General features: G+C 40.3%; 5 protein-coding genes across 6 annotated transcripts in view; 1 reads left to right on the forward strand and 4 right to left on the reverse strand.

The window, feature by feature from the left end:
- hspb7 (heat shock protein family, member 7 (cardiovascular)) overlaps positions 1-2,021 on the reverse strand; it is a 4,809-nt gene extending 2,788 nt beyond the window's left edge. Inside the window, exon 1 of the mRNA XM_042491025.1 lies at positions 1,621-2,021. Coding sequence (XP_042346959.1) covers positions 1,621-1,786 — 166 coding nt within the window. The 5' untranslated portion in view covers positions 1,787-2,021. The remainder of the gene's footprint in view (positions 1-1,620) is intronic.
- A 6,175-nt stretch (positions 2,022-8,196) lies between these two features.
- clcnk (chloride channel K) lies at positions 8,197-26,492 on the forward strand. The gene is made up of 19 exons (XM_042492673.1): positions 8,197-8,347; positions 9,258-9,389; positions 9,551-9,679; positions 11,138-11,277; positions 11,388-11,465; positions 12,845-12,920; positions 13,306-13,431; positions 14,589-14,673; positions 14,913-15,014; positions 15,506-15,590; positions 17,050-17,208; positions 19,018-19,087; positions 19,259-19,369; positions 21,050-21,266; positions 23,861-23,994; positions 24,406-24,476; positions 24,883-24,963; positions 26,077-26,163; positions 26,432-26,492. The coding sequence occupies exons 1-19, from the start codon at positions 8,197-8,199 to the stop codon at positions 26,468-26,470; spliced, it is 2,073 nt and encodes a 690-aa protein (XP_042348607.1). The 3' UTR covers positions 26,471-26,492.
- A 3,244-nt stretch (positions 26,493-29,736) lies between these two features.
- Positions 29,737-48,785, reverse strand: fam131c (family with sequence similarity 131 member C). The gene is made up of 7 exons (XM_042492603.1): positions 48,723-48,785; positions 42,650-42,905; positions 40,974-41,038; positions 38,552-38,636; positions 31,811-32,056; positions 31,446-31,535; positions 29,737-30,329 (listed from the first exon to the last, which is right to left on the reverse strand). The coding sequence occupies exons 2-7, from the start codon at positions 42,678-42,680 to the stop codon at positions 30,058-30,060; spliced, it is 789 nt and encodes a 262-aa protein (XP_042348537.1). The 5' UTR covers positions 42,681-42,905; positions 48,723-48,785; the 3' UTR covers positions 29,737-30,057.
- An 11,818-nt stretch (positions 48,786-60,603) lies between these two features.
- On the reverse strand, positions 60,604-89,326 carry epha2b (eph receptor A2 b). The gene is made up of 17 exons (XM_042491153.1): positions 89,183-89,326; positions 88,250-88,329; positions 86,054-86,702; positions 73,001-73,156; positions 72,089-72,442; positions 71,054-71,184; positions 70,764-70,935; positions 70,571-70,670; positions 69,825-69,880; positions 68,595-68,720; positions 67,700-67,885; positions 67,537-67,598; positions 66,397-66,606; positions 66,133-66,282; positions 65,767-65,960; positions 64,149-64,304; positions 60,604-62,675 (listed from the first exon to the last, which is right to left on the reverse strand). Exons 1-17 carry the CDS (start codon positions 89,265-89,267, stop codon positions 62,567-62,569), a joined length of 2,976 nt encoding a protein of 991 aa, XP_042347087.1. The 5' UTR covers positions 89,268-89,326; the 3' UTR covers positions 60,604-62,566.
- Positions 89,327-115,207: 25,881 nt separating this feature from the next.
- spen (spen family transcriptional repressor) lies at positions 115,208-141,864 on the reverse strand. 2 transcript variants are annotated; one of them, XM_042492512.1, is made up of 15 exons: positions 141,595-141,864; positions 138,636-138,956; positions 130,273-130,887; positions 127,194-127,351; positions 126,812-127,012; positions 126,583-126,734; positions 126,337-126,462; positions 126,049-126,162; positions 125,850-125,963; positions 125,497-125,597; positions 117,537-125,370; positions 117,056-117,400; positions 116,752-116,946; positions 115,855-116,013; positions 115,208-115,736 (listed from the first exon to the last, which is right to left on the reverse strand). In XM_042492512.1, exons 1-15 carry the CDS (start codon positions 141,675-141,677, stop codon positions 115,605-115,607), a joined length of 10,650 nt encoding a protein of 3,549 aa, XP_042348446.1. In that variant the 5' UTR covers positions 141,678-141,864; the 3' UTR covers positions 115,208-115,604. The 2 variants fall into 2 exon arrangements, with proteins under 2 accessions (XP_042348446.1, XP_042348447.1); XM_042492513.1 differs by lacking the exons at positions 138,636-138,956; positions 141,595-141,864 and adding an exon at positions 136,768-137,335.
- Between the last annotated feature and the right edge of the window lie 2,315 nt (positions 141,865-144,179).

A 144,179-nucleotide genomic window follows, 5' to 3' on the forward strand; every position in this document is an offset into this window, starting at 1 on the left:
TGTGTGTGTGTGTGTGTGTTTTTATTAGTTCTGACTTCACACATGCAGGTCAGTTCAACTGTGTGACATCATTTAATCTGTGTATGTGTATGTATTTGGTGTGTACACCGTTCACCGGGCAACCATCTGGTCATTCCTTATGCAGGCGTCATTCCAGATACTCAGTGTGTGAAGTCACACATGGCAGACAGTCCAGCATTCCCCGGCTTGCTTGTGTGCGTGCATGTGTCTGTGTGTGTGCTTTGCTTTCCCTTCAGCTGCACCCACCCACACGCTCCTGTGCTGCACCTATGGGACACCAACAATGGTTCCAAAACACTTGAGCACTGCCCCTGACAGATGGGCTGCACGGACTCCGAGTCCATTTAAAGTTCAGGTGTCACACATTCACACGTCTGTGTGTGTGCCAGCAGTGATCCGATACAGAACAGTTTACTCCAGCTCCACACAAGTGAGCAAGAAGATGAACCAGGCACTGTAAAGTGAAATGTGTCCTGACCTTAAAGGGATAGTTCAGATTTTTCGATGTGGGGTTGTATGAGGTAACACACAAGCTAAGCAACAAAATGTAAGTGTACACTATACTGACAGTATTTACACAGTTTTACACAGTTGAAGAACTGTTATATTGCTCTCTTCAAAGTCAAACTCTGTTGAAAAAAACAGTGATTTAACATTGCATTACACAGGAGCTGCTGGTCTACCACTGCATCGATCAGTTTTTTTTGTCTTATTGTGTGACTTAGACATTTAAAACAGTTCATTTGGATTCCCTAAATCATGTAACAACACACAAAGTAACACACTGATTGAGCCAGCAGTACCCTAACAGCTTTCTAAGTTCAGCAAGCTGAAATTACTGCAGTCTGGTGGTTTGACAAGAGAGGAACTGAAGCCATTAGCGGCTTCCCTGTAAAAAAAAAAGCTGTCTGACTAAAAGGTAAAGCAGTGAAAACGCTCTCAATATAGTGTACACTTAAGCTAATATTGATTGTTTTTGGTGGTTAAAATACATTTTGTTGCTGGTCCAATCCACAGCAGCACAAGTTTTCTTGTCTGACTCCAGCCTACTTCTCCAAACTGGGAGCATGCTGACTGACATCCACTGTACGTAATACCCCCATTTAAGATAAGTACCTCATATAGCCCCACTTTAAAAAAAAAATCTAAACCACCCCTTTAATGTGTATTTTAAACACCTGAAAAAATCTGGAAGAAAAAGCCGAGCAGTTCCTCCATTTCTACAAAAAAACACAGCTACAACTCGTGTGTTCCCTCGTGTTAATCTGTTTTCTTTTCCCTTGTCTTTTTACACTTCAGTTGCGCCATAAAACCATAGTTATATTCTTGCTTTGAAACATATTTGTCCACGCACATCAACCACACCAGAGTTATTTTGCCTTTTGAACTCAGTCCTGCCTGTCGTCTCCCTCCCTGAACTGTCATGGTTTATCACCACTTTATGGAGAGAAACACCACACTTTAAACAAATCTCCTCTGAGCACATACATAAATCTACTTTACAGTCAAAGCTGCCTCCTGAACCTGCTGCTGCTATCATTTTCAAACACTTTTGTATACAAAAACTGTTACACAGACTTGAAATTGCTTCCAACTCACTGGAAAACCCCAAGGCGTCGCTCCCAGGCCTCATGAAGGAGCCAAAGTCCTCAGCGAACAGTCCCCGGCTCTTCTCCATGTATGGGTTACTGGAAGATGAGGATGAGGATGAAGTCTGGTGGAAACTACGCTCCGATCGATAGGCAGAGGAGTTGGTCACACTCATGGATGGCTGAGAGTGCTGGGGAAAGCAGAGGAGGAGAGTGAAGGGAGGGAAAGAGGGAGGCGGAGAGAGTTGGTTCTTCTTTTGGCTGCTCTGGGAGTCTTCCAGGGGTCTGAATTTAACAAATGATACTGTCGTCCTTTTTTCTTTTTGCTATATTTTGGTTTTTATCTTGTTTGTGTTTGGCAAAATCACTTCTTTTCGCATTCTCCTACAGCCACCCACCATTGACCCTTTTATACTGTATGGTCCCATGGGCGGTTACGCACGTGTGTCAAAGCTCATTGGGAAAGGGTAATAGTGTTTCTATATTTATCATGAGACGCACAGTGCAATAGGGAGAGGGGTCTGTGGTTGGAAATGTTCTGGGCATTGAAAGGCTGCGGGGTTAAGAGCCGTGTGAGAGAAAAGGGTTTGACAGAGAGAGGTAGAAAAGGAGCAGTGGGTGAGAGGGGGGCAACAGTTGTCATTTCAGAAACACCATCCCTGAAATAGCTCTCCTCTCTTTAATTCCCCCCGCACTCAAATGCACCATCAGTCTGTTTCTTCAGTGCCTTTATCCTGAAATTGGATCCTCACATGTCCCTGCCATTAAATGAAATGGTTTTGACTGTGTTTTCACAGCATGGTTTCACCTCATTAGAGTGCGTTTTGTCATCTGCGCTTTGATTTAATCTCTCATACGTCAAACCTCGGAGCACTGAACATTAACGGCAAACGATTCACTGGAAAATGTTTTTTTTTGTCCCGCTGAGCTGCATGGAAGGGAATTGAAAAGTGAAAAGGGGAGCCTTACCTCTTATCTCAGAGGATAAGTTAAGAGCAAAAACAAAGATGGAAAGAATGTGCTTGAAAACAAAGCCGTCAGCGGGAGCAGGGGACTTAGTAGTGACATTGCTTTGTGGCTATTAATATCTGTACAGGCCATCGTGATGAGAAAACACTCACTGCTCTCCTCTTTAGTTGCTGACTGCTCATCCATTAAAATCCATTTATAGGCTCATGGATGTTATGATTGAACTTCTATCTTTTCAATCAAGAGCATGTTGCCTGTAATTTACAGATGACCTTTATATGACACACTCAGCACATCACTAGTGCAAGTATATTGACTGACACAGTGCAGAACTCCAAATATCTGCCATGACAGTCATCCTGAAATTGAATTTCAAGGCAGTCTGTTGAAATAAAACAAAGGTTGCCGTCTTTTGTTTGGAATCCATGTTTGAAAGGTTACCCAGCATTGCAAATGACACCACACAGTGATATGTGCCTCCAGTCTTATCAGATAAGAGCTCTATAGCTCAGAGCCCCTGCTGAAGGTCTAAATTCAGCCCAGCAACTCAATGTCTCCCTGTCAGGGAGCACACAGAGCCTCCTCCCCTCCACAGTAACAGCAGGAACACAGGTGGTTCATACTGGCCTTTTATTCAAAATGAGACAGCGTTTTGCACCTCTGACTGAACTGTCATCGAGACCAAAGGTAGTGTTAGTCTGCACAATGTGTTCTGAAATGTCATTGATGCTGGTGACACATATTTCTAATTAATATCTTTTGGCATTTTGGCAAAGAAAAGGTCAAACTGATCTCAGCTGGTGTGATTTTCAAAAAGTTGAAAACATTTCATATGATAGCTTTCTGGAAATAAAAGCCTTTTAACCAAAATAGCGGTTCTCAACTCAGGGGGCTGGAACCCCTAGAAGTATCAAGATAAGTGATAAGATACTTAGAGACCATTTGTTATTTATACAAGGGAGGTGCAAAATGGGGTAGGCACTTCAAATAATGTGTTAAGAACTGACGGGGAGTTATGTATTTTAATTTGGCTTAAGGGAGGGACTTTTTCAACTTTTAAATGGTTATATTTTATATTTATTTTAAATATCCCTAGAATCCCAAAACCCACAGGTGGGTTTTAAAGGAACAATTTCTTTAAAAGTCTCCAAAAGCACATCAGTTATTAAAGCCAGAAACAGTGAACTGTGGTTATTAACTGTGGCAAAGGGAGGGCCATGCATTTTCATGTCGCTCTGGGAGGCTCAGAGAAAATATCTGTAGCTCCAGGGAGGGTCATGATATATATATATATATATATATATATATATATATATAAATCATCAAGAAAAAAACTGAAAAAAAGAAGTCACACCCCAGCCATAACCATACTCTGATAAATAAAATACAGTCCCCTAATGAAAACATAAAACAATGATAAATAGACAGATAAAGAAATAGATAGATAGGTAAATAAATAAATTAATTATATATATTTGTTGTACATATTTTTTTTCTTTTCTTTCTTTGTTGCATTTATCAAAACCTTTTCTAATATTTGCTTTTTATATTTATTGTGAAATACTGAATTGTTTTACCTCTTCAGACATTTCTAAAACCATTTAAGCTACACTGCATTTGACTAAACAGCTTACAACTCATTAACGATAGGCAACCTGTGACAAAATGTCAGACCAGATCCCTGCTACTGACCAGCCTGTCATGTATACAGTCAAATTATGCCTTTTTTCAAAAGCATAAAACTGGTCGCAGCACACACACACACACACACACACACACACACACACACACACACACACACACACACACACACAAAGCAAAGCAAAAACTGTGGGCAGCTAAAGTCCATCATCACTAGTGTCATAAAATTCTCAATCAGGGCTCCAGCTCCGGCTGATCAGACTGCTATTCCAGAGAAATGATGGGGCGAGAGTAAAAGAGGGGTGTGTGCAGGAAGGCTTCAGGAAGCAATGGGGTGACCACTGATGGGTGAGATAATGAGAGTTGGACAAGGATGAGTGGGTTTGAGATGGAGCAGTGACAGGAGAGAGACACTGAGACAAAGGAGAGATGATTGAACTAGAAAGAAAAGGATAAGAAGGCCTGGAAAACACAGAAGAGCAACAAAGTTTTTTTGTGTTGTGTTCAAGACACCTGTTAAACTGGGAAATGTCTACATCCGGGCTTGGATAATTAACAAAGACAGAACAGCGTTATCACAGTCTGAAATGAAGGTAAAAGTTTGGAGTAGTTTGGGGATAAATAATGTTTAAACTGCAATTAAGTTTAGCACCTAAGTGAGAAAGAAATAAAAAGAAAGAAATAAACGTGAAGATCACAAATAAATAAATAAATAAATAAACAATTCCAAAACAATATTGCCTGTAATAACTTCAGGGAGCTGACCAGGATCACAGGAATGATGACAAACAGAGCTACAGGAAGAGATACAATCTGATCTCGCTGTCAGTAATCCACGTTGCCTCACGGGTGACATTGAGTCACCTCTATATGTGTGTGTTTGTGTGTGCATTCCTATCTGCCCACATAGGGCACTGACACACACACACACACACACACACACACACACACACACACACACTTGTATTTGGGTTGCGTCTGCCTCAGCTGCTGCATGTTACATAACGCAGGCGGAGGGACGAGTCCCACAGTGGCAGAGCTGGAAGGTCATCTCAATATACAGCTAATTTATTTTCATAAGTAGATGGTCAGCTTTGCAAATTATGGCAATATTTACGAATAACAAGCCTCTAAGACTGGGGGCTCCACTCACTGCCTCACTGTGACTTTCATATGGTAATTTTTCTCTATGGAAGGCTGCGCTTGACAATTTTCAAAACATTTATGCATAGAATTTCATTTGAATGTATACTCTATTCAACCTTAAACTGGGCGAACTGAACTGTGTATTAATTGGACTGAGTGAAAAAAAAGATTTTAATGAAAATGTAAAAATAGCATACAACTATTTACATTTCATCCATTTGTTTTCAAGTGCTTTCATTTCTTTTTTGTAACAAAAATGACACAATTGCTCTATTTTAATCCAGAAAAATAAAGCACTTGGAAATTGAAGCTGACTGAAATGCTCTCTCATGTTTGCATTCAGTCATTCAGCCATAATGGCTGAATGATGCAGAAAAATACCAATTTAAAGTTTTCCTTTAAAACTGCCTTTATTAATTACTTTTCTGGGTCATTTGAGGGCAGCATTTAAGTTATACACCATCATTCATCCACTGTTGATATAAAAAGTATTGATTACTACAGCTTTAAGACATGCATAAATAATAAGGACATCCCAGACACCAATTCTGTTATAATTCCACCCAGAAAATAATTTCCAACTGTTGCATTTACTGTTGATACATACATTAAGTTTACAAGACTAAATGTACAAATTACAGTTGTAAGTTAAAGATCCAGATTTGGTGGCATCTATTGGCAGAACTGGTATATCAAATCAATAACTATGTTTTCACAAGTATTTTTTATGTTTACTTTACCTTTGAATGAGCTGTTTGTATCTACATGCAGAGTGGGTTCTCTCCAACAGAGTCTGCCTTGTTGTTTATATGGGAGCCCAGAATGGACAAACAAAACACTGTCTCTAGACAGGGCCATTGTGTTTTCACATAGCCTGCCGTTGTTTATCTACACACCAGGCACACAGGAGAAGTGTCAGTTCTGCATTCTCACCACCAGATGTCACTAAATCCAACACACTGGACCTTTTAAGAATGTATAACAGCAGCAGGTTCGGTCTACATGCTGTATTAAAACTCACTGGGTTTAATTGATGCAGCACTCAAGTTTTAAATTTCAAATCAAGTTGAATTTATGAAATGAATCCTATTGCTGTTTGTTTTTCTAATGAAATAAAATCTAATTTACAGTAGCTTCATATGCAATTTTGTATTTCAGAGGGATTGCGAGCACTGCTCTGTAAGCAAACCTACAGAGGACATGTAATTGTATATATATTTGTAAATATATTCATATTGAGTTTTGGATTTGGAAGCTGACATAATATGATTAGCTTTTATCATATTTGCCTGAGGTGAAACTTCCCAGGTTGTCAACTCTGACTGTTTATGAGAATTTAGTACAGTAACCTCCTGTTTGGGTCTCTGGCCGCCTAGATGTGCTGTTCCCATGGAAACAAGGTTTTACACTGAGAAAGGCAGTCTGTATGTGTGTACATTTCAATGGTGTATATGTGTGAGAGTTTGACTGACGCGCACAGCATGCAGATTTCAAATCTCTATAATAGCATAAGTGCTAATTAAAAGCGGAGGAGGAAGTGAGGAAAATACAGTGTTAACTAAAGGCTACTTTGTGTGTGTGTGTGTGTGTGTGTGTGTGTGTGTGTGTTGCAGGATCTGAGCAATGATTACCGTGACCTTGAGCATTCTGTTGGAGCACAGACACAAAACCTTGATTTCCTTCAAAGTGTCTGGCATTTCCAGGAGCCATGATTATTGTTTCATGTTGAATGTCCTCCTCTGGTCTTCGGGGGCCTTTGAAATGAGTCTTTGAAGCCACTCACTGACATAAGAAAGGTCATGGCAATGACATCTGTTCATATCTATCTGAGCTGTGAAATGCTAATCACACTTGAATCGTGCTCTAATGGTGACAGATAATCATAATGACACTTTTAATTCACCACCTTGTTTCTAAAAAAAATTAATGAAATAAAATAATTAACGATAGTTTTAAGTTTTTGAACACTAGTGTCGCTAGAGCAATGTTTTTGTTAGTGGATACCTGTCATAGTCAGAGAGCAGCCTCCGAGGCTGAAAAACAAAACCAACACAAAGGTGTAGGCATCAGTCAGTTTCCAAGGGACATCTTCTGTGAGAAGAAATGTTTTTTCTACATATTTTACTGCTCTGACTGTTCCAATGTATGGTGTAGATATATCTCAATCTTGGTTTCTCATCTATTTTAGTGCTTCTCTGTCCTTTATATAACATCGTCTGCATTGCTTCATTGTTCTGCAAAGCATCCTGTCATGTCTGTTAGAAGAATATTATTGTAATTATTGTAAAACTGATATATAATTCAAAAAGTTCCCCCTTGACCTTGGAAATTGTGATTTGACAATAAATATATCTATATTTTTCAATCAGATTATGATCACCAGGAGCACACAGTTGTTCGTGTTTACATTTATTGGATTATACTACACTGGCACAGGTATTATAGGATTAATTAAATTTTTCATTATGGCTGATAATATCACGAAAATTCTATTAAAAAGCTGAGTAGCATGAAAATGTCTCTCACACTGCATTTCTGCAATCAAGACAGATGAAGGGCACTTGTTCCTGCAAAGAGTTAATATTAGCTACCCAGTCAACCATGACCGCTCCATCACTTCTATGCTAATACTTAACAGAGGTCGGTGCATGCACACATATGACCATAAAGACTTCCAGTGCAACTAGAGGGTAAGTTAACTTCCTTTTATTTGTTTTTTTTTTTGCAGCAGCAGCAGCTATGCATTCATATTTTTTTCTGTCTTCATTGAGCCTCAGTGTTTGTTTGGGACTGTATTAATCACACAATAACACAAACACCTCAAGACAAAATGAAGAGCCTGGACGAGGCTCCGGAGACTGAAATCATCAGAGAGAACAACAACTGGGAGCCAGAAAATCAATCAGAGACATCCCATAATAAGAGTCTGCTCCTTGCCGATCCATGGAAACCATGCCGACGGTCCAGCGCTACTGTCAAAGGTCAGACTGGAGAGGAAAATCATTAGAATGTGATCAATACTGGCCCAATCAGTACATCAGACACTAGTTATTTTGAAGCCGAGCCGCATGTGATTTCATACATGAGCTTTGTTTGACCTGAAAGGTTGTAGATGATTGTTCAAGTGCAACACAATGAAATATGCAAGAGGACTTTTAAAATATGATAATATGTAATGCTAATGAAATTACGAGTAACTAGGAGACAGATTGCGATTGTTTTCCTCAACACTGATATACTGATAATCAGCATCCATTCATACAAGTATACATGATCTGTTGAATATTCTTTACACATGCTTTAATATAAGTTTCTATGTCCATATTTTTACATACATTTTATATACATTTTGTGTATTTTTGTGTCAGGCTGTAGTCATTTTGGGTCTCATTTTGGTTAATATGTCTCTTTGTAGTTTTTTTTGTGTCTTCTTGTGGTTGTTTGTCTCTCTTTGTAGCAATTTTATGTCTACTTTGGGTTGTTTTGTGTCCCTTTGTTGTCATTTTGTGTACCTCTATGGTTGTTTTGCCCGTACCTGTTGATATTTTGTGTCTCTTTGCAGTTCTTTTGCATCTCTTAGTTGTCATTTTGAATATCTTTGTATACATGCTCATTTCAGCGGGTTTTGCAGGTGATAGCCAGGGGGACTCCTGGCGCTTTGGGCCCCAGGGCCTGTGCCCTACTGGCCTATTTAGTTATTCATCTATGCTTGTGAGGCCTTAGTACTAGGTTCTTTCTTGCATTTCCAAAACCAAGTTCTGCATATATACAATTAAAATAAAGCCAGCATCTCCATAAATGCTTTTTTTTTTACTTTAATGCAAATTGTTTGGCCTATAAAAGACCTAAATGGAACTGGAGGAAGTCTAACCCACATGTTTGTTCTCTTAGGGTGGTTGCTAAAGCTGAGGTGTTGTTTGGGAACAGTGTGTGGGATGGAGTGGTATAGCTACGCTGCTCTGGGCATTTTGACTGCCATCCTCAGCTTTCTGATGGACCTCAGCGTGACAAAGCTGCTGAGAGGTACACACACATATGCATGCATCCCCCCACCCCTCACACACACACACACACACACACACACACACACACAAACATAGAGGACTCTGGAATCTGAGAGGAATCTGAGTGAACAAAAGTCATCATCACACATCATTAATGTTTCTCTTTCGCTCCACTTGTAGCTCACCAGTGGCTTTACATGAAGCTGGAAGGCAACACTCCGCTGCAGTTCTTCTGCTGGACTCTTTACCCAGCATGCCTTTGCGCTGTCGCCTCATCGTTCTCCCACAACATCTGTCCCTTCTCCACAGGTCTGTCCAGCAACAGTTATGCAGTTATAGCAACAAGTTAGCTGCTGATAAGCCAGATATGTCTCTCAGGAGGGGGTCCGGGAGGGAGACCAGTTATCTTTGCTTATATTTAGGATGAATTTTTTTATTACTGCAAGCCCCCATGCCTCCCACCCCAATAGCATAAAATTTTCCACTCTTGATGGCAGCCCCAGTAGAGACAAAAGTACAAAAATCAAATGCTGATTAATGATATATGTATAAGAGTAAATATTTGATTTGTCAGGTGATGCAAACACGACTCCACATTATTGCTAAAGCTGCTTTGTAGCTGCTGAATGTGTAAATAGGCAACTGTTTGCCAACAAGTTCATAACATATCATCTTTAAGGTAGTAATGCTTCAGCTTGTTTTCACTGCCTCTGAAATTGTTGCAAAATCAGTTATTGCAGAGTTTAGTATTACAGTATATTATTGCCTCTAACATAGACTCAGTATTATCCTTTTAGCTTCGTGATTTAAAAGCAAATCTTTAACAGAAAAAGATGGAAATCTGGCTGAAATATGAGTAAAAATAGAAATGACATTCATTCATTTTCATGGTATTTATTATAGTGGAAGGTATATGTAGCTAAAGCCTGAACAAAGCACATCAGATATGTATCAGATAACTATCTCATTTGACTTCAGGATACAGGATCATCAAGTAGGTTCCCATCTTCACTGCTGCACGTGTATCCTAGAAAAAGAGCAAATGAAGGACACAGACGAATATCTATATTTTTCTTCCCTTTCTTTAGAGTAAATGGCATTAAGAAAAAGTCAAGTGTGATGATATCTTTTAAATTCAGTGAGTGCTTAATGGAGACATACAGTATGAAAAGTCAAGTATGATTTTATCCGTCTCAAAGAAAATCTCTCTAAATCTAGATTTATTTCCATGAGGCAGGGATATTTGCATTTTGGTGTATACTAGTGTTGAATGCAGTGGAGGGCTTGGTGTGATATAATATGGAGAGAACATAGATCTACCTTTAAGAAAGGACCTCACCATCTGTCCACTCTTTATGTCCCAAGCACTCTGTCTGTCACAGGACATTACCCCTTCTGCCCAATAGGTTCCATGTTCATGTTTATGGCAACTGCAAGTATTAATACATTGCTCTATTGTCAATGAGAAAAGCTTTTTGGTGATCCCTGAAAGGGCAAATGTGCTTGATTTATGTGACAAAGTTCCCCAAAGAAGCATCTTCAAGTTTGAAAATATGGTGTAAAACATAACTTTATCATCACAAAATAAATTTCACTTTATTTTCATCTGTTTTGTGCAGATCATCTCTGCCCTCCTGTTACCTACATTTAATTATTCTGTAAAATTATTATTTGCATTCACTTAGAAAACCGCTTTCAAAACTTTTTGATTGCTTTCTGGGGTTTTTTTTTAAGAAAATACTGTCCCATTACTTCATTTCTGCTCAGGCTCGGGGATACCAGAGGTTAGAACCATGCTGGCCGGCATAGAGCTCCCTCACTACTTGTCTCTCACGAATATGTTTACCAAGTTCCTGGGTCTTATCTGTACACTGGCAGCTGGAAGCACTGTTTTCTTGGGCAAAGTGGTGAGAGATGTCTCAGTGTGCCTGTTTGTCATGCAAAATATGCAGCTACTCTTTACAATTGCATGTTTTGGGTTATGAATACCATTTCCATATTTATCTCTTAACATAAGGGTCCTTTTGTGCATCTTTCCACCATGGTCGGAGCGTACCTGAGCAAACTCTGCACTCTTATGCAGGCCAATAAGAAGGTAAAACTACACTTAATTATTCAAGTGTGTACCCATTTAACCTACATTTCTTGGTGTACAATTAGTTATTTTACCTCTGTCATAAAATCTAGTTATACTGAGCATTATACTGGTAGTGACAAACTTTTAGCTAATAATCGCCATACTTCTCAGCTCCCCTCATCTTTTTAGCCTCTTCTAGCTCATTTTTATGGGTTTTCCAGCCTGTAAACTGCAGGAGCAAACAACTGCTTTTGGCAATCAAAGTTCTGATAAATGCTCTGTTCACTACTTGCTAGTTAGCATTGGCAACCAACTTTGTGATCATGGTGGAGCATTCAGCACAGGAGTTGTCAAATATTTTCATAATAAGCCAGTTAAGGGAGCAAGCATAAAACTGAAGGCTGCACAGGAAAAGTGCAAACACAAGACAAAATATCTTTTCCATCTCACTTACATATTTGTGGAGTTGTCCAACAAAATTGCTAATTTTAGTTAACAGCACTAGCTCTGATGACAGAACGTAATCTACAAATTATTATTATACCTGACAGGCACTTTTGAAGTGGCGCAAGTTGAAACAGTAGCTTATTAGTGCATTATACGTAAACTAGTAAAAGAACCACAGATGATTAAAATATAATGCATGCATTTCATGTCACATTGAGGGGCTGCATAAAAGGCTTCAGAGGGCCCCCATTGGACCACAGGCTGGCTAAAGAGCATTAGACTTAATTTTGTCTTGTATAACATTACCTCAATTTGGTGGATTATAGTGTTCTACAAGGTTCAAGTTTAGGTCAGACAGTTTTTAATCTCGACATGCTGCCACATTAGAATGTCATGAGGAGGCACGGCATAAACTTCCATAATTATGCTGATGATGCATTGTTGTACATTGCCATGTCTCCTAATGACCCAGGGCCAATCGATGCCCTTTTTAACTGCATTTTAGATATAAAGTCATGGATGGCAGAAAACTTTGAACAGATCAACCAGAACAAAACTGAGCTTTACATTATTGGTCATTATTGGTCCTGAGGCTCACGGAGAGAGACTGAAGTCCTTTGTGTTACAGTTTTGTTTGTATGAAAAGTACTATACAAGTAAAGTCTGATTGATTGATTGAACTCCAAATTGCTAAAGCAAATGTTGTTCAATCTGGCAGACTGGGACCAAAGAAACACTGCACAGATTCAAACTGTGGAGATTATTTTGTCAAAATGCTAATGTTGTTCCATGTCTGCCATATGTGTTAATTGGCAACTGTTTGTGACACATAGCCTACAACACAACAAACTGAAAGGCTATAGTTTGAATGAAATGATAGGACTGAAATATGTTAATGTTTCTTTTCATTCTGAAAAGAGACAGCACATTACAGCATATTTCTCTTTTAGGAAAAAGCAGCTGGAGAAATGCTGGTTGTAGCTGCTGCTGTCGGTGTAGCCAGCTGCTTTGGCGCTCCTATTAGTGGTGAGAGAGGGTTAGGAATTTTTTATGTAACAGCTCATGCTTTATCTGTTCTTCTCAGACTTGTCTGGTTATTGCGTTTTCACCCTTGATTTCCTTCTTGTTCGCTTCACATATTTTGCTCTTGCCTTTTATCCTCCCTCATACCTCTGCCACTCTGTCATGTTTATGTGTTCATTCACACCTCATTTTCTTTCACCCCTTCCCTCTTTTGCCACATCTCTGAAAACATTAGACTGTTGATTAACACTTGGATAGTTTTTCCTTTTAAAATATTTGTTGCCTCACATGCAGGGAAATTGAGAGTTTTGCTCATTTAGATGAGAGCACTTAGTGCTGTTTTTAGAATAGTCTAAAGTGACTTCTTCACACCCCTCTGCTCCTCTAGGTGTGTTGTTCAGTGTGGAAGTGATGTGTTCTCACTTCACCCTGAGGCATTACTGCCCGTGTTTCTTCTCAGCCGCCTGTGGAGCGTTGACCTTCCGCATGTTCTCAGTGTGGAGCGGAGATTCAGGTAATGGAGATCCTGATTGCCCCCCTATGGTCAACAAGGAGAAGGTTCACATAAGAGAGACTGACACATTGACCCGAAGTAAAGGGGCCACAAACCCAGTGACATGACCTAAGATCCAAGTTTTTCTTGAAGAAGTGTGCATTCAGGCGCCATCTATATATTATATGACCCAAAATATCTATAAAACCACTATCCAAATACTTTGTTTCATGGTTTGAACACAAACCATTCATTCACTTTAAAAGGAAATTATAATACTTATGCAATGATACTTTACAACTTGTGTGCTTCCAAGCTTGTGGCAACATTACTGGTAAGGGCCATTATGGTTTCAACATGACAGTGCCCTCATGCACAAAGCCAGGTCCATGAAAAACTGTTTTTCTGAGTTTGTTGTGGTACCATATTCTCCCAGACAAGTGGGAGCTGTTACAGAAACATATTACTGCCAATGGCTTTGGAAACAGTTATTCAGAAATCACATAGGCGTATGACTTACAGAATTACATATGGCTGTATGTTATTTTCAGGTATCCACGTACTTTTAGTACAAGTGCCGAAAACACAACCCTAACAATTTGTAAAAGGGATAACATTATTTAATATTCTGCATATATATTTTCCAATAAGTATAATCACATAGCATGCATTTTTTTTTTTAAATTGAGTTTAGTTCAGGCATTTTTCTTCCATTTGAACTGACACACTGGGACTTTTTTTTTTCATTCAGTGTAATGTTAAGGTCATATAGTATATGTGTTGAAATCAGACAACCCTTACAATTTGTAAAAGGGCTAACATTATGTTTTATTCTGTTTTTTATGTTTGATAGTCAGTATAATCATATTACAATGCAACATGGTACAACATTTGGTTTAAGCATTTTCCCGCAATTAGAATGAATACAATACTTATTTAACAAAGTGAAGATAAAATGTTGGTCATTTCATTCTTGTCAGTTATGTTGACAGCTATCTAATTACTTGTCATGGCAATGACTGGAAACACCAGCTTTGGTAAAATTAGCAGGGACATTTAGGTTGACAGACAGTGAATTTCAATAAAATCTCGATGCAATAAAAAGTGAAGGAAGATTAGATTTTGAGAGGCTTTGGGAGAAAGTGGAGGGATGACTTCAATTTGTTGTGTGTCCACAGAGACTCCTCAGGCGTTGTTCAAAACTAATTTCCCCGCTGCTGTACCTTTCTACCCGTTGGAGATTCTGCTGTTTGCTTTCCTCGGGTGAGTTTACTTTTGCAATATTTGCATAGTCACGACTCCTCTATTTGTCAATGTCTCACAAATAAAAACTGATATCATATCAGTTCTACCAGCTCCGCTGTGTTTTCTCCTTGTTCCAATTAGCAATTACAGTATTTTTCCCTCATTATTTGCTGTACTCCTCATCAATCCCCCAAGTCTAATGACCTCAAACAGTCTTTTGCTGCGTGGGTTAAAATAAGCTTCTTGTCTGGAAACAGGCTGCTATGTGGAGCTGTGAGCTGCTGCTACCTATTCTGGCATCGCTGGATCCTGCGATTCACCAAAACAAACCCGACCTTCATCAAAATGCTGACGACAGAGTGAGAGCATTTCACAATGTGAAGGCCAGATAATTATTCAGTGATGAGTCATCTGCTGTGTAAGACAGATTCATAAGATAGAGTTTGGGTGGAGTATCAAGTCAAAATTGACGATTGCAGATTGATGATTGCAGTGTTTCTTTGAGAATAATTCACATTACACAAAGAAATATTAGACACTGTTCCCCTTGAATCCATTTCACCAAACTGATGTTAAGCAACTATATAAACACCTTTATGATGATACTGTGCAGGGCCTTTAAAGTCACATTCAAATGGTTCACAAATCCCTAGTGATTTTATCTATACTCCAGATCTAAGATGTGCAAAACACTGTTAACCTTTGAGAGCATAGATCTGAAGAAGCCCAGAGTGGGTAGTGCTAATGTTTATTCTGATGAGGTCACACAGAGAAATTTGCACATTAAAACTTGTTTAAATTTCAGTGGGAATGACTTCAATGAAAGCAACATTATTACATCTCTCTGCAGGAAGGGTTTATACTCAGGCATGGTGGCCTTCCTCCTGGCGTCTCTGACATTCCCCCACTCTGCCGGACAATATATGGCTTCTAAGGTAGGAATGAACAAAATTTAAAGGCACAGTCTGTATTTTTCGCTACCATGCACAGCACCTGGATACCCATGTTATCACAAGATCACATGAAAATCCATCTTGTCAGGGCTCTAGTAATGCATGTGTGTCCAATCAGCCTTATTTGCAGAGCTATTGGCGAGCCTGTTAAAAACCAGTTAGCATAGATGCTGCAGTAGCATTAGTTTTTTATCAAAACTGGAGAGTATTTCTTCATGGAAGAATGACTCTTAGGGCCTTTCTTAATGGAAAATATGTTTTTGCTCGACTGGTTCATGATAGACAGATGACTGATCAGATTGCCTTCCAAGTATTTTGCTTCCAAGTAAGTGCCTGCTCTTTTCCGAACAGTTTTCAATGATGATCCCCCAAATATGTGGAACAAACCATCTGGGCCGTCAGGTTATAATTTTGTGGGATATACACACATAATTGATGACTTGGAGCCATAAAGGAAATGTTGAGTGTTTCTCAACTGCTTGTCATTAGAAATGTTTTACTTAGATTGTGCGTAAATGATAAGACTGGAGGCATTCTATATTTTCTTTTTGATAACAAATCCCACAAAAAGACCAAAACTTTATTTGTTGAAGTTTGCTGTAGGCCTAAATTGTTATTTAAAAATGGAAAAACACATCAGTGAGCCGCAGTGTTGCACCAGATGTCATGTTTCTTCATTATCATGAATGCTGACACTGTGGTTTATTTTACGTCAAACCTTCATATAGACTGAATCACAATGCTTGTTTTCATAAGCTTCTGGGTAGAAAAGCCCCCTGTCACATACATTTTTAAAAAAATAGTGCTGAACAAACACTACCTGAATTTGTAAGGTTTGAGATAGCCTACCTAAAAAATGCTCACCCCCCAAAATATCAGTTTAAGTGTAAGCTAAACTTCCTCACCTTGCCATCAAACATGCCTTTCCGACTGGGAACTGAAGCCGTTATCTCAAAGCCAACAGACTCCACTGACAAAAATAGCTGGTCCATCACTGCCTCCATCAGTTAGTGTGTAAGGTTATACCAAAATGCCATTTGGTTTTCACTTCAGGATTCAGTCTGATGAGTGAGGACTTATTTGGTTTTGTTTTTGATTTTTAGACATTTTATCAAAGTCTCGCAGAGCTGCTTGTTGACGTTTTTTCCAATTTAAAAACATCCATCCATCCACCCACTGTCGTCCACTTATCGTGAAACAAAATGATACATTTGTGACCCATTTTTTAAGACTTACACCTTCAACAGAAACAAATGGGATTAGGGCTGAGTGCCACAGACAGGGTAGAGCAGTCAGAAAGCACTGAGAGACAGACAAATAAATTGTCTTGTCTTTTCATAATACAATAATGCCAGCCTCGTCCTTTAATGTTCACTCTTTGTTTCAATCAAGTTTCTTTTGTGTTCACACAATAATCTGAATGGCAGCAATCTCTTTACAGCACACCATGAAGCAGCTCCTAACCTCCTTACTGGATAGCAGGCAGTGGAGCTCTCAATCCCATAATACCTCTGTTCATCTGGGGCCCGAGCCTCTGCTGGAGTGGAGCCCATCAGGGAGTTCTGTCTTCCTTCCTTTGGCTGTCTTTCTGCTAATGAAGGTACATGCATTGGAGAGGGCCAATTAATGAGTCTTTTATCTCAGTCCACCTGCACTGATAACCAACAGACGCTGGGCTTACCCACTCGTAGTATTTGCTCAGGACGCAGTGACCCATAATTGACATATAGTAAGTGACATTTTCACAGCAGAGTAAGCAAACTAAAGATGGTTTACTATTTCAGACTGAAATGTCTTCTGATATCTGATGCTCATAGCAACACTGTTGATGGCAGCTAGAACTCTCAGCAGCTGGTCAGGTAATGGCAAAGACACCAGTATTAATCAAGAACCACCCATATATCTGTTATTCTCTATTGTACTCCAAGCAGAAGGAAGCTTGCCTGATAGCAGACAGAACTGTCAGTTCGTTACACTATGTTTCCATCTTCAGTCAGACTTTGCGCCCACTCTGCTCTACCGATTTCCATGGGGGAAGACCACTGGAGGCCAATGTATCTGCCTGAATCTAACATTACTTTAAGTCCATATTGATGTGTAGCCATGCCAGCATAATAGTTTTGCCAAGGGTTAAAGAGTGGTGCAGAGTGAAGTAAAACATTCTACAATGTTGGAAGATATTGAGAAGACATTTTGATTTTGAACAACCTCGATAACAGCATCTGTTTTGTCTAATGTGGTTGTTCTTATTACTCCACATTGATTCTGGCCATATACTGTCTTAATAATGGACATAGCTACCATGGCATCCCATACTGGCTCAAGTTTGACATTTCAGCCATCGCCATTAGATTTTTGAGGCCAGTGACACAGTGGCCATATTTGGACGAGAGGGTGGAGCTGTGGATGCGTTAGGAGACCTGGATACTGCACCTGATTCATTCCTATGAAAGCTGCTCAGTAGCCCATGAAGCAACAAATGCTCTGTGCTTGCGTTATGAAAGAACCTGGATCTTTCATATTATGAGGCCCATAGACCATGCGCACTCAAGACTCACGGTGGCACTTTTGGACATTATGTAAAATTGGCCTCAAAACTTGGCACTGGTCCTTGGGGGTTTTGGGCTGGAGCTGGGGAGGAGTGAAGGGGGGTCTAACTGAGACCTCAGGACACTATCAGTGGGCAGCCTGTCACTCAGGTGGCCTCGCCCTTAAATGTACGTAACTCTTGAGTCTTAATAAAATGTAAGTAGGTGAGTTATAAAAAAATCACTGCCCCTGCAGTTGTCATGAATGAATTTCTGCTGTAAAGTTAGTTACTTTAACATGGGAATTGCTCTTCTTTGGAGCCAGCCCCAAGAGGCCATTTGAGGAACTACAGTTTTCGGCACTTCTGCATTGGCTTCATTTTTTAGCCATGGAATTTGCTGCGTAGTGCTGGCCCACGTTGCATCAGCATGTAAACAAATTGACATTTATGCTAGTCCTGCCTGTGGCGCTGATTGACTAATCGCTAGTCCCCTTGTGGTGCTTATTGGATCGATTTTCAACCGTGAAGCCACAGTTTCATGTAATGACGCCAAATGAATCAGTCAACTGGAATTCAAAGGTCTGGGCCAGTACAACAAGGAAGCCGTACTTACTAAAACAAAAGTTGCATTGTAGGCCATCACCTCTGGATTGAAAACAGTTTCTTACAACTCATTGGGATCCACTTACTATGAGCATTTTTCCCCCATTACCTCGCACAGACGTGAATTGTTAATGGGCCTGATTCAGTTCATTTGATTGGACAACACTGAAAACATTGCCCTGCACACAGATTGACAGTGACCCATCTGCTGTGCTAGCAGAGTTGTTCAGATGGTGAAGAGAGATTTGACAGTCTGTCTCTGTTGTTGGTTCTCAGATGTGGATGTTGGTCCTCGCCTGCACTCTGCCTCTGCCAGCTGGATATTTCATGCCAGTGTTTGTCTATGGTGAGTGAAGGGAAAGCACTTGGATGAGTTTGTTTTGCAAATTACCGAAATGGCACAAATTTGCGGGATTTGTCTTGCTGGAGCCTCTCACCAGAATGTTAAAGCTCCGCTGTAAGCTGAAATATAAAGATAGAGAGACACTTCTTATGTGTTTTTATTTCTGTTCTCCAGGGGCAGCATTGGGCCGTTTGCTTGGAGAAGGAGTAGCTTATGTGTCTTCCACTGAAATGACTTCAGGCCAACAGTGGGCTTCTATAAACCCCGGGGGCTACGCACTTGCTGGTACAACACCTGCACTTGCTCTTTGTTGTTGATATAGTGATAACCCAACCTGTATATCTGCAGTGTTTATATCCCTCTATTATTAACTTTAAAGGTCCAGTGTGTAGGATTAGGGACATCTATTAAAAGAAATGGTATATATTTACAACTATGTTTTCTTTAGTTTAAAACCCCCTGAGAATAAGAATTGTTGCAAATCTGTTGCCTTAGAATGAGCCATTTATATCTACGTACAGAGTGGGGTTTCCTCCATGGTTTACACCATGTTGTTTCAGCAGTTTTGGAGTGGACACCCTTCTGCACAGGTGAGATTTTAGTTCTGTAGCCTTACAACTAGATGCCACTAAATCCTACACAAAGACCTTTAACCCTTTGAAACTTGGATTGAAATCACTTTTGTTGTGGTAGTTTCAGACACCTTTCACAAGTATTTAAACCTTTGAACTCTGAAAAAAACATGAGGAAAATGGCAAAGAGCAAATTGATGAGAAATGTCCCACAAGTTGCAAAAAATTAGTAGATTCAGAAATTTCTTTTTTTTTTTTTAAAGCTGAATAATGTATCCAGAGAGCTACATTTCTAATGATCAAAATTATATATAAAAATTATTTTGCAGAATAATTATATTTTTTTAAGCAGTTTTTTCCATCTCATATCCTTGTCTTGTTTTTTTTTGTTTTTTTTTTTTTTTTGTTTTTTCGGTTTCCAGGTAATTTTCTTGTACTTTTTAGTAATTTATTGTTAAGTTCTGGGCCAATTTGCCAAGTTTTCAAAGGGTTAACCTGTTCAAAATGTTGCACCATGGAGTGTAATTTTTTAACCTAACCTTCTTATTTTAACACCAAACCTGCCAAATATGCCATCACTAATACAAATCTGTAAAACCGTAAAACTTTATGTATACCAGAAATTGCAAGCCTATTCAGTGTTTCATATATGAATGTAAAATTAATATGTTGATTAATATTTGGACTTGTGCCAAATCTTTTTAAAATGTTGCATTAGATTTAACTTGGGTTCAGCGTTTCCCAATGACAACAACAGTGGTGTTTCATTTTAGTTCAAAGGAGGATGACATAACTTTAAGTCCAAAAGAAAGAAGAAACAGAACTAAATCCAACCAGAAACAAGGGAGACAAACACACAGGGGAAACCAGAGCAGGGAATAACACCATGAACACAGGCGTAGACACAGACAAACTGACCAGGAGCAAAGGAAAAACACAGGTATATATTCACACAGAACTAATCACAAGAACAAGACACAGCTGGAGTAGGCCAGCATGGACAAAAAGGAGGGAAACAGGAATCAGCTGACAATGAGGGTGCAAGCGAGGGACAGGAGACAAGACACATGAGGAGCTTGACTTTCAAAGTAAAACAGGTTATAACCTACAACAAAACCTATGGCAAAATATTTAATAATGACCCAGGCATTCCCAGACATGTTTGCATCATACTATATATATATATACTGTATATATATATATATATATATATATATATATATATATATATATATATATATATATATATATATTTTTATATATAAGTCTAAATAACATGTTTTTTTAAAGTCTGAAAAAATACTGAAAAGTGATATAAATCAAAATAATCTGAGTCCTAACTGTAGTTTATAACATCAATAGGAAATACCTTAACACAGTTTCTGCCTTGCAGGTGCAGCAGCCTTTTCTGGCGCTGTGACACACACGTTGTCCCCTGCTCTCCTGGCTTTAGAGTTAACGGGCCAGTTCAGCCACACTCTACCCATCCTCGTTACCACTCTGCTGGCCAATGCTGTGGCTCGCTCTGGACACCGTCCCTCTTTCTATGATGCACTCACTATCAGCAAGAAGCTCCCACACCTGCCCTCTCTAAAGAGGGCATGCCCCTGGTAAGTGAAAAAAAACATGTGGAACAAATTAAAGAAATTAAGTTTTGGGATGATCTTCTCTGGGTCAGCTGTTAAAATAACTAAATAAGTAACCCAAATTAAGGTGCATACAAGTTTGGGTGCTTTCTGTATGAGATTTTAAAGTTCCAAGGCAACACATTCATTATTTCTATACACTGTAAAGAGAAAGTATTTGTTTTAACTAAAATATAGTGTCCAGGGTGCCATAAAATTTTAAGTTGACTGCATTTTTGAAGTTGAAATCAAAATACAAAAACATCTCAACTTGTCTTCTAAAATTCAGACAGCTTAAAATTTTAAGGCAGCACTAGCTTTTTAAGTTTGGGCAATTAGTTTCTTTGCACAAGCAGTGTGAGAAAAGTCCTGGAAATATTTACAGAAAGTGGCTAGATCAAATAGATATCTGGAGTTTGTGATATCTGGGGACTTTTGAGATGACAATGTTGTTCTATTGGCCCAACACTGCTCCAGTGTTGGGCCAATAGAATAACATTGTCCTCAGCAGTGGTGTAGTGGAGGGTATATGCAGGCTTACATGGTATGTAGAGTATTTCCTCCTATCAGCCAAAAAGCCCTTGGAATATACAGGATAGTATATCCACTTCCTTCTTTGTAACCCATTTAATCAGCTACCACAACACCACAGGGCCAGAGTAAAATACTTCAACAAATGTTGCGTCTATGCCATTTCATTTGTCAGAGATAATCCTGAGATGAATTCTAAAGACTCAGAAAAGCTTTAAATCTGGTGCCAACAACCTTTATTAATTTATTGTTGCCCAACACTTCAACAAGCTCACTCAAAAGCTATGACTCAATTCCTATTAGCCTCAGCTGTACCTTGAGATTAATGCCGACATGCGTGTGACTATACTAAAGATTACATACCTACACTGAACACTGGTATATTATCATGCTAATCATATGCATGTAACTACACTAATAGTGGCATTTAATTGAAAGCACAGTTGAGTCTTAAATACAGATGAGCCGGTCTGAGAGCCGAGAGTGAGTCACAGGTGCGAAGAGGATTAACCATTCAGATTTAAGTAACATGACCTGTCCTCCAACAACTCCCAGGCTTAATTTTTCATTGTTTATTCCACTCTTCTTTATTCCCTCAACGGGGGTTACAGCTAAAGACTGTTTAACCTTCTGGGCTGAAAGGGTCTTGTGATACCTGAAGCTCACTCTCAGCAACGCTGCCAGTGAAAGGATGAATTTTTAAAAGCTAGAAATCTCAGCAGCCAGCCAAGTAATGGCTGAGTCACCAGTATTGATCAAGAGCCCCATCAACCACCCACATATCTTTTATTCTTCATTTGTGCTGTGAGGGAGGAAAACCTTACCCACTAGTGCAATAAATATGAGTCGGATGTGAACATTTTTATGCGCTGGGAACAGTTTGTTATAACTGTCAGAGTAAAGCATCTCTAAAGCATTAAGCTCTGGGAGACATTTATTTTTGCCAGACAGCACACCTGCCGTAAGATTCACTTACAATGACTGTTTTTTTTTTCCCATTTAAATGTAAATGGGCAAATTAAAATACTTAGTTTACACTGCTTGGAGGCAGTCGGGTGCTCTTTTGGCCCTGCTCCAAGTGGCTTGGCGTGGCTCGGCGTGGCTCGGCGTGGCTCAGCATGTTAAAACTGACAAAGGAAACGTTAATTGGTGCAGCACAGTTTAACTTGGCATGGCCAAAAATACCAATGGAGAAGGTCCACGTCATGTTTCTTGCTATTGTGTGTGAGAGGTAGTTAGACCTTTAGCGCAACAGTGCCCAGGGGCCCATTGACTCATAATCCGCCCACGGCCACTAAAAAAGTACCCCCCACCCCTATCACCTCTCAACCTAATCTTACAGTTTCATAATTTACCAGTGTCACTGATTTTTTTCTCATCAGGCATTCTGCTATGACTCACAACTCTTTAAAAGCAAAGATTAAAGATACAAATACAGAGTTGACTCATTTCTATTGTATCTGAAGGTTACATTGCTTTTGTGGTTAATGTATTAAAATAAGAGATTCTTTTCGCAGGAGTCATCTGGGAGATGTAAAATGAATACAAATGAGATCAGTAGCTTTGAACGGGTATGTCTCTGTACTGCCATGGCGATAACTGTTAGCAGCCCCACTGAGGTTTTTCCCTCCTCATCTGTCTCTCACGAAGACTGAATTTGAGCCCCTAATAATATGTTTCCATAAAAATCAAGTCGTCATCACCCACAGCTTCTTGTCAACAGCATTCACGCTGAGAAGGCTTCAAGTATTTATCTGACAAACTCAGACTGCTCGCAGATTATCTTATTGTCTGCCACTTGAAAACTGCTTGAAAATAGTTTTCCAGAGTCTCTTTGGAAATCTAAAAGTTTCTACCCTGCAAATGTCTTCTCAGGAGAGTCACTTTAATTTGAACCCATACACAAACACGTCGGGTTTTTCATCACCGTAAAGCCCTGCGAATCCTTACAGCTAAGGATAGGCTTTATCCCTTCGGAAGCATTTATTATTTAATTTAACCACAAACTGTTTTTGTTTCTGGTGTGACATGATTCATCTCTTTTGCAGGCTTCCCTCCACACCAGTCGGACAGGCTTTGGGAGCGAAATCAGTGCGGCTTCAGAAGGCAGCTGGGCCAGCAGAGGTTCAGCATGCTGTCAACACCAGCACTGACGCACAAATCCCTGTGGTGGACTCGCATGGTGCGCACAAAAAGATTTTTGCGAGTATTTTACCCCAGTCTTCTTGCTGAGGGAGTCATGTTTTGTTTGGAATATTGGCACAAAGTCAGCAGGATCCCTAAGAAAACACCAGATCCATGCTGGTCATACACATCAGATATGACACCACATAGAGTCCCTGAAAAAAAAAAAAGGAAAACAATAAAAGAAGTGATGAAAATTGAAACAGTTTAAAAAAGCAGCAGCAATTCAGCAGCGTGAAAGCTGCTCGATGAGGAGCTGACAAGTGTGTGAAGATAGTCAATCATCCAGCTGAGCCGCAATCACATGGATGAATTTTTATGTTTGTGACAGCCCAAGAGAACGGCACACACTCTAACCTCTGGCACTGTCTATGACAAAAAAAAAATCCTCTCCTTTCTTCTCTTGAAGAGTCACAGATTATCCTGGGCTTTGTTCTCCGTTCAGAGCTGCTGATGTTCCTGCGTCACCGTAACACTGAGGTAAAAAGGCTGCATGGAGTCAAACAGGTAGCTGTAAAGTTCAGGGGAAGGTAGAGGAATGAACTGTGTGATGCTGTTTAAAAGGCAGGTCATGTCTTCACTATCTGGTTGGCATTGACTGAATGTGAAACAGCTGCAAAAAAAGAGGATGGGAGCAGGATGTACAGACAAGGTTGCCGGCTGACGTAAAAGCTCATTTTATGACACCTGACTAACATTTTAAAGTATCAGAGCTGCTTATAAAACAGACCATAGCAATGTCTAATATAGAGAGTATGGTGTTTTTCAGGCAACAGATACATCAATGAATCATACTTTCTCAAAATATTGAATGCTGCTGTGTGAATAGCATGCAACTGATAGAAAATGCATACAGATGTGAATAATTTTATGCTGTTCTGTGCAGACTCAGGGGAAACATCTGGATGAAGTCTGCTGTATACACACAGCCTATGTCCTGTTATCACCTCAAAACACTGTTCAGGAGGTAGGGAGACTGTGAGAAATATCATTTGAATGTATATGATTTTAAAGTAATAGCTCAGCACTTTGGGAAAAACTATTTGATTTTCGTGTCATGACTTAGATGAGAAGATTGTTAACCGAGAGATCAGAATGTTCTCATGCATTGTTTGCACATATACCTACCAAAGGTAATGCAAATAAATGCAAAATTTGTATATAATCCATGTGATGGTGACCCAGTAATTGGCACATAAACCATACCATATTAAGTATGTAACTTTAGGTTAAGTAGGCTGGCCTACATAAATTTATCTAAAGTAGCTTACGTAATATGATGATGCCCAACTATGTTTAATCTCCTAAACCTAAGCTTTGGAACTTTGCATGGAGTAGGTATTTTTTAGGTACTTGCTCTCAGGTTGTAGGTACTTTTTGTGATCAGAAAACTGATCCGAATGGTGGTAGAGCTGGAGGCAATAAGCCTACCTTAGCAATAAGAAAAGTAAGGCACACTAGCCTGGTTCCCTCCAAAGTTAAAAAATACACCCAGAAGCACTTTTAATACTGACAGCTATGGCACGTAACTCCCTCTAAAAACGTAATTAGTGAGCGTTAGATTTTAATTTGTACAGAGCTTTTTTAAGCATGTTTAAGCTCATTCTTTAGTCAGGCCTGCAACTTTACTGTTTCGATTCACTCTCATTTCTCTAATAGCATTTCTTTTGGTTGTAGCAGACAACTTTTTGGAGCAAAAACAGCTCTCAAAACCCACTCTGCATTACTCTGCTCATCACCAAACAACAGCAGACAGACACAGTTAGTGGCTAGTTGATGAACATAATGAAGTATTTAACAACCAAAGATACAGATAATGTCCTCAGGAGCTGGTTGAGACCAAAAACAGAGCTAAAAGAGAATGAATATTCATATATTTATAGTCTGATACACGACTTACATGTGCCAGGTGGCACGAAACACAACCCCAAATGAATGATAATGTTCCTCCTGCTACTTCTTGCAGCTTTAATGACTTTGGTATCAATCTCCTCATCTAACGTTCAAAAGGAAGTAGATAATTACAAATGTATATTTGTAATCTGTTTCGTCAGATTCAGTTTCTGTTGCATCCTGACAGGCTCACAGTATCCTGAGTCTGCTTGGAGCTCAGACCTTGTTTGTCGCAGACAAGGGAAGGCTGGTCGGGCTCATCACATGGACAGAGGTAATGACTGTTGCATGTAGTGTGTATATTCATAATCACCAACACTCACAAATATAATACTCAGTTTTTTCTCAATCACGTATACAGCTTGATTCTGTTACGTTCCTCTGAGGGCGTTTGTCTCAGCTCTATGCACTTTGCAAACAAGACCATGTCTCCGTATGGATTTGTTAACATTATGCAGAGTGTTGGAGGCAAAATGGCTACTTACAGATTCAAAGCTGTCTCTAATCTCCCTCCCGGTTTCCGTTTCTATTTTCTCCTCCAGATGAAGAGAATATTGGAAGACTTGGCCAAAGAAATCTAAGCAGCAATGCACAGGGTCTACACTCAACCCTTGACCTTTTTTTTTAAGCAACATGAGTCCATCTCTGTATAATTAGCTGTACCACAGGCTATAAAAATGATATCACTTCTTCATTACCCAAATGCAAAGATATTTGCACACAAACAAAAGTGTCATCAGCTGGAGGCTGTTGCCTTTTCTTGTAATTAGCGAGATCTCGTCCACTGAGGAGATAGCACACTATCTTGTTCATTGAGCAACCCTTTACACAACAATAAAAGCACGCAGAAGAAAACCTGTAAAAAAGTTTGTGCACCACTTAACACTATATAACCCTACTGATGTGATTTTGAGAGTTTGAGATGGACTTTTTCCTTTCCATGCACTTTTTGCTTATTCATTTCAGTACACCATGGAAACAGACCACTCAAATGTCTTTGGTTTAAATAAACCATCACATATCCACCACACCCATATTGCCCGGTTTAAGAAAGTTGTTGTCATGATTAAGGCTGGATGTCTTTTACAAAAATTATACCAGTACCAATGCTAGTACCTTACAGTAAAACTGATAGCTATTGAGTACAAATTCACTTGGTAACTTTGTTTTCTACTTAATTCAATACCCATCATGTGAACGAAAGCATTGAGTTACAAAAAGCCACAGGTGTGTCGTATAGCCACACCTTTGAACATTTTGCCTCTTTAGCCATAGCCGTGATGCAGGTTGCTAAATAATGATGTAAAGAAAAACCACATATGTTGTGGCTACATACCGCACTCAAGACAGGACTTTGGGAGGATAAAGATTTTAATGGAGCAACGCGTTTCGCTTATAGCTTCATCAGGCTCATCTGACATACAACATATGTGGTTTTTCTTTACATGTTTGTACTTTTGCCATAGTACCCTATGACCCTATGATTTCTCATTAAACATTAAGCGTCCCAAGTTAAAGCTGCCTTATGTTGAATTTAAAAATGTCGAAAAATTTTTGACTTGGTCACCCCTGTGGTAACTTTAAAAAGTTCACTGTGGCATACAGCTGTGCTCTCATTTTCTATAACAACAAACAAAAAAAACAACAACAAAAAAGAAAGAAATACATGCCATCAGAGTAATATGTTTTACAGTTCTTCTCATGGTGGCTTGAAGATAAAATGTTGAGTGATTTCTCACACAGTCACATCAGGGATGTGGCAAGAGTTGCCTTGGTAACAAGGTTCCTACTCAGCTTAATTAAATCTTGATTGCAGTCCAAATTATTGTTAGCGCTTTTCTGATGGGATAATTAAAACTTGGGAAACATGTAATTACTAACATATTTGTTGCTTGAAGGAAGATTTTGAAGGATGTTTTTTCGTTGTTTTGGCCAGCATTTTGATTGACCATGATAACATGGAACTCACCAAAGTAATTATTAGTTTCTTGGACCACAGTGACATCACTACTTACAAAAACAAGAGCTTTAATAAACTGTAATTAACCTCTGATGAATTATTAAAAGCCATAAATCACACTTAAGAATAGTTATTATAGATGGACTCAACTCATTTTCTGAGGACATTTAAAGTCATGAAACATGGAGATGTATTTCTTGAGATTCTGAATGCAACAGGATTCTAACTCTTCTTCTTGTAGTAGCACCAAATGCCACTTCTGAAGAGCAGCAACAGTCCCTGCTGGCTGGTTCCCTGTTTCAGACACTCTCTTTCAGAGTGTTCAGACACTATATTGATTTTAATAAAATAATCTTTGTGTCTTTACAAAAAGACCCAACACTGCAATCATTTGCAGCTTGTCAGAGTGAAACTGTCCAATTCAATACTGTTACATTTTCTTTGCAGAGAAAAACCACCACAGCTGTTGTTGTTGCACTGGCAGTGGCACTCTCAGTGACCCATTGATACATTTGCTGCCCTTATCAGTGGCTAATATTAGTGTTTTAAAGAGGCTGTAGCATTTTTAAGCTAGTGTGAAGTTCGTGTCAACTTGTGAAACTAGACAATGTAATTCATCCATTGGTGGCACAGCTTGTTGTGAAGGAGGGTAATTAATGCTCTAAATGTAGCCAAGATTTTGACAAGGGAACAATTTGCAGGACAATTTTCAATGGGGCCTGAAGATGTCTGAATGAAAATAGGTGCTATGAGTATTCACAAGTCTCCTTGAAACTTAAGAATGCTTGTTTCTAGTAAAGCTTCCTTGCAATCAATGTACTCCTTCAAATTAAAGCTGTATATTTTTCCTTTAAACTAAAAGGACCACCAGCTTATGATGAACAATGAATCGTGAAACATGTGCACAGATACATAACATGTTAGACGGGATTATTAAGGAACATGAAAATGTGAACTATTAATCTATGCACAGATAATTATTTAATTATTAACATTAGCTTTAAAAGAAGAAACCAAAGTATATCAGTGTGTCCTTCCTCAACTCTAATATTGGCACAGTTTTTACACCGTTTTTAACTAGTTTATATATCATCAGCGGAAATAGAACACCTGAAATTCAGTAACGGCTTTTTGTTTTGGTGTGCAACCTCAAGATTTTTCGGTGGCCCCATCTGGCCGCCCCTATGAGAAATGTCTGGGGGTGCCACAGAGCTCTGGAGAACTACCTAAGCCTAAAATTAAGGGTTTTGTTTCATGATGGATGTCATCATACTATCCATGCTGCCTTTTTTTCCTCATCAATTGAAAACCATTTTGAGTTACACTGAGATAACAAAAGGGGAAACAGTCTGGGCGCACCACACAGCACAGCTTCGTTTTGTGTAATCCTGTGCTAAATAAACACTGTGACAAGTAACACCAACACCTCCATTTTCCAACCATCCCTCACTCTCAAACACACAGGAAGGCATGCTGACATACGTGTGGAAATACACACCTACGACATGCACGCTGACGAGTTCTGTGTCCTTCTCCCTTTCTGTTTTTCTGCGCTTGTCGTTTCTCTGCAGCTTTCCCCTGCAGCCGTTGCTCTCAGACAGAAAAGTGTGAATAGCTAATCATAGTTGAGACTCAGACAGATAATTGGATGTACGCTTTCTTTACAGAAATTAATCTCTAGATTCAGATGAGAAACCTCAAATAGGACATCAATTTCTTTCCGATTTTCTCTACTCTGATTGCTTTAGGTCAGACTGCATACATCATCTATGCAATTCTTAAATGTGAAGGAAAAAAGGAATCAAAAACAGAATTAGACAACCACATAAAACACATATATTAAAATGTATGTTTAATACCAAGATATTTACACCAGTATCGCTCGACTCTTAACAGCTCTATCCATAATATGAAAGTGTTTAATGTACATCGAATAAAAAATTAAAATGTAACAATGGAACTCTGTACATTCACAAAAGTATACACCTCAAGTGGGGAGAAAATACAATTTGTAGTCTTTGTAGCTGAAGACCAGGTGCTGAAACCCTCCCAGACGAGCCATTTGAAGAATTGCCTCTTGAGATATCTTACACATGTCTGCGTTTTTTTCTTGTAGCAGTCGCTGCTGGTGGCTGAGACTCAAGTCCCCTCAGTGACGCTCATTTTAGTGTTAGCCATCAAGACTGCTGGCTTGTTTTCCTGTTGAGCCTAGTTATAAAAAACGTCATCTTCGGATAGCGAGCTGCTATCTACGTGTCGGACTGCAGCCTCTGCAGTTGTAGTGCTTCTGTCCCCTTGGGGACGATCCCTGTTCTGCTGGGTGTTGGACGTTGAAGAAATGGAATCTGCCATTGGTGGTGGGGCTAGATTGGCCGCCCTGCTGTCGCCATAAGTCTGGGCATGGATGCTGTACAGGTGTTGGGGAACGCTGACGCTTCCGCCATCCAGCAGGAACTGGGACAAGAAGTGGCTTTGTGCTGCTGAGGAGCATATTAACAGCATTAGCCAAATGCCTCTTGAAAACACTAAAGAAATTATCCGAATGACACATTCAGTGACAGCTGGTTGCTCTCAGGTTGTAGAGAATTTAGAAGCTTCACACTGGTATATTACAGAAATAGCACAGATACACTCGCTGCTTAAATCATTTTAAAAAAAAGGTGCCATTTACCAGCTGCTGCAAAACATGGGGCTGATAACACAAGACTTTAAGTGGGAAAGCTATTTCTGCAGGAAAATATTTGCTAACTCATGAGGATCATATGTTCAAGCACTTATTATTACTAAAATAATGAAATACAGTGAATTTCCTCCATAGCTTGATTTTATTTTATCTAGCTCTTCAGTTTAAACAAATAACATTAGCTAGATCAGGTCATTAGTAAGATCAGTTCACGCTAAGCTAGGAGAGGGTTTTGTAGAAAATTAAGCACACTAAATCAAATCAGAAGTCAAACAATTCGGGGTGGTGCCGTTTAAGTTGTGCGACCACGATGTAGTTCGTTCATAGCCTAACAATAGCTTTTTGCTTCTGGCGATTTCATTTATGCTTCAAAACACACGAAAGTGGTGCTCATCTGTAAGGATTATCATGCTAAAGTATATGTATTATAAACTTGTGTTCATCACAGAGTTTATTTTTGGTGATGATCGAAAATCTCATTCAAAAATCCCATAAGATTTTTTGACGAGGGTACCAGTGCGATACTAACTTCGTTGGCCTAAAAACAAATATGTCATCCCTTCACCACTGTATTTGTGTGAAAAACCAGATTGAAATATAAAAACCATCACCAGTGATATACACTGCACACATCACACTCATGATTCCTCCAATATGGTAGAGCAAACCAGGTCTTTGAGATATTTGCGTACCATATATGTGACCAATTATTTTGTGCAACAGGCCTTCTGTTGCTTGATGAGTCATATTTGTCTCAAAAATCCACTATCAACATTAAAGAAAAGACTTCAAGGTAAAATAAGGACTTTGAGATTATATTCAAACAAGCTGCATCAGAGACTCTACCAGAGACTGTGTTTTAATCCTTTGATTCACTCGTATTGAGCTATTGTGATTATTTTCCATGACCAACCTTGTAAACTGGTGGAGGGCTGCTCCAAGCTGTCGTTCATCGACCACACATTCATTGATGCCTCTGCTAGGGCAAACTGCTCTGCTACTCCTGTGAAACAAACACATTTTATGTTGCTTTTCTCAGAAATCGACCCCCAGTTGTTTTTCGCTGTGTCTACCACCGTCACAAATAAAGGGAAATCACATAAGTGCACAAGATTTGAGCCACTGTCATGGGACGTCTTAAGGACTATTGATTTTTGGAGATGCTCGCTCTTGACGAGCCAATCGAACAGAAACAATGCTCAGAGGGATCTGACTGCCACTTTATCTCCACTGACCACATCTTGTTTTTCTTGAATTGAATTCACTCGTCTGTCTCACCTGCAGCGAAGCGAGCTTCCTTGATCTCGTCTGTCATTTGGGAGTAGAATTGTTCATCCTCCTGCAGCTCTGCACCCATCCCCCCCCAGCCTCCGCCTCCTTTACCCCAGGCCCCGCTCCAGCTGCCCCCGCCTCCCCTGGCCTCGCTGCCTCCGCCCCAACCTTTCCACTCAATCAGGTGAGCAACTCGCCCCTGGGCCATCGCCGTCGGCTGAGTGATATGCTCCTTTATCGTGGCCACCAGCCCTAAATAAGGGGAGGAGGAGAAGGAGGGATACATCTTGATAAAGTGGATTAAATGTTGGACATGAAGTAAGTGTTGTAGCAGAGAAAAGAAGCAGACAATTTGAAAAAAAGATGATGTGATAGGCTACATGAAAGGGTGTACAGGTGGAGAAGAAATGCCACAGTGAGGGACCGAGGTATGAAAATGGAAAAAAGATACAGAGTGAGAATAATCAGGAAACGATGATACTTTAAGCATAATTCAGACTTTGAAGGTGAGCATTTACTCCTGATTTGCATAAATTAAAGCATGAAAGAGACATTTCTGCTGCTGCCTTCTGATGTAGAGCTCCATAGAAAATAAATTGGAGAAAACTGAAAATGACAGTGTAACAGCACCTGAGGTGATGTTGGAGTGGATTGTACATTTTCTTGTTTATTACTGGCAGCACCTTGACAGCACAGTATGACGCTATCGTGAATAGGAAACCTAATGAAAAAACATGTTTTTTCTCACAATTTAATCAATTTAACATTTCCATAACACTAAACGAAACAACTTTGGTATTTTTTTGTAGTTTATTTCAGGCACTACTTTATGTTTTCATAAGAAAATTACAAGTCAGTTTGAATTCTTTCAGTTCTCCGAACATTGACGTTTAAAATGACACAATGTTTACTGTAACATTTTCAATCCTATGCTGTGTTGACGCTTCTTCACATTCTGGGCTCAAACTCTTCTTCCTATGCTTTCTGCTGACTGTGCACACACATGCTATTGTGTATCTGTATTTTTTTTTTAATCTTGGGATTTTACCAGGTCAGATTTTGAGACATAAATATTTTTTTATTTCAAATTTTAGGTTAATTCTTAAAGCTGTAGTTTGAAAAAGTTTTTGTCATATTTGCTCAAACTGAGAGGGCTCATTCTCATTCCGAAGTTGTTAAATACCACCGCTTTGTAAGTGATTTTGGCGTCAGACACAAAAGTCACCTTACTTACAAAAGTTTGTAACAAAAGTTTGTAAACATTTTACAACTAAGCAGAGAAGGAACGTGATCATTATTTATTCCTTCTTTAATTTTAGTTTTTTAATTACATATTATGTATCTCATATTCTGTCAGGATATAATGTTTGATATAGTTTCAAATATGACAAAAACATACCAGTTAACAACTGTTGCTTTAAGTAAGTAAAGTCAGGGCAGTTAATTCACATCTCAAGTCCTTATTATTGTGACAAATTATTATAAATTGTGACAAAAGAGTCAAATGAAGCCCGAAATCTACAGCTCTGTTGCTTGTACTAAATTGACTCATACCAAGCTGTACATAATAGAGCTTTGTCCCTTTAATCTCAAAAGTAATACATTATTCATAACATGAATCACTGGGCAAAACTGCAAAGAAGCCATCATTTCAACAGACAAGGGAAGAGAGGTCTGGGGAAATGAAGAGCTCGAACGAAAGTGACAGCTTAGCTTGGTCATACTCCAGAACAGGTAAATTACACAGATGTAAAAGGACAAAAAGCAGAAAGGTTGAGAGGGCAAAGGTTTAGGAAGAGAATGAGGAGGAAAGGTTAAGAAGTTAAAAAAAGGCAGAACAGAGTCAAGAACAGGAGGAGAGGAGGACGGGGTAACAAGCTTAGAGAGTAGTGGATACAGTTAAATGAAAAAAGTGAGAGACTTGGCTGCCTGGGCTAATTGAAACCGAGAAAAACATCCCGACATGTTATTTTTATTTGAGCTCAACACCTAGAGAGTCCTCTCTGTGTTTTGTTGTGCTCTGCGACACCCACTGCTGTCTCAGCCTGAGTTCACTCTGTTATGATGATCAGTTCTGACTGATGGTGAGGAAGCTATGTTTGCATCTATTTAAGTTATGTGCACACCGCAGGAAGATCCCATTTGGTTTCCAAATTGGATATTTTGCCCGACTGTCCGCACTGCAGAGTGAAAAGGACCAAATCATATTAGGCTGACGTTGCACCCTGCAGAATAATCATGCGTTAAATATGTCCCTCTGAATGCGGTGGGCAGCAGATACAGAGCATCATTAGCATTCATTTAGAGTCTTGTTTCTAGCCCCTGACAAACGTAGTCCAGTATTCATTAATTCAGTTTTCAGTCTCCACAAAATGTCGGATTCTTTAAGCCACTAAATGATCCATTATGTGGACTTGCTAGATGCTAAACTTGCCTGTGTGCTGTTTGGTGCTGGGCAGGTAACAGGCAATTTATCACAGCTTTTTGCAGAAAACAGCAACCTGTTATGTCTGGAAACGAGGCTCATTAGAGCAATGACATTAGACCAAAAGCAACGTCGTTGGTAGTAAAACCAGAACAAATACTCATAGGACAATAAAATTGCTCAATAAAGCTTAGAGGAACTGCTGAGTTCACTGATAATATTTGGTAAATAATAACAAAATGGTTAGAATGTAATTCTTGTGTATTCTTCCAATTCTTGGACTTTTGCACCCAAGGTCCATTTATTGTCATTCTACAACACACTGTTGCAAAATGAAATGAAAATTGTAGTCCCCTGCTTCACAAGAAAAGACAAAACAGAACAAAACTATTTTCACTGCGGTGTACAGAGGCAGGGTTTAGGACTGAGGAAAGAAGCTGCGGGGATAAATAGGCTGTGGTTATAGGGGTGGATATTATTTTTTTGGTATCTTTAAGCACAACCATCTCATACCAGTATCATATATGCTCAGTAAATGGGTACCAATGATGTTCTGGGATAAAAATAATAATCAGCTACAGAGCCCTGAATGGTACACAAACCATACCAATATGTAATATTTCCAGTCAGAATGCTTTCTGCTTCACAGTTAAGTTGACAAAAACTTGGCATGCTTGCTAAACCTTATCTCATTCACTGAACAAAGTCTCAATCTACGAGAAACCGAGACGTTACAAAATCAGATATAGAAATCTACAAGCTTTTCAACACATCCTCTGAGTTTCCTTGGTTTTTGTAGATATTCTTGGATTTCTCAGTCTTGTTTATTGTGTTGCCACAGCAAACACAGGGTTACAAGTCTAATAAAGTAACCAGTTAGTCAGGAAGAAGTCCTGTTACAAAAATAGGCATATACTGCATTATATGAGGCATGACTCCCTGCTGTAGGTTGTGGGGAAACAGAGGGGGTAAACAAAAACAGACTGGCGAACAAACATGGAGTGTTATAAAATCTGTAGGTGCTGCACTCAGTGTTGTTATTTACCAGCCAACATGGGAATAATTCTAGAAAACTACACTGAATTACATCCTAAGAGATAAAATTGGTAAGTACTGTACTTTGCCTGTTTTCATGCAACTAGAGCTGATTTCAAGCTGTGGTTGACTTTACCATAAAAAAAACAAAGAAAATCAAAGCTGCAGTCATGATTGTGGTGAAAAAAAACAAACAAAAAGGGTCCATACAATGTGGAATGTTGAAGACTGATAAGAATAATAGTCTTCAGCACCTCTAAGAGAGCGTCTACAGCCATGCTAGCAGCTCTCTCAGGCCTTACTTAGACACAGCACTTTTAGCTTAATGCTAATGGGTTAGCAATGACAATGCTGACAAGCTAATGTTTAGCAGTGGTGATGTTACACTCAAAACCAAACACTCAACAAAATGTCAACCTTTCATAAAACTAGATGGCTAGATGTTTCGATTCTTCACCATGCCAAAAGTCACGTGACCACCCCAAACAAGACTTCGTCATAATAACAGTAATGAAGGCAAATAATTAGACCAATGGGAATGTCATTAGTTTTGCAGGCATTCAGTCAGAAACCAAAGTTTTATGATTTTGAGCCGATAATGGCACCAGATAAAACATTAAAGTACCACCAAAGTTGATACAATTATTTCTGATGAGTATGTGAATGTTTATTCACAATTTCCAAACCATCAATATTGGTTGAGATATTTTAGTCTTGGACCAAAGCAACTGACAGATATTGTCATCCCTTGAGCCATTCTGTTAACATGGCTAAATACCAGTACAACATGTGCATGCATATTTGTAACATTTGGTTGTTTGGTCACTCTGTCTGTCTATGCAACAGTTTAAAATTAGATCATCTCAACATCCTCTTGGCAGGTTACCATCATATCTACTGTTGATATTCATGGTCCCCAACGCATAAATACTAATATTTTTGGTGATCCTCTTATTTCTACTTAATACTATTATAAGATCAAAATGTCTGCCTTTCCATGGAAAATATCTAAATGTTACTGCCACAAAATTTAATGAGCAAGTTCATCCTTAATAAAGGACTTGACCTGTGTTTGCTGTGGCAACACAACAAACAAGACTAAGATATCCAATAATTTCTACTACAACCAAGGAAACTCAGAGGATGTGTTGGAAAGCTTGTAGTCCTTTATAAATGAATATGAATGCTCCATGAATATTACTTTTTTCTATAGATTTACCATGTAAGATATCTCATAATCTAACTGGGCCTCCATGAAATCTGCTGAGCACATTCATACTGTCAAAGTGATGAACTCTTTTGATTTTAATGACCATCTTTATCTTCTTTTGACAAACACTCAAGACTAACAAAATCTGTAAGATTAACAAATCTGGCAAGAACTCAACACTACTGAATATGTGAAATCCAATGGACTTTTCAGTTTCTGGGTTCCAGCAGCAGGGCTAACATTATTTGCCTCTAATAAAATCACATCAGCCTATTGCATCAAACTGCATCATACAAAAAGAATAATACTGTCTGCATGATATTCCTCTAGATGTAATTGTATTTGTACAATAATATTTGAGTTTGTGCAGTGTGATCTGATTTGAGCAGTTGGGTTGTCAGCTGCACTTCTTGACTGCCCGACTCAACAGAACTTACCCCGCAATTTAAAGTGAAGACTCACAAGTGATTATGTCTAATTAAATGTCAAAAAGCTTTTTTTATTTTTCATTTTTAACTGGACCGGTTCTGTCACTCCCAAAGCAGGTGTCAGCCTCTCAGCTGTCTGCATGAATGTCTGTATTTGTCTAACATATTCATGAGGTTTTCCCAGCCGTGCAGTTATACTGCTGGGGTAATAAAGGAGCTTTCACTGGGAAAAGTTCAGCAAAGCATACCACATTAAGTCAGATAATTAACCTCTCGCTGAGAGAGGAAAGCAGTGGAGATGAGGCAGACAGACACAGGATGGGGATAGGGGGATGAAAAAGAGTAGGAGGCACCGACATGAAGAGAGCAGGAAGCCAGACTCAAAGGTTAAGGGGAAAAAAGGAAAATAAAATGGGAGAAAGAAACGTGTGTACTTTTATCTGAGTGTTCATACATGTCTGTTTCAGTAAATCTGGTGTTACAGCTGGTGTATAGCTTACAAAAACGCCACAATATTCAGAAAGTAATAAATTGTCACCCCAATAATGTATCAATTTTGACTATATTTTTTCTCTTATGTTGTGAACAAAATTTGGCACCAATCAGCATTAGTGCAGTGGGGGAACTCAAATGTATTAAAAAAAAAAAAAAAAATTTGCCATTAAAAGGAGAGAGAATTACCAATTGTTTGGATCATCTCTAAACTGGATAATTGTTTTGTTGATCTGTGAAGGTTACATAATCTGTGATCTTTTTTGTGGAATATTTAAAAGCTAAACAGCAAAGTGCTGCTGGTGTGAGTCAGTCTCTGCTAATAGAAGTAAACAACTGATGCTCTTTGCAAGAGATAGTCAGTCTTGACAAAAGTAATATCTGTTCTACAATCCCTAATATTCATGCTTTGGCTGTTTGGGCTGTGTTTGAAGTCTGTCTGTCATGTGATAGGAGCAAAGGAGGAGGTCAGGTCGTATAAAGAGCGACAGAATACACATATGGAGGCTGGGGGAGTTAAATGGGTCAAACAAACCCAAGAATTTGACCCAGGAGACAAGGGTAAAACCAAAAGTCATTGCTAAGTTATATTAAATTACGTATGCCATGTCATATCATGTCGTCACCACACATTATATAAGAATATAAGAATACATTAAACAATTACCATAAACAGTAGTGTAGTAGTAGTAGTAGTGTGTCAGAAATTATGATACTTTGGTATGAGTCTATGCATTGTTTTTTAAGAAAAGCCTGCATAATATATATTTCACCTTGTATGTAACATTACTTAAACTATCCATAGGATTATATGTTATATAGGATAAGTCATCTGGATTTTTGTTCCAAAATGCTTTGAAGTGATTAGCTGTTTCTAGAAATTTCATCTGGAGGAACACCCCCCCACCTCTCGCAGCCCCTCCTCGATGGTTGTTAAATAGGTGATTGCAGCCCTGTGCTGACACTATGTGTGGGTGAGAAAGGGCACGGAGAAGGAGGGAAATTACATTACTAACGTCCCATGGTTACTAACACAGTTTCCCAGCTTGCTGTTTCCTCTGTCTCATATGTTTAATTCATAATGAAACAGCACATGGTCTGAAGCTGTTTATGTTCCTGTGTGTGTATGTGTGTGTTTGTATGTGTGTTCATCTTACCCATTAAAGAGGAGGTGGCCAGCTCGCCGATATCATAGCCATTGGTTTTATCAGCCACACTGCCGTTGGAAGGATTGTGGCCATCCTGCACATTATGATGCACACAAAGAGAGAGATCATATTATGTCTGTATCATTAATGTAAGGAGGAAGGCTTGTATTTCCTGTGAACGTAACAGAAATAGCTTTATTTTTACTTGTCCCCAATGTATTTTGATATGGGTTCCTCAGTGGGTTTCATATGACAAAGAGACATCTCACAGATGAGCAGCTAACCCTTTTGTATAATCTTTTGAAGCTATGAGATTTCCATACAACAAAAACACAAAAACAGCACATACACACTCATAAGAACATTTGCATACATTCTTCTCAGGCATCCTGTGTGTGACGACTGAACCCACACACACACACATAAAATGGCGATAATGACAATTAACAGCCGGCTTTTGTGAAAATCCTGTCGCATTCACACTCAAATCAAATGAAGGCATTTTAAACTCACACCGTGGTATTTATCCCCAAGTAGCTGCAATCAATATGGACAGAAAAAAACGTACTTCATATGTATTTCTCTTGGTTTAAGTATTTTTTATCTAGGAATAAAACCTTCAAGCTTTTTTTCTAAGTTGTTGCAAACAAAATGGGATGATAAGTAAGCACATGCTTACACATTAGTGCATGGCTCCACTTCAAACTGTAGAAAACCAAAATCTAAATTAGGTTTTACAGACGATAAAAATCCTGCATAAAAGTCACTTGAATGTAAAATGAACAAAATGGGAGAACCAAGTGCTCTCTTGGGAAAATTAAGTCAGTTTCTGTTTTTCACATCAACTGCTTTGGCTTTGGTGCCAGACGTGCGGTCACTGCAAACCCAAAGGGATCTTTTAAATTCCCTGTCCTTTTTTCTGAGAAACTGCTCTTTTTATTAAACAAAAACAGCCATTCTTTCATGAATGTTTTACGATTCTTATGTAACGTGTTAAATCTGTAAATGTATCATGGAATAATCATTGTTAGACATTGTTCGGCAGATTTGACATTTGTTTTATTTGTATTCAATAATTTAAAGAGTAGCCTTGCTTGTTAAGGCAAAGCAAAAGCCCGTGTTGAAGCCTTTATGTAATTCTCAGCACTCATGAACTACACAAACATATCCTACTTTAGTAAATGTCTGTTACACACTGTTAAACAGATTTTTTTCAGTGGCAATAATACCTTAAGTTTCTTTTGCTAATAGCTTTCCAGCTAGCAACACTAGCTAACCTTTGACCAGCCTCAGCTAAACCATAATAATAATTGTGATTGTTTGTTTCAAGTTAGATTCATCTTTACTCAACTTTCCATGAAGAATTTTATAAAAGTTTTATAAAGTGTATAAATTTGTCCAGTCACTGATGCTATAGCCTACTAATGAAGATACCAGAAATGTGAAGGCTTACTTAGACAACTTGTTTACTTGAGCTACATGACACTAGTCCAGAAGAAGGCTAAAAGTAGCAAGTGTAGCAGTTTGTTGTTTTTTGGTTTGTTTGGGTTTTTTTTAATATTTGAGACTTTGTAAAATGCTGATGATGTTCATTGAATAGCAGATGTTAATGTGTGAAATACACAAATACAGAGACAGCGTCAAGCTGATTAATCGTCTCAGTGAGAGGCATGCAGACAGGAGCAGACTGAACATGTTATGTGTGAAAGATATATTAACCATTAAAATGGAGCCAACAGCCGAGTAAGAAGTAGCCTTCTCCATTACTCTGGATAAATCACAACACACACAACATCAAGTGTTTTTAAAGGGACTATGTTTTTCTAGAAAAGAGTTTCAGTGAAAGCTGTTTTAATTCTGGTTACCTCATACTGTCAAAACCAAACTTGTTGCTCTCACTCTAAATAGCCTATATGGGAATTACAGACACACTGAAAGGCAAATAGTTGAGTTTCCATCCAAATGTAGCACACATTTTACCTGAATTTTCAGACAATCTCTAATGGAAGATGCACATTTATGCACGTTTCTATCCACTACTGTATTGCAAATATTGGGAGTCAGTTTATTAAGATTAGCAGGGTCCTAATTCTCTAGTCAGAAGAAGAGGCTACAAAGAGATGACGTAATTAAAAGAGCCCCAGTTAATCCTGAAATAAAGGAAATGCATGCATGTACAGTGCCAGAGAGCACACTAGACAATGGAAACAAAGAGTCATCATTTAGTCACTGAATCTGTTTCGTCAGATTTACCTTTTATTGATACACCAACTTTTCCACCTTCCTTGGGCGTAAAAACTTGACATTTTTTAAAATGAAATTTTTGCTGTTTCCACACAGTGTTTTACACTGATATTAAAAAAATGCACATAAAAACAGGGCCCACACCTAGAATCAAACCTATAATGTAAAGGTGAGGGCTTTCACTCACCTTGGCAGAGGATGGCTGACCCTCCACAATCTGGTCCTGCTGTGCTGTCATGGGATGATGGAACTCTGTTGGGAGTCGCACACAGAAATTCTGGGGTGAAATTCATGCTTCATGCATGTTGGTTTATGTGTGTTGATGTGTGTTTTTCAAGGCAGGGGTCTTTGAAGCCAAATCCCAGTTGTCTCTGATGGTCAGGGGTCAATGAGACTCATATATGAATTGATCAGAGACACAGAAACAGAAGACAGAGAGAGGCATTTAACCAGAGCCTTCTAAACATATTTGCTATTTAATTGACAGCGATGACGTTCATATGAGTGACAAGAGGAAATGAAGCGCAGTTCAGAGCACTGGAGAAACGACATCATCAGAAAGGTCAGTGGACACACACACACACACACACATACACCCGAATACACCTACACACACACATTTACAAGCAGACATACAAACACGGCCCTGGGGTTTCCCCTGGGAGGGGTCGTCAAGACAATTGGCTGTCACTATGGAAACACGACAGCAACAGGAGGCGGTGTTACCCTTCCATTTACTTAAGTCAAGATTGCCAGCACATACGCACACACACACAGATACACAGGGATGATGCACAGGGCTGTATCTGGTCTCCGGCCTCTTCAGATTCTATTAGTAGGTCGAGAAACACATCACGATTCCTGACCCAATCCACTGTCCTTGTGGGGTTAAATCTCACCCTGACTCACAACACACAAATACATAGACACACTGCTGCAGTTCTCTTAGCTGTCTGCCTGGAGCTACACAACTGGCTTCTCTCTTTCTTTCCAGCTTGAAAGCACTGCCCTCATTACCCTTAACCTTGTCAAAAGGAACCTTTCCTGAAGAAAAGCAGACTTTGTCTCCCAAAATATTATCAGATTCAGGCTGAAAATAATATGTGAGAATGTGATGTGTAATGTCATGTTATGGCAGAATAACAAGGTTGTTGTTCAGAGGTATCACAGAAAACTGGCGCACTTCACATCAACTTTTTTATTATATTAGATCTTTTGTTTTGACAGCACAAATTAATACTTGTGTTCTCTAAAAGAGGTCCTGCCACCAGCTTAGTTGAGGCAGTGTTATTTCATCCCAACAACAAATACTACCTTATTTCCAATGCAGGCATAGAGGGTAAATATGAGAGAGAAAATTGCAACGCGAGTCACATCTTCAAGTCACGACAAGTTGGATATGAGCTCTGGGATGGAGCTGTCACATCTTGAAGCCGCTGTTGTTGTCCACTGATCCTCAAAATCCCTCTCATCAACCTCCCGCTCCCCGAGTCCTGTATCTAAAGCAATCTCACCGATTCACAGAGATCAGGAATAGCTGTGAGAGAGTAGATGAAAACAAGTTTCGGATGGATGCTTTCATGGCAGAATTTGTACATCAGTTGCATCCATCTCATGATGGATGCACATCATACAAACACTACTGCCACGCTGAAAATGTGATCCAGGTGGTTGTTGACACCTCAGAGATCTAATTACTTCACAGTTTTTTTCCTAGATTCTCACATTCACAGCGATTTCTTGAGAGCATGATGTAACTTTCTGAAACAGTTCAAATGTTTGTTGGCTGCTGGCAACACTTCCTGCAAGTCCAATCATCAGATGGACACACTGACCTGGACGCACAAACAGGTGGGCACTGACCTTTGTGACCTTTGCAGAGGCAGGCACCCATGGTCTCAGGACGGCCGGGCGGTTATCTGTTCACCATGGCGGCTTGAGGATGAGGACGATGAGGTGTGGGTGAGAAGGTAAGGAAGAAGGGGAGGAAGGAAGGGAAGAGAAAGAGGTATGAGAAGTGTCTGTTAGTGAGCAGAGAGAAGGAGGAACTGAGGCAAGGGGGGGAGAAAGTGAGAGCGGATGCAAGATGAGCTGCAGGCTTATGCATTGGCTGACTTGTCTGTATAGGAGAGAGGTGAGAGAGTGACACAGACAAAGTGTGGGGAGGGGGGACAAAGAGAGAGAGAGAGAGAGAGAGAGGGAATCAGGGAGAAAGCATGAATGCCCGTTTGCTGACGGTTTTGAATCTCCTCCCCTGTATTTCTTCTTCTCTCCTCCCATTCTCTTCTCCCTCTCCATCCTACTTTATATAGGAGACTCAGTGTGAATGGAGGGCTTGGTGACTGAGCTATATGTTGAATATATACAATTCAGCACCTTACTTAATAGTAGATCTATCTATCTATCTATATCTCTCACTCTCTTTATATATGTATATATATTACCAAAATTATAGTGTTTGAATACTTGTCATGAAGAAATGTAAAAAGTTTCCTTCAAAATTAATATGTAATTGTCATGCATGTCACATAAAGTGAAATATAATCTAATAGCTCGTTCACCATTGTGGTTGCAGTTAGAGTTTACACTGAGATTATGACTCCAATTACTGGGAGTTTTATTTGTCAGTTTTAATGTAAAAGAATATGACTATTGATATTTTATTGAACTTATTTACAAAAATAATATCACTTTTGGTCAACAAATGTAATGACTCCTTTATATGCAAATATAATAATAATAAATACACACATAAATAAAAAAGTACACACACATACAAAACAATTTTATGTTCTTATATTGATTATACAGCATAATCTAATCTTATTTACAAGCAGCTGACACGTAAGCAGTGTGTATGCTAGTAGGCGCTCCACTTTACTACGTATTTCTCAGTCTTGTCCTCAAAACTGAGAAAGATTTGTTTGCATGATGCAACTTTTGCCAACTTTTTGAGCCATTTTTGAAAAGAGGACTCAGCTGGTTTCATTAAAATAACTGATGTTGTTTGTTTCTGATATTTATGGGGGTTTTTAATCTGTTTTCAAACAGGTTGTGGTGTAAATTATAGTTATTATTATGAATCTGAAATTTTTGGTGTTAACTAATTTCCATTTCATAACATTCAGACATGTTCACACTTTTGTACACAGCGTGCTGCACCTCCTGTGAACCTGTTAGCTCTGTCACACACACACACACACACACACACACACACACACACACACAGCTGGGAAGACACAATCAGACACAATATTCCACAGCATTTGTTGTCCCTGTTTGTCTCAGATTCCTCGTGGTGCGAACATTGGGATAATGTTACCAAGGTTCTGCTGATATCACCCGCAGCAACAGTGCTCATGGGGATAATACTGTTGCCACGGCAACCAAGCCACTCCATGTTTTAGAGGCTTTTTTTTCCCTAAACTAATTTGCCCGAGAACGGAGCGAAAGAAACATTATGTGATGGGCAGGGGGAGGATGTTGCTGATAAAGTCAGCAAAACAGCGGACGCTGACATCAGCACTGAAAGAAATCTCAGCTCAGTTCGACAGAGCTGTGGATTGGGTTGATTACAGTTTATGTTCCCTTTAAAGAGAAGGTTTTCCTTTTCTTTGCCCTTGGGATAGATACATTTACACTTAACGTCAGTGCTTATCCTTACTCAACCCACAAAAAATGTCCTTCAGATTTAGGGAAGTCAAAAACAAGAGGATTAAAAATGAAAGACCAAGTAGCAATAAATGCACAACAAGCCCTAAATTAGCTGCTTGCAACTATATTCACAATAAGAACAGAAAAATGCAAGACAGACCATCCATAATCCCTCCATAATTTGAGTTTTGTCAAAAGGAAATCTGTATGAGGAGATCTTGTTCACTGATATACCTAAACTTGAAGTTTTATTGGCCCTGAACCTCACCACAGAGGCACGAAATGCCTTTCCAGGGGTCATTAGGTATTTCAGGCTGCTTTAATGGGCATCCAGGGGTACGTTGGTTTCTGCAGGTGGTAACATTTTGAATTTAGAGGCAAATGTTCAAGAACTCCCAAAACAGCCTCAGTGAACCCTAAAATATAATTAGGAAATTGTGGAACTCCCTCTAGAAATCCATGGACCCCTCGGTGTAGGTTTCATATCAACATTGGGAAGGGGATAGGGTTTTTGGGGGTCCTTTGCCAGAGAATTTTTAAGCACCAAACACTCAACATCCAGCACTCTGTGGAATTTTAGTTATGAATTTATGGCGGAAATGTCTTTAATTTTGTCAAAATAAAAGTCCTCTGCTACTTATGCTTTTATTGGGGGAAACAAATGCACACATTCTAAATATTGAGGGGGACAAATTCCTGAAACCTCTTCAAGAAAACATCCTTGCTGCCACCACACGTCATTATAACATCAGAAAGATGTTGGACTCTTATGTCGGACAGACGTTACATTTTGGGTTTAGAATTTGTCTGACAACATTGGAATTTCATGTTGTGTGGATATTAACAATATGATGTTTTGCAGATGTTGGGTTTTGTCTCAGGACATTACGACAAACTTAATCTACCCTAAGATGATGTTGGCATGAAACATTTGGAAGATGTTGGTTTTGATTACTTAACAACTCAATTTAAATACAATATTGACATAATCTGTCGTCTGTACATCAAATTGACATCGGGATTAGATATTGGTTATCAACAACATCAAATGATGTTGTTGGCCAGCAGGGCTAAATGCAATGAAGAAACTCTGAAGAACTTCAATTAAATGGAGTCCCCAAAGATCCATTGAGCCCTACTGAGGGAACCCTAAAAAACGGACAAAAAACAAAAGCATTTCAAAAGCACTGGATTACTTGACCCTGTAACCTCTTTTAGGATGACAGAAGCCATTCAGAAACTGTCGGAAGATGTTCAGTGAAACCTGTATGACACTTTGGGGACCCTAAAAATCCTCAAGAAACTCACAGAAAAGCAACCCTTCAAGGAATATCTGGATCTTGAATATTCTCAATGATCTCCAAAGCCTTAATAAAAAAAATATATAAAAAAGTACAATAAAAACTTTTAAAGGTCCCCAAACTTCAAATTGAGTTGTACTCCTTGTCCTGACAGAGGAGATGGCTCGTTAGGAGCAGCCTGACCTCTTGTGGTGAAAAGGCAAAAGTGCAGTAGCTCTTTACCACATAACTCATGTTGTATGCTTTGGGAAGCAACACCACAACCTTCCACTTGCTGCTGACTCTGTGTAAATGTCTTGTTAAACAAAAAAGGTACAAAGCAGAAGGGCGCAGAGGAAAAGTGTCCATAAATAATTCAGTCCAACAAGAGAAAGTCTTCCCCAATGATCTGTCCCTGCCTCTCACCTCGCATGTTGCAGGAACAGGTTGTCCTGCAAGCCTTTTTGTCCCTGCGTGCAGTTCTTAACAACCAACGCCTATAAATCTGGTTTTGTCGTGTATGTTAGACTGAATCTCTAGACTGTTTAGCGCCTCCATCAGACAAAACAAATCTTGAATTTCATTGGATGAGAATGTGGGTTTTTGCCCAGTAGTTGAAGACAGCAAAGGGAGCAGGAGGAATGTTTAATGTCCGCACATACACACAAGCGCACACACACACACACACAGAGACAGACACATACACACGGAGTGATGCTCCTCACTGGGAAGCCACAGACATTCAGCAACAATCATCTCTGTGGTCCCTTGAGGCAAAGAGGGAGTTGGATGCCTTTCAACACGAGATGATTCTCAAATATTGCCGTTTATGTGCATGAAACTGTTTTCAGTATAAGTTATGATGGAACATAAGTGTGATTACTTTGATTCTCTAATTGAGAATGATCCAGCTCCTGCGGGATATGCAACTTCTTTGTTGAGTCTGTGTCAATGTGGGAATTTCCCACTCTGATATAAGTCAAATACAGTGGAAAAAAAAACTTGGAGGTGTATTTTAAACATTTCACAAGGTCAAGCTGACAGACCACCATGCTTTTTATAGACCCACCCTGCTTCACATTCACACAACTCACATTTGGAGCTGCAGCCCTCCACTGAAGGTCTGCGGGAACTCAAGGAGAGCAAGAGTCAGACATTTTATTTGAAAGCTCAACATGGTTTGGCTGCAGTGGCGCTACGTTGTAGGATCACATGCAACAACAAAATCAGTCCTGATGAGGCTCTGATGAAGGCTCGTTTGGCAGATGGCATGAGCTTTAGACATAAAATGGGAAGCTGTGATCAGAGAGTTTTAAGATTTTGGAGCGCTGCTATTGTGGTTTGTGTCCAACATGGCCTCCTCAGTATAATAATAAATAGTTTTATGCTGCAATTTAAAACTTACAATCAGGATAATATTAACTGAAAGTAGGACTATTGTTACTGTATTCAAGTTGTCAAATTCTGATCCAAAGATTCATGTCAGATTCTGAAAATGAAGTTGCTCACTGGAAGAAATGTTTGTATTAATATGGAAGAAAGTAGGCTTAAGGGGTGTTATTTTGGGGATTCTGGGGCACCCTGTTCACCTCTCCATTATCTGCTGCGATCTGTCTGTTTCTCGATCTGTCTCTCTCTACTATGTCATCACAGTTTTTGTCTAGCTTTAATGGCTTACTGATGCACTCTCTCTTGCACGCGCACATCACATGCAATCACAAAATGCCCTGTCTGAATGACACAGAGGACCCAAAACTTGAATTTTTAATGAGTGAGATGCAGGGCTTTTTTTTATATATATATATTATTATCAGGACTGTTCTTATGTTTGGAATATATATAGTCTACAAATGTAGATTCAGGGCTCCTTGAGGCTGATGCCTCGGCCACCCAGGCCTAATGACGCTGTTGTTAGGCTGACAAGAAAGATATTTATACAGCATAAACACATCATTGGCTCTTGGTGAGATTTGTGCACATTGTTTCATAACTCTGGTGAGGCATTTCTCAATAATGCAAGGCTCAGCATTTATTGTTCAGAGAATCTGTTTGCTTAGGAAAAAGAGCAATGAGCTGATGGTACGTGAACTAAATCAATACTGTGTACATTTAGGGATGATAAAATATATTTATGGTTTTGAGAATTATGGTGTATGTAAGTCATCTGAAACCAAAAGATCCTTATGTGCTCTGTTGAGATCTAGCATTTTACAGTTTCTTTTTACAGACGGTATGTCAGTCTTGAAGAAGAAAGCAGATTTGTTCAGTGTGTTGTTTGACTGATACAGAAATATATAATGAAATGCATTCTGTTTTCTATTGCCTGTTCTACTGGGAACTATGTTTAGTGATTATAGTTATTTGGAGAAAACTTGGAGAGACTTCACAAAAAAAAGGTATTAATCAGAAATAACGGTAAAATGTGGAAGTTCTTTTCAGGGCACACATCTTTAAATTTGTACTTTACAATGTGTCATCCTTCTTTTTTTAATTTGTATTACTTGAACATGTGTAAGTTTCATAAAACTGCAGTGTCTCGTTCACCCATGTGGGATGAAGACGTTTGGAACGATACAGAAAAAAAGAAAGAACCTAATTTATTAAATTCAGACATGAAAAATCCAGATGAAAAGAAAAACTTGAAAATCCAGATTACCAAAGACAGTCCTTCACTCCTTGAACTGACAAGAATTTTTAGATACTTTTTTTTTTTTATCAGAATTTACCTGACTGGAATCTACACTTTGAATATGGTGTTTTGTTGAACATAGGCCATATGGATTTTTTTTCCTGAATTGGTGAACTGTAAAACAATAAATACGTAAAAAAAATAAAAAAAATCTTTATTGTAACACTCACTAAATCCACAGAGCTGAAGGAGCTTTTTTGTCATAAGATGTGAAAACAGCAACTCAAACAGATCACTCTTCAGTCAACACTGGAGCATGAAAAAACAAACTGAAGCTCACACAACAAATTTCAAGAACCAAACAAAGACCAACCTGAAAAACAGGACTTAGATACAAGCTGGTCTGACAAGAGGATGAAGTGCAGGTGGAGAAAAGTGCAGACAAGTTCAGGTGAGGGGAATGAGGTGATTAGGCAAAAGAACATGCTGCGAGCTGATTAGCTGGGAAAAACTGAGGAGCAGGGAAGGGGTAACGAGGCTGATGCAGAACAGGTGTGTAGCTGAGTGAGCGAAGGATGGGCAACACAGGAGGGGAAAAATATAGTATACATAAACCCAAAAACCCAGAAATCACAATCTTCTTTATAACAATCTGACAACACAGACTAACTATTAAAGACAAGTTGATGCTCTCCATTCTTCCCAAAAAGTCTGAAAGCACCACACTACACCTCTTATTCATAAGAGGGGAGGTACTTCATATACTTTTTAAAGCACTCAGAGTTATGATTTTTGATTTTGTTTAGGATGAGGGACTTTCAACTTTAAATGATCTAATTTTGTGTTAAATACCATCAGAACCCCAAAACCTGCATGTCAGTTCTAAAGGCATGTTTTCTTTAAAAATTTCCATAATAATACCATTTATCATAACCAGAAACTGTGAAATATGGTTATTTATGGTGAAGGGAAGGTTATGCAAGTTCATGCAATTTCCCACTGTCAGCCAGGGTAGACATGTTCTCATCCCTGGCCATCCCATATTACTGCTTTGTCAGCATGTCTACATATTACGGTAGGTATCAGGGTTAGAAATTAGCACCAGCCACAAGCCAAATTCTGGTAAAATATGCAAGTGACTACTGGATTTGCTTCTTTCACCTGCACAAAAGACAATGGCAATTTATAGGGTCATGATATTAAAGAAAACAAAGTCACACACCCTACTCTGATAAATAAAGTACAGTCTCTTACAGATTTTAGAAAAACTAGCGAAGTTCTCTTCAATCAGTACTGCAGAGCTCTAAAACAGCACAAATTCAAAGCTTCTACACACTAAACCTTGTTTAGAGAAATGTCTTTTTTTATTTTGGGTTAAAGTGCTTATTTGCTTTCTTTCAAGAGTTAGATTAGAAGGTCAACCACTGTCATGTCTGTGTGTTAAAAACAGATCTGCAGTAGGGAGCAAATTAGCATAGCTTAGCATAAAGACAGGAAGCAAATTGATTTAAAAAAAAAAAAAACAACAGTCTGCTCAGTTCCTCTGTGCAGCGTCTGCGGCTAAAGTGGCCAAAACCACAAATTCATTCTTTCAAATTCAAGTCATTTTTACATCAGTTCCTCAATCCCAAATTTCCTCATGTTTCATTTGTTTGCTTTCTCTGCTACAGTTTCTAACTGCCAAGGTACTAACGCCTGTGAATAAAACTCACAACATTTGGTTGTCAGCTGGACCTGTTTCGACCATAATGTGCTTGTCATGATCTTATCTTCAACCTGCAGGATTTGGTATGTTTTTCTGTGTTTATGTATTCTGGAGTCTTTACAGGAGCTACATTTCACTTTTACGTGTCATTCATGAATGAGCAGAGAAAACTTGTATAAGAGCTCCTTGTTCCTCTCTGGCTTTTATTTTTGCTTTCTTTGCAGAGAGCAGAGACACTGAGCCAAGCACAACATGGACAATGCTGGGAAACACCTCGCAGAGACAACGGAGGACAGTCCATTCTCCAACATGACGAACCATGTGAGACTTTCTGAGGAAGTGTGAGGGACTTTCTGTGGCTTGCCTACACATGTGGACGGTGACTGGAAGTCTCAGCTCGATTTATCTCAGTAACTAAGTAATCACAGTTGTGTGTTCGAGCCTCACTCTGCCAGAACTCCCTCTGTGTCAGGCACAATGAAACCATAATATTAGCTCTAGAATCACATGATAGACAGAGCATGTTGAAAACCACTGTCTGCAGATTGACCACCCTTCCCTCCCTTTCCTGCCACTTCTGATCTCTTCTTCTCTTTTTCTGTGCTTTGCCACAGAAGCACCAAAATAGTCCTCTTAGCTTTGAGGAAAGCATATTTTGATGACATAAAGCTAAATGGCTGCTTTGTCTCGCAAAAAAAGGGATGTGAAAATGGGGAGGACTTTTTCTGGCTAATGGCTCTGGCTACTTTGCCTGCAGCGAAGTTGGCAAGGTCTCTCAAGGCTACACCAACAGGAAATTGCATTAATCCAGAGCTGGGCTGAAGTAATTCACTCCCTTCTTTATTCAAAGCTTTGCCAGGGTTTCGGTGGACCACCTCGGCCGTCCTGGTAAGAGAAGAACAGGAGTGGGAGGCCCCGGGGCCTGACTGAAACCTCCCCTCCATGTGCTCCATAATTGGTTTAATGACCATAATTATCTGCTGGGGTGCATGTTGTGCAGGGGACGATTAATGGCCTCCAAAACATATGCAGACAGGCGGAAATTAAGAGAGGGGGGCTGCTGAGACAAAGAGTAGCTCTGCAGCAAAAAGAGCCAAAGTCGCAGAGAGAGATGCATCCTGCTGAGTGAGAGAAATAGACTATGACGCAGCGCTTTTTTTCCTTCCTCATGGGAATTTTGTTGCTGTTAAATTGTTATATTAGCTTCTTAAGCTCCTTTGATAGAAAAAAATAAAAATAAATACATGAAAACAAGGAATTAAACTTTTAGTTGAAATACAGTGATCGTTATTGCCCAAAAGTTATGGTCATGATGGTGAATTTCACTCGAGGGCTGCAACTAATGATTTTTTTCCCCATGTGATTATTCTGCCAATGATGTTTTCAATTAATCCAATTATCATTTGGTCTATAATATGTGAAAAATGTCCATCACAAAGCCCCAAGATCACATCTTTTACCAGATATTAGTTTGCTCTTACATAAGAAAGAAAAATGAAGAAAACCTCACAACTGAGCAGCTGGTCCAAGGGAATGCTAAATTACACCTACTTTTTTATTTCAACATTCTTATCTCTGCCATACGGTTTGCACTGCTTCTGCATTACTGTTTATACAGTATATGGCACCAGTCTGACCTTTATACTGTAGAAATTGTATGTTTGTTGTTTAACAGTATTTTCAAACTCACATACCTCGACATAATGGCTTTATGTTTATGTTTGCTTATCTCTGTTTAGCTCTGCTATCTGTGTTTAGATTTATGTCTATATATGTATCTTCCTGTACATTTGTTTCCAGCTCTCTGACAACCCAGCCCCATTTTTTATGGGGTGAAAGTGCCCCCATACTCCCGTGCATTCCGATCCATGACTACAATGACAGTGCAGAAGACCTGGAAATGCTGACCAATCAGAGCATGAGGGGGGTTTAAAGAGTATCTGATTCCCCAAACCACTTTTTTTGATTGAAAAGTCATATATATGGGTGCTAAGTAGTGTTATTGATTGATTCAAGTGGAACTCTTGACATTTCATTACAAAGCATTAAAATTCTACATGTTGTGTTTTAAATATGTATAGTGACTGCCCTCTAAAGGTTGAAACTGAGCTATTGCAATTGAATTCTGCGATTGGCTGACCTTGGTAGTGGGAGCCTGCTTTCATCCCCAACCAAGCCCCTTGTTGCCGCCCCGTCGCCACTCTCTCATCAACCAACTAGTAAATGTTTGTGCAGGGGGCAGGGAGGTGCTGTGGATCAAGAGGCAGCACGGTTGGTTGACTGGGTGTGTCTTAGCTCTCCTCCCAGTCCTGCTTATTGCTGAGACTGAAGCACTCAAGCCAAAAGTGGGGGGTTTAGTTATTCTTAAAAGAGACGAGCACTTTAGAGGAGTGTTTCAGACAGGTGGTGAACACAGGTGTTCATGCACAGACAGTATGAGTAAAATAAAGTGTTATTCAAACATTAAAACATGTAAGCATGTAAATGTTTTGGAAGAAACACAGTTGACTGGTCCAGTCAGTTTTGGGCCAGACCTTTCAGACAAACATTTTTAGAATGCTTTTAGCTTTAATATGGTAAGAATCAAATTGGATCATGGGTATGTTTTGTCTAAATAATCTAGAGCTGGTCTCTGCTGGTGCAGTTTGATGTTTTTTTTTCCTTGCTGAAACCTCCTGTAGCACCTTAAGACCAGCAGCATCAAGATGTTTATAGGCTCTTGTAAAGTCAGATCTGTGAGAATTTTTATGTGTTGAGTGACATCAGTGGTGCCATTAGCAGGAATATGGAGTGAATTAGTGCGGAGTTTTAAAATATACAAAGAGTCTGCAGAAAGACAAGGCTTATGTCAACAGCAGCTTGTGTTTCTGCTCTCCACTCTTCCTCATGTCGCCTTGCACTGACATCAAACAGATCTCAGCAGCAGAGTTTGGGAAAATGCTAAATGCTGGTAATAATTATTTGCTCCTCACTGTCTCATTAAATAAGTTCATTAAAGCATTTAGTTCCAGCAGCTTAGCTTGTTTTTACACAGATTAAACCGGCAGAGGAGCTTTGGCAGCATTCAGAGAGTGTAATCTTGGATCAGGACGTATAAAATCTTTTAGCTGAGAATGCAGTGAAAATAGGAAAATTGAGGGGCTTGGAGGAGATTTAGGGAGCAGAATGATCTGCAAAAGCCCTGGAGTGCTGGGGAGAGGAATAGCAGTGGCGGAAAGACGCAGGAAGACCAATATAGACAGAAATTGGAGGATGTGTTTTCTGGTCAGGAACCCGTTGCTAAAATTAGCGTGGATGTAAATTCCTCAGCGTTGCCGGTTTTCAAATCGGCGCATGACACAGGGAGCTGCCAGGAGAACATAAAACAAAACAAAAAAAATAAAACTGGAAGGGCGGCGGTATAGGAAGAGGTCATACATGAAGAGTGCCATGGTAATGTTTTCCTTCTTCATTATTTCTTTTCAAATTGACCTTCGCCCTGAGAACAAAGACATCTAAGAAGCCACAAGAAGGAGGAGAGAAGCTCTGAAAGCGAAAGCCGCGGCCCCCACACACAACAGTCAACGGGGGGAGGCTCGGGCCCTGGACGCCAAGCCTTCAACACAATCACCACACATGCTATTGTGGCCTGCAGTAAAGCCCTGGTATGGCTCAAATCTCCAGCTAACCCCCTCCCAACCCCCCCCTCACCACCAGCCCCCACCCTTCTCTGTCTCCCCATGCATCCCTGTCATTTACAGTCCTAATGACAAGACACAAACTTCCACACATTCAACCCCCGCAGAGCGAGGATAATCACATTACAGCTGACGACAGGGACATAAACCAAACTTCTGCAGCAGTCAGTTTGAACGTACTCAGACGTGGATTTGCATAAATCCAAACAGTACAGTCAGCAGCTAAACCGTATGGCTCTGCTCCTCTTTTTCCATCAAGAAAAGAAAAAAACGGAGAAACACTAAGGATAGATGGAGATGGAAAATAGTGCAGGACTTTCTCAGTTTACAGCTGCCGCACAAAGCCAGGACTATTTCTAGGCATCCTATTGGTTTAACAGCGGCAAAAAGTACACAGCCAGCTGTAAGTCAAGGACTCAAAAGGAACTTAGTGTCAGATTCAAGTTCCCATGCTCCATCTGTGTTGGGTTTTTTCTTTACTTCTCTGTTGACCCTCGGATTAATTCAATACCTAAATATTGACATTCCTCTTTCTAGTGTGTGGCTCTTATCTGAGGAATGCATTTACGCCTTTGTCACTAGCATCAATCAACCAAAGCTGATAATTTTCAAAATGGGAGGCGCCAGGGACTTCCCTGCCACTGCAAGGTCAGAGCAAGTGAGATAAGGTAAAGTGGATCTGTCAAGGTGAAGCTCAAAGTGAACACGGGGCATGTCTGGACTTGAATCCTCTAGCTTGAACATTTACATCATAAAACATTCTACTTTTTTTTTTTTGGCATTCTCACCTTTATTTAACAGATGACGGAGTAATCTGGAAATGAGACAGATGGGGGTATGACATACAACAAAGGTCCCACGGCTGGAATAGAACCCAGAATGGGTTGTGGTGATGTGGCATGCTCCCAAGGCAATCCTTGGGTCTTGCAGTCTGATGAAACTTGCCACTAACGCAACATTTGACGCTGACATTTACACGCTCCCCTGCTTGCCCACTGTTATGCTGCATTCCATTGAAGGTCAGTCATTGGAAGTTCCCAAATGTAATGTCTGACCTCTGATCTCCGGTTTAGGGGCTGGGAGAGAGATATAAGTGTAGGTATTGAGAGAAGTCGGCATTACATCAGGTTTATTTACGTTCTCTGCGGTTACGTTTACGGATCTGGGTCAGACTGACAGACATGCCATACTCCAGTGGAAGGTTTATTACAGCTTGGGTCTTATTTTTGAAGTTTTGACTCAAAGTCTTCTGTAAAAAAGACCTATAATAACCCAAATTATCAAAGATTTAAGAAAATGATGTGAATAAATGTCATATTTGGTAGCCTAGTCTACCAGTTTAATTTTCCACATACGAATGTGTTATTTAGGTAAAAATGAAAATGCAATTATCCCATTTTCATTTTCACAGCACCCGTATAGATGACCATATCAAAATAAAAATGGAGAAGTTGTTTGACATTGAAGTTTTAAAACTTGTAAATTAAACCATTTATCACACAAATCTATTTTGATAGATTTGTGGTCATGCAAGGATTATGAGTAACATGAAAAGCATGAAATTATTATATAAGAACAGGCTTTGTGCATGGTGCCATAATGATGTCAGAATTCCAGTATGAAAGGTCATCCCACTGATTTTTATAACATTTTCTCAAAGCTGCGGTTTTCTCCATCAACTTTCCGCCTAAGGGTCTTTGAGAGTGCCATTTTTCGTGCTTGAAATATATTAAGAAGGCCTTTCTCCTGCCAGTGTTCTCCACAAACTATGACACTGCATGTGACAGTGATGGACAGCTTGACATCCTAAAAAATGAAGCCTAAAATATTGCTATCGCCCCCTAGTGGCTTGCTGCAGTACCGGTAACATGAGTCTGTTAACACTAACAAAGGCTAAAAAATAACATAAATTTGGAAGGAAAATTAATATATCAAATAATAATATATTATTTAGGATACAATATTAATGTTATTTTATTCTATTTTACGAGAGCATCTGGCCCTCACAGTGTCTGCCAAGAAAAATTCTGGCCCTTAGACGCATGTAGGTGACGACTCCTGCTGTAAAGTCACAGTCGTCTTGATGACACTCTGTATCCTGCCTTTTTTATGACACATAAAAGATTCAAAATTCATGAGTGGGTTATTTACTGACTTATATTTTAGACCTTTGCAAGAACAAAATGTGAAAGTGTGTTTAGCGTTTGCTCACCACAGACCTTATTTCAGGCATCTAACCAAAAACCCTTTTAAAAAACCCACTGATTTCAAGATGAGGGAAACGGGAGTGCTAATAGCTAACTCATCTCCAGGTTTTAGGACACAAGGTATTTAGTTTGTTTTATTTGTTTGTTTGTTTTGAAATTGTTTTTCTATAAAAAAGCGTGTTAAATTGTATTGCCAGAGGTATATATATATATATATATATATAGCATTAGACCTACCACCCTCAAAGATAAGGTAAGGATTTCTTTTTTTAAAAAAATCAGGGGTTTTTTTTTTTACAACTGCTGTGAGAAGAATAGGCTAGCTTGTAATGTTGTTAATATTGTCACACTTAATTAGGTGTTAGTTCTTGTCCTGTGTCTTTTCTTTTCCTTTTTGAATTTTAAATCATTACTCAGAAAACAGTTGAATGGGAACTACAATGGCATGCTGGGAGAAAGAAGCATGCCATCATCTCTCTTGACCCAGATGAGCCTATCATTCCTAATGAATAAAAAAATGGTGTTTTGTCTTTGAAGACAGGCTGTTTTCGCTGTCTTATAAAGAAAAACAAAATAAAACAGGGTACATCATCAGTTTGGTGCATTTAGATATAATTCAGCAAATGGGTAAAACATATTCATGTAAGAAAGTCAATGATATAGCCTAGTTATTTCCTCTAAATAAAAAAAAAACATAAAATGCATTATTTTTTTGCAGTGAAGACCATGAACTATTATTTGGTAGCCTATCATGCTTCCTTGTTTGGGGATTAAGTGGGTGTTTTCAAAAATAAGATGCTTTATTCCTTCCTGTTTCTCTTTAGCATGTCACCTCTTTTAGTTAAAAATAAAAACAACAAATAAATATTGATTTGTAATTTCCTTACCTTTAATGTAATCAAACTAATGCACTCAGACAGTTTTTATCACGGGCAGAAATAACCCGTAAATCCGGAAGTGATAGTAATTCCGGTTATAACCGTTTAAATAAACAGAACGTTTGTGGTGTCCATTACTTCCGTATTGTGACTTTAAATTTCCCATGATCCCTTGCGGTTTTTTAATGTTTTAATTCAATAATTAGTTGCCCAATTCACAAACAAGAGACGATCTTTTTTTTAACGCGCAAACTAGCGTACCCATTAACGATTTTTTTTAGCGATTAACGTAACGAGGGGCAATTTTAAAAATTTGGTGACAACATGACCATGGATACATTTATAAACGTATGATATAAATACTGCGCGATTATCTTTATCTATTTGGACATTCAAAGAATATGCTCTCCGAGCTGCGCGCTGAAGACAAAGCTCCTCACGGCTGCTTGGAGGTTTCTCCCCTGACTTAGACCGACTGTGCCCTGATTGACATGGCAGGGAGTGCCGTGGTTGACATCAGCTTGGTCACGTGTTTCAACACATACCTGCTGGGATATTCGGTTGGCGTTACAACTGGGTTTCAGGAGATATGATAGTGGTGATCACGGATACAGACCGTTAGCGTCACTGGTAACATGGGATTGTAAGTACTAATGGCGAATGGGGCTTCATTCTCAGAATGAAATTTTACACTTCAACACTTAATTTATTTTGGTAATTTGGTAATTAGCTAATGCTAATAAGCTAGCTTCACAAAATGAAACATTACTTAGCAACACTGGTTTATGGTGGATTCAAGATGATATTTCACAAATATCTACAAAACAAATCTATCCGTGGTTGGGATTGATTGCATAACCTATTTCACAGAGGCTGCTTTTAAGATTTTTTTTTTTTTAAACAACACATATTTAGGACAAAATATGGATGGATGACATTTTTCTGTTGACCAGCGCAGGCATTAGCATAGCATGTGGGATATTTCTGTTGGATTCCGGAGTATTGTAAAGCAGTGGATGTCAACTGGTTTTCCCCCCCAGAATATTACTGATTTCAGGAATAGTCCAGTGAGGATGAAAAAGTATGTTTCTATTTGGGCTGGGTGATAAATCGATTTTATCGATAAATTTGAATTTGTGGTTCAGGGCGTGTGGTTCATTTTTAAAAAAAAAAATCAGTTTCGATTTTGCTGCATTAGATCTGCATTAGGGCACCAATGTGTCTTACTCTGAGATTCACGAGACCATGAGCCCACAAACGTCCGGTAAAAAGCAGTCCACATCAGCGGAGACATTTTCCTGCTGTGTGCCGTATGACAGGACAGCGACCCGCTGCAAATCTGCAGTGTTTCCCTACAATGTTAACGAGACTAGAGACCCCCGCCAGGCCTGAACGTTAGAGGGGTTTGCGTAGGACGGCAAAGTACACCGTGTATTTCCCCTCAGGAGCTACAAGCAAACTTGCCAAACCTCACGATTTTCCCGGGACACCTCCGTTTCCCCTGCCCTCTCCGGTGTCCTCCCGGTGTCCCATCTCCCTGTATTTCCCCCGATTTAGAGCCCCCGACCCCGCGCGCGTAATCTCCACGGAGGACCGGGGGTCAAGTCCGCCCTAATGTACGAAGGAGGCGAATCTGACGGAGCATCCAACGGCAGCTGGTTAGAGAATAAATACCGAAAATGCACAAAAATACTTTTTGTTTTGTTTTTATATAAAGGTGCCTGAATACAGACTGTGCGCCAGGTGCGTGCGCGCATTTGGATACTAGAGCGCAGCTCGTGCCACATATTCCTGTCTGAGCCAAAGTAAATGAGCCCAGAGATTAATTTTACTATTTTCAAAGATTGACAAAGAAACACCACAGCTGGCTGATCACACAGCTGATCGACAGATCCATCAGAGCAGACTGAGAGCAGCAGTGACAGACCTCATCCAGCTGCTCTCTGCTGCTCTCCTTCTTATCAGGGGTGGATTTAGTGATTTGGGGGTCCATTCTTCATTAAATCCAACTTTGACTGTAACGCAGCAGCGGAGTTCATGGGAGAAGAAGTTGTGATGTCAGACAGCAGGTCATTTCCCAAGACAGGCCACAGTCTCTGTTTATTAAATACAAACATCTGTTATTTGAAGTTTACTTTCATTTCATGCTTTAATATCTTGTTGATTAGAGAATATAAATCTAAAAAATGTAACTGCTGACAGGGAGATTCTGTGTGTTTTGTACAGTGTGTGTGTGTGTGTGTGTGTGTGTGTGTGTGTGAAAAATGAGCTAAAAAAAAAGATAAAATCACAGACAATGAGGCGACAACATCTGACAAAGTTGTTTTAACAAATAAATGCCAAATTTAAAAATTAAAAAAATAAAAGTGACCTCAGTAGACATGTGCATGTGTGTCTGTGTTTAAGCCTGAATATCAGTGTTAAGGTCTGAGTTTTAGCTGGAACCAAAGAAGCCGAAAGCCAAAGTTGAGGCACTTTAAACAGTTTATTTATCACACGAACAAAGCCATGAGGTGGCACGGACACAAACGGCTCGGAGGGAAAACAGGGGTCTTGAATCCAGGAATGAGCAGCAGGGAGCACACGGGGAGCAATCTGGAGAAGCAATGATGACTCCACAGGAAAAAAGTCCCAAAAGGCAAAAACACTAAAGACTGAGAAAACTGAGAGCTGTGGCCAGTGACTTCACAACTGGGCATTACAATCGGGCACTGGAGTACTGGGGAGACCGGATATATGAAGCTGCCTTGATTGCAGTGAGATGAAGGACAGGTGTGCTCCTCTGGGTCCAGCGGGAAAAGGTGGCCACGCCTACACACACACACATACACACACACACACACACACACACATATAGAGAAAAGCAACAAGGGGAGGGGAAAACACAGATGACAGGAAAAACACAGGCAAAAACAAAGAACTAAAAAATATCACCGATGTGATATTCACTGTGAAAATACTCTAGTAAAAGTAAAAGTCCTGCCTTCACAATCTTACATAATTAAAAGTATCTAAGTTTTCTGAGCAAAATTTACTGAAAGTCCCAAAGTAAAAGTATTTATTGTGCAGTAAAATGTTCCCTGTTAGTGTTCTACTACAGTACATATAAAGTTTTTGGATTAATATTACTGCAGCATTAGTGTGTGTGTTATAATTTACTGCTGTAGATGTTTAAGGCTGTGCTAATCTTATCTCTTCTATATACTGCCAGGTAGAATTATCTACAGCAGTGCATCTTACTATGTGAGATCATCATATGTTTGAAGTGCCACTGACCTGTGAGAACCATGAATCTCTAAAAAGTCAACTTTTCATTGTATCAGAAAAACAACCCTGTTTTCAACTTTGTGACGCTGCATTTTCCAGCTGATCGCAGAGGGTATTTAAAGAGATTATTTGGCTTTAGGGGGAGAATTTTCTCATTGTGTAAAGGAACACTTCATCCTTCTTTTATCAGAATAGTTATTAAATTACCCCCTGAGATGTGGTGTAGAAGTATAAAGTTGCATGACATGGAAACACTCAAGAAAAGTACAAATACCTTGAATCTGTACCAAAGCACAATTCTTAAGTAGCTGTACTTAGTTACATTCCCCACTCCTGGACCGCAGTTTCCCCTCTGTTGATAATGAAGCGCTCACATGCTTATTACAGCCAACCAACTCTGGAATTAAAACCATCCAGCAGCATTATAAGGATATCCAGGTGGAAGTATAAACATCCTGGCACTGTTTAAAACAAATAGAGCATTCCTCTGCTCTGTTTTGCATTAATCATACAGCAGGCGTTTGCCAAATTCAATTTAGGACTTTATTGCTCCACAAATGCAATCTCAAGATCACAGAAATAATTCAGAAATTTAAAAAAAGGACATTAGAGCTTTTTTTATTATTATTATTATTATTGAGAATGAGAGCACAACCTTCAATTATAATCCCAGCTCAATGTTTATCAGCATAAATAAATAAAAGTAAAAAATAAATAGGCTATTAAATACAGTATAAAACAACAGGCAAAAGAAAGGAGTTTGTTTTTTTTTGTTGAAGGAACTCTCAAAATGTTTGGAAAGGCAGCCAAGGTAGAAGACATTGCTTTGGAAAGTGATGGGAACTTAGAAAAATAATCAATTTGGTAATATAGAGAAATCATACAAAAATTGTACAAAATGTAATTGCAACCAGTAAACCAGAGTAATAAAAAAACAGTAAAAATTCAAGTAAAGGAAGGTGTACATCAGTAACACAATGATTTGCAGTCATCAATTAAGAGCACTGGGGAAACTGTCCGCTTTACACTTCCCACTACACTGGAGAGCTGCTTCGTTCAAACACACAGAAGCAAACTCCGGCTAATTTTCTAAAAACAGGCACTTTCAAATGTCTTTGAATGTCTGGGACGAGCTGCTTAATCGATAAAGCATATAGTTTCATCCCCTCAACATGTTACTCAAACCAACAAAAATATGAATGGATAATGGTATAGCCTCTAATAAACTAAATGAGACATTGAAATTGCAAACCAAACTATTATTAAGTATGAAATCATTTCAACCACATCATCATCATTAACTCTTTTTTTTCCTCCCGGGCTTTTGCATTTTAGGCAAACTTCACCCTTTGCCTCTTCATTACCGGCATGCTAAAAAAAACAGATAGATTGCTTTCTAATTGCTTTCATTCACACTATTCATCAGTTCGATAGTGCGTAGGTTTTGTTTTAACATTTGGGGGGACAGAAAGAAAATTGCGGGTTTTGGGGGTCCTTGCCAGAAAATTTGAAGGGTCAAACATTTAATTTCCTGCATTCTGCTGATTGTTTATGCACCACTCTGCATCAGTTTATAATGGAAATATCTTACTTTAATTTTTTACCCCCATTAAATATTGAGGGGCACGTGCCCCCTGCATCCCCCCTGAGTCTACGCCTGTGCTTCGATACATTTCATTTTCATTCAAGATTTTGTGTGTAATCGCTCTTTTCTTGCCATTTCTGAACCATACCAAGACAATGAGATTCTTGATCTAAGTGCGACATAAAAAATTTGAATCCCAATGTTTTTGGTAATCTATACACAAAGAGTACCTCATATATATCCTCTCTCTTTCATATAACATCGCTTATATGATTATAGCTTAATTCCTGGAGCCAGCAGAAGGCCAGTAACAACACCAGGTCCGTCTGTGTTTATACACCTAAGCAACACCGTCTCTTTAACTCTGGGCCAGCTCAAGCTCATTTCAGCCCTCGCGACAACGTTCCATCCTCATCGGTCAGACAGGAAGTGGACCAAAGTGCCAATTACAGGGAGACGCTGTGACATCAGGCCCACGCAATCACACTTACTGCGCTCCCCTTGTTTGTTTGATACTGGATGCAACAAGCTCAGGGTGCAATTTTTGTAAAGCCGTTCCCGGAACTGGCTTGATTTTCATGAAGCAGGAATGCGAAATGAAGGGGGAAAAATAAATTGTAACTGTACAGAAAGCATGGATAATAAAAATAGATATCTAAATATACAGAGTCTACTTGATACATCTATTGTCGTATATTTGCTTGATTCCCGTGCGGATAAGATGAAGAAATTAAAAAATGTACAGTAAGTCAGTCCGATTCAGTCGGCCCCAATTGTTGGCGCAGTTTCTTGGTCCTGCCATTCTGAGGCCGTCCCTGCAGTTTCGCTCTAGCTCAGATTAGAGTCCAAAGGGCCGCCTGCTTCAGTGCCCAAATTTAAATTCCCTTCGTTGTCTGGATCACACTGCAAAGACGCTCAGGGTGCTGGTCTGGTCCTTTAAACCCAAGATGCTGTAGGCGATTCTTTTCAAATGGCCGGGCAGCCTCACCCCGATGTTCTTAATATCCCTGTAAGACAAAGAGACATGACAGAGTATGAGTAGAGCTGGATTTAAACTCTGGACTCATTCCAACACTTTTCATGCACATCCTTCCTGTCTCTCAAGCCTTGTAGTAATCACTGACTCATCCAACGTGTTCAAATGCCACGACTCAATTCAGCTCTGTAGCCGAACCAGTACAGCAAGGTGGGGTGTGTTCCAAGTTAGTAATCTGCCGAGGTTTCAATTTATCTTCGACATTAAAGGATAATAACTGGGGGTTTCGCTCTTCACATGATGCAAACCTGCAAACGCTCTGAAACACAGCAGCCCAAAGTCAAAGCCTTAATTACAGCCTTAATTACTTAACGAGGATTCTCCCCGTTGACCATGAATCACTTGTCTGGCAAGCAGAGGGTGGGTCGTAAATAACTGCTGGTTTCCCGAGAGTGCTACCAGATGCCCTGCGATGGAAACATGGGGCCATGAAATCACACCATTCTGTATGACAAATACTTCAAAAGAGTTTGTCGTCTGCTTTACAGTCTGCCCATCTTCCCAAATCAGACCGAGATACCATGGCAGAGGAAAGGGGGGGGTTCCAAGTGGCTGGTCATGCGGTTAGGAAAAGCTCTGGCCCTCATTATTGCCCCAAAACAACTTTATATAATGTACTTCACTCTGCCTTTTTTCCCCAAAAGGTTGAGTCTATTTCATGAAATTGCCCCCTTTGTGCTCCTGCACATCTGAGAAGATCCAATTTCCTTAAAGTACCTCGTGATAGGTTCAGGGGGGACATTCTGAGCGCACCTCTTCAATCTTTCTAGAAGTACAAATGTATGTACCGACGACGGGGCTTCAAATCTCATCCATCTATTTCAGTTCCTTAATCCCCCTCTCTCTGCTCCTGCTCCACAGGCTATTCTCTCCTCTTCCTCGCCTCCTTTAATGTTGAAGAAGCCACAAAGGCCTTTGCCCTACACAGGCAAAACTGGTGGTTTTCAGGGCTCTCGCAAAAGTGCTGCCCAGGGCAGTGTGTGTGTGTGTGTGTGTGTCTGTGTCTGTGTCTGTGTGTCTGGGGTGGGGGGGCGAATGGAGAGAGGAAAGAAGAATAAGGCCTGCTGCGACCACAAGCCACCACCACCAGCCTACCACAAATGAGCCCAGTCCTTCGCCTTCTCTCCATTACTTTTTCCATCTAAAACATTTCTCAAGTTGTAACTGAGGTTGGAGATTATATTGTGTGCAAACTATTCAGCTGGCTGTTAAAACATTTTTTAGTAAAAACAAATGCACAAAATACAAGGAGGGAAGTCCATAACAGAATTACTCATGGGATGGAAAATATCTTTGAGCAACATGTTGGTTACAATTCATGGCATAATTTGACAACAAAATGTCCCCCTTCTGGGCCAAAAACATACTCAACAAGTACATAAAATAAATATATCAAAACTTATTATGTGGCGCCACCAAATCTGAAATCTGAAGTCCCACTCACTCATTCTTCATCTGCAGAACCTGGTCCATGGTGACCACGCCGGCGCAGGTGAAGTTCTCACTGTACTGACTCATCTTGATGGACTCCAGCCACTCAGACACCGACCTAAACGGGGACCCGTCTGAGCCGCTGGTGCTTGGGAGTCGGATGGATACGCTGCAAGCAAAGAAAAGTAGATCCAAATGATAATAATCAACAGGCTTTCCCACAACAAAGGTGTATGACTGAGGACTGTAATTACAGCGCAGGAAACCAGTTGGTGATAAAAACCAGTCGGAGCAGTCGGGGCAAGAGCCGGTTAAGATATGAACGCGACAGCCTTTTGTCCTTTCTCACCGTTTCTGGCTTTAATGCTCCCTCACAAAAGCAAAAATATGCATTCATGCACACAATCGCATACAACAAAGCTTTAGTAATTCCCTGCCAGGAGTGTGTACACACATTTCTTTCATTAGCCTGGCAGGCAAGGTATCAGTATGTCCTTTTAATGCTTTAAGTAGAACATCTTAAAGCTATTCCCTTTCTTCCACAAACTACCCTAAACACTAGGCCCATTTTTCAGCTGACATAAATGGGGAGCTGCTGCTTTTAAGTATTTTGTAGCAGTCTCAAGGCTGTTGAGACAAGTCAAGTTTTAAGTCAGGGGAGACCAACGCCGGGGTGTGGAAGAGACCAGATTACCGCAATGTCCCTGGTCTGATTCCAGCCTGCATGCCATACCCAAAGCTGTCATAAAATGACAAGTTTTTTTTATTTCCTGTCAGAGTTGTTAATAGTGTTCTTACATAGCTTAAACCAATTCCTGTCAATACAGAAGCCCAATAATTAAATGCTGACCACAATTTAAAAATACAGTTGTTTCTTTTCAGGCTTACAGAGCTCTTTCTAAAGTTGAGAAAGGTTCCGCTTCATAAGGAGACCACATAATTTTGGGTGCTCATTATCAGGGTTTTATGCCACTTACAGAAGTATTTCACTGCTGGAAAGATAGTCTTTTCATAAAACTAGGCTGTCTGTGCAGCAGAAAGACACAAATACTTTTGAAATTGGTGCTATATAACTACAGAAAACAAAAAAAGGGCTGTGGGATTTGCTTTTGCTCATAAGGTAGAAAACCTACAACTACCAGAGTGCACTGTGCCACACAGGACCAATAAACACTTCCACTGGTGGGTGATGTAATGCAAGCTTGTCCATTTTAACAAATGACACAATATGGCGGCAGGAAGGTAAGAAACAATCTTGGATTACAGTTAGACAAACTTCCAAAAACATTTCAAGCAAAAAAATAAGCAAAGCAGTAAAAGAATCTTGGTTTATATTTGATCAGCACTGCTTTGTTTTACTGGTTGGTACGAGTTTGAGAGAGAGACGTACTACCCATGTTGTCCTGATAAAAAGCTGGTTCCAATTCGGTTAAGTATCCCATTAAGTAAATACCAGAACTAACCAAAAGAAAGACAGAAACTCGAAATTACATTAATATAAGAAGTGTTGCAAAAGTTTTGTTAACAAAGCTGTGTCCAAGAACTGATTGCTGATAGTGGCAGCTACTGAAGGGTCAGCACTACAAAGTATTTATTTGAAGCACTTAGTCTGGTATGTAAATAAACCTTACCGCGGGTCAAAGTCTGCGATGGTCTTCAGGGAGTCTGGGCTTCGCAGCAGCTTGTCCAACAGGTTGACAATGTCTCCGAAGCGCGGCCTCTTTGAGCGATCCTGGAGCCAGCACTGCAGCATCAGCTGGTAAACAGCCGAGGGACAGTCCATTGGCGCCGGCAGCCTAAAAGCCTCATTGATGGCCTTCATCACCTGTGAAAAGGTTTTCAAGTGACTGATTAGATCTTCTTTCACTGGTAGGTTTCCTCAAATCTGTGTTCACATTTCTAAAAATAGCTTTGAATGGAAGAATGTGGCTTTGACAGAAAAAGCTCTGAGAAAAAGTCTGTAAACAGAAATTACTACTAGAAACACTGAAACATACCTCGTGGTTACTCATGTCCCAGTAAGGCCTTTCGCCAAAGGCCATGACCTCCCACATGACGATGCCAAAACTCCACACATCACTAGCTGAGGTGAACTTCCTGTATGCTATTGCCTCTGGAGCCGTCCAGCGAATGGGGATCTTACCTCCCTGTTAAAAAAAGATTCAAGTTAGAGACAGAGAAACAGGAAAAAGGACTCAAGCGACATGACCAAGGCGCATCTTTTTTGCTTAAAGCTCACAGGATGTCCCATATCTACTTACGCTTGTGGTATATGTTCCCTCAGGATCATCCTCCAGCACCCTGGACAGTCCGAAGTCTGACACTTTACACTCCAGGGTGTTGTTGACGAGGATGTTGCGGGCAGCTAGGTCACGGTGGACGTAGCTCATGTCAGAGAGGTACTTCATGCCTGCAGCTATGCCGCGCAGCATGCCCACCAGCTGGAAGGAGGGAAACTCGCCATCATGGTCCTAATGGGAGAAAAAGAGCACATATTTGTTCCAATGTTGTGACCATAACAAAAAAAAGACATGACTGTACAGACTTAATTGTTCTATTCCAGATCAGACAATCAATAACACACACCAACACAGTTGGCAGTGATATATTTTCCTGGTTGGTTTGCGTTTTGTCAAAAAACACAAGTATTACATGATTACTCGGATTAGTTGAGAAGATGTAGGACGAGACATAGCTAATTTTAACCTGACAGCAGCTGCATAGTACATAACAGCACTATTTATGTAGGGTGCCTAACAATTGAGCTGACTTTTTCACTGAACAATTCAATCGTTTCTTAAATGTTCCCTTGTCTTACCCGCTGCTGTGGCTATTAAGTTACGCTATCACACCTGGATCAACATTAGTTTTCTTGTGATGCATTCAGATAACTCACTAGCATTTAAATCTCTGAAACCTAAGAATATTGATTTTTTTTTTTTCAAAGCCATGGGTGAAAAAAAACATAATGAGCAACTTAGCAAGAAATGTCCTGCAAACTGGGGAAAGATGTCCAGGAAACTATATTTATAATTCTCTTAATTATATATTTCAAATTGTGTTGCAAAAAGGCATGTTTTTAATACTTTCTTGCTTCTTTATTTTTTATGTCTCATATTACAGTATTTTTTTGTAACTTTTTTTCTAATTTCTTGCTAATTTTTGGGCCATTTCTTGTTAAGTTGCTCATCTTCCTCTTCCCATGTTTTCACATTCACCTGCCACCAGCAAGATTAACCATTCATTCAGCCACTGGCAGGTGCTAATTTCCAACCCTGAACAGTAAATGACAAAACAGATCATGGCTCTGAACTAGATTTAAACATACAACCAACTGTGTATTGTCACTATGGCAAAAAAAAAATTCATCAAGAATGGTATAAAAAATTGTAATGACTTACCTTAAGGTACCTGTCCAGTGCTCCATTCTCCATGTATTCAGTCACGATCATGGCGTGTTTGACTGCACACACAAAAAAGAAAAATTGTGTCTCGGGCTCAGAACATCAAAAACTGTGAGAACATTTTTAAAAATCATGTCACAAAACTCACAGAAATCCTTACATTTGGTGACCACTCCCTCCAAGCGAATGATGTTCTGGTGGGAGAACTGGCCCATGATGGAGGCCTCACTTAGAAAGTCCTGCCTCTGCTTCTCAGTGTAACCAGGCTTCAACGTCTTAATTGCCACCGCCACTTCTTTCCTCCCAGGCACCTTCAGAATGCCACGGTACACCTCCCCAAACTCCCCTGCAGAAAAAAAAAAACATCAACAGAATGATTGATTTATAAAAGCGATATCAGGTGAAAGTGCGATTGATATGTCTTCTCGGGTTTCACGCTGCAGGGGTTTGCTGTGCAACAGAGTGAAAATAAGAAAGTCTCTGCGGCTGTTTTGCCTGCGGCGCTTTCACAGAGGTGTGTTCTTGCTGGGTGTTGAAAGAGAGCCTGGTACTATATGTTGTATAATTGGTGGATGGCCTGTGGTGTGGAGGTATGGGAATCAGCTGCCACATGAGGAGAAAAGGGGGGATGGCATGGTCGTGGGAACTTGGGAGGGGGTGTATGTTCAAAAAAGACTGTTGGTTCAAAGGGTAAAGGTGATCACACTTGAATAAACCTATCCCAAGTGAAAGATCTGGGCAGGGCCCTGAAAGGTGCTCTGATATGCTTCCAAAATACTGTCTCTGCAACACTTTCTTTGTGTAACTGTTCATGTCAACTCGAGCCAAAACACATAGATCCCACAGCCAAGAGTTGCCTCACAACAAATGTCTCAACTTGTTGTGTGAGAACTCAGCCAGATAGATGTTAATCTCACTAAAGTAACCACTGTCAGTCAGCCTGCTAAGCTGTGGAAAATGCACAATATAAACATCGAATTTGGGGATTGGAAAAATCTTTCAACATCTCCGAGTTAAGCCCAACAGCAGATTGTCTCGGCAGGGTTGTCACTCACCAGCCCCAATGACTTTCTGTTTGGTTATGTGGCTGGGGTGGATTTCAGTGGCAAACTTCAGGACGGCTATGTTGGGGTCCTCGTATGTGTGTGGGTCCACATAGGTCTTCAAAGGCTTCAATTGCTCTGTGAGAAACAAAAGTAAGTTAATAAATTAGGGCTATTAGCGTTAAAACGTTAATCATGAGGTGATGGAGGTCCGTATAGAGTGCCCCAGAGATGACGTTTTTCTGTTGGTCAACCCTGAAAATAATGTCACCCTCTTCGCTTGTAAAAAAAAACCCATGGGATTTTTCCACTGGATTTTGGATTACAAAATAAAAAGGGCTCTGTGGCGAACAAACATTTATGACACTTGCTTTTTTTATTGTTCAATGTTAAGTGGGGTATTTATTGACATATTTTATGTCGTAGAACAAAACATGAAAATCTCTCTAGTGTTAACCGCAGACCTTATTTAAGTCTTCTAGCCAAAAACTCATTCAAAAGAAAAAACTGACTTTGAGAAGAGGGAACTGGAGTTGGATTTACAGGTTTTAGGACTCATAACTGGTCTCTATATAATGCCTTTTTTTTTAATCGCGTTAATCACTTTTCAATATCTAAGAGGCCGTACCGGGCTGAGTTTTAAAGCTAGAGTGATGATACTGGTATCATATGAAACTAGAAGACTTAGAATCCAGTGGTATCAACAATATCATGGTAGCTTCTCAGGAAGGGGGCTATATAACGCTCCTAAATTTTGGTGATGGAAAAACGGCAAGTTCATTTTACAGAGGTCCCTTGAACTCTAAACTCCAAATATCTGAATAAAAATGGGTTCTATGGGTGGCAATGAGTCTCCCCTTTACAGACCCATGGTCCCATAGTCCGGTGCAGATTTTTGCTGCCATTTGATTCCTGGATCTTAGATAGAAAAGCCCAACCAGGGACAGGGGTTGCAAATTAGCCCAGGCTAGAAACCCTGTATGCAACGCACTCAGTGATTTGTTTTCAAACTTGTTACTATGTTCATTGCATTGTCCTTGTCAAATAAACCAGTGGCCAATATAGACATTAAAGCTGTTTTTAAATGCAACATGCGATTAAAAAAATGTGAGTAATTGCAATCAACTATTGAAATTTTGCGATTAATCTCTACTTTTAAAAATTAATAATTTGACAGCCCTATAATAAATTCATGAAATAAACTGAATAAAGTGCAATAAAGAGGTTAGAGATTTTGTCTACCTGAGCTGGCGAAGTAGGTGTCCTCTGGTCCTTGCCTGGTGTGAGAGTTTCTCTTCCTGAATAAAAAGATAAAACCCATCTGCAAATTAATATCCTACTTTCAAAGAACAAATGGATATTGTCATGTGCCTGCTTTAATATCAATAGCACATAGCAACCTTTGTGAGCGTTTTTCAAGACGTTCTAAGGCTTTCAAAAGGATCCCGACATTGGTGCAATGCACCCATTCATACAGAGGCGGCCCTTTGATAAAAGGCTTACGATAGACTGTGTTTGCCGAGCCGATTTAAAGACTGAAAGACAGACAAGCAGGCGGGAGGGCGGTGGACAGACGGGCTACAGTCTGCTACAGTACAGGCCCAGGTCACCTTTACAAAGTGCTTGCGGTCTGGTACAGAAAGAACTAAGCGCCTCTTATCACCAACAATGTGCCACCCCGGACCAATTTCTTTTCAAAGGCCCCAACACTCACTAGAACATAACCATTGAGCAATGACAAGGCGCATTCAACGCAAATTCTTCCCCAGTGAGTGCTGGGACACAGATCCAGATAAAGAGAAAGAGAAAGTTGGCTAAAGGAAGAGAGAAAGGGAGAGGTGAGGAGAGAGTGAATGTAAAGGCCATTTGGAGGCCCCACAAAGGAAAAGAAGAAGAATGAGAGAGGAAGCCAGTGAAGGAGGGTGCATTGTGACTGATTAACAGGACAGAAAGACAGGGAGAGCAGCAGAGGGGGGACGGTTACTGACCTTCTGCGGAGGAACAGGACCACAACCACTATGAACAACATGGCCGCTCCTCCAACTGCTGCGCCAAAGATGACTGCTGTGTTGTTTTGGGTGAGGCGTCCTGGAAAAAGCAAGTAACAAAAATGTAGATCAGAGAGATCCCATTCTTCAACAAAGCCTCTGAAACTTTTGCGATGGTGGTTCTCTCCTGTACCTTCAGGCGAGGTCTCAAACTGCTCCTCCATGCTGGAGCCTCCCTGGCTGCCATCGCTGCCAAGGGCCTGCACCCTGAACAGGTAAGCTGTGCCCGGGGTCAGATCGTTGATATGCACAAAATTCTTCTCCAGTATGAGCACGATGTAGGTTGTCACATCCAGGTTATCATCCTGAGGAAGGGAGATCATATCAAAAATCTTAGAGTCAGCTTTAAACTTGCACAGTGTTAAATTCAGAGTAACATTTTTTCATACGGACACAGCAGGAGAATAAGCAAGAGTGGCACACCTTCTTGCGGTAGGTAAGTTCATAGCGGATGGGCCGGGGTTGGATGCGTGGTCGGGGAGATACATCCCAGGAAAGGGACAAGCTGGTGGAGGTCCTCTCAACCAATCGCATCGTGGTAATCTTGGGGGGGTCTGAGGACAGAGGGTAGAGAATTTTTTAGTATCTTTGGGGTGTGAAAACTTTGTGAACTACCAAGAAAAAGGCTGCGCTTTCTATTGATTAAAGAAAACTCCAAATGACCTTAATTATGTCATTTGGAGGAGTTTCGCCGGCTCTTGGGGCTGTTACCAGGCTGTATTTCTGCTTATTTCTGCATTTTCACACTTCCTGCCACTAGCGAAATCATATCAAACAATAAAACTAGGAAGTGTTGATTGCATTTACATCAAGGTTAGATTACTGCACTGCCTATTTCTTGTTTAAAATGTTTTCAGAAACATATTTTAAAGCCTAGTTTTGCCCTGATAGCAAGATACAGTAAACAGGAAGTGGGCGCCAGGCGCCACAGTGTTCCATGCAATTGAAATCTGAGGCTGGAAAAAAATTAGACCAAACTGTAAAACGAAGCGGTGCTAATCAAATATAAACTTAGCTTTTGTTACTGAGTTGCAGATTTCTCGCCTAAAATGTTTTCAGAATCATGTTTTATCTTACTGTTTCACCATAATACTAGAGCTAGTTGGCCGCCATTGTTTCACACAACCCATTTCCCACCATTACATTTCCCACGAGCAGGAGCATAGCATTTTAGTAGTTTTCTACCTCTTGAGCAAAAGAACCCTTTTCTCTAGTCATGTAGCACCAGTCTTTCTACTGCAGTGATGTTCTAGTTTTATGTGAGGTCCTTCTTTATATTGACGAAATACTTCTTTAAACGAGAGTTCACTCGCAAGTGCCAGAGCAATTTGCTTTTTAAAGGTAATATGTTTACCAGTTCACTTGACTTTATCTCACTTCTGCAGCCTCTTTGATAGCATCTGTCATTACTGAAGTGCAGATGGCATCCCTCCACTGGCTCATATCAGCAGCACTCACCTGTGAAGTGCAGCGATGTAGTCAGAGCGCTGGTGGATGGTGGTCTCTGTGGCGTCCCCTGACTGGCAAACATCGACACGCCACTGTGTGCCTGCACAGTGAAAGTGTAGTTGAGATGAGCGTCCAACTCGCTCACTGAAACCTTGGTGTCGGTCAGGCCCGTGCTGGCTGGCTCGTAGCGGATTTTCTCTCCACAGGGCTGGCACACAATGCCCTCGCAGCGTTGGCACTCAACGCTGTAGGTGATGTCTGTTCGACCTCCGGTGTCTTCAGGCGGGCTCCAGGAGAGGAGGAGTTTTCCCGCGGAGAGCTGGGTGGTGGTGGCCACGAGGTCTCGTGGGGCAGAGGGGATGCCTGATGAGCACAGATTAAGGGAGGATAAGGGATATTAGAAAGACGCAGGAAAGACGAGAACCACAGGAAGCAAAATGTGGGGTATACCATTCTGATATGACAGTAACATTCAGGATTCTGAATATTTATTCAAACCACATACTGAGTGTAGATAAAGTGCAACAAGCAAAGAAAATTTAATCCTGACATATAATAAAGGGCCTAAACTTTAGTCTGTAATAAATAATACATGTAGCCACTGTGGACTCCCATTTGGAAGCTTGAGTTTGGCATTTCAGCAGTCACCATCTTGGATTTTCAAAGTCAGAAAGTGACCACATTTGAACACATAGGGATGGAGCTAACCCTAACGCTAGCTGCTAGCTTGGTTAGCTAGCACTTTTGGAGCCAGCCTCAAGAGGCCATTAGAGGAACTGCAGTTTATGGTACTTCTGCATTGGCTTCATTTTTCAGCCCTTGAGGTTGCAGCTTAGAATTAACTAAATTATTCATTGGCAGCAAATAATTCTGTATGTTTTTATTGCAAGGTTCTCATGAGAGATCAGGGCAACTCAATACCTGAGCAGGGTCCAGAAAGGGGGTCAGCTGGGGCCCGGTAGAAGCCATCCACACAGGGACAAAATAAAGCCCCAGAGTCTAGCTTCTGGGTGTTGGCAGGACACTGCTCACACTTCTCATTGGATGCTGCAGCTTTGAAGAAGCCAGGCTGACATTCTGCAAACACAAAAGCACGTGTGCATGAACAGGTGAACAAGGACAACAGTGACTTCAGGCAAAATCTTTTATGACACAGCCCACAGCCAGTTCCTCCAGATCATTCGAGCCTCTCTGAAAGATCAGTAATGCTGTGAACTTTTCTCCTTGCATGCAGCAAAACAGGGTTGAGTGGACAAGTTATTATGTCAAGGGGAAAGGTCAAATTTGACTGAGATACCGGAGGGAAAACAAGGCTCTGCACAGTGTTGACTCTACACATTTAAACACTCTCCATTCCAGCTAAGACACTGCTCACATGAACCAAACACTGAAACAGAAGAACAAACTCCCTGCCCAGCCGGCACTCCTTCTCTTTACTGTTTAAACCACCAACCCCCCTCTGATGCTGCTTTCTTACTGTCTCTCTCTCTCTCTCTCGCTCTCTCAACAAACACAACCAGTCATCCCACATTCCTCCACAGTAAGTCAGTCTTCAATGCTGAGAATGAAAGGCAACAAAAATCAGTAAAGCGCCAATAATTAGAAGTGAAACAGTCCAAAGCAATGCATCCGTTTGTACTCAACAGTCCATTACATATTTTTCTTTCATAGAACCACATGAAGACTTTTGAAACTGTATCGCCTAGATACAATGACACCTAATTTCACACGTCCGACTTGGAATAAAGCAATCCAGGTAGAAGATCCAGCTGTGCGTAGCGGTGGTGAAATATGAACTTAATACGGTGTGAAATTTTTGAGAGAGTGCGCCATAAAGGAGAGTGAAAACGAGACCCCCCCCCCCCCAACTCAGCAAGAGCATTCCAACGGCTGCTGCTCATGTCCTCGCACCATCACACGTTCATCCACACACACATTCATGTATGCACTGCACACATGCACCCACACCCATATGTATGCACAAAATACACATACATGTATGCAAAGCACACCCGTGGACACATGGGTAAATCTGACATCAGAAGGGGGATTATGTCCACTGCCTGTCACCTGTTCATGTCCTTCTGCCAAGTCAATTTACACAGACATATATATACATACACACACACACATCTCCTTCCTTCCTTGCAAGTCGTTTGCCTAGAGCGTTTAAATAGCTCATGGCAGATGTCATGAGATGTTGACAATGCAAATGAGAGCTAAGATGTGGGCCAAAGGACAACAGATGAAGAAAGACACAAGAGAGAAAAGAAAGACAGGACAGAAATGAAGAAAAGGCAGATCAGACAATGTATTGAAACAATGAAATGATGCATGTGTGAGAGATTGAAGCTCATGCCAGTGACCAAAGCAAACACAGTCTCGATGTCAGATTCCAACAGAGACAAATTGAAAAGCAGAACCAAGGACGGAGACAATATCAGATTCACTCAGAGATACTGTCTCAGTCTGTGGCTGCTTTTCACTGCAGTTCACTTGAATGAAGTTCATTTGGACGCCTCAAGTGACCACACGCAAGATGGAAAGCACACGGCTCCCGCTCCATTTAAGTCATATCAAGGGGATTTACTCTATTGACCACGAGTTTCGCTTCGACTCCATTCAGCTTTTTTCGATCATTTTGGTTCACCAAGTTGCGGTGGGAGCTGCTGTGAAGAGGTGCGCTTTAACTCAAGAGCATGGCAACAATGGTGGAGAAAAACATACTCAGCATGAGGAGAATTTGTAAGTTTGTCCAATAGGCTCACATGTTACTCAATCCTCCCCTAAAGACAGCATCTCTTCTCTTGGCCAGCTGTTATACCAACAGCCGCTGCTACTCATTAACGCGACCCAGGCCAAGGTTGGGCGAGGCAGGAGAGAGGTGAAGGAACAGAAGGTTCAAGAAAGAAGGAGAGGAATACTGTATCCTGCTGAGGACTGAAGAAAAGAGGGGAGAAAGAAAAGAGACAGGCCAGGGCGAACTCTTCCATTGAGAAGGGGGAACAGCTGCTGCCTCAAACCCCGATTCATACCCCTACCTCTCCTCCTCGTAATCCCCAAATTCCTTCCTCCCCTCCTTTCTCTCCTCCCAGTCCTCACTAAAAAGGCTCCCAGCTAACCCATTAACATTGCTATTCACCACTGACCAGCAGGCAAGGAGAATGCCATGCCATTCAAGTGCTGAAAGAAAAAAACATACACACACACAAGCATTGCAGATGGGAATAGCCGAAATGCCACATGGCAACTGAATAGAGGAGGACTAGCCTCTTTTTGGCGCTACAGTGCAAGCTGCAATGCATCGTGGTCAGGTCTGTGGAGATGATGGCCTTACACTGCGAGCCGCCTCTATAATCAAGATGCATTCCAGTGCACACCACCCAACAGGAGGTCTGTAGCAGAGCGCCTTCACTGCAGCTTCAGTTTTTAGGGCCAGTTCTTCTTCATGAAGGTGAATGAGTTTGTGTTTCTTGAATATATGAGTCACAAAGACTCAGTAATTACATAATGTTAGAAAAAGTCCACTTTATGTGTTAGTCCAACTAAAACCGGATTTTTTAAAGCACATGTAAACATGTTAGTCCGACTGAAATAATACAAAGTCAAATTACTCAAATTCAAACTAACAATCAATATGTTCTTGAATCAAGCTACTCTGTTATGTATACGCCTCATCCAGACTTGAACTGGCCTAGCCCTTTTATGCATGCTCTTAGTTGCTGCGCCGCTAATGCTGCTGTCACACTAAATGTTTTGCAGAGCCCATTCAGACTTTAAAACTTATGTATGGAAAACAAACAGCTGACAAATATCAGTACTGAACAGCCAATTCAAACTGATTCCACTGGCATAATTCAAAGTTGGGTACAGCTCTACTTAAGTGTACATGTAAATGTACTAACTGAGACTAGATGACGTTCTGCTGAGGTATTTAACAAGAGGATTCCTCGACAAAAGAGCAAAGTCCTTTTAGAGGAAACTTCTTGGTTCCATGGAGAAGTTGGAGGAAGAAGGGGGGGTTGAATTGTTGCTGGACACAACAGGAAGCAGGAAGTGTGCGGCTGATGCAGCCTTCCTTCCTAAAGCAGCCAATCAAAGCATGGAAACACAGGGGAGCGTGACCAAATGAAGAACCAGTGCTGAGACTACCAGAGTCCTGAGACAGAATAATAACCGAAAAGGAAGCTAAAATTTGTTGACCTGACATGAACGCGGGCACTAAACTCAAGGAGGGGGGGGCTCCTAGGTTGAATGCTTTCCCTCTCATAAACAAAAGTCACTCAGCCTCTCCTGACTTGAAACATCTGACAAACTCAGACTGGCCATTTCTTTCCTCCCTATTGCTACAAAGCAAGGAACTGTTTGTCATTTAAGAGGCCCCTATGCTTTGAGTGGCTCTGTGTTTGTTTATTGAGAGTGCAGGGGCCTGTTACATTCTGGGAGCCCGAGTGGCTCTGGAGTGGGAGCCCCCAAGGGTCCCCCTCCCGGTTAGTCGGCAGAAGTTAAGATGGATGAGACGGTGACAGTGATGAATGCCTGGTCGGATAGATGGATGAATGGGTAACATGGTGGCTCGACAGCAGAAATCGCCCTCAGGACTGGAGGAGTAAGTGGTCGGGGGGCTCCCACAATTGAGTCCGGCGCTGGGCTTTTAAAAGGCAGAAAGGTCATGTCTGCCTAAGGGTAGCTGTGAGTTAAACTGCGCATGGCTTACAGGGAGTCAGCGGCCAAGTAAAACAAACACATGTTCGCAGTGAGGAGGAGGAGGAGGAGGAGGGAGAGAGAGTTTGAGCAGCAGCCGGTGGCTTGCCTCATGAGGAGGGAGGTTAAATTCAGAAGTATGGCCAAGGAACAAAAAAACATCTTGGAAAAACAAATCCATAAGAAACAAATACAATGTCTAAATCTTTATCTCGGCAGCTCCAAAAAAATATAACTGGAGGCAAGCAAGTTTTCGCTTTGTCTGTTCCCTCATCTCCTCCCCACCCCCCTCCATTTTCATTCCAGAGCTGGTCAGACCCGTAATTGCAATATGTCATGTCATTTTGTTTGTATGCAGGGTGACAACATGTCATTAGCATTTTGGGGGAGTTGGGTTGTGGTGGAACAATGGGGGTCTCTGATGGGGGAGGTGAGCTGGTAACATGAGCCAGGGGTCACTGAGGTAGAGGAAGAGAGGGGGGGGGGCAGGGGCAGTAAAGGTGTAGGGGCTGATGGAAGTGTGTGCATGTGGGAGGGGGGGCATTAGTCAAAGGATTAGCTGACCAATGGAGCAGCTGTAAGGGCATTACATCTGTTTTACAATTGCACTCAGGCTTTCATCTGGGGTTGTTAACAAACACAATAAATTCCCCGATCCCCTTTCTCCCCTCACTCCCTCTGTCCACTCAGGCTCACCAACAGGAGGAGTGATACAGGGAGTGAAAAGTGGAGTCAAGGAGGCACAAAACACACTCACCATGGTCTTAAGTAAAGTAGATACTTAAATGAAACCAATCAAGGCTGACATGAAAGTCTCAAGTCACATTTACATTGCCTGTTCAAGGGAATATTAAGCTGTTATGCCGCCTCGATGCTCTGTATATAACGGCCACTCACGAAAAGGGGGGACAGAGTGGTATCTCCTCTGAGTCTGGAATGGACGTGGTAACAGCGCCGTAACGAGGTCTGTGTAAAATGTAAAGCAGGAAAGACGTGGCCATGGGCAGCACGGCTATGATGTTTTGAGGGCGTTTTGTGTGTGTGACTCTACGCTGGAAATAAAAGCAGCTTTAAGCAATTAGCGGCTAATTCAACAAAGAAAAGTGGTCGTAAATGTCCGCAAACTGAGAAAACAATGAGAGCTCCTTACCTTTCAAGCAGAGGACGAGATACTGCAAATGATGTTGCTGACATGTTAAGTCTTTGAAGTGAGAAGCGGAACTTAATTTGTCATCATATGAACAAGCATAAAATTAATTTGCAAAATCTCTGTAGTACACAATAAACATTTAAAAATAGTCCAATAGTAAAAGTACTGTAATAATAAGTAATACGATTGTTATTGTCTAGAAAGTGCTGCTGATGCATGTGTTATATGTCAGACTAGAGGCCGATGCTGTTCTGTTATACGTCAGGCCCGTCTTGCCTCTTTTGATTGCAGGCAGCTGCAATGCAGTGTATAATCAAACACACTGGAGCGGAATGACATCAATTAGTTGTAATTATGTGTAAAAATAAAGGGGCAGTATAAAGACAGGACTTCTTTGCAACCCTATAGCACGATCTGTATGAAATCAGCTTCAGATAGCTCCCAGAGGCCTCTGATGGATTACAGTCATGGTCATTTGAACGCACTTCTCCATGTTGCTGGTCAAATCCAGACAGCCAGGTGGCAAACACAACACCATTTTACTACATCAGCCAACAGGTCACACACTGCAGGCCGACAGCCGTCTGCTTCCTGGTTAGGGGAAGGGGCCAAAATGGGACCAAATGCACCAATAAACAAAATGACTTATCAGGCAGGACAACAAAATGGAAAGTGGCTGAGTGAGGCCGCTCTGCGCGGAGCGACAATGGAAAGCCCTGAGCCAACGGGCCGGGGAGTCACCCAGGGATTAGGTGACCTCCGGTTTCCGCTGCGGGCTCGTCCTGTTAGCAGTGAAGGGTGGGTGGGTGGTGTGTTGTGTTGAGAGGAGGGGGGGGGGTGAGTGACTGACATGGGGGAAGGAAAGTGCTGACCTCACACACCAGCAGTACAATACAATGTGCTTCACATTTCTCCCCCATCACAACACACACATACATGCACACAGCCCCCAGGCTCAGGAATGTCACCAGGAGGAAATATGTCCCGACTTCCCCACCACAACCAACACACTCAGTAGAAAGCCAACAATAGCTGAGGCTCAGTTATTTGACTAATGGCAGACATTTATAAACTCAGTTAGGAGACTGAAATCAAACACGTTATTGTTTGATTGATATTTGAAGATACCGGCACCAGATTAAAGCTGCAGTAAGTCTTTTATTTTAATATTTGCAACATATCAAATAACTGTGTGAAGGCCCTAATGTGAAAGAGATGGATCCAAAAGATATTAGCAGTTCCCTGCAGCTTTTCTTAGCCTCTTTTCATGCATTGTTTCGGTTTCCCAGTATGCAAATTCATCATTCTCATAATTTATTGTTCTCTATTTTTTGCAGTGTGTCCCGCACCTTTGGTAGCCTACATCAGTTTGCTATGTATGGGCCTTTAGCGGCTTGCTGAACCAATCTGAACATCTAGCAAGCTAAAGAGACAGATATTTTTGGTAGAGGTCAAAGCAGAGCTGAACAAAGAATGAATATTGGACTTATGTTCATCAGGTGATCAGAAACAAAACACCTAACTAATGCATATGTTGACTTGCCCCCGCTGGATGTGAAAATGAGCTATCATTACTGTATGCTAATAGTTTCCCATTCAACTTTATAAGCATCTGAGGTGCTGTGTTGCTGGGTATTCAAAAATTGACAAATAGAAAAATCAAGTAATGCAGCTTTAAACTTATTTGTACATAGACCAAAAATGTCTGGTTTAACTGTGTCTGCCTTTATATTTTTTTATGTGTAATTTTGCTAAAGGCGTATGCAAGCAAGAAAACTTTGTTGGTTCATGGCATGCTAACATGTCAGTCTTCACTTAAGTGTAGCAGTCAGTGAGTAGTGAAGCCAAAGGTAAACTATCTGATCTAATAGTTGATACCGCGCGTGTTCAGTCTGACACCTCAAAGGCTCAACCACCACACCGATCACACTTAAACCACAACAGTACGATTAGCTCTAATCCACATTAAAGAGTTATAGCGGCCACCAGATCTCCTCTTTGCTACATTTCCTGTCATCTTGTTCGCAGTAATTGGCAGTATTCTGTTCACTCCAAACGTGGCCCAACAAGACGGTGCATGACACCACTTGAAAGTGCCTTTAGAGGCCCCCCCCATTATCTAACCAACTCCCTCAAGTTCAGCCCGCTAGGCAGACGTTACCTTGGCACGAGATCTAAGGAATCCACAAATTCAAAGTAATCACAGCAGCTTTGGAGAGCCGAGGAAGAAAAAGAGAGGTTATATTCAGCCCATGCATCTAAATGAGCAGCGTTGACCAATAAGTTGGTGACTTAGGACTCTTTTTCTGAGAGTGGCTAGAGGGATAAAAAGGAAAGGAAATTCGGCAGAGCAGAAAATTTAGATGTGGGCATTATCCTGCAGCATGGGATGGTTTCATTATGTGAAATCCAACATAAGCCAGCTAAATCAAATCCCAGAGATCCTGAGGTGTGATGCTGCGTTCACATCTCCATCTGATAAACTGAAATTGCCCAAGACTTTGGTCTTAAAAGGTTTTGGGTGATTATGACGAATCAGTTGGCTCCAGGTACAAGCAGATTTCAAGACTGTTGGCCATGAAATTCTTGATCTCTTGCTTTCTGTTGGATGTATTCCCAAAACAATCAGCACTCCAAATCCTTAACTCCATCAGAGCTCCCCAACAAAAAAAAGCTGACAGCTTCCGTTTACATTTGATCTCCACTAGGCTAAATGTTTATGCCTTAACTACTACATGACTAGGCCCAGTTGTTTTTTTCTCCTCTCTCCACTAAAAACTCTCCGATTGGCAGCATTGTTCAAATTTAGCCTCTATTTATCTTACGAGTCAGTTGTGGAGAAATGTATTTACCAGAGAGAGAGTAGAGAACCGTACACAGTCTAAATAATCCCACCGGGGCCGTGTGAAACGGGATGTTTAAACTCTATTGGTGTCATATTCATGACCTGCGCACCAGCCAAAAACAACAGACGCTGTGTGATTTCACGGACAACAAGAACACAACACACGAATGAAAAACTTTTTGTTTGTCAGTTTGTTATGCTTGGGACAGCTTGTGCAACAGTGTCTGTCTGATTAAATTGCATTAATGGCTGTATAATTGTGACAGCAATTGTGTGTTGAGATAAGAAACTATCAAATAAATAGAAGATGAGAGGCGGAAAATTGAGGCTAAAATAGAGAGGCTCTTTAGGGACAGGCAGGATGTGGGGAGAGAGGTAGAGGACGGCAAGAGAGATTGCACAAAGGCAAAAAAGCATGCAGAACCAGTAGTTACTTCACTTAAAAAGCACAAACACACCCAAGTCAATTACTACCCATACAAATCATTCACCACAGTGTGCAGTCACACAACTACAACTTAGTCACCAACTGTTTGTTACATCAGCTGAGGATGAGTTTAAAGACACGGACAGACAGCGAAGGAGGGGGAGAGAGAAAATGGCTTACTGGAACTTTTCTGGCGAGAGGAATAATAACTTTACTGGAACACAGTGGACAGTTGTTTTCCGCCGAGACACCATTTTTCACCAAGACATTAAAACTGCACTCAGCAGTCCAAATATATCACACTGTGTATCCCTCTTTATATACAGCCTTGTAGAAACCATGACGTGGGATTAAGCCTTATTATATGGAGGCTTTAGAGCGACTGATGAGGTGTGGACCTGGACGGTTAAACACAAACCCTGAGGACCAGCCAGTGCAGCCCGTGCTCCTTTGTGGGGTGACACACCGTGTGCTGTTCTATTGTGCCAGGGAGGATTATGGGTAAGGAAGGGCGTGATAGGCAACGGAGGAAAACTATGTCAGTGTCAACAGTGAGTCACAAGTGGAAACCCACAGCGCGGCTGTCCATTTAAAAGCTGACCGCTTAATTGCAAAAAAGTTGAGATTTTTTTTCCAGAATTAAAAAAGGAATGTTTATTTTCTCACTGAGGAGACTGAACGCACGACATCTTGATCTAAAGCAGGTGCTACAAAGAATAACTTATCCACTGAAAGCTGCTTCCAAGACATTTTTTAAAATTTACTAATTATAATTTTTTTTTAATACAGAAAATGACTTATTAGCCAACATTTAGCCAAGAAATGTGCTTAAGAATAGTTTTTTGAGGTACTTGCATTGTATTTATTATTATCACAATACTAGTCACGACTCAGATTCAGGTTTTTCATACAAAAAACATACATACATTTATACGTATTTAATTACCAGTATACTAGAGATGCAAGGATTTGATCAATCGGTTAGTTGATTGACGGAAAATGAATTGGCAACTATTTTGATAATCGAACAATCATTTAGTAATTTTTAAGCAAAAAAAAGCCAAACGTTTGCTGGTTCGTTCCTTCTTAAATGTGTGAATTTTGTGCTTTTTTTGTTTTGCGTGGATTTTTGAATTTCTGATATTTTATCAACAAAACAATTCACTGATCATCAAGAAAAAATGTGCAGATTAATCAATAATGAACATAATCATTAGCTGCAGCACTAGCAGTAAACAAAGTTATCTCATCAACCAGCTACAAAATTTTTTAAAAAATGCTTATATGTTAATCCATCAGTAATAATAATCCAGTAATTTAATAATATATATAAAGTTATATAGCTCTCATAGGAGCCATTCTGCATAATGAGTAGTTTTACTTTTGATACTTCAAGCATAATTATTGCTAATACTTCTGTATTTTCCCAAAAGTAAAATTTTGAATGCGGCATGTTTATTATTTTTATTTCAAAATAATATATATATATATATATATATATATATATATATATATATATATATATAATTTATATATAATCAGTGTTGCATTTTATTGTAATTAAAAACTATTATATTATAACAAAGAAAAATAAAGTTTAAGCCCCGCATAAGCGGTAACAGCAGTAAGACAGGGCAGGAAAAAAGGAAAGCATAAATACAAGAAAGTAATTAATTTGAGAGAAAGCACAGAGACTGTCTTCATCAGGCCTTCATCAGTCTCATGTGGATTGCACATTAATCTTCAGAGCAGTTTCTACTGTGCTTACTCTATTTCTGATTCATTTACAATTGACGCTATTGTATTTTCAGAGCCAAAATAATTCTCTTTTATAGCAGTCTGTAGTGATTTCATTAAAAAAAAAAAAAAAAAAAAAAAAAACACCCCCGCCCGTTTTATGCCTTGCTGCCGCTGACTGATATGATTTACAACCGGTTTATAAAAACTTTTACATTTGCTGTGGTAGGCTTCTGCAGCACAGGAAGTGATGCGTTTTATCTTTAGAGTTTGTTTGTCCAAAAGACGGACTCTGTAGTTAAAATGAGCAATGATGGCCACCGAGAGCAGAGCGCCACACACCACCTACGGAAACCTCAAAGGGAGTTTAAGTGGAAAAAAAAAAGATCCTAGAAACACAGTTTGACGGACGAGTGATCACTAAGCCAAAAGCACCACAGCGGTAAGCTCTGACGAGGAGACAGAGACAAAAACCAGATAAAGTCACAGATTGCTACTTTAACAGGTCCTACAGGGCCGAGGAGTCATAAAACAGAGTGAACACATCACTGAACATGGAAACTTTTGACCAAAGTAAGAAAAAACACCACAATTGAAGTTTTGTGGTCTCTCCCCGAACAGCACCCAGTACAAGAAAGAAGCAGGGAGAATGATTAACTGTGTGTCTGTATGAGATTCCACTTAAAGCCCTTCGAACCATTCATCTTGGCCCTGTGCTGCAACCCTGTGATTCATTTCCACCTTCATCCACAACTGCCCTTGCACGTCTCCGGCCTCTCATTTGACTTCATCTTGGTAGGGGTTTTTTTTGTGGGGTTTTCTTTGTTTAGTCATTTTAATGTGAGGGCTTGACCCGGAGCTGTTCTTCCTCCCCCTGGGAATTCCACAGGTCTGGAGTAATGTTGGGAGGCTCCTCCTCAGCAAACTGATCAGGAATGTACCAACCGAGGGGGGGGAGGGAGGTGGAAGTGGAGGTGGGCTCCTCTGGCCTCATGGGGGGAAACACAGCGCTTCATTGTTCTCTTACCTTTGCATTCCATTCCTCACCTCTCTCTGTTTCAAAATCACACCCCTCCGCTAAACACAACCTCTCTGCCACTTTTGTATGACTTTTCTTTCACTCCTTCCTGCCTCTCCTCCTACGCCTCCTCCCCTAATCATCTTACCTGGCACTTTCCCGCAGCTAGAAATGATGTACTGACAGAAAACTTCAACGCTTTTATCGCTCCAATGCCAATGGGAGGGAAACTAAGTGGGAAAGCAAATCTATTGTAAACAGGCTGCATGTGGATTTACAACTGCAGTCCAAGGTGTGTGTTCCAGAGTCTGATTAAAGGTATTCATACCTCTGTGTGTGTGTGTGTGTGTGTGTGTGTGTGTGTGTGTGTGTGTGTGTTTCGAGGCCATGTGTATGTATAAACGAAAGCTCCAGAAAGAGTGGAGGAGGTGGAGTGCTCGGGAGTCTTTAGGTGTTCTGTCATGGAGCAGTTCTCAACAGGCCCTTGCATGCCAGCCTGTGTTGTATGTTCGCATACAGTCACACAATACACCCCAAAGCTGAGGCTCAGTCAAGTCATGAAACAGAGGGGGGAAAAGGAGGAGATGGATGCAAAGACTAGGAGGGCCTCTGCTTTCTGTGATGCTTGACACGAACAAAGTCAGCGAGGCTCAGAAGCTTCCTCCTGCCTCCGCCTTCTCCCCCTCACCAGCCTTGAAGATGCTAATCCATCACAGTACAGTAGCCTTCCGGCGTCTTTGATCACTCTGTGTCACTCTGACAGCCCTTCCCACAACAATAAAAATCTCTCTTTGCTGGATTTAAACCACAACAACGCCATAGCTACAAAGTCAAAGGACGTAGTTATGACTGGGCTATGCAGCACACCCATATCGAGATAAGAGAACAGATGATAATGAGAGAGCAGGAAATCACCTGATGCAACAGGCTGTAAGTTACCAACTATGAGAAAGTTGAAGTGTTTGATTGTGACTTCAACATTCATTAAACACCGTTTTAAAATTTTGTGGTATCAAAGACCATATTACAGTGATCCTCTACTTACGGCTCGCAGGCCAAATCTGGCCCCCCAAGCATTTTCTAATTCACAATAAGAATAGTGATTCACATTTTTTTTTATACTTTTAGTATACATAAGTGGCCAGAGGAGCAGCATCACAAAAGAGCTTGTTTACAAAAAAAGTGCCCGTGAAGGATCCCCCCGCACCCCAGAGGTCCTTGCTAAACCCCTAATTTCCTAAGATCCTGGAAATTTCCTAAAATCTTACAAACGTCTTAAAATCCTTGGAATGTCCATAAATCCTAGAAACATCTTAAAATCCTAGGAATGCCTGAAAACCAGAGAAATGTATGAAAATCATAGAAATGTCCCTAAATCCTTGAAACATCCTTAAATCCTATAAATGTGTATTGTGCTGCTGCGACTGGCCCCTGGCCTCCTGTCATTTTGCAAAAGTGGCCTCCAAGCAAAGCAAGTGAGCATCCTTTCAGACAGACAGACCAACAGACAGATAGATAAGATATAAAGAAAATATATATTCAATACTCAATATATCATAATTATAAACAGTATCTTAAAGAAAAAGTGGGAGAAATTTCCCTCAGAACTAGCTAGTCAAGTGTTAATGAGTCCAATTTAAGCCCTAATGAGACAAGGGGTGAATCATTTTATACCACAAGCAAATAATCCAAGCTTGGGCAAACACTTCCATTCAGCTGCACATCTTAGAATCATAGTTGAAACTCAAAAGCACATTTCTGAATTTTATTGGTATCGGCTCAAGGTCAGGAGTGATGCCGGGACTTGTACCAGTAGGCCTTAGCATTCCTTCCATTGCAAAGGAGCAACATAAGCCAGGGGGAGAATTCCAATGAACAATGATAATAACAGCTATGATAAATATCCGCAGTCTGCCATACAGGCTGGTTTTACAACCTGCGGCAATTAAAATAAAGGTAAATGGTGAGTAATGCCACATGGTGATTTTAAAAAGTCATGGGAACTGCATGCTGGGTTTACACCCAGACAAGGTGAAGTACCTGAGGGCAGAAAGACCTTTACAAATACCAAGGATTTAACAGCACGCCCTTACCTTGACACGCATCTTTGACTTGTTCATAGCCCGGTTTGCACTGGCAATGTCCAACTGGTACCACCCACTCCCCATCCACGGTGCAGTAGATGCGAGGCAGCTCCTCACTGATGGCGTTATCCACACACTCCCCGCTCACTTCCCTCAGCGCCAGGTTCTCACCTCCAGCCACGGTTTCGGGGAATGATGCAAGACTCTTCACTGTTGCTGGGCATGTTTTGTAGTAGACCCTGGTGGAAAGGAGAGCGATGCAGGCTCCTATGTCTTGAAAAGCCAAGTAGAAACCTTTCCGAGAGAGGTTCTCCACCACTCTTGTCTCGGTGTTGATGTGCAGTTCATCCCTGCTGGTGATCTCATCAGGCGCAATGGTGGCCACCTTCTTAAACTGACCTTTGCGGAAGGCAGTGCCCACGTCTGCATCCGACTCGGATGTGTAGAGGTTGAAGGTTTCCTTGCAGGTCAGCGAGGTGGCATCAAAAGAGTTGCAATCGCGTACAATGAACTGGAGTTCGACAAAAACCCGCGAAGCCGACGGACGCCGCTGGATGAAGGTGGTGCGCAGCCAGTTGTCCTGCTCAGGTTCTCCAACATTGCAGACAGAGTAGGCATAGAACTGAGAGCCGTTCAGGGTCTTCTGGGTGACCTCCCACTGAAAGAAAAACAACACAAACCAACACGGTTAGAGGTACGAACACTGACCCCTGGGGAGCCCCTAAACATACTGGGCTAAACCAAGGCTATACAGAAGGCAAAAATAAAAAGGCAACACTGCACTTCACATTCAACTTCTGTAATCTGAACCAGGGAAAAAAAACAGACTGAACCCTTGGCTCTACAAGTTGCTAATTACTCTCCCTGAATATTTTAACTATCCTGCATAGCCATAACACATTTCTGCAACATGGAGAACTCCACTTTATGAGCCTTTTCAGCATAATAATACAGAAAACCTCAAGGACTGGCATTGCAAAGATACCAGATTATTTCCAAATTCAGTCTCTCACATGCTGTCACTACTGTTGGCATCTTTCCCAAACAGCATTGCTTCACAGCTCATATACTTAACGCTGCCACAGATATTTTTGAAAAAAGTGACTGCGTGTTTTAACATAACATTGGCTCTTAAGGAGCAACTGGCCCACACAGGGGCCGAGCCTGTGGTTTGCTCTCTGCATGTAGCCACTGTGCTATTAATTAAAGGAATGTGCTTTGTTGGCTGAGTGTGTGGCTCTGCGTATAAACTTGATGTTCAACAGCAGATCCAACACCTCTATTAAACAGCTGGTGAACACTTTTTATAAGTAGCCTTTAAAACTTGAAATAATAATCATCATAAGTGACGGCATTTACATGAGAAAGTGCACAATCCAAAATGTTTCCCAACAAACCTCAAGAAAATAGAACACCTGATACTTATTAGTGCAAAAAGTGAGACTTGAATGTCAAAGTGATTATTTAAGTGGTGAAACCGCTCTCAGAAGTTGGGTGAGCCACTGTGAACAGCACGCCTGCACATGCCTTTGAGTCATCAGCACATGAAATGAGACTATTTAGAGTGAATTTGCATGAGCTTGACTGGTCAATTACTTTGAAACCGCAATATGGAAGAAGGCACACATGCCTCCTGTATACTGGCAAAAGAGATAACCACATCATTTGGGTGCAATAATGTAGCGATTATGGAGACGCATCTCTAAATGTAGCCATTTACCCTGCTTTTAGGGAAAGGTAGCTCTGACTGATTAGCTAAGTCTGAAACCCCTCCCCCTCTAAAAAGAGGTACCACATGCTGCAAACTTTAAAAGTTAATTGCTCTCTAACATACAATTCTGGAGCTGAAGCCTTGAAACCGCAAGAAGCCACAAGTATTCCCAGTTCAGAGCTAGCAGCTATTCTGTCTGCCTAAGCTCTGGTGCAGCCCAGACATGCTCTGCAGGCAGCTTCTACAACTCATTTCTCATATCCATACTCAAGCAACCATTAGGCTCAAACTGCCAGATTTTATAGCAACCTGACATGTATACACAGGAGGCCCACCGAACGGCTAACCACACAAGTCAAATGGTCAAATATTTTGCACCGGAGGCTCTTAGTTTGGCCGGGCCCTTCCTGCACATATTCTCCATGCAGATTTATCCTAAGGCAAATTCCAAGTGGAAACGTGGGAGCTGGAAGAGAAGTTGGAGCAATACTTACCCCGGACCTGTCTCCCTGATCTAAAGGCCATGTCAGCCAGCCCAGTTCACCTCCTGTTGCCCTCATGTCCAAAAGCACCTCTGTGGAAACACGAGAGCACTGTCAGTACATGAGAAGAAACCTTTAAATTCATCAGAAAAGACTCATCTTTAACTCTGAATTGATGAAAATCACCTCAGCTCTGTTTCTTTAAAAACCAAACTTTTTTTTTTTTTTTACCATTTTAGACCATTTGCACATTTGAAATTATAAATGACATTGATTTTAAATTTCCTGGACAATAAATTCAAAGCTGACAGGATATAATTATCAATGTATTATAACACATCCCTTATTTTCAGTTTTTTTTCTGAGGACCAGTTCTGCTGTTGAAGTAGTCTTTATTAATAATTTTATAAAGATTATTTATTTATTTGTGGTATTCCTTTTTAAAAAAAAAAAAAAAGTTTGGTTTTTAAACTCAGGCCCTTTACTTGGAAATACCCAAAAATAAACGTTCATATACTTTGAGTTTTCATATGTCAAACTAATGGGCGTAAAATAGTCAGTGTATGCACAATTTAAAAGGCTAAGACAAAAGAAAAACATATTAACATGTGATCTAATAAGTTTTCAGAAACCTATTGCACGCTTTCACCAGAATTCACCTGCTGGTGTTAAACTTAAGACTTGCGCACATGCAACGTTCACTCTCCACTGATAATTAGAAATTTTATATGCAACTTCCACCAGGCACAAGCTCATATCATTTAAAAGTTTTCCAAAACTACGACTAATTGAGATTATAAAACTGTCACAAGGTTAAGAAAGTTTGTTTCCTGGTTTTAAAGTTTCTAGAAGGAGGCTCCCCGCATGGCACGCGCGTCACTTAAATAAACTTTTAAAGATTTAACCTAACCAGCATTTAGGAAATTATTGCAAAAAGACACTCACCTTCTTTAGTCTGTAGAGTAATTAGTATGCCGTTAATGAGTACATATGAAAATAATAAAGGTCTGACTCCGCTAAAGAAATCCATTTGGCAAACTTTTCCTTCCCCTCTCTCTCTCTCTCTCTCTCTCTCTCTGCGCTCCTGGGCTTGGCTGGGACTGAGAGGTGAGCGCTACTCTCTGCAGCTCATTCACAAACGGGCCAGCACGTCACAGACTCCGCCCGCCTGCTGGAATGTGTGTGTGTGTGTGTGTGTGTGTGTGTGTGTGTGTGTGTGTGTGTGTCTCTGTGTGTGTGTGTGTCTCTGTGTGTGTGTGTGTCTCTGTGTGTGTGTGTGTGTGTGTGTGTGAGTGAGCGAAGGGGGGTGGAGAAGGGACAGTGGCGCAAGGGAAATTTGTGCAACTTTCAGGGACTGTCGGAAATACTTGTTGCACATTGGGAACACACATGCCAAAGTTGATGCGTGTCTTTCGAGCACTGGCGAATGGCGAATGAGTGACCTGAAAATCGTCAGCTAGTTACAGTGATCACCCTTTAAATATAAAACTGGTCGTTTTATGTCCTTTGTTCCTCATTGTATTGTATTGAAAACATGTGTGTTCACACTACATAGCCTAAAAGTGCTTTTCTTAGCGTTGCATCCAGATATCCTGACAGTAGTACATGAGCTCGATAGTTTGTAAAAATAATAATAATTTTTTAAAAAGAAAGAAAGAAAGAGGTCATATTTCTCATTCTCCTTGTAGTGCTCCTAATGAAATTTTCTATAGAATCTACCATGACTAAATCAAAAAACAACAACAACAACAACACAATCAGAGATAGTCTCTAATTCAGCTGTCAGTCATGTCAATCACTGTTTGTTAACTTCTAACTGTCAAACTTGGCAGAGCGGGTCAAATATGAATCAAAATACTGTTACTGCATTGCCTATTTTCTTTCTTCCTAAAATGTGTTCAGAAACATATTTTAGTGTACTGTTATTAAATGAGAATGTTTGCTCTGTCTAGTTGGTCATTTCTTGCTGTGGCTCAACTGTTTTCAACATGCCAGCCGTATACTTTTTCAGCTAAACGGTACACTGAAGTGAATAGACTGTATAACAGACTCTTAATTCATATTTGATCAGCGCTACCTAATTTGACAGTTTGACCACGTAGAAAAAGTAATTGACTTGACTGACAGCAGCGTTAGAGACTCCTTGGCTCTGATTGGTTGATTTTGTTCAGGTGCAATGGATTCTTGCAAATGCCATTAGAAGCACTTCGCTAAGACAGAGGAAAATGATGCCTTTCACAGATTATCTGTCTCATGTACTACTGTCAGAATATAGTGACAGTTTTATAAAATATGAGAAAAGGTTATTTTTATAAACGTAACCAACTAAAGCTTATAGGGGATGGGATATGGTAACGAATTAACCTAATAAATAAAGAGTTATGTGAATATTTGTGGATGCTAAAGAACATGTAAATATAATGTGCAATATAATGTTGAAACCACAAGTGAATTAGTCAATCGATAAAAAAACTGATCACCAATTATTTTCGCATTGTTTAACTTATTCATTTAGTGTTGTGCTTTTCACCAGACCTAATCTGCACTATTTTGTCTGCTTATATAACTTTTAAGTACCAACTCTTCAGACACTGTTCAGTTCAACAGTCGCAGAGTTTACAGGAGGCACTTGAAGGCACCACAGCGCTGGTTACAGTTTAGCCTACCTGGCTATAAAGCAGCCTGCAGGGCAACAGAATCATTTGCATAGAAATATTGATTTAGAATTGTTTGCCACACTGAATAGGCTCGAGGAGTGAAAAAGGAGCGGGAGCCGCTTTACTTGACGTTCCTTTGTTCTGAGCATCCCCACATACAGAGGTAGAATCATTGTGACAAGCGGAGAGAGATGTATTCATAAAAGCATAATAGCAACTCTGAATACCAGAATTGAAGAGTACAGCTGGCCTACTGATAGCCTGTCATAATTTATGGGAAAATATCCCAAAAATGTTGCACCCCCAAACCCTGGAGATAGACAGTGGTCAAGTTATGAACAAAACACAGTTTAATCTGGTTTTTCAGTCCCAGGAGGGTGTGTGGGAGTGGGAGTGGGGGAGTCCAGTATGAATATGGGGAATTAAGAAAAGTCCTTTACCTAGCAACTAGTGCAGAGTGGAATTTACTGCCAAGCTTTATCTGACTTACTTAGATTGTTTGTTGGGCAGTGTTACTATGGCAAATGTTGAGCAATGGCTATGCAAACGATAAGGAGAAGCCCCCCCACCACCATCCTGTATGTAACACTGAGCACAGCGCTCTAGCCTGAGGGTCGTACCTGGTTCCTAAGAATTTATTCCCAGTGGTGTTTACCTTTGAGCACCAGCCTTGTCCCCACAATAGATAATTACAATACAGTGTGTCATTGATTGGACATGGTTCTCTCTCTCAAACACACACGTATTGTCGCTCACACACCTGTGACGCTGACACTGCGGGAAAAGAGTGGGCTTCTGCAGGCCAAGGGGGGGCTGTGTGTCCCAGACCCCTGTGCCCTCCCTTCAGTCTCCCACCCCCGTGCCTTCTGGGGGCTCCAGTTTCACAAAGGCCCAACTCCAACCGCAGAAGAACGCCACGCATGGCTCTCTGAGAGCTTTTGAATCCCTAAAATCCAACCACTCACCCGCCCACTCTCGCCACCAGAGCCGTCCTCGCATTCCCTTCATCCTCTCACACCTCGTCCTCAGTTACGAGCAGAATCGGGAGATCTAATTCTCAGTTATGAGTTCAGGCAGTGGTGGATGAAGTACCTGAAAGCCATACATGAGAAAAAAATACAGATATCTTACCAGAAAACAACTCCGGTAGAATTTAATGTAACCTATTAGAATATTACTTGAGAAAAAGTCTTAAAAGTATCTAATATTCCCTGTACTTATGTATAAAAAGTAATTTACTTTATTAAATGTAACTAAGAATTGATAGTGAAAATAAAAAAGTAAGCAGTAAGAATTCTAAGTATTATGAAGTTAATTTCTTTGTAATATCTTAAAAATGGAGCATACATTGCACTTGAAGAAAATTTAGGCAGTTGACCTATCGCTAACCCCCTTAGCTCACTCAGAAAAACAACTGGCGCACTGTAAACTAAAGATGGCAGCTGTCAGTGTCCAAGTCATATCCAAAGATGCTCCTTGCAACTTGAGCTAACATTACCAGGCAAAGTTTGCTGCAAGGTGACATTATACATGATGTTGCCAACATAATGTATGAGGTTATATAGCCTACTTATTACTTTGCAGCAAATTTCGCTAACACCATGTTTCCTTACCTTAGAAGAAACATAAGCATCCTTGTTTATCTTTACACTGAGCTGATTGCGTAGCCTGTCACACAGCTTAATCTAAAGGAGACACTTTGCTCTGTTGATGTGAGGTTTAAAACTCTCAGGATACCTTGTATCAGTGTTGCATTTACCCCATGCACATCGTCTGACCATTTCTTAAGTTATAACTGCATACATTTAAATAAAACCACAGGAAAATGAACGTTTCTGATGCTTTTCTAGGGAGGTCTACAAGCAGGATGTCCAAGTGTATTGTGTACCTGTACAGAATGTGATTGGCTCATGGCGTTCGAGGGCGGGGCTTAGTGATAGGTCAGTTTTATGTCAAGTGGGCTGGACCAGAAAAACCATTAGAAATTTTACTGTTTAAAAAACTTTGATACAGTAAAATTGTCTGGTTTACAGTATGGGTGTTGTTTGAGATGTCCCGAAGATCAGATATTTTAGATATTGTCTGAAAAGTAGGAGCAATGTTTTTTTGTGTTTGTTTTTTTGTTTTTTATAGCACCTCGATTTTCAGTTTTGAAGTCATTTCAAGACATAAATGTAGGACCTTTACTTTGGATATTTCTAAATGTATAGAAATGTTGTGTCTGTATATAGTCAGAGATATCCTCAACTAAAATGTACCAGTTGATGTCAGAAATTGTCTATTTACTCTTTAATTTGTCTGAGATAAAATCGGTCAGGTTCTTTTCAATTTCACACTTTGCAAAGTCATCCAGAGGGCTGGATTGAAACCTCTGATGATCTGGTTTTGGCCCATGGGCCATATGTTTGATAAACCTGATATTGAGGGTTTAAAGAACAAAACCCATTTGTTTCTTCCCTCTCATTTCTTCATTTATCCATCTATCCACTTCTTTATTTCCCTATTTTGTTGTGAGTAACTTAAATGTTTAAGAGAAATGTTGTGAAGCGAAAGTATACATTTTATTTAGGAAATGTAATAAAGTAAAAGTACAAGTTGACAGAATAACAAAGATACAAGTAAAGTACAAATCCTCCCAAAAATACTGAACTACTTTAACAAAATGTAATTTACTTTGTGACATTACACCACTGGTTTCAGGTAATGATGGGATGAATGGGGTTTGGTGGGGAACCTTTTATATCACCCCTTTTCCATTTTGATATGAAACCGTAAGACGTGCCTGAGGGGCCACATGTGCATTATCCGTCCTGCTAAGCCTGTTGAATATGCATTGTTCTTTGTAGTGCGGCACTAAAAGCTAATGCAGGATGTAAAACTGAGAACTAAAGTGGATTGGGGTGTGTGGTTGAGGGCTGGGGGGGTGGGGAGGGTGGATGGGGAGGTTGGGGTTGTGTGTGTGTGTGTGTGTTGGAAAAAGGGGGGTTGGTGTTGGGAGGGCTGCCAAGCACAGGTGTAAAGCAACTACAGCAGCAGTGGCGGATGGGCCAACAGCAGGGCCATTGTTCCCCCTACAAACACGTAACGCAACAAGTGTGGCCTGGGCCAGCATATGTGAGAACAGGATATTGGCTCATCTGTTAGTCTGATTAGCTATATAGCTTCCATCCTGCAAATAATTGCCCCCCCCCCCCCCCCGAAAAAACAACACCTGACCCTGTGTGATCCAGCTATGTTCAGGACCTGGCATGAAAAAGTAGTTCCATGCGCCTTGCCAGTTTTGCTGCCACTTGATAAGGGCGGCAGTGTGTGGTGGGGTAGGGGGTGAATTAGATGCAGGTTCAGGGTTCATCAGATTTGTACAAATGAATTGCAAATTAGCTACGTTCAGCATGGACAGTTCACAACTTAAGAAAGATAAAGATCGCTGTGAATTTTCACTACTGCTACCTTGAACCCTGAACAGCCTTAAAAACAGCATAGTGCTTATACTTCACATCCGTCACTGTAGAAGCCACACACATGGCAGCTGGATTTCTCCTGAATCAACATACAAGGGGGACATCTGTGAGTTGTATATATTATGCATACAAATGTGTGTGTATGAGCAAATGTTGGTGGTATGTGGTCTCGGTGTGTGTATTGAGGTGAGAGGGTGGGAAGCTCGAGGGCATGTGTGACCTACGTGTTGAGTTGTAATGTAAACCAACAATGTGTGGCTGGCTGCAGTGTGGTCATTTGTATTTCAAACAGCTAAAGAGGCCATCGCTGAAAGGAAACATTCAGTGACAGCTGATGCTGAGATTAATCTCCCGTACTCTCAAAGTCGAGCCCGTAAAGCCTTTCATGGTTTTCACGTTTTGTTAGTCTTTTCAGAGCTGTAAATGTTTTTTGAAGTCACGTCAATGCTTGAAAGGTTTCCAATTTCAATTTTTAAAAGAGAAAGCATTATAATGTTATTGTGTATTTTCTTTATAAAGCACTAGATTTGTTTACGTTTGTTAAACTACAAACTCACTAAAATCAGGTTACGGGGTACTCCAGTGAAGTTAAGTAGTATATTTCCATAAAGTTATGAGACTAACCAGAGACTGCTTAAAAATGAATTGAATTGTCAAAATTAAAGCAGCACATGCAGAGAGATCCTGGCTTATAGTCGCTAGTATGTGGCACGCTCCAAACAAAGCTGTGTCCTACATTCCCATTATGCAAGCTTGCCCAAATGGGGCCAACAGGCCAAAGCTGGTCTGACATAAAGTTCAATTATGCCTACTGGATGTTTCTAGCAAAAGAAAAAGGGTGAAAAAGTGAATCAGTTTTAAGAAAATATAATATAAATTGCTGCTCATGCTTTTATTTTTGATAAGGTAAAAAAATACACTTTAAATATATTGGATACCTGATTTTTTTATATATATATATATTTTATATTTTTAAAAGGTGAGTCTGTTGGGCTACTCCTTTGGCCCCTCCATTAATTTTCAGTTTTGGCCTTCTAAGGCAGGTATGCCCAAAGTTCGTCCCAGGGGCCAATTGCGGCCCTCAGACAGATTTAAATGGCCAAAATATTATGTGTGGCCCTCTACACAATACACATCAAAACAGATCACTTTGAATTTTTTCCTTTTTTCAACTCATAGCAGTACTATCATACAGTTGTAGACAGGCACCAAGTAGGCCAATGCAGGCAAACTAGTGTGTTTTTTGTAACGAGACCATAAACAAGCAAACAAATGAAGAAAGAAGCCTAACAGCTTCAACAGCGTAGGCCGCTGCTTTCAGGAGCGATGGAAAGTTGAACACTTTTTTAGTGGAAGATGAAAAAGTTGCTTTTGTCTCATATGTATGTGATTATAATTTTAAGTAACCCATATGATGCAAAAAACAACTGGCCCCCAAATTTTTTTACATTATCTAATCTGCCCTGATTCAAAAAAGTTTGGACATCCCTGCACACCTGCCATGATGCATACAATAGCATTCTCTTTAGCCACTCGTTAGTAACCTTCTTTTTTAAGACACATAAAAGCTTAAAAAGTTCGCAAGTGGGGTATTCACTGACATATTTCATTTCGTTGAACAAAACATTAAAGTCTCTTAAGCATGTGTTAAACCACAGACCTTATTTCAGGCTTCTAATAAAAACAACACTCAAAAAACCTTTTGACTCTGAGAGGAAGGAACTGGAAGTGCTGAAATGCTAACTAATTTCTGGATTACTCTATATTACTGTCTTGAAAAGAACATTTTTAATTCACTGTAGTCCAGCTTCAGTAGGACACTTTACCAAATGTAATGATAAATGGTTTATCTGACAGAAGGAAAAATAAAACTGTCTGGATCTTAACCAGAGACATTTTCGGCATTTAAACCACATCCTTATTTAAGTAGCTTTGGTTCAAAACAGCTAACTTAATTATGTTTTTTTCTTTTTGGGGGGGTGTTAGGATATGACACTGGACTCTGTTCATCTGTTCATCTTGAAAACATCGCTGTTGTGTTGTATTTAAGAAAGTGTCAAGAGACTTTGACCAGCCAAAGGTTCCCCCCCCTGCCATGGTTACCCACAGATGTTTCCATTATCCATTATCTCTAAAGGAAGTTTTACGATCCATAACTGATGGCCGTATCAGCGCATCTCCTGTATATACAATTATAATTCGCACAGGCTCTCCCTATGTCCACATTTTTTCAAAATTAAGCCTCCTCTTCCTTCCCTCTTCTCTCCTCCCTGTTAAGAGACAGCCAACTGTCCTTGGAAAGTACTGATCTACCCTGCAGGGGAAAAGGCAGAATAGATGCACCGTACCATTCATTCAGCTCCTTATCACAACATTATCTCAGCATTCCAATGCCTGAGCTGGAACGTGCTCATATTCTCAGACGACGCCTCCTGTGTTTTTTTTTTTGGAGACACGGGTCACACACTGGAGTGGCAGATGTTCCCATTTGCTCACCCAAGTAGAATGACCTGCTCCTTCAGGCGCCTCCTTCCTCTCCTCCTTCCATATCGAGTGACTGCCGGCCGCAGGGCCATTGTGTACGTTTATGGAGGCGCAGAGGAAAGAGCAAAAGGAGACAGAGCTTAGAATAAAGTCGAGATGGATTCCTGGAGGGGCCGAGGAGGAGGGACCCTGGGCTGCTGAGAGCCTCCATTGAAAGCCACCTGTTGATTCAGTTCCAGATGACCCGACTGGGCTCACTGATCAGATGGGATGGAGAGAGGGAGGAAATAGAGAGATGTGTTTGGATGAGGAGCGTGTGAAAATGAACTTTTATGTCCAACTGTTTATCCAGGCACACCTTAATGTTTTTTTGAGTCTGGGGCCTCTATTTTGTTGGTCAAAATTGAAGGCCAAAAGTTTAGCAGAACCATAGGTTAATATTAAAGGTCCGGCGTCTGGAATTAAGGTTAATATGGCAGACAGAGTATAAAATAGGCTGTGTTCAGAACGCACTCTGGCACTAACTGGACAGTTTGTAAATTCGGAGCGTTGTTGGAATGTGCCACTGGGTTATCCAGGGGTATGCAGGGCTGCATTTAATAGTGTTAATGAAATATTTCTTTTCATTAGCCATGTAAATAACTTAGTAGGAATATTGTCTTTTTAGGAATACGGGCAAAAACCACACTATTTTGTGCATGTAAACATATTCAGTGAGCATACTAATATGTTGATGTTTAAAAGGTAATGTTTACTGTGTTTTCCATCTTAGTTTAGAATATTAACATGCTAAATTCTTAATTGACACTAAACATACCTTAAAAACAAATCTAAATTAGACCTTTTTAGACAGAACTAAAGGATTATAAACAATTTGATTTGTGAATCGCACCATATATATATTTTAAATTAATCGCCCATGATAATTCATTTCACATCTTCCTTGTTTTTATGGCATTCCACAGAGTTCTATTGTAGGCCTCATTTTAATTTTTTTAACCCTCTTCGAACATGATGTCACTTGGCCACCCATCCATCATTTTACTTATTTATTTTTTTACTTATATTCCATTCCAGGTTACCATGGGAAAGGGCAAGGCACCCAAGATGTCTTTCGTCCAAGCCATGGGACATACCTCCAGTATGTTCTCATTCTTGTCTACTCTCAGTTTGATTTGCCTGGATGAGTAACACCAGTAGGGGATGTTCAGGATTCAACCAGATGCCCAAACCACCTCAAATGGCTTCTATTGACAGGAATGCATTCTACTCCAAAGCTCCCTTCGAATTCTGTGAGGTCCTCGTCCTGCAAAGGGAACTAATTTTGGCTTCTTGTAACCATGATACCATACTTTTGGTCATTACATAAAGCTCATAACCATGGGTAAGGGATGGATTTGAAATCAGCTGGTAATTTGAGAGTTGTCAGCCTTGGACTCCATTTCACCCTTCTCTGGTTACATTGTCTATAAACAACACAACTCCATAGTTTAGTCTATTTTGATGACCAGAGGTGTTGCAGCACCACAAGACAGAAATAGGTACATTAAAAGGTAAATTAATGGGAAAAAAGAAAAAGTAGATAATCACGAGTATATAGAAAAATAATAATAACAAGTTAGAAGTGTAAACTTATCTAGACTTCCAAAGAAAGCCCAGTCTGTGTGAGTGTACTCTCAGGTGCATCGAGCACAATTAAGACCATCCGACAGCTCAATGACTAAATCTAAAATTGCTACTCTCAGTGCAGCTGACTAAGTATAATCTGCAGTCGCCTTGCCTAAAAAGGCACCTCAGATGTTCAAGCTGTGGTAGGTAAGTTTAAAGATCAACAGTAAGATAAACACTTGTAGTTTCCGTTCCCCTCCTCCCTCCCTGCCAGTAGCAATTAGCAACAGGTGATTGACGACACAGAGCACAGCTTTCATGCTTCAGCGTTGATCCTACTTGGTCAGATGCCCGAGCTACACAACTTACTCTGAAGGCAAACAGATGGCTGTCAACGCTGCCAAGATTCCGACATATTACAGTAGTTATTTATGTTTCACACAACATTTGAATTATGTTTGCTGTGCTCAAACATATCAACTTGTGTAACCTGCCTGAAAGAACTGAAGCTAAAAATCACAGGCTGCTCTTTGGTTATTTGAACAGATGGGCAGCCAGTAATAATATAAAAAAATGAAACACCGCAGTGTTCAGTTGAGGTGTCAGCGATGATTCATGCATTTTCATGCACCATTTCTGCTCTCTGTGATCCCATGAAGTCGTGCGTTACTCGCAAATCTCTGTCATGGCTGCAGTTAATCTCGACTGCTGCTCAAGTCTAAGGAGACGAAAGCGCCTATATTGTTGGTCACACTCTTTATTATTATATCCCCATTATCTCTCTGTTGTAGCTGTCATCACTGCCCCGTCCTGGATATGTGAGAGCTTTCCAAGCAGCACACACCCACAGTGGGCAGTGATGTCATATCAGCAGCACCTGTCCGGGTGGTAGGAGCCCACCTCCCCATTGTGGTTTGTGGTTTGCTGAGGTAGGCATGTGTGGCATGTCTAACTCTGACTCCAAGTAATGGAGGGCTGTTATGCCAATGAAAGTGTTGGGACAGCTGCGTGTGAGTGTGTCCTCACATGCTGATCTTGAAGTAGGCTGGATGTGGATTTGTAGGTCTTAATCTCCTTTGCGCCCATGAAATTATAATAAGATAATTGTTAACTTACTGAAACTGAAGGTTTTGATGTTCATAGTGAAATGGGGGATGCAGTGCCATCACTGGAGAAAAATAATGTGTTGTAGATGTAAAAATATGTAGGACTGGCAAGACAGAATTGTCTTTTGTTCAGGTTTTACTTTCAGTTTGATGCTATTTTACACATCTACTCCAACAGACTGGATGAACTTGTGATACAGTTTATAAAATGTAATGCACTTTTAGATTTAAAGCCTCATCATTCAATATTTAAAAAAACTGAACAAATGACTATGTGCAACTCTGAAGTTCTCCCCAGCTCGATGGAGCATGTAAGAATCTTTTGCTTTGCAGGCCCACAACTTTATTGTGTTGGTTCAGTCTGACCACACTAACAATCGCCTGCTGCAGCTGTTCTCAGCAAAGGACAAAAAAAGCTCTAATGGCTCCATCTTAGACATGTCTTGGAGTTGGACATCTCATTTCTTTTTTTGTTTAAATTGTTTTCTTTTTTAATCTTTTTTATAACAATAATGGGAAGTAATTCATTTTTCATTTTTTTATTTTTTTATTCAATCATCAGGATAACATCACTGACAGTACACCTCATCAGTGGTACAACAGATTAATACAGATGTATCACTACAGCACATTATATAAACTATTATAGGAAAACATTTATAATGATTTCCACTGCTCCAGTGTTATAATTAAAACAAAAGTTATTGCAGGTGACATGAACATGGAGTGGTAGGGTATATTGCAATAACTAAAATAGGGATGGCCAAGTAGGGGTATTTTCAGGACACTCTGTAACCATACTTTTTTCTTAATTTTGAGAAGCCAGTGTGTTGTAGGGCGCATGCAGTGTGCCTTTGACCTCTAACCTTAGCAGCAGTCACAGATCAGCCCACTGTTTAGCACCAACAGCTGACAGACAAACCTAGCAGCTAGCTCCTGAACATAGCTGAGCATTTAGCTGCTAAAGAGACAGATATTTCCCTCAGGTGTTGGTCAAGACCAAAACTGAGCTAAAACAGAGTGTGAATATTGGAATTGCATTTACCAGTGCTCAGGGACAAGACTCCAAAAAAGTGCCACTGTTGCACACATTCCCCATGTTGACTTTGTTCACAGTCAGTCCTAATGGCTCCCACATATGTTCATCTGCACACTTCAGAGTTTTTCCCAGCCAATCAGCTTCGTGCCTGCTCTTCTGCCTATAATTACCTTATTCCCCACAGCTGAGCATCTCCACACTTTTCTCCTGTGGTATCCAGTTTGCTTTTTCCCAGTTTGAATAAATGGATTTAAAAGAGTGATTTGTTTGAGTTCCAGTTACCTGCAGTCTCTTGCATTTGAGTCCACCTGCTTCATATCACATACCTCTTTGTACGGAGATAACATGTCAGCGTTGTGTTGGCATCCTGTTGTGGTGCCCTCAAGCCTATGCAAATACTTCTAAAGGCTTGAAATACTTAAATTACCACTGATGATTGGTATAAATATGGTTGCTTAATTATATAATTTTTTGGGAATTTTTTTTCTTAAATTATTGTCTATATGACTGGATTTACACCACAAGGCTTAATTTGTTGCCTATATCTGATTTTTTTTTGACCGCCTGCTTTCATCTACTCTTAAAAGAGACTCAAATCTGATATCTGCTTAAACTTTGCTTAGGCTTGAAACTGCGCACATTCGTAAATGAAAACTGAAATGTCCTCTCAAACATGTTTGTTTCGATACAAACCCATAAGGTTCGCCTGAACAGTTTCTTTGCCCCAAAGGCTTAAAAGAAAGGTCATCTCTGCATTTGACCACTGGCTTCAGCCCTCGTCTTCCTCTGTGTATTTTTCCGTTTTCGGAGCATGTCATTAGGTCATCAAAATGCGCCATAGTCATATTTTAGATTACGTACGACTCGCAATGCAAACCTAAAGTTTAGATCCATTTCAGAATTGCCCTTTTGGGATAAATAAAGTTGTCTTTATCTTAATCTTTATCATTTGCAGACATTTGAATCATATCTGATGTATTTGCACCTATGAATGAGGCCTGAAACTGACCTGAAAATGACCGATTTCACAAGCTTTTTTCCTGCTTACAGGGTTCATGATACATGTCCCATCTGTGCCACATGACAGGATAAAATCAGAATAGGGGCATTTAAACCATGTAGTGTAAATCCAGCCTATGATGGCAACAGCAAAACCAGGAAACCACAGCAATTAAGAACTAGCAGTAGTAACAATAGCAGTAATGGTAGTAATAGTAATAGTATCCTCAGTTCCAGTGATGAGTTCTGTTGTCCTATTTCCACTTTTACAAAATTCTCGTGGTAAACATTAAAAACTTATGATGTTTTTACCAGGCACAACAATGTCGTGACGGTATTGTCCTAGAGATCCTGATAGAGATGTTGTAGCCGGAACTACCACTGAAGCCTTGTTTTGAGTTTGGAGTATTTTGTCAGGAGCTTTAATGTCTATCTGTCTGTCTGTCATATTTTGTCAATGTAATAATGATGCAGCCTTGCAAGATACAGTCATGAAACTTTATGTGTGTATATTTGAGATTACAGTGAAGCTGGATTTTAAAGATGGTTTTGGTCTTAGCAAGGTCAATAGAGTAGGGAAGGTCAAAAAAATGGAAGATAACAGAAGTGTATTTTTGTAGTTTGAAAGAAATATTTCAATAAACCAAGTACACTTGGGTGTGCCGGTGAGAATGACAAAATAGTCCGGAAAGAAAAAGGTTGCAAATCAGGTGATATTGCAAGTTGAGGCACATTTGTGTGTGGGTAGATCTAAAAATGCCAGCATGAGATGGTATCACTTTACTTCCTTGTTTACAGGGGAACTCAGGTGGTGCCATACAACTGCTGTCTTTGCCAGAAAGTCTTTTAGCCTTTCGCCATCATAAACACACCTAAAATGACCCTCCAGATGGCAAACTACTATGAATGCACATGTTCACTTTCACTTGCAGTGCTGTCACAAGAGGTTGTCACATTGCAGTGTTTAGACAGCCTGTCTGCAGCTGTTACATCCATAGATTTAAGTGTGGGAATGCAGGGTGTGTGCACATGCATGCATATGTGTGTGTGAGCACGTACAGTACAGGCGGGTGCATTCATGTACCTGCTCGCCTCTTAGCCATATTAGAGAGTCACTGGACATGAACACAGTGGGAGTTGCTGGTGCTGGTAATTGTGGTGAAGGTGTTTTAGCGGAGCGCATCACAGCTGTTTGTGGAATGGCGGCTCATTTCAATGCCTGTCTGTCAGGACTGCTTTGTCGTGAGCCTGTTCTTGCTTGTTGGTCTCTTTCAACAAACACCAAATACCACAGTAACTCTTTCTCCGCACCTGTGAAGCTGATGAGGTCTGCCTGCTAACACGTGGGCGTGGGGCGGGAATGAAGGAGAAAATAAGTTTTGTAATGCTTGTGAATTTTTGAGGTGCATATCTTTGTTCTTTGTAACTCCAGCCCACATATTCTCCTTTGGGGTTTTGTCCAATCTTACTGACTGTTTTATTACCAGTACAAATCACTGGATGAGCCCGCAGCAGACTTTAGAGACATTTTTGATCATCTCATTTCTCCGAGTAACCTGGTTTCTTAACATGCTGGTGGCGTTAAAGGAAAGCAAGCGATCACCAACCTAAGCAGAATTCCTCCTCTGAGAACTTAATATCCGTATCAAATGTTATGGCAATCCATCCAGTAGTTGTCAAGACATTTCAATCAAAATGTAGGCCTAAACTTCATGATGCCAGTGGAAGAATGTCAAGAAGTCACCAAATCACCAAAAATCATTGGGATTTATGCTCCGGTGATCACGAATGCCTGCACAAATGTTGCTAGCTTGGCTGAAAACATGATTATATCATCAGTGATGTTATTTTTAGGTTTCTCAGGGGAATTTTTACAATTGAGTTCACTCAAATCAAACAAAAAAAAAAACATATTTCATCACATACCCTTATGGGGTGTAGCCGTGCAGATAGTTTTATCTGCTGAGGTCTTGAGATATCCATCTGAGATTTTTGCAACCACTAAAATACAATGAAGCTAAATGGAATTGCATTTGCAGTAATAAAAGCACTGAAGAGTGAAATATGATAACATCATCAACATGCCATACCTGAAACTGTGTGCTGGGTAAATGAGATAACCCATAGCTCAGGATCTGAGAGTTTTCAAATAAATATTCTGAGCTGAAGCAAGTAAAGCAGCAACCATGACGACTGACTAAGGCCACACATGTGCAAGTCACAAACAAGTCTCAAGTTTTTTCCTTCAAGTTACTGTGGTGAGAATCTAGCAAGTCAAATCCCCGCTACGTCAAACAAGACAAGTGAAGTCATTGCTCAGGTGAATCACTTCAAAGATCGACCATCAAGCCAACAGTCAATAGGGCAATTAGCTCAAAAGGCAAATTCAAGTACCTGTCTGTATGGGATTTGTATTGACGGATAAAGCTAGATGTTGTGGTGGTCGTGTCAAAGATTTTTGAGCTTCAAACCTGCATACCATTGTTCTTTTCTTCATTTCTACAGTCATCAACAACATACTATTTGGATCCAAATTTGGTTATTTTGGACTAGCCCCCTCTATGAAAGCTACCTTGTACACTGACCCGCTGGCCTGCCACGTCCTAGTAAGTTGCCATGTTTGCTGGCATTGCACGAGAAATTTCCCATTTTTCAAAACAAGATGTAACTTCTCAATGTCTATAAAAATGCAAGCATTTTATAAAACATCCTTTCAAGTCATTGGCCTCAAGTCTAAATGAAGTCTCAAGATATGAATACCAAGTTAAAGTCAAGTCTTTTATCAATATTTGTCAAGCAAGTCTCAAGCAGTGGCATCCTGTCAGGACGGGGGCCAAATAACATTCCAAACTTAGACTAAATTTTGGCGACGGAACAACTGCCATAAATTCCTGAAATTCATTTATGGCTTTTGTTTTTGGTGTGCAGCCTTAAGATTTTCTGTGGCCCATTCTGGCCGCCCCTATGAAAAATTTCTGGGGGCGTTACTGGTCCCAAGTCCTCAAATAAGCTATTTGAGTTTGACTCGAGTCAAGTTATGTTTCGAGTCCCCTCTTCTGCAGACTTTCTGTAATAAAAGGCAATGTACAGGATATTTCTTGAAGGAAATTGTGATTTAAGTTAGGTTAGGTTTCAATAGTGAGAGATGTTCTGGAGCCAGTGTCTGCTAACAGGACTGCTCCTTAAGGCAGCTCTGCACTGATGTCAGCTTTTGGCCCCAGATGGTGAAGGCTTGATGATGTAATTCTGGTGTCAGGTGTGATCCCCTCTCCTCTACCCAGAGAAAGCTTTATATGCACAAATTTGAAAATTGGATCTTTCACCTCTCTGTGGCTTTTTATTAATGTTCTAACTTTTCAAATAACTCCCCTTTGGTGGCAGCTTTTATGGAGACGAAGATTCCCAACTAATGGCAAAATGATCTGCTTTTTAAAAAATAATGCACACTGTAGGGTTTTTTTTGTTTTTTTTTAATTGTTTTTTTTAACCTGGTCACTTTTAGCCACAAAAGAGTGCCTATTCACTTGAAATGTGGGTTAAAATTGAACATTGGTGGCTGGTCTCTGCTCAGAATATTCTTAAGGTAGAAATATAAGAGCAATTCACAAGAGGGAGATAAATTCAATCCAGGAATAAGAATAACATAAGAAAAGAAAAAAAAATTCTGTAAGAATACAAAATGGCCAAATAGTACTATTGTCAGAGGCACAGTGTTCCAGTTTAAACAACTTAAAAGGCCCCTGAGTCTCTCACCAGCACATAAATCCATGTGAAACTAGACTTTGGTAACTGCCTAAATCTCTGGTGAGGCCACAGCTTTCCATAAATCATAACATGGTTGAGGCTTGAGGTCAGCAGCGATATTCTTGTAAACAGCTCATAGCTTGTTACTGCCTTGCATGCTTAGTAGAGGACATTCAAAAACCAGCAATGTGTAGGGTGAACAATTAGCCGTCCAACAAACACAAACAGATGCACGATGGAAAAGAAGACTGCTGAGGAATCCAGATTGTCCTTGTTAAATGCCTTCCTTTGTGTTTTATCTCTTCCTTAATTCCACTTTCGCATTTTCCAGTCTTAAAAAAATTCCAACCCCATAATTTTCCCAGAGCGCTGTGCAGGCAGAGCGCGCTGAACAATCAACACATCCTGGCTGGCATAATAGCTCTTTGTACTCCCCCACCCCACCTTTGGAAACCCATTTCAGAATGAGTCAGGCACATGCAAACTGTTTTTAGAGCTACACCCACATCAAGTGACCTGTGTCCACTTTTGCCACCCGAGGCACAATCTCAAGTCTCTCACACTTATTCACACTGACTGACAGATTGGGTTCTGGAGGCGGAGAGTGGTTAAATCCAGAATAAAAAGGAGGACAACACACAAGCCTGTCCTTTATTTTACCCTCAAAAAATGAAAGACTGCAAATCAACTTCACATCTCCCTGGAGCCAGATCATGACCCAAACCCTGCTACTCCAAGAAGGAAGGAATGGAACAAGAAACACACACAGTCCCACTTTAGTGTACAGGCCACAGCGCTCTATTTAACCATGCCTCATATACTTTTTTTTTAACGATTTAACATAGTTAATGTCTACTGTGCATGTGAGCTTGAACGGTTTATTTTAAAATGCATTTGTGTTGCATTTTACAACAGAACAGTCTGCACTGATGCATTTGGGTTAAAGTCATGTTTAGGTTTCATGCAGTTTCACTGATGGCCAGTTGGCGGCAATTTGCAAAATTTAAGAGAAATCAGCTTTGCAAATGTTTTATGAGGTAGGAAGTGCATTTACCATGATTTTGTGGATATACACTGTGCTTTGGTGACTAATGCACTAACTGCAATTTCTGTACAAGAAAGGGCAACTTTAAAGAGAAAAGTCACCCAAAAATCAAAAGTACATATTTTTACTCTTAGCTTTAGTACAATTTATCAATCTAGATTGTTTTGAGTTGTGGAGTGTTGGAGATATTGGCCGCAGAGATGTCTGCCTTCTTTCAAATGTAATGGAGCAAGATGGCACTTGGTTTGTGGTGCTTAAAGCACAAAAAACGTCCTTTTGCATGGTGATACAGTTGGTTTGATAGAAAGAAAATAGTTGTTACATCAAATTGCTCAGGACATAGTCTGTGGACTATCTAGAGTAATTGAGTCATGATTTCTGGAAACAGAAATTGCTGTTAAGGTTTTTCAAATTTGTTTTGGTTGTTTGTTTTTTTGGCACTTTGCACACACAAGCACCACAAGTAGAGTAGGCAGACATCTCTACAGCCGATTTCTCCAATACTCAGTAACTCAAATCAGAAACAATCTAGATTGATAATTAGCACTACAGGAAAGGGGAAAATGTGCATATGTTTTGATTTGGGGGTGAACTGTTCCCATAATGTGAGATCTGAGTACATGAGACATTGCTATAAAGTCATGTGACGGGACCAGTAACATGAGAATTTGAACAAATAGACAGAATTCAACTGAAAATCCCATTAAAATGTCCATTCTAAACATCCATCAGAGTTAAAAACTAACTTCTGACCAAGCAAACTAGTCATGGTTACATGCATCTGGACTGATTCAAAAACTGAAAAAATGTCTCAAAAGCAGGCAGGCAACGGAAAAAGAGACAACAGAAGTCCAAACTTAAAATGAAGACAAACTGACAAAGAACAAATGAACTGGGCAGGTATAAGAAGAAAAACACCAATTTTGGGGAGTGAGAACAGGTGTGGGTAGACTGCAGGAGCAGGGAGGGACAGGTGAAACTAATCAGGGCGAAGCAGATAATCCAAACTGGTGGGAAGGCACACCAGCAGGAAGTGAAGTGATCTGAAATGAGAGATGTGAGTGACAAAATAAAAACAGGATACTGAGCATGACTGAAGAATAGAATTTAACAAAGACCTAAAGAGGAAATCAGAGCAGAACATGACAGTTTCTATTTCAGCCACAGAAACTTCACTCAAGACTCAAGATCAAATCACTCAAGAGTCTACAAGACACCAAGTAAAGCTATTAGCATATTTGCCAACTTGATTCCTCTGCAGCCGGACACTAATGCCACAGTGTGTTCTCTCACTGGATCTTTTCATCTGTAACTAAACAGAGGAATGTCTGCACTTTGTCAGGCTATATATATATATGATTTCCTGTAAGGATCAACAAAATATCAATCTACAATAACATAACTATCAAAAAATGTCCAAATCTACTAAAACAAGACCCAGGTTGAAGTGAACCAAGTTATCATTTAATTTCCTCTGAGCTAAACTGCACAGGTTTTAAGTTTTGGCTCTAAGTTGTGATTACTCATCCTTAGTGATTAAAAAACAATTATGTTTTATAGAAAAAGAGTTTCTTACGTTAGTGTCCAGCTGCAGAAAGAATCAAGTGTGTTAACATACTAAAAGCTTTATTTTGTGCTCTGGTAAAAAAAAAAAAAAAATTCCATGGCTAAACTATATTGATGCATTCTCAAAGAACTAATACTTCCAGGTTTCCCATATTTACATTTGAAACTTATTTACATGTATGAAAACACAGAACAGATAAAAGAACCTTTCTCAGTAAAATTTTCATATTATTTTAGTTCTAACAGCAATACAAAGGTTTTCTAAAACCAAATGAGGCAGGTGCAACCATAATATTAAAGCTGTTGTTGTTATATGGCGAATATCAGATGGCAACTAGGACACAAGGCCATGATGTCAGAGGAAGGTGTTGTGTTTATGAGGTTTGAGTCACCAGGGTGAGGCTGTATAACTCTAGCATTGCCTGTCCACACCTAATGTGTACTGTGACCCCATCAGTCACTTGATCTATTTCTAACAGTTGTCTATTGTAAAGTGGAGCGATCATATCATTCATTGGTGTTTGCCTGATTCTGACCTTTCATATTAAGCCTGGAGAAGCATTCTCACTTTACGTGAATGGGTATAAGAAGTCATCTATGTGTCGTATTGTTTGCTCGACAGCTTATTTACAGAGTCACAAGATGGATTGAAAGGTAAAGTGCATTAAGAAGTGTTTAGAAATTAATAACTCAATGGGAATTATACCAAGAGTGCCTTGTAAGAACGTCCTAAATTACTTGATAAAGCCTGTGTGTATTTATCGACGTGAACTTTGCTTCTTGTTCTTCCTGGTTGTAATGCTCTAATAAAGCACTAAAACAACATTTTATATAACCCATCCCATGTTTTCTCTGCAGTTTATGTTCACATTGAAGCTCTTGGATCAAAAGCATTTACACCGAGGCTCCAGGCAATGTTTATCTCTCAAACATACACTGATAACTTCTTTTACCATTAGCAAACAGTCATGTTAGCACAATAAACAAATACCACAGTCTGTATTACAGGACCTTATCACACTAATGCTGAAATCAGTCATGTGTGCTTTGTGTGAGAGGTTGTTTCATTAGAAAATGCAACATAATGTTTCCTCTTCCTGATGAGGCCTGTGGATACAACATTGCACTGGTCTCTTCTTTGGGGAAGAGGAGTTTGGTCTGTTGATATCCTTGTCTAATGTGTGACATGGGACCATCACCAAGAAACACCTCACTGATTAAGAATATAAAGTGTTTCTTGGGCTGCAATATTTATGCTAACTGCTACAAGCTTTAGGCTACAGCAGACTCGACCTGTCGTGAGAAAAACCCAAACTTCTTCACAATGATTAAAATCTCAAGAAACTTAATGTGTGTGATCAAGGTAATTAATAAATAGAAAACACAAAAACAAGTCAAGTCCCAAACACACAAGATGGTTTTGAGTTAAAGGTCCAGTGTGGGGGGATTCAGTAACATCTAGTGGTGAGTTTGCAGAACTGAAACTTTCCCCATGTGCTAAGCCAAACAGGTTACAATGACAATATCATTGCAACTTCTTCGGCCCAATACTACACACGAGAAAATGCAAAAATGCAAATGGCCCTATCTAGACCCAGTGTTTGATTTGTCCTTTCAGGGCTACTGTAGAGAAACATGGAAGACTCTGTGAAAGAGGACCTCATTCTAAGGTAATGGAGACACAACAGGTCTTATTTTCACTTGAAAATATACTAATGAAAACACATGAATTTAATACCATTTTGCCAATAGATGCCCCTAACTCCTACACACTGGGCCTTTAAATGCTAACAGCTTCATAGGCTGAAGCTATTCTAGTGGCAAGCAATTGAAGGCTAAACGGTGAAAACATTAATAGACAGCTGAGGGCTAAAAAGTTGGAAAGATGACAGAGTGTTAAATTTGCCATGTGCAGCATAAAATTAGATCATAGTTGCTCACAGAATGATGAAAAATCCCAAATATTACCCTACTTCCATTTTAATACAACATTACTTTATTTTGCTGCTCCAGAACTCTGTGACCTGTTGTGGTAAACTACATTTGCTGATACCACTAGTAACTAGGTGTCGCCAAATCATCCACGACTAAAATCTTGGAAATTGCCACTTTAAGAGTGATAATATGTAGAGAGAGATAGAGATTGTGGTAAACATAAATTGGAAGAAAATGCACCAACCACATAGAGAGACAATTTATATTCCCAAAAGCTAACAACTGCAATTAACAGCCCAAATCCCAGCACACATGAGTGAGTCATTTCAAAGAAAGAGTCCCTACAAACACAAAAGCTTCCAAATGTCTTTGACCTGGCACAAACACTGCTGTTTCAAAGTTCTCCCACGCAGCTGTAGGCAGAGGTGAGCTAAACTATTTGAAGGCATCAGGCTTCAGGCTCACAATTCTGCAGAAAACAAAAAACAAGCTGGTGAAGCACCTCAGGACCTTTTAAAAGGTGAATTACTGGTGCCTCTGGTTATGAAGGTTGAGGCCTTTGTAGGTTTCTGGCAAGAAAAGCAGCCTGTCAACCATCTGTTGGGCTGAAGTTCAAGTTTGAATCCTTTGTGTTACTCTCAAAAGCTCTCTCTGCAATTTTCCTCATTGTAGGTTTGATTAATAGAAAAGATAAATGCCTAAACAAATGCATGCATGCAGGCGTGCTTGTGAGCACAGATTTTTCCAGAGCTCTTGTCATGAATATGCAGATGCGGCACGGACATCCATTCAAAAACGTTGACATATGCAGCAGTAATCAGTGTCTTTTTGTTTTGTTTTGTTTTTAAATCAAGTGTCCCTTATGCTTGGTTTATTCTGCGCTCTCATGTAAGCACAGATTGTCCAAACACCAGCATGGAATGCAGGGAGCTCAATGCCAGAAGGGCACAAACAAGAAAACAAGCACATATCAGCATCTCAAAAAACCAACCTCTGAATTTTCAACATTCTTGACATTTTCCTGCTAAAATTGGGCTTTCAAAATGTCATCTTGTGGCAAAGAATTCAGATGCACAAAAATATGAATGAGGTCTGCTTTAAGGACAACGGCACACGACTCCTCCTCGGCTTCACCTCATCGCTCAAAGGCAGAGGCTGTAATCTTAGAAGAGCTATGAATCTGGACAAGGAGAGGGGGACAACGTGCACAAAAGTGTCTTGAATTTATCCTAAAGTCTTCCTTGTCCTGCCTTTTTCGCTGCCCCAATGTGATCTGCTTCTTCTCACGCTGCGAACAGGGCGTCAGTTAACATTCCAAGTCTTGGCCTGTCGGGGCACTATAAATCACTTATGCCTCACCTCTTCTTCGTGGTCACACTCCTTTCTTTCGGCTGTAGGCATAATGACAGGAGAGAGAAAATGAGTAAAGTACTGGTATGGCCCTCTACCCTCCTTTGGTTGCTCAATCACCAGCTTATCCTGCTGCAGCTGCTGTTCCTCAATGTCATCCTTATTTTATGGGAAATCTTGACCTAGTGCATGAGCCTTGTGGGATGAAGATGAAAATAACAGTTCATAAAGCATTAGAGGGGGTTGTTTTGTTCCATAAATATATTTTGATAACAAATATTAAGAAGTTTAATCTAAACTAAATACAGTAACTTGGTGTCTTTTCACAGGCCGCCGTTTGATTTTAATTAATTGCACCCTGAGGAGTACTTTCAAAAATAAAGAGAGATCCTGCAGCCCTGACCACCAAATGTTCCCAAATAGAATTCCAATCACCACTTAATCCCCACAGGCCTCTCTCCGGGGAATCTGTCGGCTAGTGTACTCTTGAATTTGACGGGTGCAGCCGGAAACCCTAATGTTCAAGCCACAGTCTTAAAATTCCCGAAACCATGGAGCTGTTTGCCTCAGGGATGAGTCTATTAGTGCAGCTTTTACAGTCATGGTGCTCATTTGTTTCACTTCATATACATCTGATTACTGCCCAAAAAAAATAAAAAATAAAAAAATAAAACAAAACTGCACAACAAAAACATTGTTATAATGTCACATTGATATTCAATTTTTTTCAATTTATGCATATTTGACTGAGTTCTTGAGTGTGTGGCTAGACGATACTACATTTTCTTTATATTTTCTTAATATGTAGATGTATTATACTGCTTTCTTACATCAGTTCCATCATTATTTGACATAACTGAAGAGTGACTTGAACATGCATGCTCAATATGTATTACAGCACCATGCAATGAGACAGCAAACACATGCATCCTATTACTGGAGTATAATCTTCCCTGACCAAGGCAGACATTTAGTTTAGGCATACAACAATTCCCTCTGTGGCAGAACTGAAATAGAGCGCTTCAGAATAAGTCCTACAGCCCGGAAATGTGTTAGCATTTTAGCTCTCCAGGTTCCCTCGTCTCAAAGTCAATGGGTTTTTTGAATGCCTTTTTGGTTAGATGCCTATAATTAGGCCTGTGAATGACAAAAACTTAAAGATGTTTTTATGTTTTGTTCTATGACATAAAGTATGTTAATATATACCCATTTTGTGAATTTTGAAGCTTCTAGCAATCTTTAAAAAGGTGTTGCTTAAAAAGTGACTAAATGAGACAAAAAACATTTCATCACACTGTTATGGTTGCAATGGTATAATGCAGCCACAGTGTAGTTTGTCTATAGTCAAATGTTAGCTTTTTACTTTTAGCAATTGCAAGAAGATTTTTAAAAATCATAAAAGTGGTGTTCATTTGTGAAGATTATCTTGCTGAATAAAACTTGCAAGTATCATGTTTGTTTGCTACAGAGCTTTTTTTCTGCAATAATCCCAAATCAAATGGAAAAATCCCATTGGCTTTTTGATGAGGGAACCAGGGCGGTGTTAACTTCTGCATCGGCCTCCAATTAAAATCATCCCTGTAGCACTCAGTAAGCCTCTATAAGTTGTGCTTGCTGCAAGCAAAAATACTACAAATCAATCAAAGAAAAAAAATGTACTTGCTTAAGAGGTATTTTTAAGATCTAAGCCAGAGGCTCTCAAACTGTGGGGCGGGCCCTCCTGGGAACCATCGAGCCACTACACTTGGGGCATTGATAAGTGGGGAAAATATGTTGAACAAAGCTGAATAAAATGATTTATGAAGGGAAAATAACCGAACAAGAAATTAACATGGACCCTTTTTCATTAGTTGGCTCCCAAAAATTTGTTAATAATGGAGTAAAAAAATGTGGGCTGGATGGGAGGACACTTACTTTTTTGGCTCCTGAAAGTGGGCATGAAAGAAAAAGTTTAGCAACCACTGAACTATGCAAATGTTCTCTGCTTCAAATAGGGCACTGCTTTTCTTAGAAATACTCAGATTCACTTCTATGCTCCGGGGAATATGCAGTCATATCACAATGAGGGCTAGATCCAAATTTCAAAGAATAAATAATTTTCGTGGTAAAATGAAAAGACTATTGACTTCTGTGGCAACCTGATTCACAATGCTGTGTCATAGCTTTAAACCTCAGCCATGTGGTTTAGGCAGATACTGACATCTTCTGACTGCTGAATGGACTGCAGCACTGACTCTGGTGAGCTTTGATACAGAAAGTATTTTCATCACTGAAACTATTGCAACATGCTGCAGAGGCACAAAACTTGAAGCTCCAAGGACGTGAACAGACAAGCTTATTGATTTTAAATTACAACACTGCAAGTCTTTTTTTTCTTAACCCACAGTCAAAATTATAAATCTTTCCTCATCAGTCAGTGCATCAAAATAAATTCAGTTTCTAACAGCGAGTCACAAAAACACAAACCAAGAGTGACGGACCATTTAATGATCTTCAGAAGTAAGTTAAACAACCATTTATTTTACAGTTTAAAATGTCCTCATGGAGGAACAGCAAAATACACTCAAAATGAAGATTGATCAAAAGACAGTTTTCATATTAATCACTGTTTTAAGTTTTTTTTCCATTGTATTTTCTTTTCATTTGTTTATCAAAAATTATAAGTGCCTTCAACATAACCATGAGAGTATTCAGCTTGCAGTCATTGAAATATTTACACCACAAAACTGACAAGCATGGTTTTACTTTCAGCATCGGTATTACACACCTCATCTCCTGTCTCTTTCAGACTGCTTTGTTTTGTTGCACAAAACAAAAAAATAAGGACCCTGAAGAAAGACAATTATAAAGGGGAAAAAATACACAAGAGCACAGATTAAGGACATTATTATTTACAGCTTGGCTCAAGGAGACAGTTAAGGGGAGGGATGGAGACAGATGATCAACACATCCAGTAGCGGCATGATGTCAAGTTCAAGTCACATTCTTTGCCTTTATGATTTCAGTTTACCCTTTAAGATTTGAAAATAAAGCATGCTATAGCACATCGCTCATGAAGTCACAGCTTAAGTGACCTCAAGATGCAGTCCTTAAATATGCAAGGATGATTTTCAGACAGCAGGGGGCAGTAAAGGACCACATCAGGGAGAAGGAGAACAGGAATACAAAAAGAAATGCAACTCCTACAATACAATGGTTCCTTCAAAATGAGGATACAACTTCATAATGTAAAAGCACTGTAGTAACAGATTTGGGCTGATGATCAATACTAAAACAAAAAAGGAATCAAGTCTGCCCTCTGAGTGGCAAAATACAAAGTCACATATGAAAATAGGTTCTGATCAATTTTTGTTTTAGATACATTGCGTGTGTTGAGCATTTGAAAAAAGACATTTTGGCACAGAATCAATTTTAAAAATATTTTTTTGTGAATATCACTCCTGGATCCTGTACAGATCCTTCCCCTTCTTGCCCCTGCCCAAAGAAAAAAACATTTGATGATCTGTCTTGTAAAATAATTCACTTGGTCTCTCCACATTGCTTCAGTCTTTAAATATTTATACTATTTACAGTTTCACAATTGTCCACAATACCCTTAGGCTTAAAGAAGATGCAAACAAAAATAAACAAATTAAATATTCTTTATATAGTCCCCTGTTGAGGCATTGAGTGTAAACTGTACAACTCTAAACGTCCCCTCACGAGTTCCTGGGGTAGGGAACACTTCGGGATGGAGAGTTGAATCCGGAAATGATGTAGAAGTTGGCTGATGGTGAAGGAGCAAAAGCAGTATGACTGATCAGGCTGAAATGATTCGAGATCATTTTTCAGGCAATGATTTTCTTTTATCTTGCAAAAGCATGGCTGATCACGAGAGTAATTCCATAACATGTATCATTTTACACTCAAAACTGTACAGAGTTCACAATTTTTTTTTCTTAACATAGTGCAATGACTTCTCATATCGTTTGTCTTTAAAAAAAAAAAAAAAAAATCACAATCACTTTTATGAAGGTAAAAAATATCCCATAGGAAGGTCTCAATCCATAGCTTTGTGGGTGCTATGAATTAGAAAAGGCTATGCACAACACCTCCAAAAATGGCATAAATGAAATGAGAAATCAGACATGATCATCAAAAATCCTCGTTCGACCCTTCAGATCCTCTCCATAAAGGTAAAGTTTTTGGAATTCGATGTCATTGAGTGACTTAAGGACTTGGTGAAGTGAAGGAGAAAAGGTGAGTGCATGCTAAATTAGATTTTTTTAAAAAAAAGTCAAACTCAGAAAAATATGAGGCAATTCCAGTTTACAAAACTGGACAAGTCCAAAGGGGCTGGTGTTGGCTTTGTTCAGGGAAAAGAATGGAGGTAATTAAACCGAGGCAATGACAATCATGAGGTGAGGGGAAATGCTGGAGATGCTGTTTAGAAGGTCCGGGGCCAGGCGCGAAAGGTGGCTCTCTGAGAATTCGCATGGAGGGAAAATCTGCACCACGTATGCTGGCTGTGAATCAAAAGATGAAAAAAGCACAAGAGACAGAATAAAGTTTTTATATATCATTGTGAAAAACAGGTACAGCAAAAAAGGTAGAACAGAAAATGACCTTTCAATGACCACAGACCTGATTAGAGCCAGGGTTGGGCACATTGATAATGCCAGCTGCCTGTTTGGCTTGCAGGTAGGTGATGAAGCCACTTTTCAAGGCTTGGGTTTGACCAAGGACATCTTCTTGGTCTCGACCACAGGGTAGAGCCAGGAGCAAACAGTAGTCATTCTCCACCTGTAATGAATGTTAAGTCTTTTATCATTAATGTAAACAAAAAAGCCCATCCCACATAGTGCTCATCGGATTATTGGTTAAAATCCATTAACTTGCAATGGTGTCACCATTGGATAAACCAAAATAAAATGTGTTCATATTAGGGGTGGCCAATATGGCCATAATATATCATATTTCTTGGTATTTTTGTGATAATGATATTATTGCCGATATGACAGAAATACTGAGAATATGTTAGTATTAATTCCAACAACATAACATAACATTGCAACAAAATAAGTGTTGTTTTTTGTTGTATATGTCATCATAAATGTAGTTTCCTTGCAAATATTCACCGAAAACTGAACAAAAATGATCTTTCAGTTCTTTAGTTTTTAAATAACAAAGGCTAAGAGTGAGATTCATATTCTCTATAACATAAAAATATTATGACAAAATAAAAAAGATCAAAAATTACACATCCACACAGTTGCCAAATTAAAAAAAAGAACAACAAAAACAAAAAACACTGTTCTCATTCTATAAATGATTCTATACCACTGACGTTGCTCCTGGCTGGTAGCTATTTTGCTTGAAGCCACACTAGTTGGTGCCATGTAATTGTATGATTATGTCAACAAATCAAATTAAATATTAAAAATTATACTGGTATTGTGGACGATATAATATGGAACATACCTAGTTCATAAAAAACTATAGTATCTGCTTTTCAGCAGTGGTGAAAACCAAAATACTCACAGTCATTCTGCGCGCCACGCTGTCCAACTGGGAAGCCTCAAGCCTCATCCTCTGGACAATACGGAGAAGAGGACCACCCTCTGGGGGCGGCAAGGAGCGCTGGGCCAGTACGGTGTTGCCAGAAACAAAGTGTAACTGGACAGCAGCCTGGTCGTTCTTCAGTGCCAGCAAGCCTTGCCATACAATAGGGTATTTCTGTACAACAAAAACAGAAAACGGTTTCTTAGATATGGTTGTCTCTATGATACTATCTTGAAAACATATTTCATGTAAGATGACATTCCTGCTCAATCTGTCTTCCTACCGTCAAAAGCTGCACCATGTCAACAGAACGATGTCCTGAATGTTCCAGCTTAGCATCAGACCGTGGGTGCAGAGAGCTTGATGGTGGAGCTGCTGGCGGAGGTGTTGACAGGAAGGCTGGAGGGCCTTTCTGAAGAGATAGATCTGACTTGTGAGATAGACTCATAGGGGACGTCATGGGAGACTGGTACGAGGGGGAGACTGTATCCCCTGATATTCGCGAAATGTGTGAGAGGTCCCCAGAGGTAGCATGGCGAAGATGGGAACTCTCAGGCTTGGAATCACTTCCTCCCCCATGTGATTGAGACATTTTACCCCTGTGTCCCAGCTCAGGCTCTGGAGGGACCTGATTAAGAAAATACATAACAAATGAAAAAATAATGCATATTTTGTATGTGTATCTGAATATTATCTATAAAATACAATTATATGACAAAATGCTGAAATATTTGCAAAAAATGATTGCTAAAACAAGCCATCACCTGAGAAGATGTAATGCCTTGGCTAGCCAGGTTGTGTCCTGATGAAGGATGCCCTGGAAACTGGGATGGAAAGCCCCGCATGTCCCGATATACTGGAAAGGAGCCTGCTCCTCCTGGATGCATAAGCTGAACCCCATGTGGGTGAGGAGACACCAGAACAGGAGAAGATGCATGGACACCCCTGATTCTGCTTTCATTGGAGGGTGGATGTATCAGCTTTCCTTCCAGTGGTTTGAGAGATTCTTTTGCAGAAAGGTCAATGCTCTTCCCCACTATAGGACTCTTTGATGACCCAGAGATGTTACTTGAAGACGTACCAGTCTCTGAAGTGCGTGACTGTCTTGTTTCAACAGCAGCCTGCTCTCCTAGTTGTTGGTGCATGAGGATGCGCTGGTGCATGTCTCTGTACTGGTCCATACGTATGCTTGGGTGGAGCCCTCGGTGATCACTGTGAATCATCATCACATCTGATTGGAGCTGGGGCACGGAAGGTCGATTATGGGCTTGGTTAAAGTGTCTGGGGTCTTCTTCATTTGCACTGCTGCCACCACCACTCGATACTGACCCCTGGGGACTTGAATGAGACTGCAGTACCAAATCTCGAATAACATTAGGCTGTGGCGTATTTGAGCGCTGTGAAGGCCCTGGGTGAGAAGAAGACAGGGAGTCACCTCGCCTTCCATAGTTTATCCCAGACATTGGTGGGGTGTTCATCCTGGTTTCGTGAGCCATTGCCTGAGTGACACTGTGGGGCTGAATTATGACAGAGGACTGTTCTGAGTGCGGGTGATGCATACTAGAATGATATGTAGACATTGTTGGCAAGCCATGACCAAGAACAACAGAAGTTCCTCTAGGAGAACTGCTTGGAGGACAGGCTTTGACAAAGTGTGAAGGGGAGTGAACAGCTGTTCGTGGAGACTGGGGTTCTTGCTTTAGGTGTAGAGCTGACCGATCAGTTGGGATGCTAGGGCTGGGGCTCATGCGGGTTCCAGACAGTGATGGGTGGTGTGGACTCATGACTGGGCTTAGGTTAGACTGCTGAACAGCTTTGCCAATGTCCATCTTTTTGGGTAAAGGTTCAGACCCCAGTCCTCTCTTGCTATGCTGCTGCTGTATCACAGCTTGGTTGTACATCAAGACTTGAGGAGAACTAACTGGCTGCTGGTACATCTTTACAACCCCACCCTGGGATGCTGTGTGATAAGGAGCTTCAGATTTGTCACACCCAAGACTCTCTTGCTTTGCACTGGAAATGACAGGTTGAGAGTTATAAGACTGGCCTGTCAAGAGAACTCCTGTGTGCCCATAAGCTGTAGCAGTTGGGGCTACTTTTGGGGTCGGCGACTGGGATGATGTGATGAGTGGATCATGCTTTATCGAAGATTTGGACACAGATTGCTGAAACTCTATATCACCCGCACTGGCTTGAGGAATCTGACTAATCTTGGCTCTCATCCTGTGAGGTCCTTCGGTTTTCTGACCTGAATAACTCAGAACAACAACACCCTCTGATGTAACAACCCTTAAGCCAGGGCTAGAGCCTGTACTGTAGGGAGTGGTTTCAACAACAGAGCGCCCTCTAGTCCCATCTTCCACAATATCCATGCCATGGTAGCGATTATTCTCATTAGAGTTTGATCTAAATTTTTGCTTGGGAATGGACAGGCCAATGCTTCGGTTGCTAAGGGAAATTCGTGGCGTTTCCTCTGTATCATAGGGCATTGGAATTCGACTTATTACTGAGGTAGCAGGAGAAATAACTGTATGCTGGGTCTTCTCTCCACAGTTTTGTTGGGACTCTGTTAATGGGAAGGGTTTGTGGTGTATGGGCTGGGGGGGTAAAGGTGGTCTCTCTTCAGGATGTAACTGTCTTGAACTCACTGTGTCAAACGGATTTTCATTCTCTGACATTCGTGAAGGATCTGACAGTACAGATGTCACCATAGTGGTGGGAATAGAATTGCTGTTTGATGCAGACACATATTTAGGTTCCATGAGGATTTTTCTTAAGGTACTGGAACTAGGGTCGATATCTGAGGCCTTCGTGTCAGGAGGCATTGGGGGATTTGCTGAAGGGGTTCCAAGTGCAGTTGATGCTGGTGGAGAAGGGGTTACCACTGTGACGTGACATGAAGGAGCAACATAGATTCTACTTTCCTCCGTTCTGGGAGGCCAATCTGGCGAAAGTGGCATTTTGGCAGGCCGCAGCAGGGGTACACTGAACTGGGATACAGGTTGTGGGCGGGCAAGTGCAAGGGTAGGGGTAGATGGCTCTACCACCTGGGGGTGCTTTTTACTACTAGAGATGTTGCTTGTGCCTGAATGGAATGCAGATTCTTTGGGTACAGGCTGTTCAACTTCAGGCTGTTCTGCCTCTTTGGGCGTGTCTACAGTTATAGCACTTGTAACATCACGCCTACAAGTGGCGACAGCAGTGACCACAGAAGCTGCTGCAGTTGCTCCAGCTGTAACAGTGACTGCTTTTGAATTGATGGTTTCTGGGTCTTCTGGGATTGACTCTGGTAACTTGACTGGGGAGGGTTGTGAAACCTCTTCAGCGCTATCCCCTTTTTTATTACCAGCACCTTTACGACTTCTTGACTTTTTCGGGGTTTTGGCTCTAGCTCTGCCTGTTTTCTTGGGTGTTTCAAGTGAAGGGGTATCCTCGGCTGCCTTAGGCTCTGCCATCAGCCCCTTTGGGCTTGGTGTCAGAGGACCATCATCCGAGTCTGCAGCAAGAATATTGTTGATGACCATGTGTGTTTCAGGTTCCATAATCTCATTGGAGGAGGGGGATGTCAAGGATTCAGGGGTAGGAATAAGAGCAGTGTAAGGAGGGGGAGCTGTGAAACTATCTGCATCTGCACATGTTTCTTCAGCTGTAATGGAATCAATAGCAGCTGCAAGTTCAGTTTCACTTGCAGGATTAGCTCGCTTCTCCTCAACCTCAACTTCTGGTTCCACTACAACAGGAGGGAGTATGGTAGGTTGCCCTGAAGGTGGCTCCTTATATGGCCGAGGAGGTTGCTCAACTGTAAGTTTGGCAATATTTTCAACTGCCTGCTCTAGTTCCATCTGCCTTGCTAAGAGAGCTGCTGGATCAGCAGGAAGTTCAGGTTCTGATAGGGTGTCTTCTTGTTCTTGTGAGACAACTTCTTTTGATTCTTTTGGAAAGCCACTGATCTTTGCTTCATCATTCTCTAGTACTACTGTCTTGGTTTTTGTAAGAGTGGGAGCTTCAAATGACTCTGGCTCATCATCCTCTGAACGAAGCAAACCTTTTACGTCATCAACGCTTACACGGATCTCAAGATTTTTCAAACTGTGTGATTTATCTTCAGTGACCTGCTTGGTATTTCTTTTCAGCCTTGATGTTTTAAATTTAACACTCTTTTCAGGCTGTTGTCTCCTTTCAGAGGGGCTGGTGTCTACCTTTTCAATATCCCTATCAGCACATTTCTTTCCACCAGAATCTTTCAATTCTTTTTCCTTTCTGTGCACTGGTGAGCTTGCATTTTCTGCCTTTTCGGACAACTTCACAAACAGTTCAGAATCTGCTTTAGGATCAAGTTCTGATTCATCTTGACTTGCCAGATCAGCTTGCTCAGCAAGCACTGTTGTGCTCCCAGACTGTTTGTCTATTCTTCCTCCTTTCTTGTTAACTGGAGCAGATGAAGTCAGTTGTGTTTGTTGCCCTTTTTGGGTGCGGGGTGAACGCCATCCCTCACAAGCTTTCACAACCTCTACAGTAGTGGAGGTTTCTTTTACCTCTGTGTCTTCTTCCACCATTTTATGCTGATCCCCTTTAACTGGTGATACATCTTCCCCTCGTTTGATGCCTCTTTTAGGTGGACGTCCTCGCCTTGTATTGGTAGGTGGAATTGGAATATCTTGCTGTACTGGTTCTTTATCTGCACCACGCTTGCGCATTGAGCGTGATGACTCAACCACTTCTTTGCCAGCTTGGTCGTCTTCATGTAGCGTGGCGTAAACTGATCTTACATTCCTGCGACGTGTTCTGCCATGGATCAAACTTGACTCAAGGTTTTGTTCAGAATCTGATGCATGAATCGGTGACTTGGACGTGGCTTTGGACTCAACTGATGCTTTTGGTACCTCCGCCCGAGGAGATGAGGCCCTTTTGAGTTTCTCTCTGTCAATTCGTTCACTCTTTCGTATTGCAGGTTTCTCCGTGGCAACAATTTGAGGAGGTTGTGAAGTACGTAGTACTGACAGTGGTTTTGCCCTTTTACTCTTGGGCTGTCTACGGTTTGGCATTGGTTTTACTTCAGCCTCTAGCTCTGGCATACATGCCTCACTTTCTGTTTCAGTCTTCTGAGATTCCTCAAAGTGTTTTGTTTCCAGATTTTCTATTTTAGGATCTGTCTTAATGATTTCAGATTTTTCTTCAATATTTGGATAGTCAGAGTAAGTGAATTCTGCAGTCTCTCTCTCAAAACCACTTAGGGAAGCACCAGGAGTTGGAGGTTTATCTTCCACAAGAGGATTATGTTCCACTGCCAAACTATCTCCAAGTTTTGTTTTGGGTTCAATCAACTCTACTTTTGTTTCCATTTCATTTTCAGGCTCTGAAAGGACAGGTGGAGGGGTTATGGTTAGTTTAGGAGCAACAGGTTTGATGTCTTCCACAGGGATATAATGAGATGGAGATGCCTCATGAACTGGTTCTACTTTTTCTTCTTTGACAAATGATGCAGGTTGATCCAGTGATGGAGTTACAAGTTCCTTCTTTTCTGGTGAAGACATCTCTTTCGGGGAAGGAACAAATGGTGAAACTGACAAGGTTAATTGGGGGCTGGTAGATTTGTCATCAACCTTCATCACTGGCTCAGATTCCTTATCAGACAACACAGTGTCACAATTCTGCCTTTCATCTTTTTTAATCTCCACCACCATCGACTCATTTTCAGTATCAAGCGGGGTGTGGTCTCTGTCCTTTTGTTGTTGAAGCTCCAAAAACCGACTATGGAAAAGCACTATAGGCTCTTGAGGCATATCACCGAGTGCAGATTCAGGCTGTGCCTCAGTAGCACCTGGCTTTGCAGAAGGCCTGCCAACTCCAGTTTCTAAATCTTGGTCTTTACGTTCAAGATGCTGCAGACGCCGGGAATCCTGTTCAAAGATTGAGCTATGCAGGAAGCGAGAGGCAAACAGATCCTGTCGCTCTTGATCCTGTGGCTTAAGTTCCTCCTTTTTATCATGCAGCTTTTCAACAGAGTCAGTACGAATCTTTTTCTTTTTCATATACCAAGAAGGAATAGGTCGAGGTGCTAGCTCTACCTTGTCCTTATCTGAACAGCTGTGGGAGGTTGGAAAGCGTGAGGGAAGAAAGGACCAATTGTCTTCCCTGGAGGAATACAGTGTCTTGGCTCTTTCAAGGAGTGCTTTAGTATCAGGAGTTATTGTTTTATCTAATGCAAAAGAATAAAACTTGTTCTTTTCCAATGAACCTGAAAGCTTCAGATCTGTCATCCTCTCATCGCGTTTCCTGAGCATATAACACAAGGAACTATTCGACTTAGGAGATATGTGTTTGTTTTCCCCATCATCATCGGAATCAGACTGGACTTCTCCAGGTTCCAAATCCTGGCCAAGGCGTTTGCGGATGGTTTCACGTTTTGCTATATCGCTTGGGAAAGTCATTTCCATTCTAAGTGAATCAGACTTTATTCGTCTCTCCCAACGTTGCATCAATTCCTCATCACAGCCAAGCAAGGTTGTCTTAAGCTTCGTGAGCTCAGTGTCAGAAGACTGAAAATGTGAGGCTGTGAGGCCCAAACTGTTTTTCAGTGAATCTGTGTGTGAAAATTTCTCCTCTGTTGGAGAAGATTTTCTTTCTTTGTTTATAACTGACAAAGAAATCTGGGCAGTTTCATCTTCTTCATTTGCAGAAAAGTGACCGTGTCCTATTGAGGATGTTATACTCTGATAGATGTCCTCATTTAGCTTTTGAGAACTTGGAAAGTTGCGTTCTCTTTTTGAAGTGACTATTTCAAAGTCAAAATTTTCTAATTTCTTTCGTTTACTGCAAGAGAAGTCATCACTGGCCATATCCTGAATTGGTTTTGAAATATCATGCATGATATAATCCTTTTCAAAGTCATGAGTCTCATTACTCGCTGGGTTTTCAAATCTGACTAATTTATCAGGATTGCCAAGCTTGGGTCGGAGCCATCGAGTCTGTTCAATTTGTTTTGTGCAAATATTCTGATCAATGTGCACAAAGTGTTCATCTCCATCATCAGAGTCTCTGCACTTCCCTCTCCCTTGTTCGTTTTCAGACAATACATGTTTCTGCTGTTCTTTTAATTCATCCAAATCAAGGCTGCCATCATCTAACATCTTTGTGAGACTGGAGCTGTTTTCACATTTTGATACTTCTAAATCCAATTTAAGGTAGGGAGAGTTTATCTGATCTGTAGAATCTTCTTGCAGCTCCCCTAGCTGTGACTGCTGCTGCTCCAGAGAAAAGCCTACAGAGTTGCTTTCACAGTCTCGTCCATCTTTAGGGCTGCTAATTGAGACCATCCGGAAACATTTATCCTTATGATGCTCCTTTTTATGCATCCCTTTCATCAAAAGGTTCTTATCCAAATCTGTCTCCTTAGCACTGTTCCACAGTTTGTGAAGTCCAGGTCTAACTAGATCCTCTTCACTAGTTCTCTTCTGTCGATCAGTTTTCCCAGAGTCTTCAAAACGCCTTTTCCTTGCAGCCAAGCGATCAATATCCACAGAAATACCACTGTCAAATCCCATTTCAGATTTGCCATGTTTTTTGGACTTAATTTTAGCATCCTTATCAATAATCTCCACTAAACTGTGCATATTTTTGTCCCTCTGCACCTTTCCATGCTTAGAGACATCACTTTTCGATGGTTCTGAGCGAAATGGAGGACTTCTCTGGTCAGCTGAAGGAGAGGCCAATCTTGGACTGTCACTCCCACCCCTCGGTATTTGTTTTTCTTGGACAGATTGACTAATCAATTTTCCTTCTTTTTCTTTAACACGTGTTAATTGCACAACACAAGGCAGAAGGTCTAACCTTGCTTTGCTAGAGCCCTCCTTAGAAATTTTACTGTTTTTAATCCGAAGAACGGCCTCAGGGCTAACTTCTCTTTCAAGTTCAGGTTCTGTCTCACATGCTTGAATAGGTGATGCGACTTTGAGCTTCTTAAGCCTCTGTTTCTCACTTTTGTCCTTGTCTCCTCGATCTTTACGTCCAGTCCGCTTCTCCTTTTCAACCAAATTCCCTCTTTCAAGTTCGAAGACTCGATCCTTCTCAAGTTTGTCAGTTTTATTATACCTTTCAGTGCGTGCCTTTTCAAGTTTTTCAAATCTGGGTGGGGAGATCGAACTGCAGCTACCACTTCTTTCAGAAGATCGGCAACAAATACGGCGATCTGAGTCACTTGGTATCCTCTCAGAGAGTGAAGGAGATGCAGTAGGGCTGGCAGGACGACGAGAGGCAATGTGAGATGGGCTTTGACTACGCTCAATGGTCCTCCTCCCATGATCACGTCCACGATCAGTTTCAAAGCGCTCTCTTTCTCTTTCACGTTCCCTTTGCAAATAGCTGTATTTGCGAATGTCCTGCTCATAAGGGTCAGCTCTGTATTCTCTATATTCCCGGGGGTCTTCAAAGTATTGAGGATCGTAGTAATCTCCCTGATATGGGTCCCATTCAGTGTAGAACTCTCGACTTCTGGCAGGGTATTTGCGACGAGGGTCTTCAGTATATGTTCCTGGTGTTCGTACATTTTCATAATATTGTCTTTCTGCTTGAAACTCATATTGAGTTCGCCGATCATCCCTGCCAAGAAATAATCCCCCAAAAAAGACAGTTTTAATTTCATCATGCTTTGGCATCAATGATGTTAGATTTAACATTAGACAGTAGTGAAGCAAAATAATTTTTCCTTAAGGAAACTACACAAACCTTCTTTCAGAGAGAATGTCATAAAAGTCTCGAATATCCTGGCCAGATGCCTGCATTGAACGATAGAAAGACATCTGGCTTTCCTGATTGGCAAAGTCCACCTGAAGAAAAAGAAAAGGATAAGTTGCATTTACTTTACAGCATGTTAGGCATTGGGAACACTATAGACTTCCCATACTTCCAAGTGCATTAAGAGGGGAAAGGAGTCTGAAGAGGTCAAAACTCCAGCAACAACAACTCCAACAATAAAGCTGTTCTATATACTACAAGTGTTGCTGGTGTTTTGACCTATTTAGGCATTGAGGACACAAAACACACTGCAAAATTTCATAACAAAGCTTTATTTTGGTTACCTTGATTTTACTGCCCCCTATCTTCCAACCCTTTGTGTCTTTAACAGCAGCTTGTGCATATTCAATGTTGTTGTACAGGATGAGGGCCATTCCTTTCATTCTGTCGAATACAACCTGCGGAAGAAAGAGGAAAATAGAGTCCCAAGGTGCCAGAAAGTAAACAATGGGCAACTGTGAGGGGGGAAATAAACAGATTTACCTTGACAACATGTCCATAGCGGCAGAAATGACGAGTAAGAAACTGCTCAGTTGTATTTGAGGCCAATCCATCCAACCAAACACACGTCGTAGGCATACTCTTTCCAAAGCCCAGCTGGAGAAGGAATAATAAAATGAGTCAGAATCCAATTGTTGTATACAACATCAGTAAACAAACAGTTTAAAACAAATCATCCTCCTAAATAATACTAGTATAGGTGTGAAAGACAAGAACATGGTAGTAATTTAAGCACAAGATTTAAAATCAAATTGCTGAAATAATTCTCACCTTCAGTCTATTGTTTCCAAGGTACTCGCCATCCATCTTCTTTATGGCCTTGCAGACACTTGCAATGTCGCAGTATTGTAGAAAGGCATACTGTGGGGCTCCATTCACCTTTTTAATGTCAATATCCTTTGCAGAATAATGAAAACAGAAATATGCTGTCAGTAAGCATGGTCAGTTCAAACTGTGCAGTATGGCAACCATTGCATATACAGCCTGATTCCAAACCACTTCACAGAATTAACCTACCACTATTTCTCCAAAGCGTTGAAAGATGTTAAGCAGGTCATGGTAAGTGGTGGTCTTCTCCAGGTTTCCAATGAATAACGTCCGTGTGGCCTTAGGATGAAACTCATCTATCCTCTCATCCAAGGGCCGAAACTCATTCTCACTTTCTGTCTCTAAAAACCGCAACAAGTGCTTATTGGAACCATGTTTATTTTGTTGTACTGCAATATAGCTTAAGATGAGAACTTACCAGGGCCATTCCAGGCTGTAACTTCAATTTGCATGCCGAAAAAAAGCTTCCCCTTTGATGCACTAAGTGCTTTCTCTTGGTCCTCTTGCTGGCGGAAAAAGACAAGCCCATAGCGCTCTTCTGAAGCGCCATGGATTTGTACAGATGTGACCTTTCCATGTTTCTTAAACTCATGGAACAAACCATCCTTCAGGCTGGTATCTATAGTAAACAAATCAAACATATTATTAAATATTTATACTAAAAAAACTTACTTGATATTAAGTAATAAACTAATCAGTAATGATTTTTAATAATAATGTGTCAACATTTAAAGGATACACAGAAATACAATGCAGTTCTATTTCTGCATAAAAAAAAAAGCTACCACCGTATGACTGACCTGTAGAGCGCACAGGAAGATTTTGGACCTTGATGCCAAAGCTTTTACGTGGTTCATCCTTGTCAAGGGAGGATAAAGGAAGTGCTGAAGGTGCAGGAACGGCGGCAGACTGCACTGAACGTGCCGGGGAGTCATCACTTGAACTACTGCTAGAATCACTGTAGCAAAAGAGGAACACAGTCTTAGATGCTGTTGAAGTCATTACTGATGTAAGATCAAAAGGTGGTTACCTTCTCTTACTGTAGCTGGTAGTTGCCTTTGCCTACGCAAGTAATTTTTAAGAACCTAATTAAAGATATTTTTAGTTTTATGAAATAAATTACTATTGCATAATATGTCTACTGTACACACATTTATCATTTTGCTAAATGCTCTGAAAAATCATTCATAGATTGGATGATGTGCTAAAGGTATTTTTAGAATAGCAGAATAGCAGTTCAAATCTGATTTTTGAAAACATTGACTAAATTAGGGTGACAAAATGTGTTTGCTCTGTCCAATCTGCAGGGGCAAGGAAGGAGGATGAGACTGCATATTGTATTGAGAAGGCAATATTATGAGCACATTTCAGATTTGTTATATTATTATACTGCTGCATTTGTGCAAAAGCTCATGCAATGTACCGACAATGTCTCTTTGCACTGTTTAAAAACCACACCGAAGGTGGATAACACCCTCTTTCTCCCCAGTTTATAAAGCGCATCTGGTATAAAAAGATGAATTTGCACATCAGCAGCAAATTCATGGCTGCCTCGTGCACCTTCTTTCTCAAACCATTCCCATGCCTGTCTCAGCTTTCTAGGCCCTCTGCTGTTTGTTTCCTTCTCACTTTCTCCTCCTGTGCTCAGACACTCCCGGAAGTGCTGCTCACGGAGCCTGGCCTGTGGGAGTGGGCAGGCAGCCAGCACTGGCCAGAAATTTCCAGTTCCAACTGGATCTCACGGAGGGGGGGAGCCATTGCACATACACAGAGGTAGGCAGTGAGAAAAATATACCAGCCGTCTCCTGAAATTCCCCCGTAGCACTACCTCATCAGACCACATGTGTCGCTGCATGTCGTTCAGCGCTGTGGACTCTGCTGTGTCCAAAGGTGATGCAGTTCTCCAAAACATAAACAACTGGTTTAGAGGTGTGACGTGAATTTATGTGGTGGTGTAAATCCCAGGGACAGACATGCTTGTATTTTTAAAAAATGCAGACCTTCCCTCAATTTGATTATCCCAACATATTGTTATTAATGCATTCCTTGTACAATTACTCAAAGCAATGCATTTGCAAAAAGCTGGATGCAATTATCAAAACAACTCAGTGCACAAAACAGCTAAATAAAAATGTCAAATTTAAAACAGAGCACAACAAAACGGACAGCCATTGTTTGTGATGATGGCCATGTGAACCTTAATCCAAAGTATGAATTGTGGTAATTGACCAATATAGATGAAATGTTGACAACCAAAAAAAAAAATAAGCATTTCAGTACAGCAGTTACATGCAGCAAAGGCCATTTTCCAGACTTTGACTTCTACCAGCAATCAACTCCTCAGCCAAGAACATTGTAAATACAGATTTGTCATTTGAAAAATCCTCCAACGATCATACAAAAATGGGCAAAGTAGAAATTTGCACACATTACACTGTTTCAAAACCCACAACATGAATCACAACTTGTGTTATGCTATTGAATTAGAAATGATAGTGCTGCATGAAGCCATACACTGTACAGTAAAGACAGACAAAATGACAGCTCCCCAAAAGTAAAACCAGACATTGCGATCTCCCCTGGTGGCTGGCTGCAGTATAGATCATAAACCCCACTTCCTACTTGTTAGCAGATGGGATATGGGCCAAACAAAAAATTCAAAGTACACATCAATTAAATTTTTTCCAAAGACGTTTTTTTTGTCATTTTAGGTAGTTCTTATCACACTGATGTATGTTTAAGTGTTCATTTCTCTCAGAAGTCTGGCGTAATTAATTATTTGATGCTATAAAGAGATAGTTTGATGTCATAATTGACAGCTTTGTGTGCCAAATGGTGTGCTCGCAATCGGGGTCAATCAAAAATAACATTTCCTGTCATGATGTCTTTAAAATAATATTCTAACATGTATATACTTGTCTTACCTGCTGGGTGGAGCATGGAGGTATATTCAAATGTTTAAAAAAGCCTGTTGCTGCAGCACTATCAATGTTTTGTTTGGCCATATTGTTGAGTATGTCGGTCCTTTAAAAAAAACGATCCGTATTCACTGAAGAAACAGATATAATGAAACAGTATTGGGAGATTTGATTTCGTGAAACGGTTAATGTCATAAACCACAGCTTCTGCATTGAGGGATGTTGAGCAACAACGTCCCCACCAACCAGTGATGGAAATTTAATTCTCAGGCAAGTCTTTGCTTGCTGGAACAGCTGGTGTTACTGTTGCAGAATTCAATACACCTCTAAATATATGTTGGGGAAATTGCATTAGGTTTAGAAAGATGGATTTGTATACAGATGATAACTGAAACAGATTGTGAAAACTCAGTTTGGGCCCATGTTTGAGAGAAGCTGAGAAATGTATTCAGCCACATTTAGATGTGTCAATTATATGTTCCATTGTAGGCTTTGCTGAGTGATACTAACTGCATACTTGTGACATTGTTTACATTATTATACCGCTTTGACAAATCTTAAGGTGTCCACACGAACATTTTGGTAGATCTTAAGAAAACTGTGAACTGTTAAAGTAAAATCATCTCAGAAACTTCATTTAAATAATATACCGTGCAACTCTGAATATATTGGTATAAAAGCAAAGACACTGAAATACCACCAGGGAATGTCAGACTAAATCCTGATTTAACTTCATCAAAAAATAATTACAAATTATGCTACCACTGTGACTTGACAGATAGATGGCATTATTAAACTACTGAATATGTCCCATGAACTAAAACAAGCCGGGTACCATTTGAAGCAGCAGATTTCTTTCTTAAAATACTCTGTGCTCTGCCTCATACCTGTTCAAGTCTTGGATGCACAGCGGTAAACAACATCCATGCACAAGCGTAGAAATCTTGACAGCTTCACTCACCTGCCACTCGTGCTGCTGCTGGTACTGCTGACTGAGTCTGAACTGGAGGAGCGGCTGCGAGAGCCTGACCCACTGTGGGAGCGTGGAGGACGGGTAGCCTGACTGGCCAGTCTCTGAGGAGAAGGGTTTCGAGAATGTGTTGAGTGTGGAGACCGGCTTCGACTGTGGCGATACGACCGCTCCCCGCGCCGCCCCCTGTCCTCCCTGTAAAGGTCCCTGTGAACCACACTGGCCAAAGTGAAGGGTTCCCTGGCACGAGACTCATAACGAGGCTCTGGCGTCTCAAAGCGACACGGGCTCCTGCTGTGGGAGCGGTAGAAGCCGACCCCGCTGGATGTAGATCCCCCACTTCCTCCCGTCGTGGCCACTGCTGATCCGCCTGTCCCTGTGTTGCCAGCAACAGCACTAACGATAGTTCCACTGACACCTGATGACACCGTTGTACCACTTCCACTGGAGGTCCCAGACCCGCTCACAGCCGTGCTTAGAGTCCTCTCTCTTGCTTCACGATAATAGTCTGTTTCATAGTGCCGCTGGCGTTCAAAACTGCTACCAGGACGCTCGTGATGTCCATAGGCACTGTGATCGTACGCCCGATCCCGACTTTCAGCCGTCCTAACAAGCAGAAACAGAGAGCAACATCACATTACAGTTACATTCAAGACATTTAAGAAAGCTGTTAGCATCAGACATTGGGCAAACAAAACTATCAGGTGTCTCTGGTGGCTTTTTCTTAATTAGACACATGGGAAAACAGGGAACTAAAGTGTTTTGAGAGGGACGTTTTTAGGCATCTAAAGAGAGGATTCTTTTCCAGCCTTGAGACTGAACTTCAATGAGATTTAAATAATGAACTGGGCAAGTGAGCATTACTAAACTGTTTATGACTTGGACATGAAATGTGTCAAATCCTTCTGCCATCATACCAACACAGCAAAGATACTGTTAGATAACTGTCTTTCATGCATCAGCTTGAAGGTGTTAAGACAAGCTTTAAGCTCTATTTTGTAAAACGGCTTTTCATTGAATGCAGATGTGTTATCAATCAATACTTTCTTAGTATCAAAGAGATACATTACAAGTATACCCTGCTGTAAAATGCAACACACTATATTGAAAATACTATCACCATAGAACAACCAGAGGAGATTTTTAGCAAAGGGCATGCATTCAGTTATTAACAGAACAGAAATCTGCAGCCTATTTCAAAGTATATTTGCTGGATATAACAGACTTGCACAAAGATTTCTTGTAATAAAAAGGATTTACATGACAGATTCATGCCTTTACAGACTGTCAAGTCATTCTGGTCTTGTAACTATAACAAAAGCCACTTTCTGAGGCGTTTCATCATTTATCTGAAAGGCTTTGTTGAGGGTTTTTGGAGGTGACTTGTGACAAGTCTTTTGTTTATAACGTTACACAATTTGACACCACTTGTTCTCCCGAAAAAAGGCCTTCAAAAGCATCTTTTATGAAGACGCACATTAGAAACGGTGCTAATAAGGACATTCTGTTCAGACCCGAACATCCTCGTTCTGAATAAAGCAATCAGAATTTAATTTGGTAATACGACTGCTGTGTCATTACAGCGGTCATATTACCCAACTCGCCCTAATGAGCGGGACAGGACAGCAATTACCACTGTTTGAATTCAGATCAAATTATAATCAGCAAATTAGCCATGATGTTCCAACACAGGGCGGAATATGGTTCAATATAGCAACACTTACAAACCCTCATTATACTGGTTCTTTAAATCAAAGGCTATGTTTTATTCTTTGTACAGTTCAAACAAAAGAATGGGAAAATATTGAGACTCAAATACGGTGCCGAACTTTAATAACAGACTAACCTTGACTGTTGAAATGGTAAAAAAAAAAAAAAATTGCAGTACTAATGTGAAAATATAGTGTATATTATAATTTAGCACTTTAAACCTATGTATGTACAAAAGCGATTTGAAAAAGTTACTTTAAATCCGAGAAATACTAATTCCAGATGTAATATCTTTGATATGAATAAAATTAATAAATTGCTCATAGAAATATGCCTATTAAATTACATAAATACAAGGGCGTAGGTTTTGTTTAAACATTTGGGGTACAAATGGGATTTGGGGTCCTCCCTGGGAGATGCTGAGTGCTAAAAACTTAATTTCCTACATTCTGGCGAATTTTACTGCATCACTTCTTGCCTTTCCTGCATCAGTTTACAATGTGAATTTCTTTAATTTCTTCAAAATAAAAGTCCTCTGCCACTTTCATGTTTATATAAAGAGATGGACAAACGCACATGTTCTAAATCTATGCCTATGTATAAATCACGGCTTTCTATGAGGAAAACTTAAAGTAATTTAGTGTTTATACTAAATTACTGTTTTGTAAAACCAACCTTGTGTACAGCGTGTTGTTGGACTAGTGTTTTAATGTCCACATAATCTAACTGTAACTTCCTTGGTTTGAGTCGGGAGCGACCTTTAAAGACCCTCACTACGTCCTTCTCCCATCCACAATATTTCCTGCCAGTGTCCACTTTCAAATAAGAATAAAATTATCATATAATTAGAACTCAATTGTGAGAAAACAAGTAATCCAACCACCTCCCTAGATGGGATTTACAGATTGTCCTTACTGGTAATTGATGGAGGCATTCAAATCCTTTGGATGTTTGATTGATTTGGAGCTTCAGAGGCGTTTTGATTACATCTGTGTAAAGATGTGTCTATGCAAATTTTGGTTGCTTGCTGAGTTGCATGCTGCTAAACTGTCTACGTCAACAAAGAATGGTAAGTGCAAATCAAAGACATTTACAACGTGGAGAAACTTCTGAAACTGCTCATCTGATTAAAGAGATGTTAGGAGCTTTTTGTTAACATTGTCTTGATAACAGAGAAAATTATGGCACAATGCTCTTTGTTTTGAATCTCAAGCAAACATTTGTAAAAAGTTATTTGGAATTAAAAACATCTGCACTTTATTTGGCAACATTTGTTCAGCTGCATTTCATAAGCTTGCTTTTATTATGTTTTTGGATTTATAATTTTTTAACTTTTTTGGAACAATGTTGAATTACTAGTAATTGTTTTGGTAATGATGTAGGACACTGAATACCAGCTGATAGGGACATGGGTCGCACTAAAGATCAGCTAAAAGCATTTAGGTGTTTTTTTTTAAGTCCAGTGTTTCCCCTAGCTTTACTGGTTTGGGGGTGGGGGGACCTATTCTATATTAAAAGTGACCTTAGGTAACTTTTGTTGAGATTATTTATAAAATAAAATTGATTTTACTTTTTTGAGGGGGGTGGGGTGGGGGCAATATAAAGATAGGGGACACATTGCAGTCTATAATATGTGAATTTCCACAGCCAAAAATGTACTGAAATATGCTGCCTGCATTTCAGTCTTAGCCTTAGAATTCAAGTAACTTGAGTTCACAAGGTGCTAACCGGAGGCTGCTGCCATTTCTCTGAAGAAATATGGCACAAGCGTCTTCCTCTGCATCACTGATGGCCTGTAATGTCCTTAAAGGCATTTTGGTAAATGATCCATAAGATGAGTTTCTTAAAACGCCCAACCTGACCTTTACGACTGACAGCAAATGTGTTACTCATATTCACACGCCCTGCTTGAGAGGACTTTGATAGACTGCAGTCATCCCCAGAGCTTAACCCTTTGTACCAAGTACTAAACCCTTTACCCATTTCCATTTTTTTTTAAAAAAATGTTATCCCTTTCAAATATATAGGATTACGTTTGTTTTAACAGCGCAAAAAATGAGGTCTACACCAAATGAAATTCCTGACTGCATTTAAGAGTTTGCAGAATTAGTCACTGGGCAATTATTTGATGGTAGCTTATGTGGATATTCTTTGATCCGGCCAATCTGGAAATATCCATCTATGTAAAACATTTTAAATAAATGTGACCTAAAGACTGTAACACCTTCCATTCATCAACTAAGAAATGGAAGTCTTTCATTCAGGCTTTCCAACAAAGGCTTCTGCCACGGGGCACAGAACAAAAGGCTGCATGGGATGCACACAGTCTCCTGGATGTTGAGGATAAATTGGTTTAGGGAGACTTGCACCATGTCTGTATTTCGCTACACTATACATAAAGTACAGCGGGTCAGGGGCAAATTCTGTTTCAGCTTATTTGATTTAATCATCTGTGTGCTGGATTCATGAATAACATCTATGGTATAACGATGTCTGCTGTGAAATTGATGGATTACCTTGACCCCTAGATGCTCTCGAAAATGCTAATTTGGTGGCGCAGGCTCACTGCTCAATAGATAGCCTTCAATTTCACTTCAATTTCACTTTACACAAAACAGGTTCTACATTATTCATGGAGCTTAAAAATAATTCAGTTAGACTTTTTTTGGCAGAATTTCCATCAGTGTTTGATTATTAGTCTGCTCTGGTGCATGCTAAGCACATCAACTGTTTTGGGATTACGTGAAGAGCATAATTAGAAGGATGCATTCCAGCAGCATGCTAAAAAGGCGTCTAATGTGGAAGCTCGGCCATGTGGGAGCAATACGTGCATATCAATTTAATTCTAAATTTCCAAAACTGTTTATAAATAGTTTATGTTAAATATCCTTCTGCCATGCAAACCGACAGTTAAACCATGCAGCTGTGCAGCACCCTGTCATCCTTTGCAGGCTAAAGCACAAACCTCAGAGCTGGGGTTTGCTTCTATCACTTTATGTCATTTTATATCATGATACTGATATATACATACATTTTCTGGAAATTCAAGTCTTGATAAATAAAATGATCCAGTGAATTAAGGCAATCCATCAAACTGAAGCAACAATCCTTTAAAGCCAGTGCTGCTATGAATCAGTCCTGCTTATTGATTTGCAGCATTGCCTGCAACAGTCCAATAGGATCAGAAATTAAAAGGCATAGACACCTCAGTATAAAGGGCGGAGAAAAACCTCTGGCCATTGGAAAATTTCTACCATCCCACAGCCATTATAAACTGGCTAACCTTTCACGGAGATGATAAAATCCAGTGATGGACACTGGATGGATGACATATTTATATCTACATATTTCCTGTCACTGAATATGGTCAACTCTTTAATAAGGGTGAAATGCTATAAAAAATACTTTCAAATGTGTTATATTTCTAATCAGTATTAAAATCCAATTTTAAATCTGCACCCTGTGATGGTTTAACAGTGTTCATATTCTATTCTTTTGCAATAAAAAGGAAGCTGGGGACATTTTTAAACTGCAGCTGCAAGGCAGGGATAAAATATAATAGGACTGGACCTAATGATTATTTTTATTATTGATGAAGATGCTGATTTTTTTTTTAATTAATTGATCAATCATTTAGTCTATAAAATGCTTTTGTAGATGTCTTTCCCCAGTGCCTAAGGGGACATTTGTTTTGTCCGAACACCAGTCCAAACCACAACCCTTCAAAATGAGTACTTTAAATCATAAATGTTTTAAAAAGGCAGAAAATCCAGCAAATGTTTGGTATTTTGATTTAGATTATTTTATACAAAAATTTCCAAATACTTTTATGTCAATTATTAATCAGCTGGTTAAAAACTGATTAAAAACTCCTTTATTAACATCGACAAAGCCTGAATTAGAAGCAATCAATAATTTATTTTGCTTTTGTCTCACTGATTTTTCAGAAACATTAGGAAATATAAACAAAGATACATTTCTTTTTCTTATCTTTGATTTTTTTTAACTCTATTGTTTTTTTTTATAATCTGTCAGTTAATGGTGCCCTAAATGTCGTGACACTTGGAATTAAGATATGCCCCAACTGTTTTAATTTTTAAGCCTTAACTTTAAACTGTTCTCTTATCCCTTAGCTTTTTATGAATCATTTCTATGGCACTTATTTTTATTTTAATGATTTGTTTTTTTAAACTTGTCTTTACTTTTTATTGAACTTGTCCATGCTTTTATTTATATTATTCAATTCCTCTCTGGTTTTTTTTATATCATTTGTAATGTTTCTTATCTTTTTCCTTTAAAGCACTTTGAAAAACTCTGTACATGATTAGGTGCTACATTAACAAACTTGCCTTGTCCTTAATTTTGACTCTTATTAATTCATTACTAATGTAGTTAGCCACCTCCACTTTTCACTGTACATATTGTCAATATGAGTACGATACAAATGTCTTTGAACCTTCTGAAGTTTTATCCAACGGCCCAGTCTTTTTGTAATATTATGACAGTGTTGTAAATTTTTAATTTGATCACTAGTCATATTTGAATACGGATCTATTCATAATGAGGAGGACGGGGGGGACAGGAGCTGAAGGTGGGGTCAGGTGAGAGGAAGAGAAAGGAAAACAATACAAGGTAAGGTCTGCTTATAGACACACAGGCAGTAATAGCAGTCTATGGACCAGCTACTTCGGTTAGTGGGGAAAATGGAGAGAGACAGGGGTTCAAACTAGGGGGTTAGAGAGGACAGCTAAAATACACAGGGCAGGACATACCAACCTTTTGAGAGAGTGGTAACTTGACCTATTATTCCAAATACAATCTAGGGAGATAGAACTTTGTGAGCAGAAAAAAACGGGCAAAAATGTTGAGTGGAGAGTGAAAAAAAACGAAGCAACATTGTTCACGTTAGAAAATGTAATCCTCATCTTCGGAGCGGAGAACCTTGGGTACTAAGATGAGTGTCCGTATTGAATTAAAATGATGAAATGATGAAAACACACTTGGCCTTGTACGGATCCTGGTTAGGGATGTTTTGTATGCTGGAAAATGTCTATTTGAGTTCATATATCCATCCAAACAGGAAAAAAAAAATTAGTGTTGCACTTGAGTCTGGTAAAATAAATACATCATATCCAGGAGTGCGTCTTCAGTATCGTGCACTGTCAATTCCCCAACAGCAATGATGGAAGTGATGGAAAAAAATTAAGTCTTGCATCTTCAATTTGTGAAGTCCTGCTCACTCCATGTCGGTAACACTGTGCACATCAGCGGAGAATTCAAATTCCTTTGGCAGAGGGAGGGAAAGCTGACCAGATTAAGAATAAAGAACATGTCTCTTAAGGGTAATCCAGATTCTTGTTCAGAGCAGCGCTGTATTCACTCCTGGGATGGAGAACATTCAGAACAGTCTTGAAGCACATGGACGTTAAAGTCTGCTGTCCATCTCCTTTACAAGCGGAAGAGCTTGCCTGCAGTCCAAACCAAAGATCAGTCAATGGGAAATTTAGTTCATGGGTGCAACTTTGTTCTCCGATTCTGTACGTGATTGTATCCAAGGTTAAGTTATAGTTCCACATTCAGGAAAGGAGCAGGTAATCCACAGACGTGAAGGTAGGCTATCTCCAACAATCTGCAACTTTCCAGTCTCAATTTCCAGCATTCTTCTTTGAATTGTACGATCCAAACATAGTCCGTGTTGGTCCTCAATAAATCTGCGAGTCTCAAACGTTGAAAAGTCAAAAATTATCTCCACAAAAATAAGGTAGGAAAAAAAAAAAGTCATTTGCTCACTTGTTTCTGTTGTCTCTACTGAGATGGATCACCAGTAGAGGTCTCCCAGCACTCAAATTGTAAATGCCCTGATTTTAGATATAATCCCAAATAAAACAACAAAAAAATAAAAGAACCAAGAAAGCAACCCATACCTTTAGCATGATAGCATATCCTTAAGGTGTCTGGCCAGTGTTAATCCAACAGAGAGGAGTAAGTATCCTGTGTAGGTTATCCACACGACTCCAGCCAGCGAGAGTGAACACCTTCGTGAGGCGTGCGCAATAAACCAAATTAGACTAATCCAAACAATGGCGTCTTATACATATAATGTGTGCTCTTGGTCGTTTTGTTACACGAGGAAAAAAGGGTGACATTAATCCACCGAGCAGGACGCGTAACTCCAGATTAGGGGAATCCCAGGGATGGCCGCTGGACCACTCTCTCTTTTTCTCTCTCTCTCTCTCCCTCTCTCTCTCTCCAGCAATCTCCAATAATCCTGGGAAATTTTTACGATATCCAATCTTTGCCCCGTATTTTCCGCTTATGACATATCCACCTCACAGAGATGTTTAAACTCACAAAAAAAATAATCCCCAACAGATTTAACTATTGGCTATTTCCTCAAGTACTAGATACACCTGTGTGCAAACATGCTCTCGCTTATGGAATATCTCTGCGTCTACCTGCAAGCATGAATCCAGAATCCCTATAAGATTCAATTCTTGAGCATGACCTCTTTTCCTCCTCTTCCCCACCCCTGACCACCACCACCACCCCCCCAAATGAATAGATGGTGGGAAGATGCTTGGAGGTAAGGTGTACACCAGAAACCATGGTTCGCCCCTGCCTTCAGAGAAACTTTGTCCACTTACCCGTCTAGTCTGCGTTCATAGCGTCCATCTCTGCTGTGGAGCGACGTGGGGGGGCCATACACGGTCCCCCCTGCCGCCCTTGTGAACCCTGATACATCCCGGCCACGAGAGCCTAAGGACAGACTATCGTCCAGCCCCCTCGCGGCACTAGGAATTGTGCCTGGTTCATTGTAATCAGTGCGCAGGTCTCTGTCCCCCATCTTGTTGATAGCATTGTGAGCCTTCTGAGCACTTTTAATGTCCACAAAATCCACAAAGGCAGCGACTCCACCTTCTGAACCCCGCTTGGGCAGGACCTTGACACTCTCCACACGTCCATATCTAAAGAAAAAAAAAGAAGGAAAAAAAACAAGGTTGTATCAGTGTTTGTGAATTCCCAAAAACAGTGCTTGGTTTACAATTTTTAGGGAAAATAATGCAGTTTCTCAAATGATGACACCTCATTTTTTTCCAGATTTCAAACTGCTCAACTAAATTTTGTGTGTGTGCATGTGTCTGTGTGTGTTGTGAGGGGGGGTGGGAGGCAAGGTGGCTTTGCTACTCTTTTATTTTCTCTTTGCTCTGTGGTACTTTCTTGCAAGGCAACAGTAACCCAGCAACTGGACTTGAAACCTTGGCACTTGCATGTTAATAAATGCATATATTTTCTAAACATTAGGATGTTGCCGGGGGAGGGGGGGGCTTATAAGATTAGAGCTACTGGAAAGCGCATAGATAAGGTTTGGGCAGCATAAAAAGAGACGTGACATTTCCTGATTCGCTGTGTGTGGGCTCAAAAAAAATTCTAAATGCATTATGCATGCTTTATGGCTTTTTTTGTTTCACTCTTTGCAAAGCATAGAGTGATGCAATTTTGTAAAAACATAATACCCCTTAACTTTTTTTTTTAAGTTTTACAAATTAATGTATATATATATATATATATATATATATATATATATATATATATATATATATATATATAAAAAGGTAAGCATCCTTTTGTTTCCTTAATAAGTGTGCAAATGACAAAATATCTAGTTGAGTGATGCTGAATTAATTGATGGGAAGCCTATTTCACAAAATGTGCGAGCCCAGTCTGCTATCATGTTTCTGCGTTGAGTTCCTCCCCCCCAACATGAATCTTTCGGGAGTGTGTTTTCGCTGTCCGACAGAGACAGTAGGGTGCCCATAAATTTATTGGCATGCCAGTTCCCAACATTGAACTGCCTCCGACGCCATTTTAGAAAAGCTGTTCACACTGCTTACTCATTCTGCCGTCCCCCATCTTCAATGACTTCTATCACACATCGGGCTGTCATGCACCTGCATACTCTGACTACCTCTGGGTTAACGCTGGAGCTGAGGCAGCATGCGAAAAAAAAACTCGCTTTCCCCACTCTGCTATTGCAATAACATGCTGCCAGTCACCATCCCCCTCCAAAACATAACGTTACGCACATCATATCACGGGCTTATGTAAATAAACGGCATATAGGTAGCCTATTATTGTGCTGTTGTGCACGGCTGCATGAATCACACACGAGTAGTTCACTCGCTGCATCCGCCTACCGTAAATAACAAGAGCAAAAGGATGCAAAGCAGAATTAGTATAATCACTTTACGGATTTCACTTATGTTGGGGCAGTCCGTTATTTTTTTTTTATTATTATTATTTTTGTTATACAGACGCGTGATTTATGTTGACAATTTGGCAGCTTTCGTCCGACAAGGCGACGCCTTCACAGTGAAGAAGGTTGCTCATATAGGTAGACTGTGATGTTTTTCAGCAGTCTGGTCCCCTGTACATATGGACGGAGAGGCGGGCTGCTATTTCCTTGACAGCCGAGAAGAGAGAGGCGAGAGCGCGCAGACAACCGTGATAGCCACACACACACACACACACACACACACACACACACACACAAAAATCATATTTACATTTTTTTTTTCCTTCGTCCGAGCAAGACAACAAAGAGCCATAAATGGTGCATGGGGGTTTTGATCTGCTCCGATAGCTCCAATAGCACAAGTGGAGCTCAAATCAGAATATCGTAATTAACAAAGTCTATCGATATGTTGTCTGATTTTCCTGAAATCAGATCGCGCTGCAGGCTTTGCAAGTCAGCAGCTGGCTGAAGCAACGCGGTAATAATGGAGCAAAGATTTGTTTTGTGTGCGTGTGTGTTGGCACAAAGTAAACACAAGTACTATAATGTTGCACATCAGTTAGCACACGTTTGCAACAATGTTGCAGCGTGGACGTCACCTTTTTCTCTTACTTGTGTTGCATTTAAGGGGAAAAAAAACTGCAACACCTTCAGTGAACCCTGATAGATAGTTATTAAGCCTACTTTGTGCACAGGTTTGGTTGGAAGCAGCGACTGACAAACTCACACAGAGAGTCAAGTGAAACACCGGGTCTCTGATTTGCTCAGGCACCATGAAACACACAGACTTCATAGTGTCTGCCAAAGATGCAGACTGTGAAGTGCATGGCTTGTACAATGCTAGCGGCTCGCCAGGTAGAGCCGAAGTTTGTTTACACTGACATATGCTGTTAGCTAGGAAAATGTGTTTTTATTCAGCTAAACAGGTGGAAAGGTAGCTTCTCAAACGGTTTACCTGGTGTGGATGAACAACCCACGCAGCATGAAAGGACTAATAAAGTTATCACCTAGCCTACAAGTTAGTAAGCGTGTCAAAATGGCAAAACCATATGTCTGCTCGCAGGGTGGTGGACGCGTGCTAGCCGTTTTCTGTTTCATCTCAGCTGAAATGCAGCACAATGTTGTTGCATTGCTGACAGCACAGTTGCCAAATGGGACTTTGCTACAGGGGGGAACCTCCTGCTTCATCCCGACTTCACTAAAATGTGACACAACAACAGAGAGAGAGAGAGAGAGAGAGAGAGAGAGAGAGATGCTGGCCGTGCACTCGTCGTTTACATTACAAAACGCACATTAATGTCTCTACTCACCGCTTGAAGTGCTCAATGATTTTCTCTTCTCGTACATTTTCGGGTAAATTTCCCACCCATAAATGTCTGGTTTCCCGGACCATACTGTGTGCTCCTGCTCCCCTATCATACAGATGAGTTTGCTATGTCAGTTTCTTCCCGTGCAAAATAGAAAAGGTTTGCAAAATAAACGCCGGACGAGAAAAAAAATCCTCGGCGCAAATCATTGACTGGTCGTTGTGACCCAATGTAAACCATTAGGTTGGATCCCCGCACGCTGTTTGATACTCTTCACTGTTTAAAGCGCGATCTTGCACCCTCATGAACGCGCTCCGGACTGTTCCCGTGACTAGGCGCGTCCCTGACACCATGCGACCTTTGGGTGTCGAAAGAGAAAGCATGTAGCTTCCTAAAAAGATGCAGCAACTTCGCTTGTAATGAGAGGCACACCGCGCAGGCGTGGCTTTGTGTGTGAACTTCTTTTTTTCTCCCCGATGAGATAGTCGTCCGCCTCTGCGCATGCGCGAGAAAACCCCTGGTTGAATGAAGGTGCTGTGACATCTGAGAAGCTTTGACTCACAGGAGGATCCCATCAGTGCTAGTTGAGCATGGCAAGGTGAGGCACTTTGTATACAGTGACACTAAATGATCCAGAGTTTGATATTGTTGGAGTTTTTGCTGTTATAATAGGCTGCAGTTTATTTTTATCAGTGCACACACCCCATATTCATCAAGTGAGTCATAGGCCTACATTTAAAAAAAAGTAACAGAAAGCATTCAGGATTACTCCATCCAGGATGATAGTTGGTTATGTCAATCATTCATCACTAAATATCAATAATTACAGGGTGCCATTGGTGTTAATATATATTCTTATTGTTCTTCTTACTTGTGTATATAACTGTTGTACATTGTAGCATGCACATATTTTATATATCTAACTGTACATACTGGTTTTATACATTGCATTGTGGCATAAGGCATATACCCCCAAACTTCAAATATAAGCCTAATCCCAATTAAACACACAGTGCCTTTTACTGGCTATACATTTGGACAAATAAAGGCCTGTGTCAATTAGAAGGCTGGTTACTATGCAATTTATTTTTATAGATGTTCTTTGGATGTAGCAAACTGGGTTGCTGGCTACCCACTGGAGATGTTGGTTGTCTGCTTAGATAATGCAAACAAATATAAAGGTTTAAACTTTTGTCAATATGGACGTGCTACACACATGGTTAACTTGATAAGATTCTCTACAATTCAGTCATTCAGTTCATTTTAAGAAATCATGAGCATCAAAGAAGAAGTAATACTGCAGAGTAAACAAGAGAAACACAAAAAAGTGGTTTTGTGAAACAATTTGATTGTATTTCTCTCTTTCTGCTTCGCAACAGTTTTATGTGAAAGAAATTAAAAGACCATCCCCTATACATGCCTGCCCCATATATAAGCCTGTTGAGATCAGTGGTTGAAGCAAATAATAGCCCTGGCTATTTATTGAAGTTTTACAGTAGTAATACACTTTTACACACTTTACACACTCAGCTCATTGTACAAATTCATAAATTTTAAGTATTCACATACTAGTGCTACTTGTTTTTATCATTAATATATTTGTTTTTTATATTTTTCCATACTTTGTGCTGGTACTTATTTCTATGTTCTGTAATTCATTATGCTTGGTATTAGAGTGACTGTGACAAACCACAATTTCCCCCTGGGGATCAATAAAGAAGTACTAATTATGATTCTATCATCTTTTGACCACTTCATTTCCTGCATTTAGGTACATTTTTTGTATCAATTCATGCCTTTCCAGCATCAGGTTATGGTAGAAATGCTTCTAATTTTATCAAAATACAAGTCCCTCCGCTGCTTTTATGTTTGTATCGGGGCGACAAATGCTAATGCTCTAAAAACTGACATGGACGTGTCCCCTGCGTTCCCCCCTGTAATCTACTCCAATGTCAATAATTGCTTTTCTTTGTCTCCAATATTGTTATTTATTAAACAATATCGCATGCAGGGATTCAGTCATACATGAGTGTGATGAGTTGACTCCCTCCATTCAAACAGTCTCAAAAAAAAGTAGTGTTGAAGATTTTGACACATTAAGCGGAAACTTAAGTCTGCAGGAAACAGGAAACTGAGGGCTTGTTTTAGGCAATTCTGAATGCTAATGATTAGAATATTTAAGACTGTGATGACTTTCATTAAAAAATATGCTTTGACATATGTGAAGATCTATACAGACATTGTTGAAGTTCAGTTTTCTGAATTATTGCTCTGATGTTAATGTAGCAGATTCATGAGTATTTATCATTAATTGTTCTTTTTATACAGTAAATTATGTATGTATATTTTAAACAACTAAAGCAAAAGTTGTACTCAGACACTTGGGTTATTTATGTCAACATAGCTGGCACCAGACATCAAATATAACATCAGAAAGATGATACATTTTCAGTTAAAATGAAATTCAGATTGGTGATATTTAGATGTATAACACCTTTAGACTTTCACGGTGTGAATACATAAACATTATGACATTTTGCAGACATTGGATTGTGGTCTTCATACCTCATGACCAAATGTAATTATTT

This window comes from Plectropomus leopardus, chromosome 8 (assembly GCF_008729295.1).
Source record: "Plectropomus leopardus isolate mb chromosome 8, YSFRI_Pleo_2.0, whole genome shotgun sequence".
NCBI lineage: Eukaryota > Metazoa > Chordata > Actinopteri > Perciformes > Serranidae > Plectropomus > Plectropomus leopardus.

What these genes read in the sequence shown, in the direction of transcription:
- fam131c (XM_042492603.1), bottom strand. Translation starts at nt 42,680, where the DNA reads ATGGGTGCCTGCCTCTGCAAAGGTCACAAAG. An exon ending in GGCCACCTCCTCTTTAATGG is followed by an intron (nt 32,057 to 38,551) that starts GTAAGATGAACA and finishes CCCCTTATTTAG; the next exon opens with GGCTGGTGGCCACGATAAAG. An exon ending in GCCCTCCACCAGTTTACAAG is followed by an intron (nt 30,330 to 31,445) that starts GTTGGTCATGGA and finishes TATGCTCCTCAG; the next exon opens with CAGCACAAAGCCACTTCTTG.
- clcnk (XM_042492673.1), top strand. Translation starts at nt 8,197, where the DNA reads ATGAAGAGCCTGGACGAGGCTCCGGAGACTGAAATCATCAGAGAGAAC. An exon ending in TTATGCAGGCCAATAAGAAG is followed by an intron (nt 11,466 to 12,844) that starts GTAAAACTACAC and finishes TTTCTCTTTTAG; the next exon opens with GAAAAAGCAGCTGGAGAAAT. An exon ending in CGGGGGCTACGCACTTGCTG is followed by an intron (nt 19,370 to 21,049) that starts GTACAACACCTG and finishes TCTGCCTTGCAG; the next exon opens with GTGCAGCAGCCTTTTCTGGC.
- spen (XM_042492512.1), bottom strand. Translation starts at nt 141,677, where the DNA reads ATGGTCCGGGAAACCAGACATTTATGGGTGGGAAATTTACCCGAAAAT. An exon ending in ATCATTGAGCACTTCAAGCG is followed by an intron (nt 138,957 to 141,594) that starts GTGAGTAGAGAC and finishes TTTTTTCTTTAG; the next exon opens with ATATGGACGTGTGGAGAGTG. An exon ending in AACGCTTTGGAGAAATAGTG is followed by an intron (nt 126,463 to 126,582) that starts GTAGGTTAATTC and finishes TATTCTGCAAAG; the next exon opens with GATATTGACATTAAAAAGGT.
- epha2b (XM_042491153.1), bottom strand. Translation starts at nt 89,267, where the DNA reads ATGGATTTCTTTAGCGGAGTCAGACCTTTATTATTTTCATATGTACTC. An exon ending in ATCGCAGACTTTGACCCGCG is followed by an intron (nt 64,305 to 65,766) that starts GTAAGGTTTATT and finishes CTTTGCTTGCAG; the next exon opens with CGTATCCATCCGACTCCCAA. An exon ending in GTTCTGCAGATGAAGAATGA is followed by an intron (nt 62,676 to 64,148) that starts GTGAGTGGGACT and finishes TTTGTCTTACAG; the next exon opens with GGATATTAAGAACATCGGGG.